The sequence below is a fragment of the Sus scrofa genome, chromosome 7, assembly GCF_054392235.1.
Source record: "Sus scrofa isolate SSC_HxYL_T2T_F1_AM1 chromosome 7, Sscrofa_HxYL_maternal_Yorkshire_Landrace_v2.0, whole genome shotgun sequence".
NCBI classification, from domain to species: domain Eukaryota; kingdom Metazoa; phylum Chordata; class Mammalia; order Artiodactyla; family Suidae; genus Sus; species Sus scrofa.
Window position 1 is genome coordinate 104326406 of NC_139389.1, and position 121537 is coordinate 104447942.

The window sequence follows — 121537 nt, forward strand, 5'->3', positions numbered from 1 at the left end:
AAGAAAGGGCATGGGCATCAAATGATGGGGGCAGCAAGAGTGGCGGTTGGGGGCAAGTTGTGTCCAGAAGGGCCTCAGGCCACCACTGCCACCCATGCCTTCCTCCTTCCCTGCTGGCTGCCTCTCAGAGTCTGCGCCCAGCCCTCAGGCAAAGGTCAGGGAGCAGAAGCAGGAAATCAGGCTGGCTGGCCCCTGTGAAGGCGGGATCTGGGCAGTTTCCATCTGAACTCTCTTGGCTGCCTTGATTTATCTTGAGTGTAAAATGGGGCTGATACTTTTGCCCTGCTTATCTGGTCTGTGTTGGAGATAAAAATGTCATTAGAGACTTGTCAGTGATTCAGAAAAGCAAGAGGGGCTGGGTCACACCCTTACACACCAGCTGACCGGGCAGCATCGGGGGCATGTGGCCTCAGAAGTACACTTGCCAGGGTTGGGCTCAGGGCTGGAGTGGGCAGGATATCATAGTTGCTGCTCTGGGCAGCCCTGCTCTGAGCTCTGCAAAGCTCCTTGAGTTCAGTGGCCAACAGGGACTGGGACGCCACGCCTGCCTCTCGCAGGTTCCTGACACACTTGAGGATGGATGCCATGGTACATACACGGTGCATACTCTGTGCACAGCAGCTCAGGGGCCTCCTTCCCAGGGGTGGGAACCACTCCTCGGTTCTGCGGGCCCAGTCCCGCCTGGCCCACCCTTCTTGGATTCTAATAACTCTCTGTTGTGCCCGTGGCTTGAATACCTCCATCTCCCCTGGGGTCAAGTGGGTTTGCGTGTTTACTTACACAGGGCTTTGACGGCTGCCCAAGGAATCTGGAATCAAAACAAGAAGCCCCATGCTACCTCCCATCTCAGGTTAGGCAAGCCAGAAGTCTGCTCAGAGCCTCAACTTCCTTACAGGTAAAACTGGAGGATGATAATTATGTGTCACTTTATGGGGAGGTCATGCAGAAGATGAGCTGGTGTGCAAGAAAGTGCTTTCAAAAAGAGCAAGAGTATGTAAGGACCATTTGGGTCCTTTTTATTGGGAGCAGAAGCCATATGATTTATTTGAAAAAGTGTGACTTTTGGAACAAACAAGAATGAATTCTGGTTTTGCAACATGCATATGATATTTGATGTAACAAACATTTCTCTGAGACTGCTTCCTTATGTGTAAAATGGGGTTGAAAATATTTAACTCAGGGGTGTTGTCAAAATTAATGGTTACATGGAATTCCTGCTGTGGAACAGTGGGTTAAGAATCCGGTTGCTGTGGAGGCATGGGCATAGGTTCAATTCCTAGCTCAGCACAGTAGTTACAGGATCTGGTGTTGCTGCAGTTGTGGTGTAGGTCACAGCTGTGGCTCAGGTTCAGTCTCTGGCCCAGGAACTTCTATATGCCATGGGCATAGCCATAAAATTAAACATAAACAACTACAACAACAAAATTAGTGGTTACCCATATAAAGTCCCTACCAAGTACCTGGCACCCAGTAGGTGCTCAATAAATATCAGCTATCGTTCCTGCTGTTATATGTAACAACAATGGCAACAGAGATGTCAAGTAGAGTTGACCCTTGAACAACATGGGTTTGAACTGCTTGGGTCCACTTACATGCAGGTATTTTTCACTAAATACTATAGCATCCCCCTTTGATGTGGATTCAACTGTGGACACAGAGGAACCCCATATAAGGTGGGTTGACTATAAGTTATATGTGGATTTCTGACTGCCAAGAGGGTGGGGGTCCCTACCCCCGCCCTGTTCAAGGGTCAGTGGTACTAAGTTTGAACCTCTTCTGACCTTCACTTTCATGGAGCCATGCTCCTCTTTCCTGCCCTCTAAGTGGTAGAGGCACACGCTCCTAGATTCCTGGAAGAAAGAGAAGGAATACCATGCCCTCTGACTCATTCCACGGGGGTGACCAGGTTGTCCTGGTTTGCCCAGGACTGTACTGGTTTTAGCTCTGGAAGCCCAAGGCCTTGGATTTAAAACAAACTGGGCTGACTGATTACTCTACTCGCCATTAGCCTGCATCTAACCACCAAGCCATTTTCCAGAGTATTAAGATTTGTACTAGAAATCTGGAAGGACCCAGAAATATTAGCTTGAAAAGCCACTGTAAGTCCTCTTGATTTAAGGCAGGGGGTTAAATAAGTGAAAATTTAAAAATTAGCTTTAAGGAGTTCTATCTCGGCACAGCAGAAATTAATCCGATTAGGAACCATGGAGTTGCGGGGTCAGTCCCTGGCCTCGCTCAGTGGGTTAAGCATCTGGCGTTGCCGTGAGCTGTAGTGTAGGTTGCAGTCACTGCTTGGATCCTGCCTGTAGGCTGGCAGCTGTAGCTCTGATTCGACCCCTTGCTTGGGAACCTCTATATGCTGCAGGTGCGGCCCTAAAAAGCAAAAAAAAAAAAAAATTAGCTTTAAGATTCATTATGTTGGGGTAAGAAATACACAAAAAATCAATAATGAAGCCCATATATTGTAGGATTCTGTACATGAAATGTCTGGAAAAAGCACATCAATGGAAACTGAATGTAGATTACTGGTTGCCTAGGGCAGGGGGTGGGGTGCAAAGGAAATGGTGAATGATTGTTAATGCGTATAGAGTTTGTTTTTTGGAGACCAAGAAAATGTTCTAAAATTGATTTTGGTAACTGGAGTGTGTGGCGCAGCGGAAATGAATTCGACTAGGAACCATGAGGGTGCAGGTTTGATCCCTGGCCTTGATAAGTGTGTTAAGGATCCGGCGTTGCCGTGAGCTGTGGTGTAGCTTGCAGATTCCGCAGATCTGCCGTTGCTGTGGCTTCGGCATAGGCTGGCGGCTACAGCTCCGATTTGACGCCTAGCCTGGGAATCTCCATATGCCGTGAGTGTGGCCCTAAAAAGACAAAAAGACAAAATAATAATGAAATAAAATAAAATAAAATAGATTGTGGTAATGATTGCACAACTCTGTAAATATACTAAAAAGCTATTGAATTGTATACTTTAAATATACAATTATACATTTAAATTATGAATAATACGGTGTGTGAATTGTATTTCAGTAAAACAGTTGAATTTTCCAAAATACTAAAAAATTTGAAAACAATTTTTTAATTTAAAAAAATCAATGGTTCCTCCCACTTGGGACTCTCCAAATCTAAATTACTCTTCCAGTTCATCTTTGGAATTATCTTTTTACTGGCATGGAAATATTTAACCTCTGCTAGGGAATACCACCCCCCACTTTGATTTTCAGGGGAGATGAGCAAAGCCCACTGGCAAAATGTAACAGGGGCTTCTGCTCAGCTCTATAGAGGAGGCCAGTGGAGCCTGAGGCAGGAAGGAGAGTGGGGGGGCCAGAAGAGGCTGGGAGCCAGTGTTTACAAAGGGAGGAAAGAGACCCTGGCCGTATAAGGCAGATGGAAATAGATGCGAAACTGAGGTTCTTCCAAAACACCACACAAGGGTAGATAGGCAGCTCTGGAAAAGTTGCAAAGGGTTAAGTGGGGAGGGCATCCCAGGCGGAGGAAACAGCCTGGGCCAGGGCTCTGAGATGTGAGGGGAAGTGGCTTGCTAGAGGCGTGCAGGCTGGAGCATGGGATGTGCGGAGGGAGGGAGAGGACCTGGGCCAGGTTGCAGTGCACCCTGGACACAGTCCACGACATGCTCTAAGTTTAATTTTGTTCTGTGGACACTGGGAGGTCCAGGGAGGATTTTTAGATAGTAACAGTTTGCGAAGGGTCTCAAAAGCCATGTTACAATGTGAGAGGTGGAGGGTCTTGCATGAGGTCACCAGTCAGTGGTTATTAGTGGTCAAACTGACTGCAGTGCAAAACTAGGGGCTCCAAGGTCTGGCCCACTCCATCTTCTCTTATGCCAAGCTGCTTGCCAGGACATTCTGCTTGTCCTTTTCTTCTCCCCTCCTCGGTCTTCTCTAATTCCTCCCTACCCCTTCCCTTGCTTCCTCTCCACCTTGCTGCTTTCAGAGGCCTGGGGTCTGCCTGTGGCTGAACTCTGTTGCAGATCCCAGAAGATCTATTATTTGCTTTTAACCTTCTTGGTGATCTGCGTGCTATGGCCCCCGTAGTGGGAGAGATGAGTAGGAAGGGAGCGTGTCCATCTTCTCCAGTGAGTCTGGACCTAGGAAATATTAAAATTTGGCACAACATTGTTAATCAACTATTCTTCAATTTAAAAAAAAAGTAATTAAAAAAAGATGAAAGAAGACCCTCCAAAATTCAACCAAGTAAATCTGAAGATCTAATTGGTTTTATTCAATGATTCAGAAATCAGAGACCTTCTGTCTAGCAACTAGAAGGGCACTCAGAGGGGTTGTACAAAATGGAAGGGTTTTATAGGAAGAATAGGGCAAGGGAGCTATTAGTAAAAGAAAATAAAAATTATTTTTTTATGCCCTAACATCTTTTTTGGAGGGAGAAAACTGGCAAGGGTTTTATCATGCAGATTGCCTCTTCTTCCTCTGGGGAATGGTGAGGGTCCATGTGACAGATTACTATGTGACAGCATCTCATTGGTGCTGGCCAGAGAATTCGAAACTGGTTAAGATTACATTTATGGTGAAGGCTGAAACTGCAATTAGGTTAGGTATTAAATCTAGGTTTGGTATCATGGGCTTTAGCACAAGTGACACCATTTTGGGCCTGTGGGTTTTCTTCTTAACAGAACTCAAGGAGGAAAGGAGGCAGAGCAAGGACAGGCTTATAGAAAAGGAAGCAACAGCCGTAGGTTTGTGGGGCCCAGGTTGGAAGTGTTCTCTGGAGGATGCGTATGTGGGCATGATGGGGTGGGGGCTGCACTCTGCTTGCTTTGTTTTTGCACTTTTTTGAAAATGAGACCTGATCATTCACAGCACTTTTCTAGAGAACCTACTAGAACTAGGCTAGGTGAGAGGCCCAGAGAGGGTGTGTCCTCCTCCAATGGGCATCTGAGACCCAAGCTGCAGCATAGGCTGAAGTCTCTGGTACTGATTCTCAAGTAGGAAAGTTTCCACATTCATTGAGCACCTCCGAGACCAGGCACTGTTCAAGGGCCTGGAGCAAAAAATAAAAAGTCATAACCATTGTCATCAAGGGGTCACAAGTCCTGTAAATACTTCCAGAGGATTTATCTCCTAGGCCCCCAGTGGGATCACCAATAGATGCTGTTTCTATAAAGTACACAACGGTTGGCATAGTATAATGTTGGAAAATTGCCCCAGGAGACAAGGCTCAGAATGGGAAATAAAATTAGGAATGTGGCGGGTTCTAGCTCCAACTCTGCCAGTCTTCACTCTGAACTTCGGTTTTCTGAACCTTGAGATCTGTTGCGTGCTTTTTAGTACGCTGAGGAATCACTTAGGAATGCTTGTTAAAATAAAGATTCCAGAGTCCAATCGTAGTTTTTTGAATCAGAATGGCTGGATGTGGGACCGCGAATCTGCATTTTTACACCCCCAACTTAGGGGCAGTTTGAGGTAGGCAGTTGCACCACAGTTTGAGAAGTACTGCTTAATAGGAAGATAACGACCTGCCCTAGCGACAGGCCTGGAGAGCGATTCAGGAGCTAAGAAGGCAGCATGAATGAAAGCCTTGTCAAAGGGAAAGCAAACCAATTTTTGCAAATAATAGTAATCCAATAATACAAATAATATCCTAAAAATCCAAATAACGATACTACTACTAATTGTAAAAGAGATGGAGAGCGCACCGCAAAGGCACCGCAGTCTGAGTCTGTACCATCAACTGGTCCACAAGAGCGAAGTCGGCGCGACACTGTCCCTTTAAGACGAGCCCGCCCCACTCCCCGTCTCACCCGCCTCGGGGCGTGCGGGCCGGCGGGCGGCGCGTGCGTGCTGGCAGCCATCGACCGGCCGATCCTCCCAGCCGGGCGGTCGCGGCGGCGCGACGCCGGCGCTTGTTGCGTGCGCGCCTGGCCCCGCCCATTGCCCGCCCCTTCCCCTCCCCCTCCACGGGCCTCCCCCGCCCGCGCGGTACAGCTGGGCCAGTGACGCGGAAACTGCTGCCGCCGCCGCCGCTGCCGCCGCCGCGTTCCATTCTCCTAAGCCGGCGACAGCCTGTTTCCCGACTCCCGCTTCCTCGTTTTGCAGCGCCGCCCGGCGCCAGCCAGACCAGGGTACGCGGGGTCTCGCCCAGACCCTAGAGGGCTGCGGGTGCGCGCAGGCAGCGGAGCTGATCCTTGCGCGGTGGAAGGTGCGAGCGCCCCCATCCCGGAGGTCGCCACGCCGTTCCCCGGGTGAGTTGTCACCGCGGCCGAGGGGCGGCGGGGGCCGGCATTGTGTCACTGGACCGCTGGCTGGCTGTCAGGGGCGCAGGGCCAGCGCGCACCGCCCGGGAGGGATGCTGGGGAGCTGGGGCCGGCCACCCAACGTCCGCTGCTCTCCGCACTCCCCGCGCCGGCCTCGCTGTCACCTCGACGCCCGGCGGCGAGCCCTGCCTGTGCCGGCGTGGGCCGGCCTGGCGCGGGACTGAGAGGGCAGCGGGGTGAGCTGTGCCGGGCTTGGAGAAGGACTGGGCGGCCGGTTTGCGGCCGGGAACTTGGTGGCGGGGGTCTCGGCTCCTGGGGTCCTGCTATGGTCGGTAGTTCAGGACGGAGACTACGCTTTGCAGATCGCTGGAGTGTAGATAAATAGGCAGAGGCTGTCTTGCTGTTACTATTAGTGTTACTGTTTTGCACTCAGACCAACTAAAGCTTTGGGTCCTGCTCCGGGTAGGGTCGGCTTAGCGACGGTGGACCGAGGATACCTTGGAGCCCGGGTATGGAAGCCCCGGAGCTTTTTGGAGCCCCTGTGCCTGTTCTGGTCTTTAATCTCAAAAACTTTTCTTATTATCCGGGCTGACAGACACCGAAACCACTTCCTGTTTGTGTATGTAGACTTTCTATTTTACTTCTGGCTTTTAGGGACTCCAAATACTGGTTTAGGTCTGACCTTCCCACGGGGTTGTGACTGTGGGGCTGCAGAATTGGGAACAATTATCTGTAAGGAGATCAGGAAGGGGAAGTGGTTTTGGGGACTCTAAGACCTGGGAGAATAGAGGCATCAGAAACAACTCTTTGGCTGGTTCCAGGGAAGTTCACAGCTTGGCAAAGAGGCCTGATGCTGCTGTTCCCATAGAATGCCCCCTCGGTGGCAGACAGCTTCCTGGGTTCTTTTGCTCCTGCTAACTGTGCTTGTGTGTGCTCTGTAGAGAGGTCCAGTAAAACTACCCAGTTCAATTAAACTGTAGGTCTTCACTGCCTTTCTAGGTCTGCTGAGGTGGTGAGTGTGCCTTTTGTCCCTTTTCATTTCTCTTGTTTTCCTCAAATTTTATTGTAATATAGTTGACTTAAAATTTGTATTAGTTTCAGGTGTACAGCAAAGTGAATCACTTATACATAAATGTGTATCCATTTTTTTTTCCGTATAGGTTATTACAGAATGTTGAGTAGATTTCCCTGCACTATACAGTAGGTCCTTGGTTATCTATTTTATATACAGTAGTGTGTATGTGTTAACCCCATCCTCCTAATTTATCCTCCCCCGCCATGGTTTCCCCTTTGTGACCGTAAGTTTGATTTTGAAATCTGTGAGTTGGAGGGGAGGCTGGTCCTAGCTCATCGGTTCTTTTGAAATCTAAGAGTTGGTTTCTGTTTTATGAATAAGTTCTTTTTTAATTTAAAAAATTTTTTAAATTATAGTTGACTTACAGTGTTGTGCCAGTTTCTGCTTTCCATCCTTTACACTGGTTAATGCACTTCTTGTTCTTTTCATCGCTGTCATTTAAAATATATGTGTAAATGATGTGAATGCATACACCTTTTTTGTTTTGGGAATTCTACACCCAAGTTGTCATATCTAGTGGAGGCTAGTAGAGACATGTGCTTGGCATTGAGTTTTGAGTTTTCTGGGCTGTTCATTTTTAGCCAGATGCATATTCAACCAGAAATGAAAATTTTCACAGAGTTGGAGGGGAGGGTTGTCTGCCTGCTCCTCAGTAAGGAGGTTATTTAACAAGATAAAAATATTAGCAATAACAAGGAAAAGCTCTTGAGGACTTACTGTGAACTGAGCTTTGAGCCAAGAATTTTCTTGATTTTATTTAATAAACAACAAGCTTTTTTGGTAGATTTTGTCTTTATTCCCAAAGCCGAAGCGAATAACTCACCCAAGGTCACAAATGTAGCTCCTGGTAGAGCGCACACTCTCAACTACTAGATTATACTCTTAATTTCTAGTTTGCTTACCATTTGGTCAAATTGAAACTGGAGTCTTTTTTTTTTTTTTTAAATGTCTTTTTGCCATTTCTTGGGCCACTCCCACGGCATATGGAGGTTTACATAGGAGCCTACGCCACAGCCACACCGGATCTGAGCTGCGTCTGCGACCCACACCACAGCTTATGGCAACGCCAGATCCTTAACCCACTAAGCAAAGCCAGGGACCGAACCCGCAACCCCATGGTTCCTAGTTGGATTTGTTAACCACTGAGCCATGTCGGAAACTCTGAAACTGGAGTCTCTAAAGTCTTTCCAAAGCACTACTTCCTCAGGCCATTTCTCGGATCGTGTGTATCCTTATCTCTTTCTCCAAGGTACACATTTATGATATGTTTGCACAATATTCGTATGTTCATTCATTCTTTTATTCAGTATTTATAAGTATATGTGATGCAGAAATTGTGCCAGGCACTGGGCTAGGTATTGGGGTTACTGTGATGAATAAGACAGAACCCAGCCATATCCTCATGGCGTTCACAGTCTTTAAGTCAATTTATTTTGGCTTATGTTGTTAGTTTTCCTTGGTGGCCATTTGCTACTTAAGGACATTCTGCCCAGTGTGTGAAAGAGAGGACAATACTGGTACGAGGCCTGATAAGTAGAACTTCCTGTCTATAGGGAGGCTCCAGGGTGGCTTTTCTGATACCATTGTAGACATGGCATATGAAACAAAACCTCACCTACAGCTAGACAGAGACAGGTCCCTGGGTGCTCAGAGTAGGACCCACCTCCCCTCTGCCTTTCGGTGTTTAAACCCTGAGAGCAAACCCATTGTGAAATTTATTTGCTGAGGCTTGCTTTCTCAAAGCCCAGCATTTGGGTGGATAGAAAGAAGAGGAGGAAAGGTAGAATGAGGTGTTACAGATGCAGGCTGGCAGATGAAGAGACCTCAGCACTTTTTTGTTTCCTGGCAGGGCTCCATCATGTGGTGATTGAACTTGTGCTCTTATGTAATAGTGCAGCTCCTGGCAGGGGATTTCCTCCCTTGCCATTGCCGGGGCAGCAATTCCTAGAGCTCCCCCCACCCCCCCTACACATACACATGTATGCACCCTCCAAAGGGAAAGATTCGCTTGGCTTCTTCAAAGTGAGAACTAATTTCAGGTTTATGGCTACTCATCATGGTTGCACTCCCCCCATGCTTTTCCATCCTCCAGAAAAAAAACTTGCCTTATGTTTTAAATCTTTCTTTGTACTCTTTTTCTATATGCTTAGTTCTTCTAACACCAGGTGACTACTGGCATCCGTCTGTGGGCTCAGAGAATTATAATATCTTTTTGAAACTTAGTGAGTCACATAATCTTCCTCATTTCTGTTCCGAAACAAGTGACCTGGGGAGCATGTCTTTAGTGGGGCTGCTTGCAGGCAAAGGAGGAAGGCCAGATGGCACATGCGTTTGTCTTTCCCTCTGATTCCCTTTTTCTCAAGGGACGATTCACGGAGAAGCAGCAGCAGGGACGTGATGCCTGCTTTTGGGCCTGAAATGCCCACTTGGAGGTCTGATCTGCAGACCCCCTAGGCCCAGTTGTGTAATTGCCATGCACGAAGCATTTTACTGAGCCCCTGCATTGACATGTGATCCCCTAGCGAAAGCTGGCAAGCAGGCTTCATTTTCCCTCTTCTGTCTGCCTGGAGGGGAGGGAAGGTTTGTATAATGGGCTTTCCTTCAAGCAGTAGGAGAGAGGTGAGAAGGAATAAGGAGAGGACGAAGCCCAGTGCTGTTTTTGGTCTTGTCTTTTGTAAACTTTGAAAGCAGATATTGCAGTGGTGCAGACTTGAGGATTGAGGATTAGGGCATTTGGGTGAAGGGCAAGCACGGGGGTAATTTTGTGATAATTGAGACTCTTTCCCCTGCTTTCTCCTCAAGATGGCTTCAGTCTTGGGGCCGCCCACATATCCCACTATGGTAAGATTTCACTTAATGGTAGGTTTTTAAAAAATTAATCCTCTGAAGTTATGTTGCCACAATGCAGGAAACTTGAAAACTAGAGCAGTGAGAAATAATGCCTGTGATGTGGTAGAGCCGTTTCCCTGTGCGTGAGAATGAGGGTGCAGCTTGAGGCTGGGGCCGGGGTGGGGTGGGGGGGATTGGGACGGGTATTTGAAGCGGCTCACAGCTGTGGATCTGAGACCAAAGAAGCAGGTTCAGGATGGCGTGGGGGTGACCGTCCTTGAGCATCAGGATCTGTTCACTCCCACCCTGGCTCGGAGTCAAGGCAGCAGCCATTGTTCCCTTAGATGGCTGAACATTCCAATGTCTCTGTGTAAATCCTTTATCTGAAAAAGTAGAGGTGCTGGGGAACGGGGCACCTTTTACAAGAGTTAGGTTTTAGTGGCAGAGCCTGTCAGGCACCTGTGGGTGTTGCCTTTTGCAGGCGCTCACCTGTGTCTGTGATGGTGGCCTTTTTTCTTTCCCGGTGAGTCCTTTGGCCTGGACACCAGCGGGAGTTCTCTACTTGATCTGTCATCCTCTGGTTCTTACCTGAGTGTGCAAGGCTCCACTCTGTGGGCAGCCCTCACAGTGGTGTGCAGCTGTGTCACTTCAGCTGTGAAAGGCCACCTGTGCTGCGGCCCGGGCTGGGGGACAGCCAGTGTCTGTGAAGGTACCAGTGCAGCAGCAGCAGCAGCAGCAGAGAATGCAGCGCCTCTAGTGAGGACTGAATGGGTCTCACAGACAGGCGGGTGTTGCCTCTGCTGTATTCTCCCTGGCTCCTCAGTCTCAAAAAAGGAAAATAGCCACCCTTGAAGCATCTGAAACTGCAGGCCAAGAATTCGTGCAGCACTCCAGAAACAGGATATTGTTGAAGCATTTTTCTCAAGCAGAAACAGATGCAGTTCTCTGTTACTGTCGACAGTGTTAGCAGATCTTTAAAATTACCTGATAGCATCGGGCCTTTCAGTGGACTCCCTCCTCCCACACACGTATCCAGGTATTATTTATTAATTTTTTCTTTTTTCTTTTTTTTGGCAGAGCCCCATTGCTTGATTTGGGGGAAGTTAGCCTGGGATTCCTGATAATAGCAGTAGGTTCTCAGTGGGTTTGCCGCCGGCAGAGGTGTTGACTGACAATTCTTTATTACTCAGAAGAGGATCTTCTGTGGTGATAAATTAAATGACTCAGGATCCTTTCGTCCAGTAGTTGGAGATTGCATGCAAAAACCTCACCAATAGGGGCTTTTTCTCAGCCTCCCCTTTCTTTCTAAACTTTCGCAAGGAGGGTGAAGGCCTGTCTTTCCAAATCCCACTTCCTGCGGGCAGTGACATGCCTTCACCCACAGAGGTTTGAGGGTGTGAATTGCTCGTGTGTAGACTCCCCTGGCTGAATGTTTGGCTAGACGAGGCTTGGGCTTCTGACAAAGCCGGGAAAATGAAACTGGCTTATGGGAATGGGAGAGGAGGAGTATTTATCCTCTTCTTCCTTCTTTGGGCTGTTCTCAGTTGATCTCAATACAGTAAGTGGACAGAGGTTTAAAAAAGGGAACTTGAAAAAGAGAACAAGGTGGTTTTGCTTATTTTGCATTTTAAGTTGTAGTCCAGGCAAACCGAGAGGGTTGTTTTTTGTTTTTTTGTTTTTTTTTTGGTCAGTGTACTGGGACAAGATTACGGAAAGCTTGGAAAATAGAGGAGGGGAAATTAATATGATTCTACCATCCTAACACAAAAAAGTATTCTACTTTTTCTTTTAGTTGGTAGTCCCTGTACATTCAACTTTGTATTTTTTTTTTTTTTGGATGTAACATTATAGCATAAACATTTTCCTGTGCTGACACATAGTTTTTAGAATTATTTCTGGTGGCTTTATAATATCCCATCAAGTAGGTCAGATGTAATTTAAATACCCTCTCTCATGCATCTAGATGATGATGATGATGATGATGATGATGATGATGATGATTATTTTTTTGCATCTATATTACTTCTAAGTTTGCTCAAGAAGATTTTTTTTTTTTTAGAGGGGTGATTTTATTTTATCATATGACGTTTTTAAAAAACAGCTTTATTGAGACATAATTTATATATCAAAAAGATGATCCATTTAAAGTGTACAATTTGGCATTCCCATGTGGTACAGCAGGTTAAGGATCTGGCATCATTGCTGCAGGGGCTTGGGTTGTTGCAGTGGCAAGGGTTCCATCCCTGGCCTGGGAACTTCCACATGCCTTGGGCATGGCTGGAAGAAAATGTGTACAATTCAATGGATTTTAGTATATTTACAGTGTTGTCCAACCATCACTATGATCTGATCTAATCTAGTTTGGGAACATTATCATGTTCCCTGCCACTAATAGTCACTCCCTATTCCTCTCCAACCCCCCCTAGCCCAGGGGCACTGCTAATCCCCTCTCTCTCTTCTATGGTTTACCTATTTGGAGATTTCCTCTGAATGGAGTCCTACAATATGCTGTCTTCAGTGATTGGCTTCTTTAATTTAGCATAATGTTGTGGAGGTTTATCCATGTTGCAGCGTATATAAGTACTTCATTATTGCTGAATAATCTGTTGTATAGACATACCATATTTTGTTTATCTGTTCATCAACTGATGAACATTTGGGTTGATTCTGGTTTTTGGTTATTATGAATAATGTTGCTACGAACTCATGGGTTTTGTGTAGACATATGTTTTCATTTCCCAGGGAGGTATTTTAAGAACTGCATCCATATTTCTGCGTTGGGATTAACATTTTACTTGGTTATATAGTTTGTTTAGGCAAGAATAGCATAGCAAAATCTCTTGGTTCTAGTGTATTGAAGATATTGCCTTGAATTAAGAAAAAGTGCTACATATATCTGTATCTATATACATATGTACACAGGTACATATATACACACACACACACACACACGTATGTATATATACTGTATACATATATATTTATGAAGTTTGAATTCTCCGGTAGCATTGTTTCCAAAGCTTTGGTGTAGAACTGAACTATTGTGAGAGTTGACAATAGAGCCTAAATTCGGTATGCATGTATCGCTACTTAAGGAAAGGGGGGGGGGAGGTTCAGCAGGAAGCCTCAGTGTCATTGTGTCTTTTGGAAAGGATGTTACCATGAACCCTACAGAGTCTTCCTTATCAGTATAATTTATAATTCTCAGAAATTTTTCCTTTGCTTATGAAAAATTCCCTGCGAGGGTTCTGTGCACCTGCTTGGAGGCTGCTGCTAGGCTGGAGAGTGGAGTGCTTGCTGAATAGAGAGCCAGCCCTTGAGTGGGCAGGGAAAGGGGCTGAGTGTGGTTTAACATGAGTCTGAGGAAGAATGCTCTTTAGAACAGCTCTTACAGGCTCTCACTGGTGGACCTTATTTTAACCCGAGGTTAAAAATATAGATCATGCCAGACACAAAGAGGAACAGATGGTGCTGCTGGGAGTGTCATTTCCTCTACAGGATCTACCCCTTGTGGTTTTACATCATAGCAGCCTTAGCACTGAAATAGTGCACTGCCTCCTTTCGCCCTTGCCCTAATTGCAGCTCCTAGCATTTGTGATCAGTAGCCGGTCTTGCTTTTCCTGCTCCTAGATCCCTCCCAAAAGCTTTTGCAAGTGTGCATGTGCAGGCTGCCTAAGGGCGAGAGGGTCAGGATGGTCCTACCTCAGAAATACGTGGGACACAGGGCACATGCCCCTTGTCCAACAAGCCCGGCAAAAACTAGGAACTTGAATTATCTTCCTTTGTACCTGGTTTAACTTCCCATACCTGGCACTAAGCCCAAGGACTAGTTCTTCCAGAAAGTTCCCTTGTGTGTGTGCGTGCACACATATGTATGTGTGTGTGTATGTGTGTGTGTGTGTGTGTAAATGTGTAGGTGTGCAGCCACAACTTCCCTTGAGTATTGGATACTACACTTGATCTTAGCCAAAAGGCCGAGAAGCGATTCCCTTGAGTATTGGAGACAGGGCCAAGGAAGAAGCCAGGGCTCCAGTTTCCTAGTCTAGTGCTTTTTCCATGCCAGTGTGATCAACTTCTCTTCTCTGGGCCTGTTCCAAGAAAGGGGATTGGAGCCCAGAAGGGTGTGTAGTTCATATCGATAGGAACAAATTCATATCCCTTTTGTGATTGTGGTTTTGAATCTAATAGCGAAATTTCAAAGGGGAATGAGTCTTTAAATTCAGCACTTCTGAAGAAGAACTGTGCTTAAAATGGGAGTTGTGTTTAAGCTGAACCTGCTCAACTCTTTTCATCTCTGTACAGTGCTTCCTTACAATGTAGAACACACCATCCGACTCCAGGCCAGTGGATTTGTTCTCTGAGTCATTTTCCCCTTTGGGTCCCACTTGCTCAGGTGGGACAGGGGCAGGTGCCATGGCATCCTCCATGTAGTAAAACTGCCTGATATTAGGGAACATGCTATCTGGGAGGGCTGATGGCGCTTCCTTCCCACCCCATTACAGACCGAAACCCTTCACAACTGTGGTTCTGATTTCCTCAGGTTCACTTTATGTCAGATCAGCCACTCATCCAAATGCAGTGTGAACATTTCTAACTGTGTCTCTAACAAGCCAGCAAGGAAACAGGCTTCTTGAGTTGAGGTCATGTATGCTAGCTTTCTCCATGCCGCAAAGCCAGGGAGCAGTTTTTTGTGTTCCGTGGGTGCTGCTCTTTTAGTGGGCATGCGCAGGACACTTCTAGAGAATTAACAAATGGTATGTTGGCTAGCCCGCAGCTTTATCAATCCTTGAGGCTCATCTGCCCACAGATAGGAACTCTGCCCTGGGAAGGCCGTCTTCCTCCTTTCCGTCCTGTGGGGATTTTGCTTGTCACACAGCGGGGTGGCGAGAAAAACAGGCTTTGGGTTTCATAAGATTTCGTAGGTCCATCTTATTTTCCCCTTTACATGCACCTTCAAGTCCTCATGATCTGTGAGCTGAAACTCTGGTTGGGCGGTGACGTCAGGCTGCAGGGAGGTGAGTGGAGGGATGCTGCAGAGACCAAGAGGAAGGAAGTAAATCAGTCATTCCTATGGTGGGGATTTGGTGAATGCCAGTGGTTGTTCAGTGCTGGGCAAACAGCCGTGAACAAAGAGCAATATGGACACGGCACTTGTCCTCAGGAAGTTAAAAGTCTGGGGAAACACCCATGGGGTATTTAATTTGATGGAAGGACTGTCGTGTAAAATGGGCTTTCAGCTTGGCTGCTCCGAAGGAGTGGCCCTGGCCTTTTCAGGGACTGTCACCGTGGAAGGGAGGAGGGCTTGAGAAGTATCCTTGGAGAATTCCTGCTAGCCTCCCGAGCAGGAGAGTAAACTGCCTCTCTCTGCGGAGCAGGCTTATTTAGGCTTAGGAGTTTGGTCGGGGGAGGATTCTTGCTTTCCGGCTTTACCTAACCAAGCTTTTTTCATTTTGTTTTTAAATTTTTAAAAAATGATTTTTATTTTTTCCGTCGTAGTTGGTTTACAGTGTTCTGTCCATTTTCTACTGTACTGCAGGGTGACCCAGTCCCACACATACATGTATACATTCTTTTTCTCACATGATCATACTCCATCATAAATGACCAGATACAGTTCCCAGTGCAATCAAGCCTTTTTTTAATGTGGGAATGTTTTCTGACCCTAAAGTATCCTTTTTTGCAGTTAAGAGAGAATAGCTCTTATGGGTTCAACAGTGAGAAATTGGGAGAAGGGAAGTAGGTAGGGCCAGTGTTGTGAATTCCTTACGGAATGTTTTTTCTCCATTTCCTTCCGGCCTCAGTTTTAGATATATTAATTTGTGATGTCTCTCTTTCTGATACATCTGTGGCTTTATAACCTGCTGGGGGCAGTATAGGACCTAGTACCCTACTAGCACAAATGAGGGTCCCCCAAACCGCACATACCTGTATGGTTTACCTCTGGGGATAAGCCATGTCCATGTAGGCTCAGGTTCCAGGCTGAGATTGGACGTTCCCTGAAGTCGGTGACTGTCTTATCCTCTTTGTGAGAGGGTGAGAGAGCAAGGTGACATTGAGACCATGGGCCTTGATGACAAGGAATGAAGGAGTGGTATTAATGATGAAATTCTAAAAAGAGGCATTGGAGGGAGGCCTAGCTTGAGTTGAAAACCAAATATAAACAAAGTGATAAAAAGCTGTTAACAATCACCAAGTTCACGCTGACTGGTGCCAGGAAAAGAAGACAGCTCAGGAACCATGGAGGTGGGAAGGGGGGGGGCGGGAAAGAGAGGGTATTGGCTGTTGTCCAAAATGTTTTAGCAAGGCCAGTCAAAAACAAGTTACAGGACCCCTTAAAATTTTTTATCCAAGACCAGGGAGTCACCCCTTCTAATTTTCAGGTGCAGGTCTTTGTTTCTGAAAAACTCTGTCATTCTTTTCAAAGCCTCAGGAGGCATGAATCATACCCTAAATCCAATTTATACGTGTGATCTGCTGGCTCAGCCTTTTTTGCATGTATATGGCATCCATGGTGAGTTTGGTTGCAGGCAAAGAAGTAGTTAACCAAGATGGCTTATTTCTGTTTGTTCTCCAGAACTGAGCTCTCCTGGGGGCGGTTCTTTTAAGTCTGGAATTATAAAATATAATTGTGGGGTCCTCCTCTGAAGGTCTGTGCACAAGTTTGAAAAATCACATCTTTGAAAGAAGGGCTGCTCTCTGCAACTGTTGACTGCTTTTCTTGGGATGTATGTGAGCAGCAGTGAATGAACAGATTTCAGAGCCTTTGGTGTTGGTAAAACTTTCTGTGGATGGTAACGAGTAGATATTTTTCAACTCACTTGAACTCATTTATTAACTGAACAAGTGTTGAATGCTCTTTGCCATGGAATCATCTTCCCACAGGGATTCTTTGCAACACAGTCCCACAAAGTTTTTGAATTGTTCTCCACTGTTTTGGTTAGTCTTTTCCCCTCATAGACTTCAAACTCCTTGAGGAGGGAAGGGCTGTTTTAAGTTTCCTCTTTGTTTACTTCTGCAGGTTGGGCATTTGTATTAATAGCAGTAAAGCTTTCTTTGTTTTACAAAGTACTTTCACGTAAGACAGCCAGTACTGTGAGGAAGGTTTCAGTTCCATTTTACAGATGGGAAAGCCAAGGCCTTTGGTAACCAGTAGACCATTTAGCATCCACTGTTCTTGTAAATAGGGACCCTGAGTCAGCTGGGGCTCAGGCTGAGTCAGACCTGGGTGTCATGCTGGGCAATAGGAAAACTCTTGGAATTGCAGACTTGATAAATGTTAACTTGCGCGTGAAAGGCAATATAATGACCCCTTTCCTCATCCCCTACCCACCCCCATCAGCGTAGGTAATCTCAAGGTCACTGTGTCCGTGTGCTTTTGGGTACCGATGGGACCAAGATGTGAAAGTGTACATAGTTCAGAAGGACAAGTGTCCTCTCCTTGTGGGGGGAGAGCATTGCTGTATAGTTTGAGAAGCTTTCATTTTTATTTTTGGGGGGAGCAGAGAGGCCATAGGGGCAAGGCCCTTGTCTCTAGAAACCCACGCAGTTTTCGGGTTATTAGAGGGTCCATTTGGGGGTAAGCCTGAGCGGAAACTCCATGTGCCTTGGGTTCTAAGGGCTCAGTGATGGGGATTTTGAGGGCTCTGCAGCCTTCCTCTGTATTGGCATTGTTGCAGTCTTGTCCTGTCTTTCTGCAGGTCTGTTCTGACTCTAGGCATCAGCTGTGGGTGCAGGGCCTGTCTGAGATGCCCACACCCCACTGTTTCCAAAGCGGGGGTGGGGGCTGTCTTTGCCTCAGAACCCCTTGGGCTCCTGAGGAATGTCCATCATTTTTAGCTGACACACTGTAGGCCAGGCTTCCTCTTCCCTGTTGCCCCGCCTGTACTTTCAGAGGAGAAGATGAGCCTGAGTGGGCAGGGAGGAGGTTAGAGGTGAAGGTCCTGCCTCACCCAGGGCAGCTTAGATTTGAAAAACACAGAGCCATGCTCATGTTCCTGGGGCAGGGTGTGCTCGGACAGCCCCGTCTGTTTTTTCCATTTGGTTGGGAAAGTGGAGGAGTAAGACTGGCTGCAGGCCAGGCATAGTTTCCCCCTTTCCTATGGTGAATGAAAATGGACGATTGTTTCGAGAAGTGGGTATGAGTGGGAGGCAGTAGAAGAGCGTGGCCTTGGAATCAGACCTACCCTGCTTTCCCACTCAGCTCAGCCACTCACCAGCTGTGTGGCCTTGAGCAGATTTAACCCTCAGAGGCTCAGTGTTACCACTTGTAGAATGGAGATGATAATGTTACCACTGCCTGTCCCTGGAGGAGGGTCACTACCAGAATATTGATGATTACCTGGGGGTGGGGGATTCTGGGATGATAAAGGGTAAAGGGTAACTTCCTAAACTTTCTTTTTGTTTTATTTGCTTCTCACTATTGGCGTGCATAACTTCATTAAAATTACGTTGAAAAATAACCCCTCATGCCGTTGTTATGAAAATCAAATAAAATGGGGGTATTTAAAACACTAGCGCAGTGTCTAACAACTAAAAGGTACACAAATGGCAGTTTATTTGAGGAAGAAGTGCTTTTAAGTAGTATTTGATCCTTGCTTTTTGTAGTGCTAGATTTTCCGTCTGGCTTGTGTACCTTGGGTAAGTCTCTTTGTTAAGCCCCAGTTCTTCAACTGAAAACGGGAGCTCACATCAGTATCTACTACATATGGGGGTTTGCAGGAGACACATAAAGCGGCTAGCCTGGTACCTGGCGCATAGTAGGTGCTCCGTAAATATTAACCGTGACCAGCTGTTAGCCTCACAGCTGTGCTAGAAGTGAGGTGGGAGTGAGGCCCACTTGAGAGTTACTGAGTGTGAGGCACAGAGTGGTTTGGGACAGGTGTCCTGTCTCACAGCCAAGTGCTGAGTTAGCAGCCGGAGTGGCGATGCTGATGCTCACGTGGCCCATGGCCTGGGTGGCCGCAGGGAGGTCTCCCAGGTGGGCAGACACCGAGCACCGGCTGTGGCTGTGGCTGGGAAACACGCCGCTGGTCTGGAGAGCGGGGTTTTTGGAGGGTCAGTGCGTCAGCGAAGGGGAGAGGCCAGTTTAGAACCACGTCCCTTCTCTGCTTTCCAAGGCAGATGGACGGCATCCAGACGGACAGAGTGAGGCCCTTGTTTCCTCTTGCTTCTCTTTCACATCCTCCTGGCCTGGCAGGTGTTGGACTCCTAACCACCGCCCTTGCTGTGGATACAGTTTTCTCAGCTCCTTCAGTGCTGCCACTGGAGTCCCGCTGACAGCCCCCCCCCCCCGGCCCCATTCAGCCCCCGTCGGCCCCTTGCGCCTCCTCTTTCCGTCCTGGAAGGCTTCAGGAGCACGCTCAGCTTCTCTGGGGCAGGCCGCTCTCTACACCACGCTGTCCCTGCCATGGCTTCCCAGCTGCTCCTCGATCGCGGCCTGTCTGCACAGCTGCACGTGTGAGTTGAAGCCAGACCTGGTGGGAAGTAGCTTTTGTGCTTCACTGTGGGCTCCTGCTCTGTGTATTCTCATTTTGACAGGGAAAAACCCCGAGGGATCTCTGCCCAGGACTGTTCCCAGAGAGTGAGAGCTTCTCCTCCCCGGACGAGGTCACGGGCCAGAGCTGATTGTGCCCAGCTTCTCACTGTGGGTTTGTGCAGTACCCTTCCCACCCTTGCCCTTTCATTGCTCTCTTTATCAGACTTGACCACACTTGCCTTGCTCCCTTCTTCCCAGGGATCACAAAACACCTACCATTTGGTGAAAAATCCAGGCAATGCAGTGTTTAAAGTTTTACCAATCCAGGTTTGCCTCATGGAGTGGGGGAAAGAGTGTGCATATTTGTAGACTCTTGCACTTGATAGTTTTTAATTCTGTTTTCGTGTGTTTCAAATACACCCTTTTCCATTTGCATTGAGTGGTGGCTGGCAAGCCTTGTACTCCATGTTTTTTGGGAGTATATCCTTGCTATAGATCTTGGGTTCAGGTCTTATGATTACTTGCCTGTCACGGCCTGAAAAGTAGGCCTACTTTTGAGGCATCACCAACCAAGTCATTGCACCTTGAGACAAGTCTGCTCTGACTCCTAGGCTGCTTGCCTTTCCTTATTTATGGCGGCCTGGAGACCTCCATCAAGTGCATCCAAGTGCTTCCTGTTGGCTTGGCAAAAGGAAGATACTTGGAGGATCTTAAAGACCTCTCGGAGGGGCCCCTTTTACTCTTAGTTAATTGCAAAATGAGACTCTTTAGTGGAGAAGCCGCTCTCCCACCCACTTTATGAAAGCCCCTCTAGGACACCAGTTGTTCCAGCTGGTTATCAAGCTTCTGTAGTATTTATGTGTTTTTTTGAAGCTCGACTTGCTTCAGTTGAGCAGTTATAAGGGTGATATCTGTAAGTTTTAGAGGAGATACTTAGTAAAGAACCAGACTCTGGGTTTCTTTCAGGCCTAATCATGAACTGGCAGGAGCAGCTTTAGGGCTCCAGGGAGAGAGGAATGGCACGGTGCCTTGGAGCTGTCATCCAGGATGCCACCTTTTGGGAACCAAACTGTAGGCAGTTCCTGGCCTCTGTGAAGTTGTGCCTGGGCCTTATCAGAAATGAACCAGATGGTGTTTCTAGCAAAACTGGCAGATGCTCTTGCTGTCAGAATTAATTTTAAAATTTTACATGTAAATCTGGAATTATGGGAATTTTTCTTTTGGGGTTTCAGTTGCATGTGGAAGCACTACACTTACCTTCCAGAGGCCGTTCTTTATCTCTTGCTTCTGGCCAGAAATGACTCTCAACTCCGTGTCCTCCCAGCCCCTCTGGTTACCCTCCTCACCAGGTGGGTCCCTTGCGGTGGGCAGATATAAAGTGACCGGTCCTCTCTTTAGCGTAATTTGAAGGTTGCTGGTGGGACCCTGAGCCCAGAACGTGCCTAGCGCAGAGATGACATGGGTGACTCAAATGTTCATCATTCGAATCACTCCTTTGGGTTGAGACCTTTGGATGTAGCAGGTATGATACCTAGAAAAAGTGACTGTATCAGAGTCACAAAGCCCAGAAGAGAAAGAAGAGAAATCCTGTGGGGAGTGGGCTCCTTGCAGGAAGTGGGGAGGGGATGCTCTTGGCTGGACACGCGCTGTGCCTGGGTGGGCCTGTCTCCACTGTGCAGATCAGAAAACCAAGCTCTGAAAGGTTGAATACTGTAATTTACTGCGTGGGGCTCGAACCAAGGTTGGAGTGATCCCAAAACCTGTGCTGTTTTCATAGCAGATAAAATATATATGGATTAGGAAGTTGGGATGGAGGATGAGGTGGCTCGGGAGGCAGAAAACAAATGCCTGAGAGAAGAAGCGGGGGGAGGTGAGCTTCAGTGGATGGTCCCGGGTGAAGGATGTGGAAAGGCGGCGTTGATCAGCAACAGTAATCAAGTGGGGAAAAAAGAAGGAAAAAAAGGGTTGTGGTATCACTCGGGGGGCGGTGTGTACCCTCGGAGGATGGCAGCTCTTCCCTGAAGGAAGCTCCGTGGAGTTTATTTGGGGTCTGCTGGTGGGAGTTGGGGCCTGCTGGAAGCCTCGTAATCCCTAGTATTTATAGACTGGCCTGTACTCTACTCGGAAGCAACTCCCATTTCAGTTAGCGAAGGCAGCATTATCTGCCTTTGAAAGACTGCATTTATGGATCCCCATTTGGCCCAGCAGGAGGGGCTGGGTAATGCCCTGTTATATTATCCTGGTTCCCTGCTGCCTCAGAGGTTGTGCAGGGACAGTTCTGCCTTTCTTCTAAGTGACCTCTGGCTGCTCCCTCTCCTGCAGATGCTCCTTCCTCTCGGGGATGAGGCAGGGGTCAGGACTAGGGAAGTCAGCGCTCCTGTCTCTGTGTTCAGGGTAGCCAGGACTTCCCCAGAACCGTGATTCTGATTTGTTTCCCAGCGCCTCGACGTAAGGCTTGGGTTCCTCTGTTCATAGCCTAGTCAGCCCTAACTGTAAACCTTCAGTTCAGCATCGATTTATTGACACCTACTGGCGTGTGTGTGGGGAGTGCTATACAAAGATGACAGGGACAGGTCCCCGACCCAGCCACTGGGACTGATGAGCAGACAGCTCATGAGGAACAGGATGGGTCAGTTCCTTTTCCTTACAGCAGGAAGAGTCAGTAAACTTCCCTGTCTAACTTAAATGGTGACTGTGAGGGCTGATTGTAATAATTATGAATTGAGACTGCTTCAGAAGTGTAAAATGCTAGATTCATGCAAAGCCTTCTTAATATTACGAGATGGAGTCATAATAAAAGATAACCCATATTGAGTGCTTTCCGTGTGCCAGGCAACTGTTCTAAGTGCTTTATATGTATTTATTTAATCTTCACAGCAGCTTCGAAGTAGGTTGTTTATATCCATTTTATAGGTGTGAGAATTGATGCCAAAAGTGGATTAAAACACCCCTACCTTTCTAGGATAGCGCAGGTGGTTAAGTAGCAGCAGACCCAGGCAATCCGAAGTCTCGGCTGCATTGTGCAGCCTCTGTAAAGGAAGCCCTTTACAGAGCCCTGCGGAAGTCAGAGACTAGAAGGAGTCCCACCTTAAGGGGAGGCAGCAACCAAGGGCTTACCCTCGGAGAGACCAGAAAGGAGCCGGGAAAGGTCAGGCTGGTGCCCAAGAAAGCATTAGCATTTCTGCACAACTTAATCACATCACTGAAACCGTTTCCGAACTTGGAGCCATCTTTCTTGGATAGTAATGTAATTGAAATAGATAATTTAAGCCAAAGAGGAAGGACAGAATTGATGAGCTCGCATATGTGGATGGACACTTATTAACTTCTGACTAAAACACAGAGAGGCAGGACCTTAAAGCCAGTGCATCTTTATTCAGTTTACAAATGAGGGCAAAGACCCCGGCACTGCTTGGGACTTTTAAAAAACACACATTTGATGGGACATGACAATGTGAGAAAAAAGAACATATACATGTGTGTGTAACTTGGTCACCTTGCTGCACAGTAGAAAATTGACACAACACTGTAAACCAGCTCTAATGGAAAAAATAAAAATCATTATAAATGAAAAAAAAGTACAGTTGATTTGCCAAAAAACCCTCAAAAACCAAAAAACACATTAAAAAAAAAAATACCTTGGGAGTTCCTGTAAGTGGCTCAGTGGAAACGAATCTGATTAGTATCCATGAGGACATGGGTTCGATCCCTGACCCCACTCAGTGGGTTAAGGATCTGATGTTGCCGTGAGCTGTGGTGTAGGTCGCAGACAGGGCTCGGGTCCCGCATTGCTGTGGCTCTAGCGTAGGCCGGTGGCTACAGCTCCAATTCGACCCCTAGCCTGGGAACCTCCATATGCCACTGGTGCGGCCTTGAAAAGACAAAAAATAAAATAAAGACATCTGTAAAAAAAAAATAAATAAAAAATACTCTTCCCTTCTTAGCCCTTTTGTGTTGAAGTTTCTGTTAAGGATATGGTTATTAATATGCAGTGTATCCATCCTTGGCAGTTAGTTTTCACAGGAATCAAGTTCATTGTAGGGGGTGTGGGGAGGCAACTTCTAGCCAGGTTATTTCAGATTTAGAAGATTGGGGGCAGATTTCTTCCCCAGACGCAGGTCTGTGAGGAGAGCTTTGGGAGTTAAAGTCTCAGAATTCCTTTTTCCGTCCACTCTATTCTGTCAGCAGCTTTCTTAACATGCGGTACCTCTGACTGAAAGTGATTATCTGTCTCATTAGCAGTTCAGGGGAATTAGCCATCAACATCTAATGACCTAGTTCTCAAATCCTGCGGTGGCTTTAGCAGTTTCCTAGAATACCCCAAAGCAGTGTTTCTCAGAGTATGCTCTAGACTCACCTGGTCCACCCTGTGCCTTAGGAAGCCTTCCCTTGTTGATGGGGCCCTAGAATCAGCCTGCGAGTTAAAAGCACTCCCCTCTGCTTAGGATCTGAAGTACAGCCGGGAATTCAAGTCCAGGCCCACTCAAGAGGGTGTGGGGCTACAAGCAGCACTGTGCACAGCCTTCAAAGCTTCCTGTTTTCTTTTTATAGTGAATGGAAATTTTGCCTCTTATTCTATAATACATCCAGGATAATTTTAATACTTAAAATGAATTACATTACCTAACATGGAATTGATTTGAACTTCTACCAAGAGTGTATGCTTCGGGGGTCAGAGTGCTGAGTTTATAATCTTGGTCTCATGAATTGCTGTCTCTGTGACCTTGGGCAAGTTATTTAACCTCTGGGCCTTGTCTAAAAATGGAGATAGTAATAGTACCTACCTTTTAAGGCTGTCATGAGGATTAATTCAGATATTAGATGGGAAATGCTTAGATTCATGTGCAGTGATTAGGCAGTCAAGTTCCAGGTAATAGTAATGGTGCTATTATTTTTATTATCCTGAGGTTTTGTGTTCTTGGGAAGTATGCCTACCCCAGTTACAGAGTAGAGTCCTGCAGGCGAACAAAACATCCTCTCCCATTGACACAGCCAAGGCACCGGCTGATAAAAGACCTTTTGCCGTCCCTAGGAAGCCTACACCGAGCCCTGGGGAAATGCTTTGCAGTAACACACTCTCAGATCACATCCCAGTTTTAGTTCTCTGAGCGCCCGTGTGGTGTGACTGTTCTCAGGCAGTCCAGGTCTGCCGCAGGTGGGAGGGAAGCACTTGTTCAGAAAATGTCAGAGAATCCACCACCAGCCGAAGAATGGCAGCTGTTCTTCCTTCAGTCTGCACTCTTTTTTTGCCCTTGTTTAATGGTTTGGAAAGCGGGCTAAATCGCACTTTTCCTCTGTAAAGGCACCCATGTGAAATGCATTTCCCCCGCCAACTTACTTGTTTTCAAGAAGTTTAAGCACTCAAAAGTTCTGCATGTTTCTTGAAGAAAAGGTAGGAAATTCAAGTTAGACTTGCACTCATGGAGGGAGAAATCACCTGTGATTTCTCTTCCAGTGATCACCCCCGTCCACCTGTCCCTGTGCTCCTTCTGTCCAGGACAGTCGGGGATGGCAGAGTGGCCAGCAAGGTGTCAGAGTTCAGAGGAGGGGCTGCATTTCTGGGAGCCAGGCTGGCCGTCCTGTGGCTCTGAGCCTTACACGGGGCAGCCCTACTTTGGGACAAGCACCTGGCAAGTCCCCAAGTGTCCTGTCCCCTCTGAGCAGTTACTGTGGAAGGCCAGCCGCCTGTTTCCATAGATGCGGCGTCCTCAAGCGTTTCTGGCCTGGTTCCTGTTGGCTCTGCCCTCCTGATTTTGTGCTCATTTTTCACAGTCAGGTGGAATGGGATCTTGAGCCTCTTTTCTCCTCAGGAACTGGTATTGGCTCTCAGGATTGATCCTTCTCTTGCCTCTGCCCTTGCTAAATGTCCCTGGGGAGGCTCTGCCTTGGAGGGAAGCTCCTTGGGTAAAGAGAACACTGCCTCAGGCTTTGTAAATGTTCCCCCCCCCCCCCGCCCCGCTTTTCCCTTCTTCCCAGAATACAAGCTGCCTGTAAAAGTTTAGTGCAGAACTGTTGCGATGTATTTATTACTGTTGTGATGGACAAAGGAATTGTCGCTCCTCATTGATCTCCTTCACCCCCTTGCAAATGGGAATTACAGGAAATCACAACTAGCATAAAAAACTGTGGGCAGATAGGAAGAATGGACTGTGCAACCCTCATTCCCAGAAATGGACAGAATGACGGAGCTGACTGACCTCCGAATTAGGCAGTCAGTGAACCAAAGCATGGCCTGGAGATGTGTCAGCATCTGGGAGTTGAAACCCGAGTCTTCCTGCTCTCTGACTTTGTGTCATCACGACTCCCCTCCTCTGAGCCCCTCCTGGCTAGTCAGTAACCAGTTCCTGCCAGTTTTTCCTTACCTCGAGTGAGACTAGGTAAGAGGATGCAGACCTGTAGGTGGGGAAGGTCACATTTCCATCCCTTCCCAGGTGCTGGTGCTCCTTGAGGGCGAGGACCACAGAGTAGGCTTTTAGTAAATGTTTGTTGCATTGGATTAGGTCATGTTTCCTGCTCAAGAACAGTTGTTAGGGGACCACGTACTGAAACCGGTAATAGCAGTTTGCATGACTTGTCTCACAGCAGGAGGTCCTGACCGGGAGCCTGGTGCTGCTCTGAAGACTAACTGGAGGGTTGGGGAGGGGCCCACAGGAGGGAGGAGACAGCCACCTTCCCGGGATCCTTGGCGCTGGAATCCATCTTGGCTGAGAAGTGTGTGTGCTGCCAAGAAGGACCCTGAGCCAGACCCAGACCAAGTGGGGACCGAGCAGGACGATTGGCCAGAGACCACCCGGAAACGGACCCCATTCCCGTAAAACCTGAGACTGTGAGTCACCCGGCAGAGCAGGTCTCCTGGGTTCCCTCACCCTGCTGTTCCCCCCGCACCGGCACCAGCGCCCCTTCCCAATCAAGTCTTGCTTTGTGTCAGCACGGGTGTCTCCTCGGACATTTCATTTCTGAGTGTTCGCCAAGAGCCCATTCTCAGGCCCTGGAAGACATTCACGGGCTCCCTACTACCCACTGATCCAAGCAAGCTCAGTTTCTCTGCCTGTTTTTCATGGCTCTACATTCTGGCCTTATTGTGAGTGTACATTTGAATACTCAATACTTTGCAGAATAATCAGAGTATGCTGTGTGATGGAAACCACGGAAACCATAAAAATTGTCTCTTGCCCTGAAGGGTCTCAAATTTTCTTTTTCTGCTATTCTTCCCTGATTCTTGGCCTCTCTCTTCTTTCCGTACCTCTACCTTGCCAATTTATCATGCTTACTTAAGCCTTTCAGCCCCAGAAATTCCCTCTTTCTTTCTTCCTACTTATTTGGCACTCGAGTCTTTCAGATCACCTCTCCCCCGACCCCACTTTGTTTTTGGCCTCGCCTGTGGCATATGCAAAATTCCTGGGCCAGGGATTGAATCTGTGCCACAGCACTGATAGTGCCGAGTCCTTAACTGCTATGCCACCAGGGAACTCCTCCCTCCTTTCGCTTTTAAGACCCTCTTTGATTGTCTTGGTTCAGATCCATTGCTGTCTCTTTTTTTCTCATTCTTTTGTCTATAACTCACAAGTAGTTGCTATCTGTTCTTCCTTATTTTCTAAAATTCATACCTCACCATTTAGCACCACATAGGATACTGAAACAGATACGTTTGCCTTATTGTGTGCCTCGAATGTTTGCTGTCTGGGTACATTGTCCCCAGTTCCATTCCTGGTGGATTGGGGCCTGTGCTGCTTTCTCTGTATTTTGCAGCTGTATATAGCAGACTGACAGGAATAATGATTTGTGGGGTAAACAGAGGTGAATGGTGATCCGACAGTGCTCCAGAGTGCTGTTCTAGCAGGATTTTGGATGGCTTGGAGCAGAGCAGAGGTTGGAGCCCAGAAGACCATTATGGAGTTTTAGGAGTCTGGAACCAAGATCCTACAGAAAGTGGGAAGGTCTTGTCCCCTAAGAGTTTGTCCCATTCCGAGATTCTCTTGAAACTCCATCCACATGGAAAACGTGTTCATCCTAGAAGTCAGTTGGCCAGTGTTCTTGGGGAATTGTGGTGGGGCCAGGTGCACATGTGACGAGTGCTCTCAAAAGGAGGGTGTGAAAGATGCCTGGCCATAGGGAAGCGGGGAGCTTAAGGGGACAGTTGGGGCAGTGGGGAGCGGACATGTATTAATGGCACTTGTATTGATTCCTCTGGGAAGTTTGGGGATGTAAATATATTCTGTAAATACAGACTTTTTTTCTTTGCTTTGTTACTGATGGGTTTATGGCTTATGTTACATTTTTTCCTTCTAATAATAGAATCTTGCATGAAATTAAAAGCAAGGTCTTCTTCTGATTTGGCCCCTTTTATTTCTCAGATCCAGCTAGGACTACGAAAACAGGTTAGTAACATCTGTGGCCTGGGACCAGTTTCAGCCAGCTAAGTTCCCTGTAATCCAGTTTAAATCTAAGGGGTACATCTGAACTTACTGGAATTCTAGGTAGGAGGTGTGGTTGCAGAGGCAAAGCCATTTAATTGTAGCTTGTATGAAAATAAAACCAGCTTGAATTTTCTGCTCACAAACTTTGTCTGAAAAGCTTCTTCAGATCTTTTATTTTTGGCAAATGGGTTTTGGGGTGGCAGCCTCATTACGTGTGATGGAGAGGTATAATAAGCCAGTGGGTGATTTCCCAGAATCCTGAGCCTTTGAAAACTGCTGTTCCTTTTGGAAAGTAATAAGCACAGAAGCCGGGCTGCCTGTCTCAGGCTTATTAGGCCCTCTTCCCATTCTGTTCTCAGCTGGTAAATACTCTGGCCTCAGTCTGCCTAAAAACACAGTGGCTTAAGTTTGTTTAAATGTCTGTAGCTGTCGGGTCATGAAGCTCAGTCCTTTAACGATCACATGACGATGACAGCAATGATGATGAAAAATTGACATTCAGGAGCAGGTCCACTGCCCGAGTTGTGAACTAGTTCTTTTAAGGCTCCCAGGAAGAAAATCACTAACTCTCCTATGTCAGAGTCTTAGTGTTGAGTAGAGGAGGCACCAGCCGTGAAGGGTAGAGAAACCATCTGCCCAAAGGTCACCCTTTGGAGAAGTACTTTGAAGGCAGTTGTGTGTTTTCTGTTTGGAATGGGGTGTGTTGCTTCTTTGGAGAAGCCTTTTCACAGTAGTGTAATGGTTCCTCTGGAACTCTTAGCAGGGTTCTTTTTCTGCCCTCTCCTGTATTTACAGCTGCTTTTCCCCTAGGGGAGCATTCATCTGTTTAAAAAAGCAGAGAGAGAAAACAAGTTCTCTCAAACAGTGAGGTTTGGAAATCAGAACTGCATTGGCCTTTCAGGAGGGCAAGTTCTAAAGGGTTGTTGTTTGGATGAAAGAGAAGGAAGTCGAGCTATAATATCTTGATTCCATTCTCCCCACCCCCAAAGCACACCCCCTTCACCCCTCTGCCCAGAGGTTCCTTGTGGCAGATGTGAAGGCGTTTGGGGTACACGGGGCCCATTATGGCCTCTTTGTTGTACTAGGCCAAACATTGCTTTTCAGCCCTGGTGTAAGTCAGCTTTTCTGGCACGCCGCTTTTTGGCCCTGAATATCTATGTCTAGGATCCTGGGCTGGTGTTGGCCCTGAAGGCCAGGTTCAGCTTGTGATGATTGCACTTGAGTGTGGGGTTGGAGGCAGCATCTGAGGGCATTTAGATTTTTGATCATTAGGATGCTTTAATTCACTGATGCTTCAAGGCCTTGGAGCTGGGGTTTGCCAGGTGTCTAGATGAGGTTAGTAAATGGACTTAACCCTAGTGCCCCTTAGCCTCTTTCAGCACAATTTTAACCAGCTAGCTGGTTGTAGACATGCATCTTTGTTTGGTTATGGGAAGAAGAGGAACTCTGCCTTGCAGTTGAGTAACTGTGCTTTTTATTTGGTTCTGTAGAGGGTTACACTTGAAATGCTAATGAGAGCGTTCTTCTGGTCTGCACACTCACTGATCCAGAGTGGGCTGCCGGCTGGAGGCTGGGGAACCTTTATGGAGCAAGTGCTATTGAAGGTGGATATGGAGGTGACAGTTAAGGGCAGCAGGTGCCCTGACGCTCCAGGCCTGGTCCCTGGCTGATGGCCCATCCCCCAAGGCTAGGTCAACAGAGAGGTCTTCAGCTTCCCTGAAATGACTGCTTCTCACAGCTAAGTTAGTGTGACCAACCAGAGGAGAGGGTGGGCTTCCTGGGGAAGAGTCTTAATTAAGCCTGTCTGGTTTGGCAGTAACTCAGACTTGTCTCCGTTTCTGTGTTGGCTGATAATTTCCTTCAGCTCTCAGAAGAACCCTTCTTCGTTCATGCACGCGTGCGCCCGCACACGCAAACACACACACACCCACCCACCCACACCCTCCAAAGCTACAGCCTACCTTGAGTGTTGCCGTGTGTGCTTTCTGACTCCTTTCTGGAAGAGGCAGGTTAGCAGCTCTTGTTTGTGCACGAGCTGCGTAGGAGTTCCTGGAGACTGTGTTGCCGGACTTCCTAATCTGGCAGGGGCCTGGACGTGAGCCATTCCCGGGGGCTCCGAATGGACAGAGCACAGGGCAGAATAGTGCTGGGACTGGCACTCTGTCTGAGGTTAGCTTACGATTGGGAGATCTTCAGGGAACCTTGCTTAGTCAAGAGTTGGAAGAACCAAGGTTTAGTTCAGCTACTGACAAGCCCTGTGTCCCCAGGCAAGTCCTGGTCCCTGTCTAGGCCTCAGTTTCTCCCTCCTAACACGGATAGATTGGACTTTAGGCTCTACTGTGTTAAGGTCCCAAAACAGACCCATGCCGTTGCCACCTGCCCCCAGGGTGCTCTTTCAAGGTGCTGCTTCCACCAGGGTTGAGCCTGGACTTTGCACCACTCCTCCGGCTCTTTGTCAGCCCTGGGGCGGGTCGGGCAGGCACGTGCAGATGGCCTCTCTGCCAGCTGCCTGGCTGGGCCATCTGCTGCTTCTGCCAGCGGGTGGGGTGAGGGGTGAGCAGCGGCCTAATCTCCTTCAGGGCACTGAGTGCTCAGCTGAGCCCAGCCCCCTCCCTCCCCTCCTTCTGTCCTCTCTTCCAGCGCTCTCCCTGTGACCCTTCATCAGGGTCTTGTTTTGTTCCAGCTGCCCCCACCCCCGGGAGAAGCCTTGCTGTGTTTTTGTTTACTGTGTGTGTGTGTGTGTGTGTGTGTGTGTGTGAGCGCTTTGCCCTTTAGCCTGTGCCCCAAGAATCTTCCTGTAATGTAAGACAGCAGCAGCAAAAAACAAAAACCAAAAAACTTTAGAAATGAAACTTCGGACCCCTGTTGGTCTCTGTTCAGATGCAGATGATGAGTCTCTTCCCATCAGAGTTTGTACCTTTGGGTTCATCACCCCCTTTTCCATCCCTCTCCTGGGGCGTCTTTGAGCAGCAGGAGTGGGCTGAATCACTGGGAAAAACTGCTTCGGCCTGTGCTTGACGCCTTGCTTCTTCCTGGCTTTGTATGGATGTGAGAAAGAGACAGGGAGAAAGGAACCTGTCCCCATGACTCTGGGTAACTCTGGGTTTGGAGGTCTACACTGGTGTGTGTGTGTACATGTGCACCAACTGAGCAAGGAGGTGCAATGAGGGCAGAAGGGGATCAGAATCTTGAAAGCCATCCTTATAAGTGAGGAGATGACAAAGCAGGTACTAGAAGGGCAGCATGTCCTAAACCAGGACGTCTCGAACTTTAACTAGCTTAGGAGTCACCTGGGGAATCATATTAAAATGCAGATTCTCAGTCAGTAGATCTAGGATGAAGGCTGGGATTCAGTGTTTCTAATAAGCTCGCAGGTCATGCCAGGGCTGCTGTTCAGTGGCCCATACTTTGAATAGCAAGGGCCTAGCCTCCCCCTCCTCCTTTTAACACTGATGGAAAAGCCTGAAACCAGAAAGGCAGGAGGGAAGCTGTTAAGGACTTTCCTATTTTACACCCAAGGGCCTGGCCTTTCCTGGGCCCCTGTACCTGAGCTCCTGGCTTCTCTGGAGCTCCCCTTGGCCAAGTTTGGGCTCCACGGTAGAAGAGCTGGATCTGCACACTTACCGCTAAGCTGGATCCTTCTCCTTTCTCTTTGGCTCACAATAAGGCCAAAGCTAGCGTTTCAAATAGAATTTTTAGAGCTGAAAGAACTGTTCAATCATCTTTTCCAACCCTTCTAGTTTACAGAGGAGGAAATGGGCCCAGAAGAGTTTTGTGGCAAATGCAGTGTGGCTAGTGGCAGAGCTGGACAGAAAACCCAGGTGTCTGAACTCTTAAGCTTCTCTCTCTGAGGGACCATAAACCTGAGTTAGGGACAACAGGAGGATCCAGATGTTCAGGGACAGGTGGTAGGACAAGAGGCCTTCCAGTGGTATGAGGGAATTTGTGAGATGCGCACACATCTGTTGGCATCTGCTGCAGCTCAGCTCTGGTCCCCTAAGGCCAGGGTTCTCAGCTGCAGCACTGTTGACATTTGGGGCCAAATAATTTTGTTCTAGGGGGGCTGTCCTGTAGGATGTTTAGTGGCATCCCTGAGCCCTACCCTCTAGATGCCAGTAGCACTCCCCCCAAGTTATGACCATCAAAAATGCCTCCCGATGTTGTCAGATACTCTGGGTCGGGGGTGGGGTGTAAAAGAGCCCCGAGCTGAAAACCACTAGTTCGGGCAGCAAGTATTTTGTGAAGGAGGGTCCCTCCGTCTTAGGCACTTATGCAGTGGTATTTTGAAAACGGGGTTGTCTCAGAGTTACAAAGAAAGCATAAAAAACAGATGGGGCCCCGGTTTTCCTGGGACCTTGTAGTTAGTTTATAATTTAGTGGGGAGACCAGACCAGCCAGTGCCTGGGACAGATAAATGCCCTTTACCCCTGGAGGGTAGAGCCCCAGCCTGGACTCGGAAGAGTGAGGTGCCACCCAGGGTGCTTAATGAGGAGGAGGTTGTGCTACCCTGGGCTGGATCGCATAGCTAAAAATGGAATACCACCCAGCCACCTCTGAGTTATTCTTACCTACTTCTCAAGGAGCGTGCTCTCATTTTCCAAAAAAAAAAAAAAAAAAAATTTCATCTGAATCTGTAAAGGCCAGTCAGCCATATTAATCAATAGCTGTGTCGTTGAAGGGAGAGAGGCCCCCTCCCTCTGGTGGGGCTAACTCAATCCTTAATGAGATTTACGATTTATTTCCTACTTGGTTTTCTTCTGCTATGCGATGAATCCTCTGATAGACCTTTCTTGTCTATTTGCCAGTGTGTTGTGTTGTCTACATCAGAGCTGTAATCTCTCATGTTCTGAGTACATAGTTATAAAACATGGGTAAATGCCCCTTTGTATGAGCCTGAGATGGTCTTTAACCCCTTTTTATTCTTCATAGGATACTGTACTTGCAAATGATTCTAAGACCACTGAGCTTCCATCCTGTGCTCACTGCAGGCCTCCCTGAAAAATCTTACTGCGGAGCACAAAAAATGATGGGAACTTAACTGGTGTCAGACTGGTCCTTAACTGGTCCTTAACTGGTGTCAGATTGATTTTTTTCTCCCAATACTTTAAACATGATGCTCCATTGCCTCGTGGGCTGCATTGTTTATAACAGTAGACTTGCTAGAATTCTTTGTTCCTCTCCTACTCTCTCATGGCTGCTCTTAATATTTTCTCTCTAATGCTAATTTTCATCATTTTGACTGTGATGTGCCTTGTATTTTCTTTTTGCGCTTCTTCTTCTTGGAGTTTGATGAGCTTCTTGAATCTATGAGTTTATAGTTTTCATCAGATTTGGAAAATTTTCAGTCATTATTTTTTAAAAAATTGTGCCTACCCATGCACCCTCCTCATGCTCCAGTTACACACCTGTTAGGCTGCTCGATATTGTCACCCTGATGACTGATGTTTCTGTGTGTATCACTTTGGGTAATTTCTGTTGTTAGGTTTTCAAGTTCACTAATTTTTTTTTTTTCCTTTTGCAGGGTCTAATCTGTTAACCCCATCCTGTATATTTTTCATTTCAGATATTTGTATTTACCCCTCTACAAATTCAATTTGTCTTCTTTATGCCTTGCATAGCTCTCCTCATCATGCTCACGCCTTCCTCTTTTCTCTTGAACGCGTAGAGTTTATTTGTCATAGAGATAAGAACATCCCTGTCCACTAATTCTGTCATCTGTGTCATTTCTAAGTCTGTTTCTGTTGTTTGATTGTTCTCATCATGTGACCATATGTCATGGTCATATTTTTCTGACTCTTTGCAGGCCTGTTAATTTTTTTTTTCTTTTTTGGTCACACCCACGGCATATGGAAGTTCTTGGGCCAGGGTTCAAATCCGAGCCACAGCTGCAGCCTACGCCACAGCTGCTGCAACACCAGATCCTTAACCCACTGTGCTGGGCTGGGAATCGAATCCACGCCACCACAGAGACAATGTCAGGTATTTAACCTGCTGCACCACAGCGGAAACTCCTCTTTGCATGCTTGTTAATTTTTGAGTTGAAGCCATAGTCGCACATTGTTGGGTGCTGGAACTTTTGTATTCCTTTAAATACTTTTTGGCTTTGTTCTCAGGAGCAATTCAGTTAATAATTAGAATTGGTTTGATGCTTTCAGGCCTTGCTTCTCAGCTTTGTAGAGTGGGTCCAAGCCAGCTTTTAGTCTAGGGCTAGGATAGCCCCACTTCTGAGGCCAAACCCTTCTGAAGATTCCTTCCAGTGCCTCGTGATTAGATTTTTCCACTTTGGCCAGTGGGAACCTGTAAATTTCTGGCTCTCTGAGCTCTGGGAGAAAAGCTGCCTCCTTCCCTGTGGTTCTTCCCTCAGCCTTGCTAGTTTCTGCAAACATATGATGGATCAGGACTCAACCTCTGCAAGTCTCTGGAGTTTTTTCTCTCTATAGCTCCCTCCTTTTGGTTACTTTGCCCTACATGTTCCAGGCATCTTGGCATCCCCAAATTCCCAACTCTGTCTCTTCAGCCCAGTGGAATTGTTGAATGCTTTCAGCTTTGCTATCCCTACTCTGTGGCCCGAAGATGCCTTAGGGAGTTAGATGGGGCACTAGTAGGGCTCACTCTATTTCTTTCTCTTTTCTCAAGGATCACTGCCCTTTGCTGCTGTTGTTGAATATCTGAAAAACATTATTTCATGCATCATATCTTTTTTAGTTGTTAAGAAAGGTGAGTAAATCTAGACCCTGTTATTCCATTAGACTTCTCAGACCAATTTTTAACCTTGAATGTCTTTGTCTGCCTATGTTTACTTGCTGAATGGATCCATTGAGACAAATTTTATTGGGAATTCAAGCAGGTTCATGTCAGTTTGTCATTTATTGAATACCTACATTGTCCAAAAGAAAAGCATGGTGTAGTGTCACGCTGTACATGGTATAATCTGTAACTGTACCTGTGATCTAATGCTATGCTTTCTAGCAGAACCCTGGGTGTGTGCTTCCAGGAGTTATCCTGGCATGAACGTACACATATACGTACTCTTGGAGCTCTTTCCTGTACCTCCAGACCATCATCCCATTGTACCTGGGTAACTAATTGAATAGGCACAATTCGATGAGCAAATAGCAGGTGCTCAGCTGCCTGCCCATTTAAGGCCCTGACAGTCCTGTGGGGGGAGAGGAGGAATGCTGAATTTCTATGTGCAGTGGCCCTTCCATCTTAACCTGGTTTCACTCCGTGCCAAATACTATATTAAACTCTTTAAAAATGTGTGAATCACGAACTCTTCACAATTCTATGAAATAGGTATGTCTACCCTAATTTTATATACGACAAAGCAGAGGCTCGCTGCAGGTCAAGCAGAACACCCCGCACCCCTCAGAAGCAAGAGGCAGAATTAGGATTTGAATTACCTTTTGTATGACTCTAAAAGCCACATGGTAATTGATTCTGTAAATAGCTTTTATTTCCCTCTTCTGGCTGCCATTTACATTCCTGTTTTGTCTTTGACACTTTGGCTGTGTGTTCCCATGTGTTTTTACTTTCCGCCTCATTGTAGTTATTTGTGTTACCTGTCTGCTGGGGAGCCCAGTAGATTGTAAACTCTTTAAAGTTGTGACCTCCCCCCCCATCTTTGTACCATACATGGAATCTAGCATGAGTAGATGTCCATTATATGTGTTGAATGAAGTCTGTAAGTTCCTTAGGAAAGGTTTGTGTTGGGAATTAGTCCAGATACCTTGTCTGGAGGGAGATATCAGATTCCCTCATTAATTTATGATGTTTCTTTCTCTCTCTCTTTTTTTTAGGGCCGCAACGGTGGCTTATGGAAGTTCCCAGGCTAGGGGTTGAATCGGAGCTGCAGCTGCCCGTTTACGGCACAGCCACAGCAACACCAGATCCGAGCCACATCTGTGACCTACACCACAGCTCACAGCAACACCAGATCCTTAACCCACTGACTGGGGCCAGGGATCGAACCATGTCCTCATGGATACTGGTTTGTTACCGCTGAGCCACAATGGGAACTGCTGATGTTCCTTTCTCATCTGCCATGTTTATCACAATCCCTCTTAACATCTTCTAGAATAATCCCTGGATTTTATGAAGTTCTTCATTTGCTACCTCTGCCTGAACTTTGACTAATTTGATTATTTTTGAGCCTGTGTTTGGAGATCTAAGGGAATATTCCTTCTTGTGGATTAATCGGATTTCTTTCTTCCCCAGGCCTGATGGAGAGAGCTGGAGGTGTGGCTGGAGCTAGAACTAGAGGGACGCTATACCTAGAGGGGGTCATGTAAGGGCAGAGGTGGGGCTGGGGCGTGGGACTAATCATGGGGGAAGGAACAGTAGTAGGCAGGCTCCCGCGTTTCATTTTTGCTTGAAGCCTCATAGTCCAGCCTTGACAGCTGACAGGAAGTTTGGGCAAGTTGTGAGGAGGAGAACAGGAAGAGTCATGGTTTGGTTGTAAATTAGGAGGCATCTCAGAACTTACACAAGGTGGAGAGCATGTGGAGCCAGAAGACAGTGTCTTGTTTGCTCTGAATGTTCAGGGGACTCTCCATGGGGTTGGGGGTGTCTCTGAGCTCTCTGGGAAGTTCTCTGGGACTGTTAAGCTTCAGCAGATGGAGGTGAAGAACATGCTCCTAGGATCCTGAACCTGACCCAGAAGCTCCAGGGAAAATACTCAGGTGACATTGGAGTGGAAAGGAGGGAAATAGCAGAAACTGAGACCATATTTATGGAGAATTTTCAGGCCTGAGAGACACTGGGAAAGGCCATTTCTCTGGCCCTGCCACTAGGTTGACCACTTGTCCTGAATCCTACAGAAGAAGTAGGCGTTTTGGAAGAGGGGTGATGGCATGGAGAGCCTTTTGCTTTTGTTGGAGATTAAGGAAGCAGGCAGGTCTTAAATATTCATCTCCAGCGTCTCCTTAGCATTGGCCAAATCATAGTATGTAGGAGTGTCAGCTCAGGGGACACTCCATGGGGTTGGGGGTGTCTCTGAGCTGTCTGGGAAGTTCCAGAAGCTTTAACTCAAATCCTTGGGTTAACCGAGAAGGTACAACTTATACACATTCCTCCTAGCCATCATCTAGTCTGTCTTCTCCCTTCTTTTCCAGTTCCTTCCTTCCCCCCTGCCAAAGTTTTGCCCTTATTGTGTCTGCTTTCTCACTTTGAATTCATGTTAAATTCAGCCTGATCTGGCCTCACCAGTATAGTCAAATTGTTCTTGCTGAGATCACTAGTGATAGCCCAGTGGCGTTATTTTAGTCTTCATTTACTGGACCTTTGCTGCATCTGCCATTCCTCCTCACATCCTCCTTGCATCCCTCCCTTGACAGCTGTGATGCACAGGCTCCTGCTCTCCTTGTGCTTTTTAGGGTGCCTTCCCTGGTCTCCCCTTCCTCGATGTGCCTGTTTGGAAAGTTACGTGTTCTCCCGAGGATTCTGTCTTGAGTCTCTTCTCACTCAACTCTCTCACCCGGGTGAGGTCATCTATTTCACATGATTTGAACCCTCATGTACAGGCTGATAACTCCAGGGCTGTATCCCAAGCTTGGAGCACTTTGCAGAGCTTCATCCTCATTTCTGATTTACCTGCTCGATCTTTCTACTTGGATATCCTTTAAGCACCTGTAATTCAGCCCGTCTGAGAATAACCTGAGTTACATTCATCACATTCTTCACCAAGGCCTGCCGTCCATCTTGTTCTTTTCCTCCTCCGGTACCTTCAGCCTTTCACCCAGTCACAGGCCAAAAACCTAGGCATTACCTTTTATTGCTCTCACTCATCTCAAGCCGGTTCATTTTTGGCGCTTCTACAACCTTTGGCACATTGTGGATGCTGAGTGAATAAGAGAAAACGTTTTTTAAATTTCATCTGATTTTAGTTACAGTTTAGCACTTTGGCCTTGATAAAGCCAAACACCTCTGATTTCACTCTAATTTGGGGACAAGGACATTTGATTTTTGACCACATTCAAATGATATTAAGGAAAAGGCACTTTTTTTGGGTTCAAAACAGGAATACTTTGCGGGGGGATTAGTCATTATTAGAAGTGGGTGGATTGGCCACCTGCTCTCTTGTAGGGCTCTCCAAGGAGCTGCTCCTAGTTAAAGATGAAGTGGGTGAAATTGGATTGTGCTGGTGCAGGAGGGCGTTTGTCCTTCATGCACAGGGCAATAGAGGCAGTGTGTTCGGGGTGAACTTGCTGTGTGCTGTGGCTTCATTGCAAGTAATAGGTAAGACTTCTCCCCTGGGGAGAGTGACCTGCCCCCTTTAGCTCATTGATGGGTTTCCTTAGTTGTATTTTCTAACATAAACATTGAGGATGCGTTTGTAACTGTCATGCTTCCCCAAGTTGACCTCCCTTTCTTTCTATCTAATGCCCTTAAAAAAAAAGGAAAGAAAAGAGAGAAGGAAGAAAAGGAGACGATGACTTGAAGAGTTACAGGATTTTGGAGCCAGAGATGCTCTTTAAGCAGTGGTCATCTAGCTCAACCCTTATATTTTCAGATGATGGTGACGGTAATGATGGCTGGAAATAACTATAACACTTAGCATTTTTGGTGACTTACTATGCTAAGTGCTTTACATGTATTTCCCGTATGATACTTGTGGTAGCCTTGGGAGGTAGCTACTATTAGTGCTATTTTTATAGATAAGGAAACTGAGGTCCAGAAAGATTGGATAACTATATTCGGGTTAAGAGGATGCTGAGCAGCTATTTGTGCAAAGAGATGAAGCGTCTTGCTTAGTCAAGGTCAAGTTTTCTGGTTAGAGGCAGAACATGAGCAGACTCCAAGTCTCCTGACCTTGAGCTCAGGGAGCCTGTATTTTTGTTTTCACCTGGAAATTTATTCTCGCTGGTCATTTTTGTCTCATTTCTCGTTCAGCCCCTTTTAATTTCAGTGAAACCGAATGAAGCAGAGGAAAGAGTGGTTTAGAGTTGGGGTTTTGGGTGAGTTTTTACAGTTTATTTTTAAATAGGCAGCCTTCCCAGACCGACTGGGAATGTAGCAGAAGGCCTGAGAACCAGGAAGTGACACAGACCTGTTTATACCATCCCACTTGTGGGCCTTTGGAAAGCAGTCCACAGAGATGGTAAAAAGTAAACATAACTGCTTTAGCCAGTTCTCTTGGGTTTGCTATTTTTGACCTGGAGGAGGTGTTTCCTGCACAGCTATGAGTGAGTACATATTTGAAAACCTAAATCTAGCACCTAAACATCCCCATGAATGAAGGTAGATAGATATTTATTTCTTGCTGCCGACAGCAGCATTCAGAGGGTCTTGACAGACAAAATTATCGCTATTTATTTCTCCTCTCTCCCTCTGCCATCCTCTTGGTGAATTGTTCTTCCTCTTCTTTTTCTTCCTTTGTAATTAGCACTATTCATGCAACGCTGTCCAGAGAGCTCACCAAATCTGTGTACAGTCTTCAAGGTCCAGCTCAAAGCTTTCTCTTTGACTGCCCCCCCACCTCCCAACCAGAAGCCTTCATTCTTAATTTCCTCTGTGTTCTCACGCCACTTTTTAAAATTAAAAACAAAACCTAGTAACAGTTTCACAGCGTTGTATAGATAAACATGCAGTTCCTCTCACTAGATTGTGAATTCCTTGAGAGTAGGAGCTGTGTCCCACTTCATCTCTCTGTTCACCCAAGCCTTGCACTGAAGACAGCCAGTAAATATTTGCTGAATTGCAGTATAGTCACTGCAAACACAGAGCCCTAAGAAATCAGATTTAGCAAATCAGCTTCCCAGAGTGTATTTGCCAAGTGGGCATTGAAGCCTGCTCCACTCGGCTCTGATGGGAACCAAGCAGAGGGGTGTGATGACACATAGATGTATCTCTGGGCTCCAGGAACCAATTTCAGTCACTTCTGCCAAGCATCTGTTTTGCTACCTGGCAAAACTTTAGGACTTATGTACCCATTTCCCCTCATGTTTTATATCTGCTGCTACTGTGCCATCTTGTATTTCCTACAGGAGTTATATATACCTTTGGGTTTATCTTTTTTTCTCTTTCAGTGAACAAGTAAATGTTGAGCACTTTGGGGCATAGACAGAGGCAGAGTTGGTTGTCTCTGTAGGCATTTACTACCTGCAGTAAATGCAGCATTCAGCAGTTAAGTCACTGTGAGCAGGCCTTGGGGAAGGATACGATGGGTTCTCCCAGTCTTCCAGGCAGTGATACTCTGGGTTCAGAAGAGCCTGTCATACTTGTGGGCTCAACTGATGAGTCTTCCCAGAGGAGATGCAAATAAGCTTGACCTTGTATTTGGAAAAAAGAGCAGGGAGCCCTTTGCAGTAGGAAAGCAGGAGGAGGGAAGACTTCGAGGTCCCTTCAGTTCCATGTATCTGTAAAGTGAGGGTAGTGGCACCTATATAATGAGGTAGTGAGTGTGTGTATGTGCATGTGTGTATGTGTCTCAGACATGTAAGCTCTGTGTCCTTATCCTTTGCTACAATATATTCGGGCTAGAAAACCTAGGTTCCCTGAGACACAAATAACATTTCAGTATATTTACATACAAGATTATTAACATTGAGGGGAGGGAATGTTAAGTTCCTTAAAAGAAATATTTTTAGCACTTTATGGGCGAGACTTTTGGAGGTTCGCTTGAACTCACTGGCTCTTCTTTTATCTAAACTAACTTTGTGTTTTGAGCCTATTCTCAGGGCATACATTTCCAGCCCAGCTGAAGTGGTGACCTTTGGCAGTCTGGTGGGGGCTCAGTCACAGGCTGTTAGAGCAGGAAGGGGCCTTCGCCAGCACTAATTTGTGGGCCCAGTATTCCACACACTGGAGTTCCCGTTGTGGCTCAGGGGCTAATGAACCCGACTAGTATCCATGAGGATGTGGGTTCAATCCCTGGCCTCACTCAGTGGGTTAAGGATCTGGCATTGCTATGAGCTGTGGTGTAGATCGCAGACGTGCTCTTGGACCTGGTGCTGCTGTGGCTGTGATGTAGGCCCGAAGCTACAGCTCTAATTTGACCCCTAGCCTGGGAACTTCCATATACCGCATGTGTGGCCCTAAAAAGACAAAAAGACCAAAAAAAAAAAAAAAAAATCCACACACTGTCCTGAGCCTTTAGATTCATCTTTATTTCTACCTCATGACAACCCAGTGAGGTGGCTGTTACTTAACCTAGTTTATAGATGGGAACTGAAACTAACTTACCCTGGACCACCCAACTGAGACCATCCAAGCAGACCAGAGATGCTGGCCCAGGTCGCCAGGATCTTTCCATAGATCCAGCCTTCCTGAGAGAGATGCATTTGAATTGTTTCGTTTTACTGATGAGGAAAGAGAGGCTCAGAGAGGCGAAGTGATTTGTCCTAGTTCAGCCCGTCTGTCTAAAGAAGTAGTTTCCTGCCTTCGGAGCCAGAAATTTATGGCCTGAGCCAAGTTCCTGCTCACAGGCACTCCGCCTTCTCTCTCCTTTTTTCTGTCCTGTCTTGAGACTGTCTTGTTTTCTTCTCTTCTGTCCTTCTCTTCTGCCTTTTCTCTTTCGACTCCTATTGCCTTGTGTGTGTGTGTGTGTGTGTGTGCACACGCGTGTGCAGAAGCTTTTGTTGTTGTTGTTAGATGTTTGTTATTTTTGGAAAGCACTTTAGGAACACTATGTACAGATGGCCTATACAAATGTGCTGATGGATTGATTAAGCTCTAAATGGGAAAGTGGAGTCTCCTGAGTTTGCTGCAGTGCAGAGGGAGGTGGATGCTGGGATAGGTTGGGGGAGCTGCAGGGGGAGAGGACCGCTCACGAGGAATAGAGGATGGATTTAACATTTCTTCCTTCTAGTGGGACCTTTTGTTGACATATGTTTTCAAAGGAAATACTTCTGGGCTCCTCCTCTTCCCTAGAAGACATTCCAGATTCCTTAGAGCTGAAGGGACAATTGGGGATCATCCAGACCCGTCCCCTGAGGACCAGGAGGCGTGATAGACTTGCCTGAGGCCAACCCACCATTGAGGGGTGGAGCCGGGACTCAGGGCTGTCTCCTGCATTCAGGTCCATGCTACAGTCATCCTGCTGCTAGGTTCTAGGAAAGAGATGTTGGAGACTGTAGAAGGTTTAGGGTGTCTGCTGGTATTCTTGCTGTCTGCAGCGTGAGGAGCAGGGCAGGGGAAGGTGTGAGACCGAGAAGAGGCAGTGAGCATTTCCAGACAGACAAGACACCTCCCCTACCCTGGCTTAGGTGGCTTCTGAGAAAAGCTGAGGGTTAGCTTTGTGGTTTGTAGCAGGTCAGTTTGAAGACAGATTTGATATTTGGGTCCTTTGGGCTTTGGAGAGGGAGATGAAAAGGAAATGGATAAAGTAACATTATGGCTGTCAAGGATCTCCAAAGTCCAGCAGACAACCTTGTGCCTGTAGAAGCTGTCAGAAGTTAGTGGCACAAGAGAAGGGGGCGATACAGAGGTTGTTAGCAGGATTGGAAGGAGCTGTTTATCTCCAGGGAGGAAAAGAGTAAACTGAAGGCACCTAGAAGTCATGTCATTTGGTCGTTTGGAGGCGGGGGAGTGGGAGGCATTAAGATCTGATAAACATTTTTGTATGTTTTGCAGCTGTGGCTCAGCCAGTTTAGGGTGAGTGGGAGAGAAGAAGAGGGGGGACCTCGCAGGGGGAGGTAAGGGAGGGCACCCCTTCTCTTGCTAAACCCTCTGGGGAGCTTTGGACCTCACAGTTAGCGCTTCTTATCTTCACAGGCTAGGACGTCATGGTTGACTTCTGTTCCGACTTCATGAACTGTTCCTTTGTCTCCCCCTGGTCACCTGGCGGTATCGGGCTTGGTGACGATGGCTAATCAAAGGAACTAATGCTTATTCTAGAGTTTCCAGACTAGTCTGAGGCAAGGAAAGGATTTATGTTGGCTTTACCTGTCCAGGTCCCTCTCATGACTCATGGAGAGATGGCTGTGGTTTAGGGAATAATCTGTCCTGAATATTCTGTGTGAACCGAGGCTGAGCTCATGGAGCTGTAGAGAAACCCACCTCACCCCTGGGAGCCAAGCTTGGCCCGGGCAGGACCCTCTGCCTCCACAGAGGAGAGCTCCGAAGAGTGTGACACGACCGTGACACGACTGTGACGTTCCCCATCGCAGGGATAGGCCCCAGGGCGACCAGGCCTGTGGGTTGTGGAGATCCGGCTCTGGCGCTGTCTAGGGGACCGGGGGCCCTGGCTGCTTCACGCCTGGCCCTGCCAGTGCTGCTGCCTCCCTAGGCTGGGAGTCATTTTTCAAGGTGACTCTAAGGATATCGTTAATCTGAGCAGGCTCTTTGGTTAATCTGGAAGCATCTATGGCAACAGCAAGCAAGCAAACTATGTGAACTTTGAGCTTGAGTTACAGGTTGTTTTCAGCACCAGAAGCCTGCCATGCCTGTCATCGTTTTTACGAGCAGCTTCTCAGGTCGCCCTCTGCCGTCTCGGCTTGTCGGCTCAGACTGGAAATAGAAGGACCTGAGCCTTATGGGTTTCCAGAGCAGTCCCTTACATTTTGTCCCCCTGGAGCCTCACAGGAGCTGGTGAGAGAATTCAAAGGAAGCAGCAGCTCCATTTTGCAGATGCTGAACCAGAGGCAGAGACGAGGGAAGTTCCTGCCCAAGTTCAGAGTCTTCCTCTTGGAGGCCCGTTCTGGACAGGAGACGAGTGTTCCTAACGTCACCCTCAGCAGAGCACAGTCACTCAGCTTTTGATGTTTTGGATTCACAGAGCGGGGAGAGGCCAGATTCTCACCCTAAGGGGCTGACAGTAGCTCACGGGGGTCTCCTTTTACCACAGGCTGTCAGCGTGGCAGCCTCAGTCCCAGGAAGGAAGATGAGAAGGGAGAAGGCAGATCTTCCATGACTCCCCCTCACCTGGTGTTTTGGAAGGGAAAGCTGGCTGCTGGGGGAGGAGACGGTTATGCAAAGAGAAGCACGTGGCTAAGAGAGAGACCCCAGAGCCCGTCTGTGAAAATGGGAGCCAGAGAACCTTCAGGACCAGCTGGTGGTTGGTGGCAGCTGGTAACGCCAGGCCGTCTCCTGTCTCCTCAGCTCTGGTTTAGATGCTGTACGCCTTGCGAGGATGGCTGGGCACAGGCTGGGAAAGTGAGGCGTGTTACTTCCAGCTTCCCCTTTAATCATAATTTTTCCCTGGTTTTGTTTGCTTGTTTGTTTGTTTTTTAATTGTGGCAAAATACACATAAAACAAAATCCACCATCTTAACCATTTTTAAGAGTAGTATTAAGTACATTCATAATGTTAAGCCGCCATCACCACCATCCGTCTCCGTAACCCTTCATCTGGCAGAACTGAAACTCTATACCCATTAAACAGCAGTTCCCCATTCCTCCCTCCCGCCAGCCCCTGACAGCCACTGCTCTACCTTCTGTCTCTAAATCGTACGTTTTTGGTTTTTTTTAAATCAGGGGAAGTGGTCACCAGCATACCAAAGGAATACTGAAGTGAAATTTTTTTTCTTTTTTTTTTTAGTCTTTTGCTTGTGTTTCTCTAGGGATAATGAATACCAAGTCGTAGTTTGTTCTAAGTGTTTTTCTTTTTACTTGATCTAAATCCACAATTCAAGGACTGATGTTATTTTTTTTTTTTAATTCAGTTTTCAAAGCCGATCCTTTCTTTGAATGATTAGATATAGTGAGACCCTTTCTCCACGGGAGCTGGGTTTTCCCACTTTGGGCGATAACCCTGGGGTGGTGGGGATTCACTTTTCCCTGTACTGTTTCCGAAGCACTAGCCCTTGGCTCAGCCATGTGTGTGAGCTTTCCATGACTACCCTCTGTTCATCTTTTCTCCGCAGAGCCCGCATTCCCGCCACTCAATCTTTGTTCTGCACTTGGTCAGGTCTTAGGCTTCATGATGGAGTTGGTCCCTTGGCCCAGGTAGCTGCTTTAAGTGGTAAGGTGGGAACCAGCTGTTTCCTTCTCATAAGTGTGCGTCTCTCCCTGGTTCCATACTGGCTCCTCCCATGAGTATTCACGAGCTTGGCAGACATTTGCTGCCTGCCTGTCAGGTGCCAGGCCCTGTGCCGACTCTTGAAGGTTCCAAGTTGAGTAATTCACCGGTACCTGCCTTCAAGGAACTTGGAACCTAATAGGGTGAGACAGATAAACAGATGAAATAACCTGCTAGGGTGCGATCAGAGCAGGGTGCTCAGGGCACTTGAGAGTAAGAAAGGGGTCAGTTCTGCTGGCGATGGGCGTGGTGTGACGTGTCAAAAAAGAATTCCTCCAGGACGTGACCCTTGAGCTGAGCCTTGAAGCTGACTGTGTTCCTGCAGAGGGAGCAGTCAGGTTTATTGGAGTGTCGATCAGTCTGTTGAGGGAGGACATAGGTTGCCAGCAGGAAGGCCTTGCTGTGTTACTTTTATTCTGTGTTTTATCCATTGGTGTGAATAGGCAAGGCAGACACAAGGTACAGCACTCAAGGACGCTGAAGGGAGTACACACACTGAAAGGTGAGTTTTCTTCCCTGTTAATACCAGTCCTCCCTCCCTGATGGTACTTGGTAGCTACCAGTTTCTTGTGCATCAATTCCAGAGAGAGATTTTCAGTGTGTACAGGGGTGTGAGTGTGTTTAAAAACACATGCATACACACAAACGGTTTTCCTCACATAGGAACTTTGGAAGCCATTCCATAGTAGTACAGACTGAGCCCCCAGTTCTTTTTAAACCACTGCATGTTATTCTGTTATATGGGTGTGTGGTCAGTTATTTCACTCAGTCCCCTTTCAGTATGTTTCCAGTATAAATAATGCACTGAATATCCTGCGTGTGTATCATTGAATACATGTGATTCCTCAAGACAGATTATAGCAACAGAATCGATGGGTCAGAGAATATGAGCATTTGGGGGACAGATATTGTCACATTGTCCTCTAGAGAGCTCTATATACCGTATTATAAAATACTAAATGTAAGGGTCTTTACCGCATGGTAACCACCCCCGCCCCATGCCAGTCCTCCAAAATCCTTGCCAGAGTGATCTTCCTAAATGAATTTGGTGTTATAACTTTCCTATTTATAATCCTTGTAAGCGCTGCATGGTTTTCTGGATAGAGTTTTAACTTAGTCTAGCCCCTGCCTCTAACATCTACCAGGAGTGCTCTGTCCCCACTGCTCCGATCCACTTGAACTTGGCGTCTCCAGTTCCTTTTCCACTAGGCACATCCTTGAGCAGTCTGTTTGGCATCACCTCTTCTGCGTGATCTTTCCTGATCCCCTCCACTTGTCCGCCAAACACTGAACGCCACCCTCACCTGGCCTTGTGCGTTCATTGCAGAGGTATTTGTTGTGCACGTGCTGTGACGTGGCACCAGCAGGTGTCATCCTCAATAAGCCACTGGTTTTTGCCTCGAGGGGATGATGACTGCCTGGTCGGGTTACCTGCTGTGGCTGCATGTACACCATTGCTGCCTGGCTGGTGGCCCTGGGCACATCCTTTAACACTTTGGACCTTAGTTTTGGCATCCGTCAAAAGAGGAGGTGAAGCCTGGTGACCTCCAAGATCCCTGGTGCTCAGATCTTCTTAATAATCAGGACGGCAATAGCAGCTGGTGTTTTCTGAGGTCTTGCAAAGTACCAGGCACTGTGTCAGGCACTTTGTGATCCTAATCCTTACATCAACACTATGAAGATGGTGTAGTGCATTCCTATTGCTGTTTGCAGTAACTCTCTTCAGAAGGGTTGCATAGCCCTGTCTCCATTTTACAGATGAGAAGACTGAGGCCAAGAGAGTAATTTGGCTACAAGGTCATAAAAGAGGAAACAGATTTGAATTCTGGCATTCTGACCCTATCATTCTTAGCGACATAAATGTTGACACATTCCACACATTTACACACCCATGGTTTTGGGTACTGTTTTGGGTCACTCACAGACTCCCCCACCAGACCTCTCCATGAACCATGCCTGTTCTCTAGCTGTAAAGGCTCAAGGTGGAGTCTGGGTAAAAGCTGGGGACGGAAGACTGCTAGTCATAACTATTTGGTGGTAGTGGAAAAGGACCTAGTGGCTAGCTCTGCTCTCAACCCCCTGGCTCATATTCATTGAAGACCCTCATAGATGGTTTTACTTTGGACTGAGATCATTCCTATTGCTGTTTGCAGTAACTCTCTTCAGAAGGGTTGCATAGCCCTGCGTCCAGCCTTCATACATGGGTTAAAATCAGGTCTGGGTGACATCCCCGGCCAAGTCTCAGGGACCTCCTTTATTAGGGTTGCAGATGGCAGGCTCCCGTACCCGTTTCCATAAAGCCTTAGTGGAGAAGGAGGTGTGTATGGAATTTAAAACGAAAGTGTAACCTTATTAATTGGAATACCTGTTATAAACTAGAATAAGTGAAATCAAATGCGTTAACTAAAATACAGTAGGCCTATATCATGATATATTGTCATTCCTTCTACTTCTCTGAAGACAAGTAGAAAAAAATCCTTAAAAGTCTTGATCCCTAGTTTTTGTTTTGTTTTGTTTTGTTTTGTTTTGTTTTGTTTTAAGATATTGATTCCTATTTTTCTGAAGTCTTTGTCTGAGCTAGAGTGGGTGGTGGGGCTGATGAACAGTTATAACCCGTTCTCCCCTCAGTCACTGTCAAGTACAGCCAACACATGTGGCCTCTGGGGTCGCAGGTGTGCTGGGTGAGCCTTGATTAATTAGTCCATTTTTGAAATTCGTGGCTGTCGAGTCAGAGCAGATCCTCAGGGCTCATCCAGCCTCTGGTGATTGAGCAGGCCAAGCCAGGGGCCCTTGGCTCCCGCTGCTGCATTCCTTCTCTAGGCGGTGCATCTCTCCCTTTAAGACACGTGTCCTCTATTTTTTTTTTTTTTACTATTTGGTTAGTTGAACTTGCTCTGAGTCCAGTGGCAAAGGCAAAGCCAGACTCTGGTGTAGCAGCTCTCTGTCAGCAGCTGTCTCTCTCATCCTCTTTGCTGGAGCCTCCAAGGCAGGCAGCAGGGCAGAGCTGTAGCAGTTTCTGAAAGCTCTGCTCAGCCTGGCCTTCTCCATCTCTGTGTCCTGCTGCAAGGATCTGGCTCCTGGATGCTGACGCTGGTGGCAGCTTGCTGTAGGCCCTGGCATTTCCCCAGGGAGGAGTTGAAAAGCCACTTGTGTGCTTGTCTCTTCTCCGGGCAGCAAAAATTCAGTTGCTAGAATTCTTTCAACTTGGCGTGTCATATGGCTTCCTTACCTTATGTCCTTGTTTTTTATTTTTTTGTAGGTGAATCTACCCTGGGCTGACTTCAGAGTTCTTACTTCTGGCTTTTAATTTTTTTTTTTTAAATAACTTGCACGGATAAAAGATGTGCCATGGCAGGATAGCACCAAAGAGCACCTCAGCGTTTGCCTCGGCCTCTGTAGGACATGGAGTCTTCCTTCGGCTGGTGATTCTCAGCACCCTCCTTGGAGACGGACTTGCCTCAGGTGAGTCCCAGCCAGCCTTCTGTGGTGGGGGGGACCGGCGGGCAGGCGGTGGGGGGCAGCCTCAACACCATCCTTTCTCCCGAAGGCTGGCAGAGGGGATTCCGTGTCTGTGCTGGAGCAGTTGCCAAGGGAGCGGAGGGTGGGGGCTTCTGTGCTGTGATAGAGCAGGGAGCCAGCCAGAGGGCTTTGTGCAGGAACCTGCTGGGGATGACATTGTCACCTCCTCCCCCAGCGGTCATCATGGGCAGGACGGAGGTGTAGAAGTCAGAGTGTGATGTGCAGGTAAGGGTGCGGGCCTTGGGCTCAAACAGCCGTGTTCAGAGCCCTGACCTTCTGCTTGCCGGCTCTGTGACCTGGAGCGAGTCTCTATCACTGTAAGCCTCAGTTCCCTCACCTGTGCTGTGATGGCAAAGTTGAGTAATTGTGACACAGACCGTGTGCCCCCCCCACCCGAGCCCCAGATATTTAGACTTTAAAATATTTGGCCCTTTATAGAAGAGGTTTGCCACCTTACCCTCAGCCCAGAATGAACGGTGCTCAATACGAGTGCACATGAGTGGAGTGGCTGTCGGAATGGGAAAGAAGGACTGGGCAGGGCTAGGACGGACTTCAGAGGCTGTGCACCTGCCCAGGGTCTCAGGGCCAGCTCGTGGCAGGGCAGGACCAGAACCTCGCCTAGTGCCTGGTGCGCTACTACCACCACCGTCCTTTTCCGGGGCTCTGCTGGGGCAGCGTCTTGGCGTGTTACTTGGCAGTGTTCGGGCAGAGCGTCTGTCTTCATGTCTGAAGGCCTTGGCCTCTTGAGCTTCATTAAACCATCCCCCCGTTCCTCCACTCTCTTTTATGGGCTTCCTCCTTCCCTCTTCCCATCCCCCACCCCATTTTCCATCTACCCACACCTTCCCAACTTTCCGTCCAGGGTCTGAAATCAATTATCAGGGACTGATGGTTCCAGACTGGCTGGATAAAGGGATTATTATTCTCCAGTATGGAAAAATATATGGCTCTAGTGTGGGCTCAGACCAGGATGGGAAAGTTGGCTGTGTCGTTTTTTATTTCCTCCCCATCTACAAAGAATCCTTCCTCCCCTGCCACCCCCACCCCCCACCCCTGCCCAGTCTTTTACTCCCCATAAAACACATGTACTGGCACAGAGCAGGGTGCAGGCAGGGGAAGGGGGTTCACCATTACTTAGATTCAGGGCACCACGTTGTGATGTTTTTCCCTCTCTCCGGAATGGCTTCTTGGGGGAGGCGCCCACACCTTGGCCTGAAACCCAGAGCACACCTGTATGGCCGTGCCTGCCATGAGCAGCTTGCCAAGCAAGCTTGCCAAGAAACCAAGACTCTCAGTCGAGGAGAGGCACTTCAGGTCAGGAAAGGTCTCCTGTTCCTCTCTCTGCATTTCTTACCTGCTCCTGTGGTTGCCCCTGAAGACTCCTTCCAGAGGTGTTTTTCAGTGGGGTGCCTGTTACGCAGTGAGCTCTTGTAGACCTTGCATATGCTCGTGTGTCCTCGCACATTCCTAACTGTGAGAATCCCACTGGGTACGGGTCAGCGAACATCCTCCGGGTGGGAGGTGGGGGGCATTTGCACAGTTTCTGGGCGTAAATACTGCCCCTAGTCTTGGTCATAATTGCTCAGGTTTAGAAGAAAAGAATCATGTGTGAAGAGGCACTTGAGAGTTCTGGGATGAAGTTCTAGGTAAAGTTACCTATGTCCTGTTCAGGGATCAATTTTCCATCCTGGTTCCTCTTATCTGCAGCTCAGGATTTGTGTTTATGACAGAGAAGGGGTTACAGAAAGCATTCAGTTCAGCTTCTCCCTTGGTCATACCTTGAGCAGAGATGTAGAGAATTATTGAAAGTTCCCTTTGTAAGAGTGGCAAAAGGGCAGTTCCCACTGTGGCTCAGCAGAAATATCCATGAGGATGCAGGTCAATCCCTGGCCTCACTCAGTGGGTTAAGGATCCAGTGTTGCAGCAAGCAGCGGTTTAGATTGCAGACGTGGCTCAGATCCAGTGTTGCTGTGGCTGGGGCTCCCATTCGAGCCCTAGGACCTGCAGTCCTAAAAAAAAAGAGTGGCCAAAGGAAGCCTATCTTATTCTTCACACTTGGTCGCCTGCAGGGGAAGACCAGATTTAAAAACAAGATCTGTGTTCATACCACGCAACTTGCCTTTCTTGGACTGGGGAAGAATTAGGATCCCAAACCGTCTTGCAGCCTCTCCCAGGTCTCTCTACCTGATCTTAAGAAACTTGCTCTGTGTATGACTTTAGGTAAATCATTTGACCTCTTTGTGTCTCCTGTAAAACAGAAGTAAGATACTTAAGGGTGTTAGGTCAGTGTTACATAGACTAATAAAAATGATGGGGAGGCACTCGTCATATAACATGTGCAGTGTAATTCCTAAGTAATAATAACAAGGATGGTATGTGACCTACTGTTGAGTCATGCTGGGCAGGGGACTTCATGCAGGTGACATCTCTGCTGTCTTTGAAAAACAAAACTGGAGGAGTTCCCAGTGTGGCTTAGTGGTTAACGAACCTGACTAGCATCCATGAGGACGAGGTTCGATCCCTGGCCTCGCTCAATGGGTTAAGGATCCGGCGTTGCCGTGAGCTGTGGTGTAGGTCGAGGTGCAGATCTGGCATTGCTGTGGCTGTGGCGTAGGCTGGCAGCTGTATCTCCGATTAGAACCCTAGCCTGGGAACCTCCACATGCCTTGGGTGTGGCCCTAAAAAACAAAAAAACAAAAAAACAAACAAACAAAAAAAAACTGGAGAGGAGTTCCCATGTGGCTCAGCTGGTTAAGGATCTGGTGTTGTCACAGCAGTGGCTCGGGTTGTTGCTGTGGCATGGGTTCGATCCTTGGCCCAGGAACTTCCACATGCTGCAGGCACAGCTAAAAGAAAAAAACCCACAAAAAAACATACCCAAACTCTGGAGTCATTTATTGGGTTCGGGATGAGAGATTAGGAGGAAATGTCAAACTTGAAGAGTTGAGGAAGGATCCCCCTTTTGCCTCCCATCATCTGCTTAGTTGGGTGATCTTAACCCAGCTACCTTGCTGACTCATGTAAAAAGCTTTTAATTTTCGCTCGCTCCCTATTCTGAGCATATTTATTGAAAAAACTCGGTATCTTACTTGTTTCTGATGTTTTCCCCTTTAAGATATTGCCATGACACTCAGGGGGCCACAAGCACCTAAAGCAGGGCAGGCAGCCACTTGAGTTTCGGTGTGGCTGAGTGAGAAAGCCAGGCGGCTAGTGTTTACTGAAGACAGAAAACGTTGAGAACGAGCCTCTCAGGGGAATGGTGTGTCTTTGGCCTTTAACAGGGCTGTGGCAAAGAGCTATTGGCAGGTGGCCCTGGCTCACCTCACCATCTCTGAAAGGACCTGGAGTCAGAGATAACACACAACACACGCTGAGCTGGGAAGAGAGGACAGGTAAGGAAACAATGTGTATGGAGCATCATGTATGTGTCAGACTCAGTGGTATCACATTTTAAAGCTCTCAGAATGCCTTTGAACTGGATGGTCATGTAACTGCTTCACAAATGAGAAACTGAGGCAGAGGGAAGCTAGGTAACCTGCTCAGAGACCAACAGTTGGTAGGTGGTGAAGCTGTCGGGGTTTGTGCTCAGCCTGTCTGACCCTGTTGCCATGCTCTGCCGAGACCCATACCACGTGTGCTGCGTGGCAGGCTTCTCTGAGACCTGTTTCTTGTGGGTGCTCTATTGGGGCATTCAGATCAACCTTCAGAGGATTATTTTGACAGAGGAAGAAAGACACCGTCTGTCTTCTTCCCCGGATAAAGGGTACAGGAGTCATCCCTGGGTTGCCCTGTTTCCCTTTGTGGTTGTTTCTGTTCTCATCTACAGTGGCGCTTGGTTGTTTGGGTCCTGGTTTAGGCACACGGTTTACCAAGGCAGGTCTATTCTTGGAAGGGAACAATAGGGACCACAGCAAATTGTTTGCTAAATGAGGCTGTAGTTCCCAAAACATCCGCAGAGCATCTTCCTGTCAGCTGCAAACCCTGCTGACGACGTGATGTAATCTCTCCAGGGTGCAATTACCTGTGACTATAAAAACACTTGGGGGTTGTGGGAGGAGGCTGGGTGGGTCATTATCGAGCTTGCTGAACCCTGGCGTCATGAAAAGACGTTGAGAAATTACCCTCTGCAGGCTGATTGTTGTGCCATGTTTAGAACATTACCAGTGCGTGGCACGAACTTTGCCCCGTAACTTTCCAACAAAAGAAACCAGGAGTCTACCAAACTGAACACCTGAGTGGCTCTCTTCTGGGTTAAAGCCCTCATTAAACACAGATTACACCTACCAAACAAAAGTGCCCCATTCCCCTAGCCTTAATTGCAAGTTTAGAGGTTGTCCTTCCCTGCCTAACTTTTTCTGCAAAAGGGGGTCACACAAACAAGCTAGGATTAGCATTCAGAGTCTTTAATTATTCTCGGTAGGTTTGCGGATGAATTCTTTCACCAGCTCTTACCCCCCACTGGGAGATTCTTTCCTCGGTGTCACCCTAGCAATGGGAGCCTGCAGAGGGTGTGAGCAGCCCTCCCATCCGGGTGGCTGGTGCTGGAGTAGCTGGCTGGCTGGACTGTGGCCAGATCAGGAGTGACCTTGGCCTGCCTTGTGTTTGGTTTTGGGGCCCGGAGGGACAGCGGTGTTTATTTTTTATTTTTTGTCATTTTAGGGCCGCACCCACGGCATATGGAGGTTCCCAGGCTAGGGGTCCAGTGGGAGCTACAGCTGCTGGCCTGCACCACAGCCACAGCCACGATCCAAGCTGCATCTGTTACCTACACCACAGCTCACGGCAACACCAGATCCTTAACCCACTGAGCGAGGCCAGGGATTGAGCCTGAAACCTCATGGTTCCTAGTTGGATTCGTTAACCACTGAGCCACGATGGGAACTCCAAGGACAGTGGTGTTTAGAGACAACTTTTCCATGGTGCGGTGTGAACGGGAGGGGTGCAGGCTGCTGGTTTCCTCCGGCCCCGTTCACCTGCCTCACCTTTGGCCAACCTAAAGCCTGAGCTCTGAAGTCACTGGAAGATGAGAATGAATACTGCCTCCACTCCTCCCTACCCATATGAACCGTAAATAATCTGCCTGCCTTCGCTGTCTCTGTTTCCTTAGAAAAGGGAAGACAGTGGGTGATCCTGCTTCATAAGATTGTTGTGAGGATTAAATAAGAGAGACTGTGTGATGCACTTAGAGGATTGCCTGGCATACAGAGAAGTAATTCCCAGGCTCGAAGACCAGATTTGAGCACCACTGATGCCGGCCTACACTTCTGACAGCACGGCTGACTAGCTCAGTTTGGAAGGTGCTCCTTATTTCTTCCATGTGTCTTGGATTTTGTCGGGTTCAGTTCAGTTCATACTGAGCTAAATACGTACTGCATGAGTTCCTTGTAGTCCACAAGTCCCTACTTCTCGAATGCCACATGTTGGCATCCCACATGTGAAGACAGGTAGAAAAGAGCAGCAGTGCCCCTTTGTGATGTTGGTGCCCAGAAACCAGCGGGGTGGCCTCACAGTAAGCCCTTTCCTTCAGCGAGGCTCAGAGCTGGGGTTCCTCATGGCTGCTTTGTGTTCGGAACTTGCAGAGTTATGTTTGAAACCTTATAAAACTGAGAAGGCCAAGGGTCTGTTCTTTTAAAGACATATTTCATGTCCTTAGCACAGTGATGTGATTAAAGGATTACATTTTATTTTTATTTTTTTGTGTTGTTCGTCTTCTGGGGGCTGCACCCATGGCATTTGGAGGTTCCCAGGCTAGAGGTCGAATTGGGGCTGTAGTTGCCGGCCTACACCACAGCCATAGCAACGTGGGATCTGAGCCATGTCTGCTACCTGCACCACAGCTCAGGGCAACGCGCTGGACCCTTAACCCGCTGAATGAGGCCAGGGATCGAACCTATGTCCTCATGGATGCTTGTCAGATTCGTTTCCACTGAGCCATGATGGGAACTCCTGAAGGATTACATTTTTTAAAGGATTCCTGAACAACTCAGGGAGAATACGACATTAGACTTAAAAAAAAGAATTCTCTTCTTATCTCTCTATTCAGTAGGCCTTTTGCCTCCTCCTCCTTTCTTAGCTCTTTTTTTTTTTTTTTTTTTTTTTTTTTTTTTGGTCTTTTTGTCTTTGTTGCTATTTCTTGGGCCACTCCCTCGGCATATGGAGGTTCCCAGGCTAGGGGTCAAATCGGAGCTGTAGCCACCGGCCTACGCCAGAGCCACAGCAATGCTGGATCCGAGCCGCGTCTGCAGTCTACACCACAGCTCACGGCAACGCCGGATCGTTAACCCACTGAGCAAGGCCGGGGACCGAACCCGCAACCTCATGGTTCCTAGTCGGATTCGTTAACCACTGCACCACGACGGGAACTCCTCTTAGCTCTTATTTGACAGCCTTTCCTCTCATAAGAGCCTTTTCCTACCTGGATTCACTTGCTTCCCCAGGGACGAGGTTTTCCCCTTATTTGACTTCTTGGTTTTGCCAGTAGCCAGATCTTTTAAAAGTACACCTGTTTAATCATTCGAAATTCTGGGAAGTATTGCGGGAAAGATCAACAGATGATTCTCTTCAAGGTTTCTTCTCTGCACAGCTTTTTTTTCTTTTCAGATTCACAAAAGTATTTTTGGTGTGTTAGTCAAGGAAGGGAAATGTGTTTCAGGAAGCATGGCCAAGTACACGCAGGGTGATAAAATAATTCTGCTCTGGCCTTTGTTATTCTGAGGAACAGGCGACACTTTATGAAATACAGAGGGCGTGACGGTCCGCTCTTCATGTGTAGTGGACACGTGTCTCCCCGGGAGAGGGCGGGACCTGTGTGTCTACTGTCGCTGGCTTGAGTTCTGACAGTTTGGCCTTATTGACTCTGGCAGTGGTGGGAGGCACAAGAGAATGTCGTTGGGATTGTCACCACCAGACGGGGACTGAGTGGGCGTGGGGAGCTCCCTGTCAGTATTCGAGAGCACTGGTCTTGGCACAGCAAAGTGTGGGGGCCAACGTGAGTGGAGCCGCGGGTGTTTCTGCTTCGCAGTTGACCTCATTACGCCGGAGGCCAGATTGCAAAGGACCCGGTGGTGTCTTGAGCCAGTGCAGCTCCGCTCAGGCTCCTGATAACCATGTGTGGTGGCTCAGCATTGCTAATTAATGGCCCAGGAAGCTCGCCGGTGACGTCAGTAGGCTGTGTGGCTCTCGGCTTTATGCCCTTCACACAATAGCCCCCTTCAGTCTCTGATTTTTGAGGTCTTCCACTTGATCTTAGTTCATGTTCTTTGTTCTTGGTTTTGTAAGTGTTTGCACACAAGCCTCTTGAAAACAAAGTCCTTTGTACTTCGTTATAACCAGGCCAGTGATTGTGCTGGGGTGGGAGGAGGGGCTTTGCTTCCAGTAGGATTGTGCAGAATGACGGCCCGACCTGTATGTGAGGACAAGCAGGACTAGTGCACAGCCCTGTGCGCAGCAGCCACCTCATCTACTTCCATAGAAGGTTCTGTCCCCTCGGTTCTTGGGAGTGGAGAAGGGTGTGATCGGGTCTTCATGCCCCAGGATGCAGGCGGCGGGGCTGCTCTGAGGAGGGGGGAGCGGGACTGCAGGCTGCCCAGAGAGTTCATCCAGAGCGTGCTAACCTTCAGCCTGAGTGAGGCTCTTTGAACCCAGCGTGGGCCCCCTTAGGTGATGAGGGGGGAAAGGTAGGCTTTCAGTGCCCATGGGAGTGAAGGTCATGTGGAAGAATGCAGGTGACGACCATGCTGGCTCAGAAAATATCCTGACATTGGAGAGGCTCAGGCAAGGAGCTTGTGTGGGTTTGGCTTCCTTCCTCACCCACAGCTTCCTCTGCTTCTGTCCCTAAAGTCAAGGCTAAGAGGACTCCTACTCTGATTTCCCTGAGCAGTAGCACTTCAGACCTAGCCCCATTGTCGTTTCAGTGGTGAGATTCCTGTGGCTGGAATCCCGCCACCTCCCTTTCCTCCCATCCGTCCTTCACGTCATCCTTTGAGATCCATTTCAAAGTCACCTCTGAGACACTACCCACCCCCTTACCACTAGAATTAATGGGGGCTGAAGGAAGGAGAGTAGGCTTTGTGTGTGTTTGTTGATTGGAATTAGCAGGAGCTCCTGGTCTCAGTCCTTTCTCTTGAGACAATGTCAGGAAGTTTTTCCTATGGACAGGATTCCAATTCCCAGAATCTTGACTGTCTTTGACTATTTGAAGGCATAGGACAGCTCAGTAACAAGACTTCTGAGAACTGCAGTTTGGGGAACCTGAATCCTTTGTTCTGCAGATCATGATGCACAAACCCTAATGACCCTGGGTTGCCAGGGTTACTGTGGGACAGATTGGGCTTGGTATTTTCATAAGTGGCATCAACTCATTTAGCAACGGTGTGTTGCTCTAAGGCAAGCAGGGACTACAGCAAGAGATGGGTAAGGCCAGGGAGCACTTTCCGGGGCCAAGTTCTAGACCAGCTCTTGCTGGAAGTTATCCCATGTAGTTTGGTCCTCACAGTAGCCTGTGCAAGGAGAGCAGCCGCAGGCAGGAGACAGTACTCTCGACAAGGAGGAGTGCAGAGGTGATGGCTTAGCCTTCTGACTTATCCGCAGTTACCTGCTGAGCTCCTGCTGACTGCCGTGACCGTGCCAGCGCCAATTCTGTACCACACTTGCTGTGAGCACGGAAGTCGGCGCACCCTGCACTGGAGGTCGCATGCGGGAGGGGACTCCCGACTCAGGTGGGGAAGGCAAGTAGGGGAGTCAGATGGTGTTGTAAGGTTAACAGGCTCTTGGGCCAGGGTGGTCTGAAGCCTCGTTCTGCCACTAACATGTTGTATAATTTCAAGCAAGTTTCTCAGTGTCCCTCAGTTTTCCTCTGTGTGAGCTTAGGATAACACACCCACCGGATGGGGTGTGGTGTTCCTGTCCCCGTCGTTTATTGTGTGGCACCTCGGCCAGCGTCTTGGGGGCGGTCTTGAGGGAGGAGGGGGTGAGAGTTAGTTTTGTGTCTGCTGTGCTCACCTTGGCCCTTCCTTTGGAACTGGCCATGTCACTTCTGTTGAAACTTGGGAAGTCCAGTGCCTTCTGTCCTCTAAACTGATGGGTGTCCTACCCTGCTGGGTGAATTGAGTGCACGCCTCTGCTTTGGTGGCGTATGTTTTGAAGCTGGGGTTTCAAAAAAGAAAAATAAAGTCTAGCCTTAGCCTGAGAGTTCACAGATTGGGCTGAGCCTCTTCCAAAGCACAGTTTGCAGGGAGCACCCAGAGGGAGAAGCTGCTGCTGGTGGAGGCAGGTAGGTGCCGTTCCTGGCTGAGCTGTCAGAACGGTGGAGGAGGGTGGAGGAGGAGGAGGAGGCAGAAGCTTGGTGGTAAGAATCAAAGGGCTGAAGAAAAAACAAACACCAGTTCATGGATTAAGGGTTGAAGGAGTCTAAACAGGGACGTAAGGAGGGCTGGAGGAGGCTGTTGATTTGGGTACCAGCTGTGGAGAAGATGAGGATGAGAAGAATGGGCTCCTGTTTGCCGTGGGAACAGGAAGTGACGGGCTGAGTAAGGCTGCCCTTCCAGGGGTCACTCGGGACAGGCCCCCCATCCTTGGCCTCAGCCCAGCCAGCCTTGGGAGGCGTGTCTGACAGGATGACTTATTTCAGCCTGTCTGATTGCACCACACAGGTCCCATGTGGGTCTCTGCATCAGGAATTCCACGGCGAGGCCAGAGGGTGTGGGGAGGGAGAAGAGGGCAGAGCAGCTGGCACCTGGGTGGGCGCGTGGATTCCAGGACGTGTCATCTGGGATGCGGCCCTGAGGGCTGTCCGTGATTTGATGTGTTCGAGGTGCAGAGAAGCATTGTGACTTCCAGCGGGGTTGTGTGTTGCGTTTCGCGAGAGAGGCTTTCAGCAAAGGAACCCGTCCTCCACATCAGGCACTTGAGAAGCTTGGCATCCCTCTCCCTGGCATTCAGACATTCCGTTACCAGTAGTGGCAGACCCTGGCCCTGCAGGAATGATTAAGATTGTGAATAATGGAATTAGTGAGGTAATACATGTGAAAGTTCTGGGTAGACCATAAAAGTCTATTATAACGGAGAGGATTATTATACTGCTCTTTTTTTTCTTCCTTTTTATAGCCGCACACACCCCTGGCATATGGGAGTTCCCAGGAGAGGGGTCAAATCATAGCTGCAGCTGGGACCTACGCCACAGCCATGGCAATGCCAGATCCGAGCTGCGTCTGTGACCTATGCTGCATTTTGCAACGACGCTGGATCCTTAACCCAATGAGCAAGGCCAGGGATTGAACCTGCATCCTCATGGATACTAGTCAGGTTTGTTACCGCTGAGCCACAATGGGAACTCCTCTTTTTTTTTTTTTTTTTTTTTTTTTTTTTAAGAGAGCATCTTTCTGCTGAATTGCTCAAAGCACTTGGTTTGCATTAACTGGTTAATCCTTCATCCCTCGCTGGGCAGGAGGCCGACATTTAATTAATAGCCTCGTTTGTATAGGAGATCAAACCAAAGTTTCCAACAGAGCCCCAAATCTTGAGTTTGAGGCCCAAATCTTTGGTATCTAAAGCTTGGACCTCCAAATGTGTGACTGCCTCACCCCTGGGAATAAAGGAGGTGAGAGGAGAAATTTAGGGATCACTAAAAAAAGGTTTTTTCCACAGCCACAGTCATGTCAGACAAGGTTGTTATAGTCAGGATTTTGAGAGGCCTGGAAATCTGACAACTGTTTTCCTCCGGGAAGCCCCAGAGTCCCTGTTGGGAATGAGGGCCAGGTGTAAGCTAGAGAAGTAGAAGGTTAATCGTGGTAGGTTTGGCAGGGAAGCAGAAAGGGAGCTGGCCAGGTTCTTTGTTCTGTTTAGGCTGTGGCTGGTGGCACCAGGGTGCCAGCTTCCTGGCACACACCAGTGCAAACCTAGTCGCCACCAGTGCAAATCCAGTTGCCAACCCAGTGTGGCCCAGGCTGTGTCAGGGCACTCACAGCAGGTGCATGTTGGATTCTGTGGGTCCCATGGTAAAGCCCGGTGGAGGTGGAGTCAGGAACCACCCCGAATGTCTGGCTCAGGCCAGTTTTCCTGTAGAACAAGTTCTGCAGCCTCCATCAGGTGGGACAGCATCTGGGCAGATCAGTGTCATACTAACTCTCCAGTCAGGAAGTGGCCTGAGCCCCTGGCTCATCATGGTCTCTTCTGAAGTCTAGTCTCAGCAGTTCACAGCTGGCAAAGGGAGGTTCCATTATTATTTCTAGGTAAGGCCCTTCAGGGCCGTTAAGATCTTTCTCTCCAAGCCTGTGCTTTCCTGCCTCTGGTCACAGCCTCAAGGACAGTCTGTGTACTTTTTTTTTTTCGGCTGCAGCGTGCATCGTCTTGATGTCAGATCTCAGTTCCCAGACCAGGGAGTGAACCAGGCCACAAAGGTGCAAGCACTAAATCCTAACCTTAGACCACCAGGGAACTCCCCTGTGGTCTTGTACAAGGTCTTAACCCTGGAAGCAGGGGAAGAATATGCTGGGTTGGAAAGCTCTTCCTCCAGTGGAAGCTCCTAGGCTTGAAATTCAGCTCATTCAGCTGTGCCGGTTAAGTGTCACCTACTTGCAAGAGAAGCAACAGGCTGAAGCTTGTAAAATATATGCACCGTTGGGTCTTAAATTTGAATGTGCATTAGAATCCCCTGGAGAGCCCAGATTGCTGGGCCCTGACTCCAGAGCTTCTCATTCATCAGAACTGGGATGAGGTCTGAGAATTTGTATTTCTTCTTTTTCTTTTTTTTGTTTGCTTTTTAGGGCCATACCCACAGCATATGGAAGTTCCAGCTAGGGGTCGAATCAGAGCTGTAGCTGCCAGCCTGCACTACAGCCACGGCAATGTCTGATCTTCGCTGCATCTGCAACCTACACCACAGCTCACAGAAAGGCCGGATCCTTCACCCACTGAGCGAGGCCGGGGATCGAACCCACATCCTCATGGATAACTAGTTGGATTCATTACCACTAAGCCATAACAGAAACTCCAGAATTTGTATTTCTACTAAGTTCTTACAGGCTACTGCTAGTGATCTGAGGACTGCGCTTTAAGACCCACCAGTTTACACTTGGGGTGAGCAAGCCCACCTGACCTTTTAAGAGCTAATTTGGTAGTGTAGGGGCAGAGGGATGGAGAGATCGTGAACCTGCTGGGAGAGAGAAGTTCAGAAATAGGATACTGCAGGTGGACCAGCCTAACCTGAAAACTGGGCAGAGGCTGAATGGTTAAGGAAGGTACCATCCTGTCTCTTAGCTTCACCAGTCTGGCTCTGGTCCTCGCCAGCTATCTGGAGCCAGACCTGCTGAACCCCTGGTGGCAGCACCTCCAGCATCTTCTCCCTCCACTTCTTATTCTCCCCTCTTAGGCAGCAGTGGGCTCTGAAAGTCTGTCCCCAGCCTGGTCTGTGGTATGAAGAGCAGAGCCCTGAGCTGGAGTCCTGGCATCAGTCCCAGTACCACCTCGAATGAACAGTGAACTTTGCTTGGGGCTGAGGTAAGGGTTAGACTAGCTCTCCAGGGCTCATTGAGCTCAGATACCTGAGATTCTTTAATGCCGCCTCTGACAGCTTCCTCTGCGGGGTGGGGTACTTCTGCTTTCTTGTTAGTTGTTTTTTTATTTTCAGTGCGCGAGAGAACTTCTGTTGGTATACGGTACTGAAGCAGAACCCCATCCAGCTTGCTAAAACTGAAACCAGAGGCATTTAGAAATCGGAGTAACTCTTCTTTTGAAAGAGTCTTTGCAGCCTCTGCAGTTGTGCTGCTGTCCAGAGAGGAGTGACATGGCATCCCTGTCGGGTGCTGATCCCTTTACTGCAGATCATCACACTCGTCAGCGGCAGTGCTTCCCAGGCCATCTGATCCGTGCTCATTTCCAGGTGTTCAGAGTTGTCATCCGTCATTCCGCACAGGCTGGCAGTGCGCTCACGGGAGGCCTGTGGGAATACTTGCTGGTGGATGGAGTAGAGGGGTGTATCCGCGTGCCTCTCTCACTTCTGTCCATTTCTCCCTTCACCTGGTGTGGGTGTCCTCCTTTGCCCTCCTCTCTGTCCTTCCTCGGTGCTCACTCTACCCACTCTGCGCTCCGGCAGAGCTAGCCGCCACTTGCACGGCGTGTGTGTCGGCGGCTGAGCTGTGCCTGCGGAGATCACAGGCCCCTGTGTCGGCCGTCTCTGTGAGGGACACCGCCGCAGCTCCCCAGCCTTCCTCCTCTTCCCCTCTCTCCTTTGCCCACCTTGTCAGGGGCAGCTGTGAGTTACCGTGCCGCTCTTCAGGTTGAATTCGACCCCGTTCGCAGCCTTTGTTTCCTGTTGTTTGTGTTGGCAGGCCAAAGGACGCGTGGGCTGGGGAAAATGAGCACGTCCTGCCTCAGAGCCATTGTCTGGCCCCCTGTCTCCAGCCTCTGTCCAGAAGGGCAAATGAAAGATTTCCCAGCCTCAGCTAATTGTCACTTGGCCCCTCTCTGATCCGGCCCGGGTGGCTTTCAGGCAGCTCAGGCACTGATAAGCTGGAGGTCTGCCTTGAAACAGGGGAAGATTGAGGTTGATTAAATTCATTTTAAGTGAAATCACCGGCCTTTTGATGATTCCATTAATTTTCTCCCTTCTGAACACCTTCATGTTAGCAGTAATTGGAAATCCTGACTCTGTTTCTCATTTCCCCCACCACGCTGCTTTCATCTGCGGCAGCTGGATACTGCACTCTGCTTTTTCATCTCCTGCAAGGGCGGTTTGAGGAGGACCTGAAGGACTGGCTTTGGCGGTACTTCCAGAAGCTGAGGCTGTTGCTGTTCTTAAGTTCTCACCCACGTGGAAGCCACTGTCTCACTCACTTTGCTCCTCTAAAACCCCAGTTAGTTCTTGGTGTGCAGGTGGGAGGGGTCCCTGTGAGAATGCCCTCTTGTTCCAGGTGGTATATGCAAACTTTTCATCACTCAGCACTTACAGGCCTCCAGGGTGTGCCAGGCACAGTCTAGTTACTGAGCCGCCCCCTGCCACCTCCTCCCTGCCCCGGTGGAAGCACAGAGGCCTGAGTGGGTGAGGTTCCAGCAGGGCAGGGACTAACCACAGACCTTGGGACTTGAAGTTTCTGAGACTTTCTCTCTGTGTTTTTACGGTTGCAATGCCTATTCCAGCATATTTCCTTTCTTGGCTCTAAAGAGGAGTAAATGATTTGAACCACCTCCTGCGATCAGAGGAATAATGGGTAGTAATAGCTGTTAACAGCTTACTACTGTTGACGGTTGGCAGGATATAAAGCACTTTCTTATATATCATGTCGTATTGGTGTTCTCACAAAAACTTACCATGGCCAGTAAAGGATAAAGCTGGATTTGAACCCAGGTCCTCCTAGTGCAGATCAAATACTTTTTGTACTACATTGTGTGTGTGTGTGTGTGTGTGTGTGTGTGTGTGTGTGTGTGTGTTTAACACTGACTTTCTCACACAGTTGTCTTTAGCATTATTTCAACTACTTTAGTGTTAGGAAGCTATGCCTTGGGCCCTTTGCCAGAAACTGAAACCCTCTCAGTCTAACTGGTGGGAAAGATAAGACAGAATACGTCTTCGTTTCCCTTGAGTGGTTCAGGTGCTGAGTGCTGCTAACCCTGACATCGTCCGGGAAGGCTTCCAGAGAGCTGAGACTCCACCAGGCCTGGTGGGCAGGCGGGATCCAAACCAAGGGAGAGCTGAAAGGGGGAACTTGGTATTTGGCCACCTAAGACTCTGGGATGCAGAAAAGGTGGTGAGGTTTGATTCCTTCATCACACTTAGAAAACTGACATCCTCTGAGGTGATGCTTTTCCAACTTCACTGTTGTTTGCTTTTAAAATCAGATTTGCACACATCCCACCCACAAAGAACCATTCAGTCGGTCTGGAGTGCAGCAGTCTGCATGCCACAGCCGCAGCAACGCCAGATCTGAGCCACATCTGTGACCTACACCACAGTTCACGGCAATGCCAGATCCTTCACCCACTGTGCGAGGCCATGGATCGAACCTGCATCCTCACAGATGCTAGTTGGATTCATTTCTGCTGCACCATGACAGGAACTCTGCAGTCTGCATTCTTTAAGAGTTTTTAATAATATCTGGCAGTCTCCTAGCCCTTCGGTTCTTCTCTTTCCTGCAGGGAAGAAACCAAGTGTGCAGGTTTCATCTGTTCCTTTCCAGAGGCAGAAGCGATTTAACTCACAGGTTGCAGATGGTGAGGGTGGCCTGTTGTTGAGAAACACTGTACCCTGAGGGAATGCCTCCACGGCAGGAAGCATTAGGGGTTGGGAACTGGGTTTTAACACCATAGAGGCACCACTCCTGAGCACTGAGTATTTAAGATAAACTAAGGAGGAATGGGGCGGGGGCAGTAGTGTTAAATGATGCACGTTGACTCTGACAGCACCTGGGTCACTCTGGCTGCTCTCTTGAATTGAAGGTGGGGAGAGGCATTGAGGCTGAGTACCTTTGAAACAAAGTCCAAGCTAAGAGCTACTGCATGTTTCTCTGACTCCTAAGAAAAGCATTTTCACAGGTGCTGTTTGGTAGCTTAGCTTTCAGATGAGTATTGGGGGTGGGAGCAGTCAGGGGTCAGTGGGGAAACTGGTCTGGGATTCAGGGTCCTATATACATTGAGAGCCCTGGCAGAGGTAATCTTTCGTCTTCCGTAGGATTTGGCAGTTTGGGTAAATCTTAAGATGTCTGTCTGTATTTTAGGACCAAATGGGACCTGAGGTGGTTGTAAAGATTAGAAAAGTTACCAAGTTAGGGGGTTAGTGTTGTGACTTGGTGGTAACAAACCCAACTAGTATCCATGAAGACACAGGTTCGCTCCTTGGCCCCACTCAGTGGGTTAAAGATCCAGCGTGTTGCCGTGAGCTGCGGTATAGGTCACAGATGCGGTTTGGATCCTACGATGCTGTGGCTGTGATGTAGGATTGACCCCTAGCCTGGAAATCTTCATATGCTACAGGCAAAGCCCTAAAAATACAAAAAAAAAAAAAAAAAAAAAAAAAAGAAGAAGAAGAAGAAAAGTTACCAAGTTACTAAATACCCTGTTAAGAAATGACATGCCTTAGTTTGGGGGGTGTTATAAATTACCTACAGTAAATGTGCAATCTGTTCCTTCGTTTGGGGGTATTATGAATTACCAGTAGTAAATGGCAATAGGTAATAGCCATTTTAAATCAATTATTTTATTCTCAGTTTTTCAATGAAAAATTTCAAGCATTAAAAATACAGAGGCTAATATTCCTGAGCACTTGGCTGCCCAGATTTAATATTTTGCCATGTTTTTCTTCATGTCTTTTTCTCCAGAGATATAGCCAGTATCCTAAATCGATGTGTATCCTTCCAGTCATGCCTCTGTGTTTTTATATACTTACACATGTATTTACATGTATTTTTTTAAGGGCCCTCAGTCTGTAGAGGTGAGATTTTATTGTTGGTTTGTTGGGGTTTTTTTGTATTTTGTATATTACATGTGCAAGGTTTACATACTTCTACATGCATTCCTAGGCAATACATACTATTGTTTCAGGTTTTTAAATGTATGTAATCTATAGCCTCCTTTTTTCACTCAACATTGTTTTTGAGATTTAGCCATGTTATTATTATCTTTGTTTTACCTACAATAGACTATTCCATTGTGTTAATAGACCAGAATATTTGTAACCATTCTCTCATTGATGGACATGTAGGCGACTTCAGTTTTTCACTCTTAGGAACAGTACTACCAGGAACATCCTTGTACATGAGTCCAAAATAAGTATACAAGATTTCTCTGATGTATACACCTAACAGTGGAGTTGCTGGGTTATTAGAATGTATAGCTTTAACTTCCTGTGTATTGCCAAGTAACTCTCCAAAGTAGTTGTTCATGAGTTCAAACCACTAGTGATGCCTAAGAAACCTCTTAGTTCTCCACATGCTTTGCAACAGCTCGTATTGTTAGATATTGATTTGTGTCCGTCTGACAGACATAAAATGGAATCCCCCATGTGGCTGAATTTTGTATTTCCTTGACTGTCTTCTCCCAGTTTGTAGATTATTTTAACTTTCTACGGCAGTCGATCTCAAGAGTCCTTGGGGTCTTTTCAGGAGGTTGACAGGGTTGAAATAATTTTTATATTAATACTAAGATGCTATTTACCTTTTTGCACTCAGTTTTTTCACAGGTGTCTAGTGGAGTTTCTAGAGGTGACATGACATCTGTAGAAACAATCACTCTGATGTTAATTGTTATTATTTTAAATAAATTTATAAGCTAATAATTAGTTTTATTTTCAGCTATGGTATATAGTGCTATAGCAACAGACCACTCCTGGGGGTTGCTCAGTAATTTCTAAGAGTGTTAAGGGGGATTTGTAAACAAAGAGTTTGAGAATCACAGCTATATTATTCATATTTTTTCCTTTCTAAAGTGTGTTTTCTTTGACTTGTTTAAGATTCTCTCCAAATTTCTCGAAGATGGGCTTTTATTTTCTTCTGGAAGCTTAGAAGCTTCATAGAACCTACTTTTGTGGGTGCCATCCTAGGCCCTTCAGCCACTGGAATAGTTTTTAAAGTTTACATCTTCTCAAAACATTTGTGTAGTCTGAATAGAAGATTTTACACACCTATCTTTTTTTTTTTTTTTTTTTGTCTCTTTGTCCTTTTAGGGCTGCACCTGTGGCATATGGAGGTTTCGAGGCTAGAGGTCTAATTGGAGCTGTAGCTGCCGGCCTACGCCAGAGCCACAGCAATGCCAGATCCAAGCTGTGTCTGCAACTTACACCACAGCTCACGGCAATGCCGGATCCTTAACCCACTGAGCAAGGGCAGGGATCGAACCCACAACCTAATGGTTCCTAGTCGGATTCGTTAACCACTGAGCCATGACGGGAACTCCTCCTTTTCGGCTTTTTTAGGGGACAGTTGCTCCATCTCCATCCCTTGCCTACACGTTCCTGCCCCATAAATTCTGTTTCCCAGATTGACTCCTGTCCTTTTGCCTCCTAGTTCTTTAGTAACTGCAAGAGAAAGAGATTTCTTTTTTGTGGTTAAGGAGCTGATGTAGGCATCCTAATAAATTGTCTGCCAGCATAACTTGCCTGCAGGGAGGGAATGCACTGCGCAAATGAATGAAAGCACCTGGGCCCTCACTTTCCTGCCCTCAATTTAGTTATTGCTTTTTTGGAAAAATAATAAATTTGCATTTATTTATTTTTTAATAAATTGACATTTATTTTAAATTGACCGGCATATTTTAAAAGTGGTGCTTGAGTTGCCAGCAGAAAGGCCCTGCTCAGAAGAATTCTGGATGGTGCTGTTTTTCCTATTTAGCCATACCCAGCCTCCTGCCTCCCCACTTCAGCAGCTTGAAGAATAAGATTTCACAAATCCTAGAAATCTGTTGGAGATGCACATTAGGTAGATTAACTTTTATTTTCTGAAAGAGCTTTGTAGCAGGAATCCACATGGGTACGGAGGAGGGGGCTCCTGCTTGAAAGACGGTGGGCCTGCGTGGGCTGCCATAAGAGGCTGGAGTGGGTACCAGAGAAGCAGATTCAAGGCAAAGACAGGAGCCTTCTTCATATCATTATTGTGTCTGCCTTTCTCTGGTAGCTTGTTTTATGGCCCTTTCGTTGGTTCTTGATGGGGTCAAGTAAGAGAGCAGAAGGGGAAGAGTTGGTCCTTGGCTCATGTTGCCGATGAGGGCACCCTTCCTTCTGGTCCATGCAAACAGGCTGAGGTGGGCATGAATTCTCAAGTTCAGGGAGAAGGGATTTATGCCAAAGAAGTGAGGTCTGAACACTCAAAAGCTGGTTACTAGCTGTGGAAACACCAGGTCTTTATACAGACACGTGAGACTGAGAGCTTTCCTTTGCGGTGATGCCTTTTCTTTCTTATTGGAAGAATACTGCTAATGTTGCTGAACTGTTTGATTAGTAGTAGTTTTAAGGGCAAAATATGAGGAGTAGTTACATAAGCCTTGCAGAGCACAAAAACTGATACAGCTTTTCTCCTTCTACCCCAGTTTGCTCATGTCCCCTCCTCCTCTGAAAGGCAGGTACTCTGGAATATATGAGGAAACAGTTCTTATAATCAGACCTAATATATGAAATGCAAAATCACCACACACACACAACCCAGTTATAAAAAAAAAAGTATAGTTATTGCAGAAGGATTTTATCATCCCCTGAAGGAGTCACTGTGCAGTTGTTTTTCAGAAACAAGTATTCCTGGTGTGCGTGAGGCATTAGCACCCAACTTTATAGGGTCATATCTGTTGTTTAAGGCCTGTAAGAGGAAGAGAAGATGGGGGAGCCTTCAGCGGCATCTCGGGCAGTGTCAAATAAGGCATTCGTTTGTACCCCCAACTCTGAAAACTCTGCCGTGGTCTATATCTGGCCATAAAGAAAGATATGCCTCCTTTCCCCCCTGCAGCTCTTGCCTCCCCTGTTCTGCAAAACAGGCTTCTTTGCCAAGGATGAAGAGCCTAGATGTCAAATCCTCTCTCTCTGCCCTGGCAGGGAAGCTGTTCTATTTGTTTTCCAAGAAGCCTTTTTGCACTTGGGGAATTTTTTCTTTTCTCTTATGGGAAGTTGCTTCATCATTTCCCAAAAGTATACCGCACCTCTTGTTTAAACAGGGTGCCCTTGAAGAGCATTGGAGCCTGAACCGGGCTGCGGGTGTTGTGAAATCCTTTGTTTGACGCTTTGATGCACGCTGGAATGCTGGCTGTCTGCAGGCAGAAGTCTCAGAGTTTGCCGGGATTGGGTCTTGGAGTAGGGTGGGGAGAGGGGAGACTCTCTGAGAAGCAAGAGCTAGGATCTTTAAAGCGCATTCAACTAGTCCATGTTGTAAGAGGTCTCAGCCTCTTTTGGACACGGGTTCCATCAGGTATTTGTCTAGTGCCTTCCGTGTTCTAAGGCCCATGAAGGTGGTTTCTCTGTTCTTTTGAAATAACTCAGGACACCCTGAAGAAGCAAGACCAACTCACCGGTAGCATCGGCAAACCAGATGGTGTGTGGTTGTGTGCTAGGTTGTGTAGCCATGGGCACTTTAGTTCAGAGGAAGGAAATTCCTGTAGAAAAAAGCCCTAAGATCAGGCCTTGCACCCTGGGGCAGATTTGAGTTGGGAGGGAAAATGAGGATATTGAGAGGGGAGAAGGAGCTGAGACGAGCCAGAAGGCTGATCTGAGGCCAGGAGCGTGGGGGAACAGAAGCCAGTGGGGGTATCCTGGTGGGACTTGCCTTTGGGGAAACAGGACAAATCAAATTGTGGAGCATTCCAGAGAAACATTTAGACTTGTGGAAAGAAATCCGCAGCCTTTCAAAGATTCTGAGGAAACATTTGGTTTGGGGGAAGAGTAGCTGACCAGGGTAGGTTAGAGTATGCCTCCAGGCGAGCAGTAGGAGAAGCCCCAGCTCCATCGACAGTTCTGGAAGAAGTCATACTGTTGGTTCCCGGGACCCAGACGTCCAGGGAGGAATGGCCTGGTGGAAGGCTTCTTCTGTCTTGCATGAGCACGGTCCCACAGTGCTTGTGGCCTCTGACCCCCTGCTGCTCCCCCTGGCAGCGCACAGCAACTTGGGCCATCACGTTGGTGCTGGCTGAGTAGACCAGCTGTTGGGTGCCAGCCCAGGTTAAGCTTTGGCCAGGCCCAGTATGGAGGTGATGTGCTCCAGCGGGCCCAGTGGAGCCAGGTATAAGGTACAGCAGGGTCTCCACCTCCAGCTGGTCATTTTAGGCTATAATGGGCTAAGGATTATTGTTCAGGTCAGGAGCACGAGTCACCTCATGCCTAATCAGGAATAGCAGAGTGCTGTTTCCAGAATCCTTGCCAATGCTGAGTACTGTTACCTTCCCCTGCGCCCTGCACTCCCTTAACCATCTTAAATAAGGACCTTGGGTCACTTTGAATGACAAGTAAAGTCAGAGAGGATCAGTCAGCAAGTGCTCTTCTTAGTAAACTATCTGGTAGCTGCTCTTCCTGAAAAATGGAAATTGCGAAAATAAATTTCTTTTGAGAGAGATTGTATCAGTGGGGACAAACAAGCATAAACATGTTATGCTTATTGCAAGATCTATTAATTTCCAGTAGAAAGAGGGCAAAGTAAATGACTGCCAAGGGAGGTACTGCCCAGTGTGCCTAAGTCAGAAAAGGAATGATAGTTTCAATATTGGCAGCTGGGCCTGGGCCGGGCCTGCCACTCCCAGCTGACCCATCCATCCCCAGCTCCCTGGCACAGACCCCCAGCATGGCCAGGGCAGACGACACGCTTGCAGCCCTGGGAAGGGAACAGTTCCTCTTTGTGAGTCATCCCAGCCTGTTGCTAGGCCAGGGTGTAGACCAGGCAGAGGGTTTGGGGGTCCTTGTGCAGGAGAGGCTCTGGAGCAACACTTAGCCTGGAGCCTCGAGTCTTCAGCTTTTATTTCGTGTTACTGCCTTTAAAGATCAGTGCTTTCAATGAAATCCTACTGTATTGCACAGGGAACTGTATCTAGTCTCTTGGGATAGACCATGATGGAAGATCATATAAGAAAGAGTGAGTGTGTATATGTTTGTGTGCGCATGTGCACCATTTTGGTGTACAGCAAAATTTGGCACAATGTTGTAAATCAACTATAAGTTTTTTAAGAAGACAATCATCAATGGATCCAGTTAAAAAAAAAAAAAGACCAGTGCTTTCTAGGAGATAAACTGCTAAAACCATTCTGAGCAATCACTTTGTTACAGTTGTGTAACAGGATGGTCCCTAAAACAAGGTTTGACTTTCCGTGGCCCTGCCCACATTTGCAGAAGACCCAGCTGTCTGCATTGTTTTTCTCTGTCCCTCTGAGAGGCAAGGCTAGCTGGGAAAATCGAGGGGGCGGGGTGGGGGAGAAAGCAGCAGGCCCAGAGTTCAGCATCAGTTGCTCTCCAGCTTCAATGCTGGATTGAGGAGTACGGTTTCATTTGGTTGTGCACAAGGGCTGCAAGTACAAATGGACCTGCCCCAGAGCATCACCCACCCACTTGTGTGGACTCTCTGAGGCACGTGGATTCTGTTCCCCACAGGCCAGGTTGCTCTCAGTGGCAAGAGAAGGCATTATTGTTCTTCTAAAATTATTCCGCTGCAAGATCTGGCTGGGGGCATCTGCAAAGACTCAGGATCCCTGAGTGCACGCGTGATACGCCTTTTCCATCAACAAGGCGGAGAGGCCAGGGAAGCCCAGGATGAGCTGTCATCCTGTAATAGGCCTGTGGCAGGTGCTGACTAGCTTGACTTCCCGTTGGTGCCATGCAGACGTCTGGGGGCTGGCTTCTTTGTGAGATGTAGGTGTGCGTGTGTTGCTGAGTGCCAGTGATCCTGGACACACTCCTCATTCGTATCTGGGCTTTCCTGAGAGTGTATTTTCTCTGGGTTCACCAAAATGATTCTGGGCCTTTGGGGCTGAGGGAGTGAGGGACCAGGGATCCAGATCTGCAGTGGTTCTAAAACACTGCTGGGCAGTCATCCACTTTTAAACATTTGTCTTTGGAACACCCTGTACTCTGGTACGTTGTAAATTGACGCCCTGGTGGCGATCGCCTTTGGGTGATGAATTTGGACTTTCGCGCAGCAGCTGAAAAAGAACCGGTGGGTCAGAGGCGTGGCTCCCTGCCAGCCTGCAGCGCACTCTGAGCAGCCGCACCGGCTCTGTCTGTGCAGCCAGTATGCTGCAGCAGTAACTTGAATTTTTGGACGTTTATTCTCTGCGGATGCGTTGAAAATGGGAAAAGGACATTGCTGGTGGTCGTTAGAAGAAGGGTAGTTCTTCTAGGTGGATTTAATTGAGGAAACGATTTGGAAACTCAGTGTTCATGCCAGCAGTGGGGAGTCGTGAGTGTCAGCTGAACGCTGCTCTCAGACTCTTTAAGTCAGCAGCCTGCTCAGTTATGAAGAGGAAATAACACAGTTAAAGAACAGTGTGAGAAAATGCCCAAACTGTGTTGTCCGAGAGTGTGTAAGATAGAGTATAATTAGGTATTTTAGAATCTTGCTTGGCTTTTGGAGACTAGACTTCCTTATAATATGTAAACCTATTATTTGACTTTGGCGGGGGTCTTTCAGGGAGATGGGGGGGGTGGACTGTCTATAACCAGGTTCTGCTGTGACTAAGGACTGTGCAAAAACAAAACCCTCTTTGTAAGTGTGCAAGGCCCTTCCGGACTGTGAGCCTATCCTTGGGAACACAGTCTCCATTGACCTGCTCTGTTGATGTATCAAGACCTTTCCCCCTGAATTGTACTCACTTATATGCTAATTTCTGTCATCTTTTTTCCATTTAGATACTTTTAACGTATGGTTTTTTAAAGCTGTCAGCTGGGTTTTATTTCACATATTGCTAGCCTTCTCTAACTTGGAAAGTCCCAGGTTTGGGGAGGTAAGAGAAAAACCAACCACCAAAGAATAAACCAGCTCCTAGACTATAAACTTTTTAATATACTCCAGTCTCAGTCCCCAATTTTGTGGGTGTGCAGTTTTATTGTGTGTGTGCTTCAAGCAAATAAGTTTTTAAGGAAAAAAAAAAACAACAAAAAACAAAACTGACATCCCACACCAGGGTACCATTATAATGGAAAGAGAAAAATCTCTTTAATTATAGCAGTGTTGTGGGCTTCTCCCATGGCTGGCCGGCCACGGCATGGAGTTGATAAGCATACAGTGTCTTTCATTCTTGCCATTACAACATGTTAATTAAGAGAATTCAGCTGTGGCACCAGCTGGGGATGTCTGGCTTTGTGGAAGATTGCAATTAGATGCTTTATTTTCTATTTTCTTTTTCCCCTTTCAACTTTGGTGGAATGCCTTTGAGTAGGGGCTTTTAGTCTCCAAGTATAAATACTTTAATGTGCCTAATTATGTAATCATACACTCACACTCCTCTGTGTACACACACACCGTTGTATGGATTTTGGTCCCCCTTTCCAGTCCATGAAACATCTAGCCCGCTTTGGGGTTGGTACAGTGGAGCCAGACTTCTCCGTGCACTGGGCGGAAAGAAGAGGACCAGAGAATCATTTTCCTCTGATGATGGTCTGCCCCACTGCCCCTTCCCCCCTTTGACCCCCTTATGGATGAATCCTTTGGCTTTCGAATAATTAGCATCCCAATAGTTTCCTAGCAAAATCAAGCTGATTTAAATGAAATCGGACTTTATAATACCGTTTCTTTCCATTAATTTGCTAGTGCAGTCTTTCAAAGTGTGTAGTGTTATTTTACCCATTCCTCTGTTCCAGGCAGGCATAGGCCATGAGCCTGGACATGAGAGCTCATGCGTGCGGGCACAATGGAACCCATTGATTTCTGGCATTCAGCTTCTGCAGAGAGGTCCTGTGACCCCAGCTGTTAGACCAGGACCTGGGAGCAGCTGCTTTCTGAGATCCAGTTCTCCAGGGATAGGCCATCTGCTGCCATGTGCGAAAACCCTGGGAAAGAAATGACCGCAAGATAACTTTGTCCTCCTTTTCTCTGCCCTGGTCCCTCTAGTTTTTTCCTAACCTCCATCACCTGGACAAACTGAAGAAGCATGATGCATCGACACTGGAAAACTCACATGCTTCCTTCCCCTGTCCCCACCCCACCACCCCAGCACACTGAGCTCCGCTGGAAAATAGCTGTCAGAGGAGGCAGGGAGGTGTTTCAGTGGGATTATTACTATAGCGCAGACTTTCCTTTTCTTAGTAGTAGCATGGCTTTGCATTTTAGGATGGGACAGGTCCTTAAAACCTTGTTTTATGGAAGAGGAAACCAAGATTTTTCATTCCTTAGCCTTATAATCAGGGCCTCCCTGTTCTGGTGCCAGACTACCTGTTCGAATTTTCCACCTGTCTCCTGCTAAACCTTGCTGCTTTCCACACACATACCACCTCGTCTCGCTTCTCTGCCTTTGCTCGTGCCCTTACCCCCCACCCCCTGTATGTTCCCATTCTTCTTTATCCCAAGCCGCAATGCCGTAGTCACAGTCTTTTATCTCGTGGTCATGGTCCTGTCTCCCCCTAGAGCTAGACTTCCAAGACCATTTCTTTCTTCCTTTCTGATCTCTTTCTCAATGGCTTAACCCTTCTTCAGAACCTCCTGTTGTAGCCCATATTGATTTCTAACATGTGTCTATTGTGGTTACTTATTAGACAGTAAACTCCCAGAGAGTAGGGCTTATATCTTCATCTTCTTTTTCGTCTTCCCACCCTCCTTCCCCCTGCTGGCTGCCACAGTGCTTTGGTGCTTGGTAAAAACTTGTTGAAAAAAATGAATGGGTAAATGTAATCCTTACGTGAACTCTGGGAGATAAACAATAGATATTGCTGTTATTATAACCTAGCTGAGGCTTCTTATCCATATCCCCAGAGTCTGAAGTCTCCTCAGGGATAGAACTGTGTATTATTTGCTCTTGAATTTCTAGCACCAACCTGGCACATTGGGAGATACTTGTAGTTTTTTTTGTTACGTTGAAGAAGGCATTCCTATTAGGAAAGTGAAATCCAGAGAGGAGAAGGATTAGCACTTGCAGATGTTTTTTTAACTCTCTTCTGGGTAAAAGTCATTAAACACATTCTTTGGAAGACAAAAGATTAAAGGGTATTTTCTGTGCACTTGTGTGACATTTGAACACAGTTACCTGCAGACACACAGAGTGGGTGAGGCTGCAACAGGTCAGTCAAAAGTGGCTTGCCAGGATCCGGGGTCTAAAGACCAGGAGAGGCCAAGGGAAGCAGCAGGAGCATGGGCCTCAGCGGGACAGATAAAAGCCCTTGAGACTCTACCCCTGAAGCTTCTCTAGTCTGTTTTGAAGTCTCTCTGTTCTATGATCAAGGAGTCTCGACAGTATCTCAGAGCCAAGCTAATAAACACTGAGGCTAAAATCAAAGGGGAGGCAAGACCCAGACACGTGAGGAAGCACCTCGAGGGCCAGGGGCTCTGCTTTGGACCTCACAGCCGTTTGAGTGGTGCACCAGTGGGAGGCTCTGCTGTCTTCCCTGCTCCCCCAGTGGACAGAAGGGATCTGCTGAATGTACCCCTGCTCTGTCTGGGCCAGGACTTCAGAAAGACCCACAGGTTGAAAGTAGAGATGGACAAAAAGACCTCTGGGTGGATTTGACTCCTCACTGACCTTGAGCAGCTGATGATAGCACAAGGTGATAAGGGCCCCTTCTAGGAGATGCAGAGGAAGTCAAGAAGGCCTGACAAGCTACTTTTCCTGTTGTGACCTGTGAGACAGGGCGGTTTAAACAGATGAAGTATTTAAAGGAGAGAATCCCATCCCCCACAAGCGGAGGAAGACTATCCAGATGAGTGGACTTTGTAACTTTTGACTCCACCTGCCCATGGTTCATTTGTCACTGTGTTCCTTGTCCTTGCTGGTGCAGAGGATAAAGGCAAGACCCTTAGCCCTAGCTGCTCATTCCCTGTGCCTCCCTCTCCCCCTCCAAACAAACGAAACCCCACCTTTTCTTTTTCCTTTTTTTTTTTTTTTTTGCTTTTTTGCTTTTTAGGGCTGCACCCACGGCATATGGAGGTTCCCAGGCTAGGGATCTAATCGGACCTGTAGCCGCCGGCCTGTGCCACAGCCACAGCCATGCCAGATCCAAGCCATGTCTGCAACCTACACCACAGTTCATGGCAACGCCGGATCCCTAATCCACTGAGCGGGGAGGCCAGGGATCGAACCTGCAACCTCATGGTTCCTAGTTGGATTCCTTTCTGCTGCGCCACAATGGGAACTCCAAAACCCCACCTTTTCTTTTCCCTTTTGTATTTCCTAGTCCTGTGGTAGGGTCAGGCCTGACACAACCCTCCTGCAGGTGTACAGCACTTAATTCATGGCCTGCCTTGCTCTGTTATTTGCACCTTGTCTGTCACAGGGAGACCGGTCACATCCCTTTCTTCAGCAAAGGCCATTCAGGGAGTGTTTTTTCAAAGAACTGTGGTGTTGGCTGGTTTTAGGTGGTAATTTCTGCCCTCAGTTGATTTCTGCACTGGGTGTGGCTAGATTATTTCCCTTCATTCTTTGCAGTCGTAGGGGCCTCCGTGAGTAGCTGTGGCTTGTTGAATACCTGGCATTAGTGGGGTGCTACTGGACTCACTTTTTGGTGGTCCATGGCAGAGGCTGTTCATCTGGGGCCTTGGCAGTGATATCTGCCTCCCCCCCCAGTGATCCTGTGTATTCTGTGTGGCCAGCCCTCCATCTAATTCTAGCTCGCCTCCCCATTCTGCATTTAGCGGCAGCCCTTCTTTCGCATATCCCTCCTGGAAGCTTGTGTTCCCAGCGAAAATGCCCCCCATACCCTCTCCCACTTACAGCTTTGGGATCTGTGTGCCTTAAATAGCTCCATTGTTTGTAGGGCTCAGAGATTAGTGAAGAAAACTGTCTTGCCTTTTTCCCCCACTTCTCTGGAAAAAATGTGGCCCCATTTGAGATATGAGCTGAGTCCTCTGGGCACAAGTAAACTCACCAGTCCACATTCTTCTCCAAACAGGAATTACTGCAGCTTTTGTCAGATGGGCTCCACCCCCATGCTATGTACGTTTTTCTAATGGCATCTGGAGTCAAGGAACTTTGCTATGACAGGAAGAAAAGCAAGCCAGTTCGAATCCAGACTCTTAAACTAGATAGCTGTGTAACCCCAGGCCATTACTAAATTGTTCAAAGCCTCGCTCTGTCATCTGAACAAATTGAATATTATGCCACCTTCTTCACAGGGCGGGAGAATTAAATAGCATGGGAACTGTGTAGTGCCTGCTGGTAAATGTTAATTCTCTTCGTCATGTCTACCCTGTTGAACAAGAGAGAGATCTCAGCTTCTACCCTGTTGGACAAGAGAGATCTCAGTTTGTTTTAATTTTAAATTTGTGTTTCTTGAAGGCCCACCTTGTGTTCCTGGCACCAGACTTGGCATAAGGTGTTCCCATGAGATGGTAGAATTGGAAATGAAACCACAGCTCTGAGCTTTGTACCTAAGAGTCCAACCCTGTTTTAAACTCCAAGCCAGGCTCCTAAGTTAATGATCACTCACTCATCAGTTACCCTTCTGAGGCTGGTGAGTGCCTTAAAGCAGCTGCTTAGGGCCCTTCTTCCAGAGTACCAACCTGCATCCTCCTTGAGGTGGGGAGTTCTGAGGGCGAGAGCAGACACACGTGCAACTTCAGAGCAGACGCATGTGCAACTTCCTTAGATGATAGGATGAAGGAGATGAGACCAGGAAGTAGCAATTGCTGGTGAAGAAAAAAAATAAATATATGCCTTCCCTTTAACCCTTAAACTACCACTTTCAAGGGAACATTTATTAATGCACCTGGAATGGCCTGCTCTCTAGCTCTGCTGGTGTCCCACTGTCCTGGGGTGGCTGATGGTTGTGGGCAGTGCTCTGTAGGTCACTGTGTTGGGTGGAGAGCTTTAGATAGTGTGTGGCCCAGGCCTGGAGCAGCAGGAGAAGGAGGGTGGTCCTCCTGCCTGCCCTTCCTCTAGCTGTCATACATTGTCAAGGTGGGGTAGGGGTGTAGTACCATGTGGCAGCATGTCCCCCCAAGTCCCTGAGCTTCAAGAACAAGGGGCCTGAAGGGGTAACAGGCCATATGGAGGCCACTTGTCAGCCAAGAGCAGCCCAGGCTCTGCTGAGAAGAGAGATGGAGAAAGGAGAAGGCAAATTACTAAGCTGGATCAGGGGGAGCAAAGCACACCCCCCCGCCCCCACTGAAGTGCTCATCCTGCTTTGCTCTCTGCCTGCTCCCTCTCCAGATATCCAGAAAATCTAAAGCAGTCCTTTGTCTTTTCTTTGCCAGAGTCTTTGCCCTACCCCATTCCAAAAGCCAGAGGTAAGAATTCAGTTTACAATGTGAAAATAAAGCTTAAAAATTTATCAGTGCCTGGTATGTGCCAGGCATGCTGTAAGGACACTTTCAGGTACAAGGTTTTATCTGTCCTCTCAAACACTTCTTAGAGCTGAGTGTTGGCTGTTGAGGAAGAAGGCTCAGGAGGGTTCAGACAGTTGACAAAGTTGCAGAGCTGGAGTTCCCATCATGGCTCAGTGGAAACAAATTTGACTAGCAACCATGAGGACGCAGGTTCAAACCCTGGCTTCGCTCAGTGGGTTAAGGGTCTGGTATTTCCGTGAGCTGTGGCGTAGGTTGCAGACTCGGCTCAGATCTCACGTTGCTGTGGCTGTGGCATAGGCTGGTGGCTACAGCTCTGATTGGACACCTGTCCCGGGAACCTCAAGTTGCAGAGCAGATCCCTCGGTCAAACCCAGATTCATTCATATGACACCCGGGACCACGCTTTGGCCCCTTGAGGCCCTGATCCTGGTTGGCTGAGAGTATATTTTGACAAGTAGGTACCAGTGTCAAGAGCATGAGCTGTACGGTGCAGAGGGAGGCTCTGTGCTCTTTTCTGCCTCTGACTCATCTCAAATCAGAAACCGGCTGACCCTTTGCATTTGAAAATAAGACATTGGCTTGAAATGCAAGCAAAGTTTTGCAAGTCAAGTTAATTTTCTAAGTGTCTACTCTGCCAGACTATGCCACGATCTGGGGATGCAAGAATGAGCACAGCAAACGCTTGCCGTATTGCGTGGGTGGGTGGATGGGTTAGTGGAGAGGTGGCAGAAGGACTGACCTGTGAGAAAATAATTGCAGAGGTAACAAATACGGTGATGATTTATAGAGAGGCAGGAGGATGTGAAGGGAACAGGGAGGAGGGGTGGTCAAGCTGCTCTTTATCGAACACTTCATGTGTGACAGTTACCTGCAGGGCTGTGATGCGTCTGCACAGCACCCTTACGAGGTAGATACCTTCAGTGTCCCTGTTTTACAGAGGAGGGAACGGAGGACTAGGAGGCCTGCCCCAGCCCATGTGTGACAGTTACCTGCAGGGCTGTGATGCGTCTGCACAGCACCCTTACGAGGTAGATACCTTCAGTGTCCCTGTTTTACAGAGGAGGGAACGGAGGACTAGGAGGCCTGCCCCAGCCCACACGGTGGGTAACAGGGCAGTGCACAGCCCCCATGCTCCCATCGTAGGCCTGGCCTGTAAGTTCTGCCCCGGGCTGCTTGGTTCTCTTTGGGACCCTTTCCTCGAGCAGGCGACCTTGAAACTGAATCTTGAAAGATGGGTGGGGTTCCAGCCGACCCCATGTGCTTTCTGGTCAGGGGTTCCAGGCGGAAGAAAATGGCACTTCTTCTTTTGGGATGACTCAGAACGTTGATGGCTGCTTCCAGATGACAAGAGTTTTTATATTTGGGGCAGGGTTCAATGACGAAAGTGTTCTTCCTTCTTGTTGGCTCTGAAGCAGCTGGCTGGCCTGCCCCTCTCCTGTCAGATGCGGGCACTCAGGGACGCAGGCCTGACACAGGATGGACAGGCTCCGAGGCCTGCCCACATGTGAGCAGCCAGTTTTCCCGAGCGGGACTTGGGCTGGGCCTCTCTTTGGAAGGTGGTGCTGAGGGCCTGAGCGGAGGTGCGGGTACAGGGCAGCCAAGCCTCGGGGGGCCCTCCACCACCGTCCTCACAGCCGGCTGGGGCCCCGCCCTGGGAAAGGCTAGCGCTCTGCAGCTGGCCCTCCCTCAGCGCGGGTGGGAAGTTCTCATGAGAAAAGGGATCCTGGCCGGACAATGGGCTTCCTGTCTGACTGCCGGGAAGGTTGGTCTCAGAGAAGAGGAAAGTTGCAAGTGGCATGAGAAATTGTCTCTTCCCTCCCGCCGCAGCCTGTTTTAGACTTTTGCCCATTCGAGTGGGGGTCAGGAAGGCAGAAAGTCAGGGAAGGCCATAGACAAAAGCAGCCCTAGGTTATCTCTGGAGCATCAGAATTCCTGCTGCCTGGTTCTCTGCTCCCAGATTCTCCTGCTCAGGTAGGAATCGGCCCTGATGATGGACGCAGGAGCTTCTGTGCAGATAGCATGCTTCTCCTCGAGCCTCTCCCACTCTGTGCTCAGTTCAAAATCACAGCGGCTGTGGGACTTAAGAAGGAACCTCGAGAGGTGATGCGGCCAGCCATCACCCAGCTTGACACAAATGTGCAGATGTCAGAAGAGACCTCAGAGGCCATCTAGGTCAGTATTGAAACTGAGGCCCAGAGAGAGAGCAGTGCACAGGCAGTACCCAGTGTCCTTGTCACTGGGCTCCCCTCTCCAGGATGTGCGGATGGGAGAAGCCAGGCTCAGAACCCTTGTTTCTGCCCAGTGCCGTAAGTGGGAAGCCAGTCTTCCTAGGGGCGGGTCCTGATTCTGCCTCTTACTTGCTGAGTGACCTCGAGCAAGTTTCTTAACCTCTCTCACTCAGTTTGCCTGTCTTTGCTCATAAGGTTATAATAATGTGTTTCCTACAGAGTTTTTGTGAAGTTTAAATGTGTTAAACTCATAAAGAGCTTCGACCAGTAGAGTAGATGGTCAGTAAATAGGGGCTGTTATTATTGAGATTCCTAAAGGAAGCCTCAGAAGAAGCCTTTGGACTGTGGTCAGATGTGACACCCCACCCCCGGATTTGCCTGGAGTGTTCCATCCGGCTGTCCTGGGGAGAATCGCCTCCCCTTTGAGCTGGCGTGCTCACCCCTTTGACATACGGAGTAGCTAGATGGTCCCAAAGCCCCGGGCTTAGGCTGTTAAGGGATGAGCCTTAGAACAACGGAGCCTGGTGTCCTGCCTCCTCAGCAGAGCCACGTTGGCTTTGCAGTCAAGCCTGCAGCTCAGGAGCCAGAGCACCTGCTAAGTTGTTTACGGGTGTTTGATTTGGGGCAAATTACTCATTTCAGCGAAGCCTCATTGTTCTTAGCTATAAAATGAAGAAAACATAGTACCTGCTTCATGTGAAGAGAGAGCTCAGAGCGTGTGTGGCACAGTAATAACGCTGTTTGCAGTGATTATTATTTTCCTTGTCTCATGTCCAAAAAGAAATGTGCACATTTGAATGCTCTTTTTCTGTTTCCACCTGACTTTTTCTCTGGCTCTCTTTCTCCTCCTAACAAACTGCTGAGGGCTGGAAGTAGAAATTGGACCTTTATATACTAAGAAAGGGTTTTGAGAGCAAGCACACAAACAGTGCTTGAGAAAACACCGTGAAGGACCCTCAGTGCTGCATCATGTCTTCTCTCCGCGTCTGCTGTTTAGCGTCCTGCCTCACACCCAGGCCCTTCCCACTGTTGTCGGATCCCCGCATTTGTGCTGCTCAGTACAGCGGTTGCTAGGCCTGCGTGGCTGTCGAGAGCTTGAAATGTGGTTAGTCTGACTTGAGTTGACCTGTACGTATAGACTTACTGTGGAGAAAAGAATGGAGAATATCTCATGGATAAAATTTTATATTGATTATGTGTTGAGCTATCAAAATGTACTTTGCATATGTTGGTTAGATAAAATATTAAAGTTATTTTCACAGTTTTTCTTCTTTGATGTGACCACTAAGAAAATTGAAAATCACCTCTGTGGCCGCATTGTATTTCTGTCGGGCAGGATTGTGCTGGATTGTTGCTTCCCATCCATCCTTCCTCCCTGTTGTGTTTTTCGCTCCCATTTCTCTTTGCCTGGGCTCTTACCTTCCTCTGGTTGCCAGCAGTTCTCAGGTGGACAGGAAAGATGTCCTTGCCCAGAGGGACACTCCAGGCTAATAGAAAAACTCACCTTGGAACACTTCCTTCTTTTGTTTGCGTTAGAAGTGGCTGTGTGGGTGTCTGTGTCCTCTAGACTGTGAGCTGTGTGAAGGCGTGGTCCTGTTACGTTTCTTTTATGGTCCCAGAGCATCTTATGAGAGGAGGCACGCTCTGTTTGATGGCATTACGACCACATAGGCGTGCGTGTGATACAACCTCAACTTGTGTCTGACGATTATGCCATCCATGTTGGTGCGCTGGTTTGGGAGAACCTCTTGCTCTTCCCCTGAATTCCCAGGAAAGCTTTTCTCTGGCCATCCTCGCTTTCAACACCTTCATCAAGCATCTCTTTCTTTGTGCCCAGTTGTGTTCTAAATGCTGCTGCGCTGGTTTTAGTTTAAAAGGATGTGATTTCAAACCTGGGTGAACACCGACATGGTTTCTTAAGCCCTTAGTAACTGTGTTCGCGGGAGTCTAGTGTTTTCTTGATAACTGACATCAGATGGAAACCTCTTCTCTTGAGTCTTTTTAATGGCACCAGGTATTTTACAGGTCTGCTTCCCCTCTTCAGCTGATCTGCGCATTCCCTGCTCCCCACACCTTGTTTTGAAGGGGCTCAGGTATTGTAGTTTGTTGAACTGAATACTTTGACCCCAGGGTCTTTCCTGGAGCTTGTTTTTCATTTTTTGGATTCTGGTTTTTTTTTTGCTTTTTAGGGCCGCACCTGTGGCATATGGACATTCCCAGGCTAGGGATTCAATCCAAGCTGCAGCTGCTGGCCTACACCACAGCCATAGCACTGAGGGATCTGAACTGCATCTCGGACCTACACCACAATCTCCTGGCAGTGCCACATCCTTAACCCACTGAGCCAGGCCAGGGATTGAGCCCGCATCCTCTTGGATACTAGTCGGGTTCATTAACCACTGAGCCACAAGGGGAACTCCCTCGTGGAGCTTGTTTTGCTTTGCTTGTTATGGTACTTATAAAAGTTTGTTTTGCCTTTAATGAGCCTCTTTCTCCTGAAAGTATGGTCTCCAAAATGACAAAAGCAGAAGATGTTTAGAAGGGGGTTCTCGTTGGTTTCTGCTCAAGGTTTTAGGCTGTGGGGACCCGAGGTAGAAATCAGCTGGATCACTTAGTTTCTGCTCCGCCCGCACCCTCACCAGCTGGTCGAATGGTCTCTCACTCGATGACTTGTGTGCGCCAGGCGCTCTTCCGGGCCCCCTGCAGAATTACCTCACTGCTTCCTGTGCTTACTGGGGGCCTAAGTGGCTGCAAAAGATAATAGAAAGCAGTGAAGGAAGCTAAGGAGAGTTAATTGATTTTTTCCTGTAAAATTTCCATCTTCTGGCCTTCTCCCTCTCTTTTTGAAATTGTGCAGCTTTGCCAAATCAGATGAGTTCATTGTCTTTTCAGGGCTAAGAACAGAGCTTGAAACTCCCACTGCGGCCCCTGGAGTTGTCAGAGCACGAGCCTGACGCACGGATTAAGTCAGCCTCTTGCCCAGAACAGTGGCTTCCGGAAGCCACTGCTGATTTATTTGCTCTTCCTGATGTTCTTCCTGTTCCTGTTAACCCAGGCGCCCCCGAGAGGATGCGCTCGGACACCTGCCCTTCGCCACGGCTCTCTCGCTCTGCACTTTGATTGGGCAAGAGGGCCGTGTTTTTCCTTATATTCTTGGCCTCTGAAAATGATCTTTTGTTTTTTTAATTTTCCTTCTAAGGCCTCCTTATTTCTTCCTTGGATCTGAGGCCGTCCCTTTATGATGCTAAACCTGCTGTACTTGATTTCCTTTGTATTGATCTTCACAGACGAACAGAAAAGGACTTCTGTCCAGTTTATTTCACCACATTAGGGTTGCTCTGCTGTTGACCTGCCCTAAAGGCTCTCTCCACCTTATATCAAATTCAGCTCCTCTCGTAATTCTGCCCTTTGAATACAGTATCAACACCTCCTGTTGCAGCCAAGGCCCCTATGTGAGATGGTTTCATCACATTATCATAATTATTTACTAATTTTGGGCGAATTTTCTTTTGCTACCAAGCTAACCTGGACTACTTCATAGATTCTCTGGGCTTAACCTATACTTTCCTACTTTGGTGCCTTAGCTTCAAACCACCACCTCCTTTCCTGCTGAAGTCAAGCCCCACCGGCAATGCCGCTTCCTCCATGAGCCTTTTCTAGCCACTTCCACATAAGGCTGATCTCTGCTGCTCTGGGCTCCCTCTCTTGTGGCGCTAATCCCATCCCTTGATGTGTGTTGGAGTTAAGTCTGTGCGGAGTATCTCTGGAAAGAGGCACTGAGTGACTAGGGAAGAAGTGCTTACTTTTCATGTTCAACCTCTTACTTACTGGATTTTGTACCAAGTATATATTTTCTGTAATTTTTTTTTTCCTGTGAAGGTATTATTTATATAACAAAGACCCATTCTATAAGGCATTAGAAGAAAATATTGGAGAATATGTTTACGAAAGTGTCCTTATACAAGATGTAAAACCCAGAAACCATGACGAAAACAACTTTTAAAATGTATGTGTGGACTTGTTTGTCATATCCCTATTTGGCCACAAATACCGGAGATGCTTATCTTTTTATTCTTTCTCAGAGCATTCACAGTGATGCTCACACAGTCATCAGTGAATGTTAGTTGACTTGAAAGGAAATCAAGTTGCAAGTTGCTCCTTTGTCGACCTTGCTGTTCTTCCCTTCTAAGAGGGGTGCTTTGTGAGGTCCCGCTCAAAGATTCTGTGGAGACGTGGGCTTCAAGGGCGGGAGTACCCAGCAGAGCAGGCATGGCTCTAGGATCAGCGGACCTCCCCCTGGGTCCGTCGTTCCCAGCACCCTGGGCTGAGTGGGTCCTGGCTGCTTTCAGGAGCTGCTCAGCATTAATTATGCCGAGGCAGTGCACCAGTTAGACACCGTCCAAGGAGAGCCGGGGGCATCTGTGACAGGCTTGTTGCCCTGAACAGAAGCGGGAGAGTGTAAAGAGTAAAGCAGTTTGCTGAGGTTCCTTTGGAAATCCAGCCGGTTAGCTCTTTGAACTACTTGGCCAGAGTTTGGAGAGGCTTCAGGAGGGCTGTGATGCCTGGGTCTCCTCCCTCCAGGGCAAGGCTTTGGGTGAGACGGATGGCGTGGGAAGTGTCTGGAGAAGGTGTGTCCTCAGAGGGAACGTCTAAGGCTTCTTTGGGCTCCATCTGCTCGTTTCAGGGAGGCTGCCTGGACGTCTCTGGTCCCTGTGGACCCCCCCACACTGCCCCGCCTTCTAAAAGCTCTTTAAAAGTGGAGTCTCTTCTCAGTGATAAGCAGCCTGAAGGCAGGGACCATCATCTCTTTTTCGACTTGGTGTCTCCCTCCAGCCTGGCTGGCAGGCAGTCTGCTTAATAGTAGTTTGTAGGTTGAAGGGAAGTGGTATTTGGTGAGAGAGGGGTGGGCGGTCCTGAGAAGGGAGAGCCCCTTATCGCAGAGAGTCAGAGACTCAGGTCTGTTAGAGGAAGTGGAAAAAAGCCCAGCAGGTCTTATTGCATACTGATGTCCTTGTGGTAATGGGGGCTGGCGGGGGACAGGGTGTTTTTGTGCAAAGTCAAATCTCCTTTGGAAACTCTCATCTTTCTTGCACTGGTACGGCTTTTGGTAAGTTGAAGTCTGTGGGTGCCTGGCCACCTGCCAGCATGTCTTGCCCCGAGCCCAGCCTTCCAAACAGTGATCCTTAGTGCCTCTCCTGTCCCTTCCTGTTTTCGCTCGAGATTCACTGCCTGGGGACTTCGGTTCTACAGTGTCTGTCCAGGCTCAGAAGGAGAGGCCTTGGAATCAGGCCGCCTTTCTCCCTGGGCTGCTCGGACCTTCCAGCTCCTCCGATTTATCACCACAATGTGTCTACACCAGGGTTCCCACCACTCTTAGGACCGGCTTGCTGTCTCCCTAACTGACCTGTGTGAAGGGGAGGTAACCTTGATACGCATTCCCTGAGGGCCCACTCACCCCTGGGGGGAAGCAGTGGCTGCTGGTGGCAAGGTTACAGGTTTTAGAATCCGACCTGGCTCTGTTCCCAGGCCTGCCTTTGACTCTGCCTCACGCTTGGCTAAAAGTCATTTAACTTGCGTGGAGCAACGTCGTCATTCTCAAAGGGGAGCAGAGGTAACTACCTCAGAGTTGTCAGAAGAAGTAAGTAAGAGAGCAGCTGAATGAAGGTGCTTCTATAACTGAACAGTCCCACCTGAGTGAAGAATGTGGGATTTACTGTGGGATAGAGGCAGGTGATGCCAGGGATTGGTCTAGTCAGGGAATGGGTGGTGCACGGAGCTGGGGAAGCCTCCCAGGAAATGCATCAGAAATTCCCTCTGATGCCAAGAAGGCACATTTTTATTATACGAGGAAGTCCTTTCTGGTATCGATGTTGGTAATAAGGCTAACATTTCCCCCGTGCAGGTTATCAGTATTTTACCACCTGTCACCCTGATCTGTTGTGTATTTCACTAGGTTTTATTGAAACCATATCACGCACTAGGTCTCTGTAAGTTGGGCTTTGCCCGAGTCCACCGTTCAGGAATGGATACGGTTCTCTGAGGGCACAGCGGGAGGAGAAGGGAAGTGGTGCAGGCGGCCAAGCTTCCTCTGCGGCCAGGGCGCCTGCCTCTATCACGGACGACCTGAATGCCCAGAGTTTGGCCAGCAGCCTTTCCAAGGGCCTGGCCCTTTTTGCTCCAGGGGTGTTTCCTGCTGAAGCTTCAGAACTGCCCCTCTCTGTGTCCCTGACGGGGCTCCTGGAAAACGTCACCACCGTATCATCCCTCTCTGTCTTCACAGTGTGTTCCCTGCCCCCGGAGCCAGAGAATGGTGGCTACGTCTGTCACCCCCGTCCCTGCAGAGACCCCTTGAACGCGGGCAGCGTCATCGAGTACCTGTGTGCCGAAGGCTACATGTTGAAGGGCGATTACAAATACCTGACGTGTAAGAATGGCGAGTGGAAACCAGCCATGGAGATCAGCTGCCGGCTCAACGAGGGTCAGTTTGGCAGATGGGAGAGGGGTGCTGCTGGGGTTCTGCTTGCTTTTAACTCCGGGGACGTGGCGCCCGTCCCCTCCGGAGCACCCCATGCTCTGGGACAGCGCGGCCCCGCCGATGCCCTGCAGCCTGCCTTCCTTTGGATTTCACGTCTCTGTGAAAGACATTGGGGTTGCTGGTGCGTGTCCCCTGCGTTTCAGCCGAGCCACTGAAGCATCTGCTGTGCTATGTCAGGTCCCTTTGACGCTCCGGATCTCCTGTTTGTCTAGCCAAGCGCTGGTGACCTTTGACCGTGTTCTGTGAACACATGCGCACAATGCAAGCACCTTCTGTGCTGTCTCTTTTCTGTTGTTTGTCCTTGGATGGAAACAAACTGTTTTGTTCCGGAGCTGCAGTCCCACTGGACAGAAGACCTGCCCCTCTACCTCCTCCTGTCACGCATGACGGGAAATCCAGCCACCCGTGGGAACGTGTGTCAGGCAGCCACCTTTGTGCTTTTCACTCACGCTTCAAGACTGTGACACCCCAGAGAAGGGTGGGGATGGGCCTGATATTTACAACTAAAGCTGCAGGATCTGGGTTATGACAGCCTAGTTCTTACGAATTTTCCTACCACATGGGGAAAGATGTGGGCGGAACTTTAGGTGGTGAAATGATGTGTGCATTTCAGTGGGTGATGTCTTCACCCTGCTGTTGAGGATGGGGTCAGAAGTAAAGGTCTGTAAAGGTGAGCTCTCTAAGGGGAGAGTCGGTTTAGGTGTTAGATGGTCCCCAAAGGTCCAAAGTGAAGAGAATTCTAAGTTCAGGAACAGGAGTTCCTGTCGTGGCTCAGCGGGAAATGAATCTGACTTGTATCCATGAGGACACCGGTTCGATCCCTGGGCTTGCTCAGTAGGTTAAGGATCCGGTGTTGCCATGAGCTGTGGTATAGGTTGCAGACGTGGCTCAGATCTGGCAATTGCTGTGGCTGTGGCGTAGGCCAGCAGCTATAGCTCCGATTCGACCCCTATCCTGGGAACCTCCATATGCTGCAGGTGTGGCCCAAAAGAAAAAAAACAAAACAAAACAAAAAAAAAAAAAGAGAAAGAAAAGAAAACTAAATTCAGAAACGGAATAGGGAAATAGCCCCCCTTCCTTGATGTAGAAGCCACTGTACTGTAACTCCAAAGATGGCCCTGGCCATACATAGCCTGTCTCAGTGTGACATCATGCTGGGGGACTTGGTGGGTACAAAACACTTCTGATGATGGCTTGCTTCTATAGACAAAGATGCCCATACGTCACTCGGGGTCCCCACGCTGTCCATCGTGGCTTCCACTGCCAGCTCTGTGGCACTCATCCTCCTCCTCGTGGTGCTGTTCGTGCTGCTGCAGCCGAAGCTGAAGTCTTTCCATCACAGCAGGTGAGTCCAGTGGCAGTGGGGGGCTGGCCTTTGACAGGCAGAGCGGTGCTGGTGGGCCTGCCGGCTGCAGCTGGTCTGTGTGTACCCCGGGAAAGGGGAGGGCCCCCGCCAAGTGTTGAACTTCCAGGTGTGCCAGGCACTCTGCTTTTGCTTTGCGTCATTATCTTCATCCTCACAGGATCACTGCAGAGAAGGAGAAGGAGGCTCAGTGAGAGGTGCAGTCACTCACTCCCGGTCATCCCTCTACATGAAGACAGAGCTGAGATTTAAATCCCAGACTGTCCAACTCCAAAGCCATGTCATTTCCCCTACATCAGGGGTTCTCAAAGTGTGGTCCCAGTGGTATCAGCATCACCTGAGAACTTGTAAGGAATGCAGAGTTTCAGGCCCCACCCCAGACCCAGAATGAGAAACTCTGGGCCGAAGCCCAGCACCATGGTTCCCCAGGCCTTCCAGATTATTCTAGTGCAGGCTCATGTTTGTGAGCCACTGCCTTGTCTCCCTAGTGGTTTTTCTTTCTTCTTTTTATTTATTTATTTTTTGTTTCGGAGTCAGGATAGCAACTACTTTTAAAAGGTCATTAAACAATTAGTACAATAAAGAGGATTCAGAGGGGACTGTTTATTTGCAAGAATTGGCTTTTTCCACATAAAGTCAAGCTAATCTATCTGTCATTTCATCCAAATTAGGACATATTTTCCCCTTTAACTAGTCAGTGTGTTAAAAATAACTGATTTTGCCTGATTCGAACGGAAGGGAGATTTGGTTTTCATTATAGACCCTGTTTAAATGTTATACATGTATTACTTTTTAAACAAGAAAATTAATTTGAATAACAAAAGTTAGGCAGTGCCAGCATGCACCCTGCTTCCGCTGCATCAGAGTCTCCCTTCCTTCCAAAAACCTCTGAGCACTTGTATGAGTGCCACCTCTGTCACCTTCACTGTGTACATGCCACTTGAACTGGGTAGCACAGATTTTGGTCTGCAAATGCAGGTGAAGAAATTGAGAATGAATAAAACAGTCCAGCAATAATATGGTCTAGCTCATAGACCTTGTGTGTTGCTGGCACAGCACAGAGAGAACGTGATGTTACAATCAGTGCTGTGGTATGTAGTGTTCTGGGCAGAGGTTGGCCTGACTCTAATCCCAGGGGTGGCATTAGACAGGTCCAGATGGTGGGACATTCCAGGAGACAGCTGGCCTGGACTTTGTGAAGACTGTCAATGTTGTGAAGGAAAATGATAGTGGAATGTTCTAGATTAAAAGAGATGTGAGAGACAGGACAGCTAAATGCAATGCATGGTCCATAGATCCTGGGCGAAAACAAGCAAGACAGCAGCTGAGACAGATACATTTGGAGGAGGTTGGGAAAGTTTGTGTTATAGTATTTATTATACCAGCATTATTTCCAGGATGTAATACTGTTGTAGTTATATAGAAAAGGAGGTTCTTGGGAGGTGTGTGCCAACTACTTACTGCCTTATTTAGCAGGAAATAACTTACTTTCAAAGTGGTTCGGGAGAAAAAGTATGTCATGAATAAATCTCACCAACATAATGCTGAGTAAAATATGAAGCGCGCACACACACACACACACACACGACAATATCCCATTCATATAAAGATCAAAAATATGCAAAACTAAACTGGTGTTGAAGGGTTCATGTTTAGACTGTAAAATTATTAAAATAAAAGTCAAAAGAGGAGTTCCCGTTGTAGCTCAGTGAAAACGAATCCAACTAGTATCCATGAGGATGCGGGTTCAGTCCCTGGCCACGTTCAGTGGGTCAAGGATCTGGTGTTGCTGTGAGCTGTGGTGCAGGTTGCAGCCGTGGCTCGGATCCTGTATTGCTGTGGCTGTGGCCTAGGCCGGCAGCTGCTACTCTGACGATTTGACCCCTAGCTTGGGAACTTCCATACACCGCAGGTGCAGCCCTAAAAAGCAAAAAAAAAAAAAGGTCAAAGGAATGATTTTCATACAAGTTAGGACAGTGGTTACTTTGGGTGGTGAGGGGTCAGGAGGTGGTGGGGGTGCTGACAGTGCTCTGCTTCCTGACCTAGGTAGGGGTCATACACCAGTGTTACCTTTGGGATAAATCAGTTGTTCATCTTTCTATGGTGTTTGTCTGATATTTATGTCATAATTGATGTATTTTTGGTTTGTTTACAAAGTATTAAAAAAAAGGCGAGCAAAGTCAAAACAACAGAATTCTTCAGTTTTCAAGTCCAGGGTCCCATTTCAAGACCACAGTGCTGCTTTTTCTTCTCCTTTAAAAACAAACAAAAAACCAGCTTCGCGGAGATTTAATATACACAGCATACAGTGTACCCTCTCTCACGGAGCATGGGCAGGGGTGCGCATTCACGGGATTATGTGCAGCCGGCATTCTGTCTCTTTCCTCTTAGCTGTGCTGGGTGAATGGCATTGTTTCCAGGTCTCTAGGTTCCTAGTTTCTGCCCAGGACCAGAGGTTAAGGACACAGTTTCTGGAAGCAAGTGGAATGGACTTACACCCTGTCTTCCTCCCTTACCAGCTGTGTGATTGGGCAGGTTGCTTAGCCACTTCTCTGAGCCTCACCTGCTTCCTTGGTGACTCTCCACCTGAGGGGGCTCAGGCGAGGATCCTGTGGGATAAAGTGTGTAAAGCACTTAGCGCGGCGCCGGCTCCATGGCACGTGCTCAGAAGCGGTTGGTGGTGTCGGTGCTGTGATCTTTGCTGTGGGTGTATTCTCATTCTCTCCTTGTCTTCTCCTCCCCCGGATGCAGGCGTGACCAGGGGGTATCTGGGGACCAGGTGTCCATCATGGTGGACGGAGTCCAGGTCGCGCTGCCATCGTACGAGGAGGCTGTGTACGGCAGTTCCGGTCACTCTGTGCCGCCCGCCGACCCCAGAGTGCAGATTGTGCTGTCCGAAGGGTCTGGGCCCGGCGGGAGGAGCGGGCCACGGGAGCAGCAGCTGCAGGACCAGGGGGCCTGCTCCTCTGCAGGTGGAGAGGAGGAGGCCCCGGGCCAGTCTGGACTCTGTGAAGCCTGGGGCTCCCGGGGCTCGGAGACTGTGATGGTGCACCAGGCCACCACCTCTTCCTGGGTGGCCGGCTCAGGGAACAGCCGAGTGGCACACAAAGAAGCCCCGGATTCAGAGAACAGTGACATGCAAAGCCTTTTATCTCTCACATCGGAGGACTACACAGACGGTAGGTGGTCTGTGCTGATCAGAAGTGATTGTCTGCTCAGGGTCTTTGCTGGGAGGGAGCAAGGGCTGTGAGCCAATCTAATAATTGGTGTATTCGGGAGCATAGATAGATAATACCTGGGGGATTAGCCTCCAAAAACAGGATTTTACTCTCAGAGCTCCAGGTAGGGCTTTGGCTCTGCATAGGAAGACTTTTTACTGTTGTCTGTGAATTTTGATAGGTTCAGAGTCTCCCAAAGTATTCATGGCCTCAGGGCTGTGCTAAATCAAAGGGTAGAGGTGGGGCCTGTCTTCTTGTTGTAATTTTTATGTTCCTGAAAGGACAGGAATGACAGAGGTGTGGGGTCATATTACAGAGAAAGCTGGGGCCTGTCTCTCTTCCAGAGCATTCAGCTGCTTCATTTCAAATAGGAGTATACCAGCTCCTGTGCAGGCTGGTTTTCTTGCACTGGTTCCGTCAAACCTTACAGTGATCCTGAGAAGTAGGTATTATTACCAGCCCCATTTTACAGATGAGAAAACTGAGGCTCAAAAAGGGTAAGTCACTTGCCCATTGGTAAGTGGCTGAGCTGGGCGTTGAAGGCAGGTGGGTCTGCTCCCGAGCCTGCATTGTAGCCCCGTGGCGCCGTGCTCCACCCCACCCAGATGACTCCAGGTCCTTTGTGGAATGAAATTGCTGCCCCCTGACACTTTACTGGAGCCTAGAGAGTTGAACATTGGGATTGACTCTGTCCCTTCAAAAAGTGTCTTTAAATAAAATCCCAGTGTGGTACAGGATGCAGAGTAAACCTAGATGTTTTCCTTCAGAAAGTGAGGACTTCTGTACTTACCCGGCGCCCCTAAAAGGGTCTTAGAGAAGACTTTGTGCTTCCTGGGAGTCATGTCACAGCTTTAGAATATCCGAAAGCAGAGAAGTGGGAAATTCTTAGACGTACATCAGGTTTAAGGTTTCCTGATCATCGACAGCATGCCTCCTTTTTTCTTAGTGGGATAGAGAGCTTGGAAGGGGCCGCTGAACAGTTGATGTGGGGTTAAAGGTGGAAGCTGGTGACCCCTTGGGCAGCCAGATACACATATTGTGTGTCTGCACATATTGGCACAAACCTCAGCCCTTGTCCTTCCTAAGGAGCCAAGGTGGTGCCAGCTCTTTTCCTCCTCCACGCTACCTTGTTACCTGGCTTTGTTCTGTGATTAAACAAGCATTTTTCAGAGCCCATCTTCTGCCTGGTGCTGGATTAGGTTTTGGGGGTGATGGCAAGAACTATGAAACACAAACACACTCTACCCGCACAGATTGTCAGCCAGTTGGGAAGGTGGGGCCTATACTCGAGAAACAATAGAGCCAAGAAAGGCAGGGGTGGTGTCAGAATGAGGGGCACAAAAAACAAGACACATAGGTTATCGAGTTGGTTGCAGGCCAAGCTGGCAGTACCATAGGGAAGTCAGGACCCCAAGGTGTCAGTCTGATCCACTTGGCATGTGAGGACCCAGAGAGGGGAATTGATTTACTCAGAGTCACATAGCTGGAGGATGACTTTAAGGAGGAGGTGAGACTTACCAGGGTTCAGAAGCCTCATAGGGTGAGAATAAGGACAGAAGGAGAAGCAGCTAAACTCGCAGAGTTAAAGCAGAGAGGAGGGCTGAAGGTAGTAGGACCAGAAGAGGTTTCAGTACCAGACTGAATGTTCAGATTTTGCCACACAGGCAGAGGGCCGGCATGGAGAGGGGCGAGGGATTTGGACTGCTCACAAGTGTGTGAGTAGGGCATTTCATTTCTTTCCACATGGGACCCTGCCATGGGGCCAGGTGTGCTGCAGAGAGACCGCGGGGTAACCGCTGTGCTTGCCTTCCCTCTCTGCCTGCAGATATCCCACTGTTGAAAGAAGCATGAGGGCTGCCACTGGCTTCTCTCCTCTCTGCCCTTCCTCCCTCTCCCTGTGGGTTTGAGCACCGTGTACTCCAGCCACCCTGCCCGGATACCTGAGCTGCCACCTGTGTATCTGTATTTCTGAGGGCCTCTGGGCCCACCTTGCTGGAAACTCAAGGAAGAGTCTCGCCATCTGCCCACTGGACAGCTGGAGGAGCTGGTTTTTGCCTGGCCCGGCCTTCCCATCTGCGTCGGGGACATATTTGAATGTGTTGACTGAACCCTTCCTTCCCTCGAGCCCTCTGGGTCCCCTCCAGCCAGCTCTTCGGTGGCAGCCCCACCAGCCCACGTGGGCCTCGGAGCTGCTGTGTTTACTTGTGCCTTCCTCCCTCCCCATCCAGTTTCCCTGTCTCGCAGGCTTGTTGACGTTCTGCAAGCCTTCAGGGCCGCACTGCTGCCCCTGCCTCACGGGATCGGGCCTGGGTCTGGCTGTTTCCTTTGAGGGCTGGCACCGCTGCCCTCCGCAGGAGCAGATCCAAGAGGGGCTCGAATTGGGGCAAGAGTGTGGGGCCCGGGCCTGCCCTTGGTTGACACCAGTGACGCATTGCCTTGGCTGAGGATGGAGGCTGTGGAAAATCACGCCACAGCCATCCCAGCGCCCAGCTGTCTAGCTCAGAGGGGGCGGCTCTGGCCCTGTTGAGTCAAGTTGCCAAGAAGCATCCAGAAGATCCCAAGGGAGGAAAGGAAGGTGGCTGATAATGATTGTCTTCCTAATATGCAAGTTCTCACTTCCTACTTCCAGCATCCGGCCTTCCTGACCTTGCTTTTTTTCTCTTTCCCTGGGGCAAAAGGGGAAGTTGCCTGCTGCCTCCCGGGTTCGATCCTGGCAGCTCCAGCTTCCTTGCTGGCCAGAGGCCTGAGGCGAATCATCCATGGGACGGGAAAGTTGCTGAGATGCCATGGAATGCCCTTCTCGTCACTGGCCATTGGGGCCAGTTGCCCGGTTCTGGGTTCGTGGTGATGGCATGGAGCCTGAAGGGCACCGGCCGAGTCTCCAGGCAGCTGCAGGCAGCTCCAGCCCTGGTCCTGAGGGTCCCCCTCACCACAGTCACGTGCCTTAGTAACCGTGCCCAGGAAGCATCCTGCTGCTTGCTGCGCTGCTGCTTTTCCTACTTCCACCCTCCCCTGTCCCCCTCCACCCATCACGGCTGATGGACCACTCCCTGACCTTCCTGGCACCCAGCAGAAGGCCTGAGAGACAGTCAGCACACATACACCCCAGCTTGCTGCTGGGGGTAGTTTGGGAGCATCCTGGCTCCGGGGCCCTGGTGACCTCGGGGGAGTGGGCCCGGCAGGCCAGATGCTTCTTTCTGCTGGGGCGGCAGAGCTCAGCCGGGCGGCTGCCTCTTCAGACGGTGCGGCATTAAGGAGCGCTTGTCTCTGTTTTTGAAGCACTGCATCTCTGCTCCTCCCCTGAGCCTCTCTGTTTGGGGGTGAAAATAAGAAAGAGCCCAGTTTTTTCAGTTCCTGACCTAACAGGGTAGTTCCAGGCATGGGTGGCCTCAAAGAAGAGGGGGATGAACGGCCTCCTCTGAGCCTCCTGCCTCCGCTCCACACACTCACGCACTTTACTCCCCGCTTTTCCCGGGCCTCTCGCCGCCTCTGTCGTCTTCCTTCCTCTCAGGTAAGGGCAGTGCCTGCTATGCCCACAGCCCTGGCCCACGTGCTTGGATACGGAGCAGGTGGGCGACGGTGCCAGAAAGAGAGCGCAGGAGCCTGAGGGAGGCAGAGGAGTGGGGGGCCGGCCAGGGTCCGCCATCCGGAGGGGGCCCCCCCTGCCCTGGCCACTTCACCCGCAGAGGCTCTGCTCCAGCACAGGGTGCCCTGTCTTCCTCCTAAAGAGAGTGGGGGAGGGGGGCATCCAGAGCATCACAGAGCCTGCAGCTTTCATTTCCCAAGCTTCTGACACCTGAATTCCAGTCTGGAATATTTTTTTAAATGGAAGATCTTACCCTTTTAAATATAATTACTCTGGGCTTTTCCCTCTGTAAGAGATTGCACTTTTTGTTTGCAGTTTATTCAGCCACAGAGGTGACCAGCTTGGCCCTTGAAAAAATGAAAAGCCTGCTTCTGAAGCTTCTTCCACCGCGCCCACCCCCCGGGGATCACAAGTCCAGACTTGCCTGTCTGGTAGGAAAGAGGGATAAGGCAGGAGCCCCCACATCACTGGCTCTGATGAGGCAGCCTCCCCAAGGCCCCTGGCCTGTGGGTGCAGAGCGAGGCTTTGTGTTGCTGCTGGCACCCGTAGGGGTGCTCCCGCAGTTCTCTTCTCCCCAAGCAGTTTCTCAGCCATCAGCCTTGTGCTGCTGTCTCTAGAGCTTCTGACTTTGTCCCTTGCAAAGGATTAGGCCCTCCCCAGCTGCCTTGGAGAGACAAGGTGGTGTTGGGGACAGCCAGAGGTGCCTGGAGCTGGTGGAAAGAGCCTCCCCAACCTGGCTTCCCAGCTCACCTAGAGGGCAGTCCCCAGAAGGCTTGTCCAGGAGAATGGTCAGCACCAAAGGATTTTTAACAAGGATTTTTTTTTTTTTTTTTTTTTTTTTTTTTTTGCGCACATGAGCTGACTCACTGCAGATTTTATATCCTGGCAACTTGCAGTCACATTCCAGTGACACCCAGGGGCCAGTATATGGTGAAAATCACTTAGTGTCTCCACCCCTTTCAATGCCTTAGTGGAGCAGGTAGGCTCTATCTGTTGCCATTTCGCAGTTTTGTGTGCTGTGTTCCCATTTCACTGGGTGTGAAGCATGAAATGGGACGAGTCCTGGCCGCTTTGACGACTTGCGGTTTTATAAGGCATTTTTCAGTGTACATCCTGCTAACACTCCATTTGCAAACAGAGCTAAAGCGGTCACCCCCATTCACCCTGCCCTCCCCCTCCCCCAGCTTTAAAGCTCTGTGGTGAAGCTGAATGACAAGACAGACAAAGGTATATTTTTCCTGCTAAGTCAGTGGTGGCACAGGAATCTTAGCACGGGGCCTGGCCCCTCCCCGCCCCAGTGGAGCTCAAACCACTTGCTTCCCACATAACAATGTCACTTCCATTCCCAGGGAATATCCTTACATAGAGAATGGAATATGCTGCAAACATTTCTAGATCCCTCCCTGTTTTTTGTTTGTTTGTGTGTTTGTTTTTTCCCCCTCTTGAGCATGAAGGGACCCAGGCTTGACAGCTTAATTCCAGATGTGCTTGCTGAGGACAGAGCCTGGGAGCGTCTTGTGGAGCCTGCTAGGGCCCTGGCTCTCAGCACAGGGCGTGTTAGTCATTGGTGTCCAGTGAGGGCTCGGAGAGGATTTGGTTGGGCAGATGTGTGGACTGAGCAGCTCCCTGGAGAGGGGAGGGCAGGCTCAGCTTTCCCGGGAAGCAGCTCCTGTTGATGTCCAGTGGAAACCTAGTGGGATTTTGAACGGGAACCCCAAGGTTGAGCCCCCTGCTAGGCAGCTGACGGGGATGCGGGGGCCAAGCACTCGGATTGCCAAGCCAGGAGGAGAGAGGGGCGAGGGTTGTCACAGCCCACCACGCCCTGCCCGGGTTTCTCATTCGCACCACTATCGAGTCCTTTGCAGTGGTTTCACATGACACATGCATCATTGACTGTGCAGGATGTCACTTAAATCAGTTTGGGTTTGCTTTATTTTATTTTACATATATATTTTTTTGGTATCCTGTACATTGCAGTGGGTGTGAAGATAGTATTTTAATATTTGTACAAAGTTTAATTTAATTTTAATTGTTCTATGTATATAACTGCATTTCTAAATAATAATAATAATAATAAAAAAAAAGTTCTTACAAAGACAGTTGTGAGAGATGTGATCCTTCCAGAAAGTTTTTGCAGAAACCCTACATCAAAAAGAGTATATGTGGGAGTTGCCGTTGTGGCTCAGCTATGTAACAAACCAGACTAGTATCCATGAGGTTGTGGATTCAATGCCTGGCCCCGCTCAGTGGGTTAAGGATCCGGCGTTGTCGTGAGCTGTGGTGTAGGTTGCAGACGCAGCTTGGATCTGGCATTGCTGTGGCTCTGGCATAGGCCGGCAGCTGCAACTCCAATTTGACTCCTAGCCTGGGAACTTCCATATGCCACTGGTGTGGCCCTAAAAAGCAAAAAACAAAAACAAAAAAAAACACCCCATAATAAAGCTCACAAGTTCACAAAGCCATTGGAGATATCCCTCCACAGGGAAAAACAGAAAGGAAGGACTGCTTGTTTCAGTGAGAGGCAAGCCATCTCTCTTGCTGGAAAATAGGGGCAGAAACATGTCCCATCAGGTAAGGAATGCTGGGGAAGGGAGATGTCAATACGGGATCAACCGCGGGCTTGCCTTTCTCCTGATGACAGATGAGGGGGACAAAGGTAACAGCCCACAAAACTTGCCGAGCTGTTGGGGGAAGGGCCGTCTTTGAAGCGGTTGCCTCAGGTTGGGAGGTGGATGGGAGGAGAGAAAAGGAATTTCCTGCCCTGATGCTGGACCCCTGCCTCCCAGGTCCGAGAGGTGAGACCCTCTAGGCAACAGCAAAAATAGTAACAATCTCCAGGATGGGTCTTTTTCAGACTACTTTAAAATCCCTTTAAATACTCCAAAGTAATACATACTCACTTCCAAAATTTTAGAAGTAGATTTAAAATCACCCATAGTATCAGTCCCTATCTATCAAATAAAATTTCATTTACATCATTTTTAATGGCTGCATAGTTTTCTAACATATTGTTAATTGGACTTTAAGGTTGCTAAAATTTTTAAAATTCTTATAGCCAATGGTTTGATAGTATTTTAAATCATTTCTTTGGTTTAAACTACTGGAAGTGGAATTGGTATATCAGAAGAAACATATTTTAGAGGGTTTTGATGTATCTTGAATTGCCCACCAAGAAAATTGTTCCAAATTATACTCTCATTGGCAGTGTTCACTTTCCCATGACCTTACTGACATGGGGAGTTATCATTTAAAAATATGTCAGCTGAAAGAAAATGGTATTTAGATTAAACATCTACCTGAAATTAATGACAGGGAGTTCCCGTCTCGGCTCTGCGGAAACGAATCTCTCTAGCATCCACAAGGATGTAGGTTTGATTCTTGGCCTTGCTCAGTGCGTTAAGGATCTGGCATTGCCATGAGCTGTGGTGTAGGTGGCAGACTTGGCTGGGATCTGGCGTTGCTGTGGCTGTGGCGTAGGCCACCAGCTGCAGCTCCAGTTCGACCCCTAGCCTGGGAATCTCCATATGCCTCGGGAGCGGCCCAAGAAATGGCAAAAAGACAAAAAAAAAAAAAAAAAAAAAAAAAAAAAAAAAAAAAAAAAAAACTTAAAGGAATCTATTGGTGCACCAGCAAAGTGCCTGGAGGGTGAAGAGGGAAAAGTTCATGTCTCTGGGGCATGAGCAAAGGTTTAGCAGGGAAGGTGCCATTTGCTTTGCGTCATGAAGGATGAATTGTGGTTTAATACTACAGGTAAGGGGGTAAGTCAGCAAGGAGATGTGGGGTAGAAGTGTGAGGAAGAGGACTCTCCAGGCTATAAGATCTACAGGAGCAAAAGCACTAGCATCTAAAACGATGAATCATCTGAAATTGCCATTTTTGCAGGTTAATAAGAAAAGATCAGATATGGGCAATTTCAACCTAATAATTAAGATCTGCCAAAATTAGGAATGTTTTTCTTCTCTGGGTTGATTGAATATATATATATATATTTTTTTTTTTTTTCTTTTTTTCTTTTTAAGGCCGCACTTGTGGCACATGGAAGTTCCCAGGCTAGGGGTCAAATTGGAGCTGCAGCTGCCAGCCTACACCACAGCCACAGCAACGCCAGATCTGAGCCATGTCTGTGACCTACACTGTAGCTTGGGGCAACGCCAGATGCTTAACCCACTGAGCTTAACCCCCAGGAATCAGACTCTCATCCTCAGGGGTATTAGTTGGGTTCGTTTCTGCTGAGCCACAATGGGAACGCCTGAACTTTATATATTTTAATCACAAGAAATAAAATTCAGGACACCCATAGACAAGTGTCTGGGTCTTCCTGTCCCATGCTCTGTTCTCTACAAAAACAGCACTTGGGCATAGCTGATTTCTGGTCCCAACCTGCCAGCTCCTGCTTCTGCCTGCAGGGGGAGTCTTCAGGAATCACGTGACCTGTTCAAGTCTCCAGTACAGGGTCAATTCACTTGCTCTTTGGGATGGACAATGGACAGAACAACTGCTGCTTGCAACCAAGTTTCTGCCAGCGGCAGCCAGGCAGCCATCCCAATGTTAAGAGGTGTATTTGTCCTTTTTATTTCCCTCAGACAGAAATTAAGGGGCAGTGGTTATATTCAACTACCATACTCTTGTCAAGTTTCTCTGATTTTCATTAGAACATTCAAAAATAAGCTATCTTGTGAGTAATACATGTGAAAACATCAGGAATAATATTCTTTTTCACCTATCGGATTGGCAAAAGAAAAAGCTTTAAAATACCCAGTGGAAGTGGAAATTGGTACATTCTCTGTGGAGGGCAACCATCGGATTACAATGCAGTTCCTCTTCCCTTTTCTTACTGAACAGTTCAATTCTAATGCCATTAAGTGGGGGCAGAATTACACAAGCAGAAAGGGAAACAGAACAAGCAGAACGAAGCCTTCAGTGTCCGATTAGAATTGTAGGTTTTCATAAAAAGATATACATATACAGATGTAATGCACAGATAGAATGCATGTATGCTTGTGTACACACACACATTCCCTACCTCTTTCCAGAGGGTTTGGGAGCAGTGACACTTCAACAGCACTGAGCACACCTAGAGTTTGGATCTTAGCTTTTATTTAGTTAGTTTTTATTTTTATTTTTTCTATTATAGTTGATTTACATTGTTCTGTCAATTTCTGGATCTTGGCTTTTAAATAGTGTTTTCCACTAAAAGGAACCAGGGCTTCTTGGAGAAATGGCTGAATTCCAGAGCCCAGGCAGGAAGATTACTAGGTGAGCTTGAGACATTTTATTACATCAGAAAGCAAAAAAAAAATATGCTCAAAAAATGATGGGTACCTGCCCAAAGGACTCCCATTTGAAGGGGCTTCTACTGCCCAAGTTGGGAATAACATGAGCATCAAAATAAAATAGTGATGATAATGGATTATAATCCACTGAATAAAATAGGAGACCACAAGTACATAGAGGTAAATAGGAGCCTGGTAGGCATTACTTTCATCAAGTTGGACAAATCAAAATCATGCACCACCTGATAGAATGCAGTGAGAGAACCCAGCCTCACCTCCATAACAAGCCTGCCAAAATACAACCTAACTCTGACAAGAGAAAAAATGAGACAAACCCAAATGGCGTGATATTTTACAAAATAACTGGCCTGCGGTCCTCAAAATACCAAGGTCATATGAGTCAAGGAAACACTGAGGAATGAAGGCGAGATTCTGAATTGGATCCCTTTGCCATAAAAGACGTTATTGGGACAAATGGCGAACTTGAATGGAGTGTGAGGGTTGGATGGTAGTATAGTGTGTCCGTGTTGACTTGTTTTATTCGTTATATTCAGGTTATGCAGCTGAATGTCTTTGATTATAGGAAATAACATGTTAAAGTTTTGGAGGGGATCGGGCAACATATTCCCAAAAGTTCAGGAAACTCTAAGTTTGTGACTGTTCCTAAATAAAATTATTTATTTAAATTAAAAAATAGGAGTTCTCATTGTGACTCAGCAGTAATGATCCCAACTAGTATCCATGAGGACACAGGTTCGATCCCTGGTCTCGCTGAGTGGGTTAAGGATCCAATGTTGCTGTGAGTTATGGTATTTGTCATGGATGCAGCTTGGATCTGGCATTGCTTTAGCTGTGGTGTAGGCTGGCAGCTGCAGCTCCAATTTGACCCCTAGCCTGGCAACCTCCATATGCTGTAGGTGTGGCTCTAAAAAGCAAAAATAAAAATAAAATTAAAAAAATAGGCGTTCCCATTGTGACTCAGCGGAAACAAATCAGCCTAGTATCCATGAGGATGCAGGTTTGATCCCTGGCCCCGCTCAGTGGGTTATGAATCCACCATTGCCGTGAGCTGGGATACCGCCTTGCTGTGGCTGTGGCATAGACTGGCAGCTGTAGCTCCAATTCAGCCCCTAGCCTGGGAACTTCCATATGTCGTGGGTGTGGCCCTAAAAAGCAAAATAAAAATAAAAAAATATTACAACGCACTCCTTGACCTAGAAATTCTATTTGCAAGAATATTTCTGAAAGCTATCCTTGCATAATACATGAAATATCAAATGTGTACAAGCTATTCATTGCGGTTGTCTAATAGAGCCAAAAATTTGAAAATAACCTAAGTAATCATCAACATGCACTGGTTAAACACATACGATACATAAAATGAGTACAGAAAAAAAAAAAAAAAAGAGGACAAAGTAGCTCTGCTCTGGACTAATCTGCAGAATACATTGTTGTACAAAAAGGCCAGGTGCAGAACAGGATGCTGTAAGGCCATCATCTGTGCACAAAAAAAAAAGATTTTAAAATGTGGCAACGCTCATCCTTTTCCATGCACAGAGGACCACTCCAATGTGGGCAGCACTGGGTGCCTCTGGGGAGGGAAAGTGACACCAGGTGGGGGGGTGGCGGGAGGGTCATTTTCTACACCTTTTGTATTTTTGAGTTTTGCAGCAGTTGACTATATTACATGTTCAACAAAATTCTTTCTTAAACCAAAGTGCATGCTACCTAGGCACAGAGAAGGTATATGCACCCAGAATTTTTGCAAATGTATCTATTTTCTCTTGTTACAAATCCGTTATGCGCCTTCTGGGAAGGGACACACAGCGCTGGAAGAGCTTTGCTCCAGAAAATACAGCGTTCATTGCCTGTTGTTTCCATCTGCCTTCCTGGAGAAACTAAAAATTACTTCTTGGAATCTCTGGGGTTATGGACTGGTTGGTGTCTGCGCCCCTACCCCCCATGCCTATGTTGAAGCCCTAACTCCCAGTACCTTAGAATGGGGCCATATTTGAAGAGAACATATTTAAAGAGGTCACTGAGTTAAAATGAAGTCATTGGGTCCTCATCCAGGAGGACTGGTGTCCTCATAAGAAGAGGGAATTTGGACACAAACACACACAGAAGGAAGAAGATGTGGAGACGGGGGGGGGGGGGGAAGGGGGGGAAGTGGGGGGGGGGGAAAGGGGGGGAAGTGGGGGGAGGAAGGCGGCCACCCACAGAGCCGTCCCTCTGTGCCCTCTGAGGAAAGAACTCTGCCGCCGACACCTGACACCTTGATCTCGAACTTCCAGCCTCCAGAACGGAGACAATACATTTCTATTGTTTAAGCCACCCGGTCTGGGGTATTTTGTTACAGCAGCCCTGGAAAACTAGTACATCAGATTTCCCAAGGGGGCTCTGACCAAGGCTCTCTCCATCTTCCCACAATGACGTATCCAGAGGCTGATCAGGAGTCCAGCCTGGGGGCAGCTAGTGAGGGAATAGCTAGGGACGTATGACGGCAGCAGCTGGAGCAGGACTGTGACAGCCGCCTTAAGAATCTGGATGTGATTCCACAGGCAAGTGGGAGCCTCTGAAGGATTTTGAAGAGCAGAAGGACAGGCTCTGAGTCTATTTGAAAAGGAACTTGGTGGACAATGGATTAGAGTGGAAACCCAAGCAGGAGACCACAGCAGGCATCCTGGTGAGAGGAGGAAGAGCAGCCCCCAGATGGTTAGAGCAGAAGTTGGGCTTGAGTGACTGTGCAAGAAATGAGATCTTTGCTCACGTGTTTGGGAAGATGGTTCGGGTTAAGAGTTCTGAGGTCTGTATGGCTGACTCTACGGAGAATAAGAAACAGAAGGGACCCTTGAATAACACAGATTAGAACTGTGCAGACTCACACATATGTAGGTTTTTTTCAATAGTGAATGAGCTGAGGTTGGTTGAATCTGCAGATGCAGAACCAGGGATTTAGAGAGGGGACTGTATAATTCTACTCACATCTTCCACTGCAGGGCTGGGCACCCCTGACTCCATGTGTTCAAGAGTCCACTGTACTTCCCTGCGACTAGAAGGAGAAGAAAAGTAAACAGGGAAATGCACAGAGGGCTTTGGTTGGAGAGAGAGCGTGTGTGCAGGAGTGTGGGGCTGAGGGACCACACCACAGGGAAGGATCCATGGCACTTGCTCAGGGGGCCAGGGAAACCAAAGCCTGTTGTAGGGACTTGCTCCTGGGGTGAAAAGAGAAGTGGTTGGCCTCCCACAGGAAGATGTCAAGGACCAGAGCACAGCCCACCTGGGAGGGCGGAACCCCGGGAACAGTTTTTCTGCTCCTCTGATCTCTCCCAGCAGTAACTCAAACTCTGAGGTTGGGAAGGATGGTTTAGGTGAAAGGACCCGATTTCCTTTCTCTGATAGAACAAAAGTCAATTTTCTCGGAAGAATTTATGGAAGTCAATGTCTGTTCCTCGTCTCAGCCTTGGGAGTCGGCCCGGGGGTGGCTCCTTGTAGGTGGTCCCCTTAACCGCCCCTGGAGCCGGGATGCTCAGCCTGCTGGCGCCATCTAGTGTCAGGCAAGGAGAGAGGTCCTCTGCCGGTCAGAGAGCGTGGGCGAAGGTCAGAGCCATGGGATAAACTGGAAAGTTGAGATCACTCTGCAGCAGTTTTGGGCAGCAGCGACCTCCTGGAGTGATGGAGAGAGAATGTGAACAGGGGTTCATGGACAGTGAGTCTCAGACTCTATATTAAAGCAACAGCAAAGCTCCCACAGCTCTGGGGGCTGGAAGTGCAAAATCAAGGTGTCGGCAGGGCCCTTCTCCCTCTGAAATCTCTGGAGGGAGCCTCTTCCAGCTCCTGGGGGCCACCAGCCCATGTCACCTATCAGTTTATAGATGCATCCTCCCAGTCTCTGCTTCCATCTTCCCTTTGTGTTTGTGTCCAACCTTCCCTCTACCTCTGAGGACACCAGTCATGGGGTTAAGATCTACCCAGTCCGGTATGACCTCATCTTAACTTGATTAGATCGGCAAAGATCCTATTTTCCAATAGGGTTATGTTCAAGGTACTGGGGGTTAGGAGCTGAATGCATCATTTTAGGAAACACAATTCAATCCACGACAGATTCCTCTCATCCGACAGATTTTCCCATTTTCCCTGAATGTCTGCAAACTGCCAGGCCTGTGCCGGGGGCTGGGCTTGCGGAGCTGAAGGCATGGACGGGCCTATCTCCTGAAGTTTTCACATGTGCCCCTTTCATAGTCTTGTCACTGATCTGTCGCTTCTTGCTTCACCCTTGACTCCCCTGCACCCAGCAGGGCAGGTCCAGAGACTCAGCCTTTCACTGAAGTAGGAAAAGAGGATGGACGAAGGGCAGGGGAGACAGAAGGTCTGCAGGAATGACGAGAAGGGAGATGACGACACGGGGGGAAAAGAGGTGCAGGACAGTTGGCTAGAGCTTTGCAGAGTAGGTGACATTTGAGCTGGGTTCTTGAAGCAACGTGTGTTTACCAGACAGAGAGGAGATGAGCAGGGGAGGGCCTTCTAGGTAGAGCTAAAGCTGTGAGCTGTGCCCTGGAAGCATGAAGAGACTGTGATGCTGGGAAGCAGGGGGGTGTTTGGTGCGGCTGGAAGGGAGGGTGTGCCGCCAGTGGCGTGGGCCTGGAGACTGTGGCTCTATGCTGAGGGTTTGGAGGGCCGTTCTCATGGCTTTAAATAATGCCTTATAGGTGGAAGGGCACCCTAGGAGACATGAAAGCATGCTCCAGGCGTCATAATTGCCATGGGCAGAGACTGCAGCAGTCATGAAAAAGGGGTCCAGAGAGCCTCCTAGATAAAAATCAAAATATCCAATCACAGAATTGCCCTTTCTTTCTTTTCCTTTTTTTGCTTTTTGGGACCGCATGCATGTTGCCACAGCAACGTGGGATCTGAGTCTCATCTTCGACCTACACCACAGCTCACTGCACCGTCGGATCCATAACCCATGGAGCAAGGCCAGGGATTGAACCCTAGAACTCATGGATACTAGTCGGGTTTGTTACCACTGAGCCATGATGGGAACTTCTTCCCCCCATTTTCTAATAGCACCTAGTGCAGACCAAAACCATATTGCCTTGAAGCTTACCCAACATACTTAACACAAGCTTCTAAAGTAAGCCCCAGTTAGCATCTTCTTACTGTGGATTGCAAGCCCCTTCTGGCAGCAAATAAAAATACAGTTAAGTGCCTTTTAATCCCTAGTTTGCTGAGGGTGTTAATAATGAATGAGTTTAACTTTATCAAATGCTTTTTCTGCTAGAAAAGATGATAACATGTTTTTCTATCATCTGTTAATGTAATGCATTGCATTGAATAGTGATAGAATTGATTGCTATGAAACCATCCTTATAGCCTTGCCAAACCGGACTTGGCTATGATAAGAGCATGTAGCCGGGTGTGCATGTGTGTTTTAAAATACACTGCTGTTAGGGGTTCCCATCGTGGCTCAGCGGTAAGGAATCTGACTTGTATCCCTGAGGATGCTGGTTCGATCCCTGGCCTTGCTCAGTGGGGTTAAGGATCTGGCATTGCTGTGAGCTATGGTGTAGGTCACAGATGAAGATCAGATCTGGTGTTGCTGTGGCTGTGGTGTAGGCCAGCAGCTACAGCTCCGATTTGACCCCTAGCCTGGGAGCCTCCATATGCCGTGGATGCAGCCCTAAAAAAAATAATATAAAAATAAAATAAAATAAAATACACTGTTTGTTGTTGTTGTTGTTAATGCATTTACTGCCAACTAAAAACTGTCACTTGCCACCTGGTTCCACAAGAATAAATTTATTAGCCACTGCAGTCACTGACCTTTGCCCCCACCCCCCACCCCCCCAAAGGCACTCATGGTGGAGATGAGAGATGAGGCACTCTGTACTCTGGGAAAACTGGCAGAGCAGGGCTTTAGATAGTTAGATATTTTCAAAAGATTTTACCAGCCTAATTTCTTACATCTTATCATATTTAGAAAAGCACAAAAATTATTTGCAGAGACATCACCTTGTGACTAGCAGCAACCTTCTGCCAAAGTGTGTGTTTGATTGTATGTACCGCTCCTGCACTTAAATCATATACATCCCCCCTCGCTCTGCAATCTCTTTGGAGCAGTTCCTCTGAGATGAGAGACTGTCTCCCCAGCTGCTGAGGTCTTCAATCTGCCCCAAGCAGAATTTAACTCACAACTCCCATGTTGTGCTTTTTTTTTTTTTTTTGCTTCCAGTCAATATATACTCATTAGTGAAAATAGTCTGAAATTTTCTTTCTCTTTCTTTCTTTCTTTCTTTCTTTCTTTCTTTCTTTCTTTCTTTCTTTCTTTCTTTCTTTCTTTCTTTCTTTCTTTCTTTCTTTCTTTCTTTCTCCTTCCTTCCTTCCTTTCTTTTGTCTTTTGTCTTTTTAGGCCTGCACATGCAGCATATGGAGGTTCCCAGGCTAGGGGTCCAATCAGAGCTGTAGCCGCTGGCCTGCACCAGAGCCACAGCCACACCAGATCTGAGCCTCATCTGTGACCTACACCACAGCCCACAGCAGCTCCAGATCCTTAACCCACTGAGCAAGGCCAGGGATCAAACCTGTATCCTCAAGGATACTAGTTGGGTTCGTTTCTACTGAACCACAATAGGAACTCACTGAAAATTTCTTTTCTTGTCCTTGTTTGCTTACCAGAGCTATACTGACTCCATAAAACAAAATAAGCGGCTTTTCTCTTTTTAATTTTCTGAAATTGAAGGATATTGAGTTTATTGGTTTCTCTTTTTTTATTTTTTAAATTTTACGGCTGCCTGATGGGAGGGGGAGGGAGTGGGAGGGATCGGGAGCTTGGGCTTATCAGACACAACTTAGAATAGATTTACAAGGAGATCCTGCTGAATAGCATTGAGAACTTTGTCTAGATACTCATGTTGCAACAGAAGAAAGGGTGGGGGAAAAAATGTAATTGTAATGTATACATGTGAGGATAACCTGACCCCCTTGCTGTACAGTGGGAAAATAAAAAAATTAAAAAAAAATTAAAAAATAAATAAATAAAAAAATAAATTTTACGGCCACATCCATGGCATATGGAAGTTCCTGGGGCAGGGACTGAATCTCAGACACAGCTGCAACCTACACCGCAGCTGTGGCAAACACCGGCTCTTTAACTCACGTACCAGCTGGGGATTGAATGTGAGTCCTGCCTGGCACCGCAAAGATGAGATCCTGTTGTGCCACAGTGGGAATTCCAATACACAGTGTTTTGATTTTTAAAATTTTACTATGTGTAATCATGTTCTTTTTGATATTTCTCAGTTCCTAAAATTGTTTACTTATGTGACTCACTTTTTCTTGAGCAATCTCATCAGAGGCTTGTCAATAGTTTTATTTTAGTAAAATTTCTTAACATATACTTTTTTTTTTCTAATTTATCTTTCTGTTTTTTTTTTTTTTCAATCTTTTTAGGGCAGCACCCATGGCATATGGGGGTGCCCAGGCTAGGGGTCGAATCAGAGCTACAGCTGCCGGCCTACACCACAGCCACAGCAACGCCAGATCCGAGCTTCGTCTGTGACCTACACCACAGCTCACAAGACAAGGCCGGATCCTTAACCCACTGAGCGAGGCCAGAGATCAAACCCTCAGCCTCATGGTTCCCAGTCAGATTTCTTTCCACTGCGCCACAACAGGAACTCCCTACCCTTTTTCATTTTTAGTTCTGATGCTCATACGGTCCTATAGTCACCACCACAATCAAGACAGTTGCATCACTTCCCAAAATTCCTTTGTAATCCTTGTAACAACCACTCCCCAACTCTAGCCCCTGGCAGCTACTAATCTGTTTTCTATCTTTTAAAAGTTTTGCTTTTATAGAATGTCATATAAACAGAATCATACATTACGTAGCTTTTTTTCGGCCACACCCATGGCTCATGGAAGTTCCCAGGCCAGGGATCCTGCCACAGCAGTAACGAGAGCCACCTCAGTGACAGTGCCAGATCCTTAACCCACAGAGTGACCAGGGAGCTCCCAGAATCATACATTATGTAGCTTTGTAGCTTTTTGAGTCTTTTTTTTTTTTTTTCCTCTGCATCCATAGCATATGGAAGTTCCCAGGCCAGGGATGGAGGTACACCTAGAACCCACACTATAGCTGCGGCAACATGGGATCCTCAACCCACCGAGCCACAAAAGGAACTCCAAGTCTGGCTTCTTTTATGCAGCATAATGCCATTGATTTTCATCCGTGTTGTCACATGTATCAGTAAGTCGTTCCTTCTTACTGTCAAATAGCATCCCATCATTTGGAAGTACCAGTTAGTTTACTCATTCCCAGTTGAAGGGCATTTGAGTTGTCTGTGTTTTTCACCAAAGATGTTGGGCATTTTTCCTGTGCTTATTTGTTATTCATTTGTCTTCTCTGGTAAAGTATAAGTTCAAATCCTTTTGCTCATTTAAAAAACTGAATTGCTTATTTTCTTATTAAGTTTTGAGACTTACTTTCTATTCTGAATATAAGTTTTGTCAGGTATGTATTTGTAATATTTGCTACCTCTTTTTTGCTGTTGTGTGTTTTTTGTTTTCTTTTCACTTTGTTAGCAGTATCTTTCAAAGAGCAGAAGCTTCCAATTTAAACAAAGTTCATAAGTTAAAAACCAACAGCTTGAGGTTCTGCATTCAAGCATAATCGATTTTTTTTTCTTTTGGTCTTCTTAGGACTGCACCCATGGCATGTGGAAGTTCCCAGGCTAGGGGTCCAATTGGTGCTGCACCTACATCACAGCCATAGCAGTGTCAAATCCAAGCCTTGTCTGCAACCGACACCGCAGCTCCCTGCAGTGCCAGATCCTTAACCCACTGGGCAAGGCCAGGGATTGAACCTTTGTCCTCATGGATGCTAGTCAGGTTCATTACCGCTGAGCCACAGTGGGAACTCCTGATCTATCTATTAATGATAGGGACTGATAGAATCTCCTACTGGTTCTTGGGATTTGTCAATTTCTTCTTATAATTATTTCAGTTTCTGCTTTCCATAACTTAAGGCCATCTTATTAATAATTCTCTATTACTGTATAACAAAGTACCCCCCCCAACTTAATGGCTTAAAACAACATGCACATTTACAACATTACATATTTATAGCCACATGGTTTTTGAGTCTGGGAGTCAGAAATGGCTTAGCTCAGTGGTTCTGGTTTAAGATCTTTCATGAGTTTGCAGTTGTCAGCTGGCGCCACTGTCCTCTGGAGGCGAGGCCAGGGCTGCTGGACTGCTTCCAAGCTCATTCCCATGGTTGGCAGGTTAGTGTATCAGGTTCCCAGCAACGTGGACTTCCCTTGGGCTGCTTGAGGGTCCACGGGACATGACAACTGGCTTTCCTTAGAGCAAGTGATTCAAGAATGTGCAACATAGAAGGTGTGACGTCTTTTATGATGTGGTTTTGGGAACCAAATAATTCACCCTATGGGCTAAGCTCAGCCCATATTCAAGACAGGGGTTAGGCTCTACCTTTTGTCTTTTTGCATTTCTTGGGCTGCTCCCATGGCATATGGATGTTCCCAGGCTAGGGGTCCAAGCAGAGCTGTAGCCACCAACCTACATCAGAGCCATAGCAATGCAGGATCCCAGCCAAACCTGCAACCTACACCACAGCTCATGGCAGCGCTGGATCCTTAACCCACTGAGCAAAGCCAGGGATGGAACCCGCAACCTCATGGTTCCTAGTCGGATTCATTAACCACTGAGGCTCTACCTTTTGAAGGGAAGAGGGTTAAAGAATTTGTGTGCATATTTTAAAATGATTCAGCTGTTAGTCAATCTACCCAGGTTCATAATGACTACCTTTCTTTTCTTTTCTCTTTTTTTTCTTTTTTTTTTTATTTGCTTTTTAGGGCCATACCCATGGCATATGGAAGATCCCAGGCTAGGGGTCGAATTGGAGCTACAGCTGCCAGCTTACGACACAGTCACAACAAAGCAGGATCCAAGCCATGTCTGCAGCTTACACCACAGCTCACAGCAATGCTGGATCCTTAGCCCTCTGAGCAAGGCCAGGGATCAAACCCTCATTCTCATGGATCCTAGTCAAATTTGTTTCTGCTGTGCCACAACAGGAACTCCAGTAACTTCTTTTCTTAACGGGGTGTTCCTTTATTATGTACCTTTCCTCTTCATCCCCTATTAATTTTTTTAACAACTTACAGTTTGCCTGTATTAGGTTGTTAAGCTGGCTTTTCATCCCTTTATTTTCAAATTTTCTTTCCAGTTTTGTTGTAGGTCTCTCTCATGAGTAGCATTTTATTGGATTTGTAGGACTTTGATCTAAGAAGCGCTTTTATTTTATTTATTTATTTTTGGCCTCTGTGTGCAATGGCTTGATGTGGGATCTCAGTTCCCAAACCAGGGATTGAACCCAGGCCATAGCGGCAAAAGCACCGGGTCCTAACCCCTAGAACACCAGGGAACTCCAGATAAGTTCTCTTAATATCTAAATATGTTATGTTTATCTTCCTTATAATTATTAATACATTTGGACTTATGTCTACTATCTTATTTTGTAGTACTCTTTTATTTTTCTTCACTTTTACTTTTCCTACCTTTTTTTGGATTGAAAAAGTTATTAATTTCCTATAATCTTTATTTTTCCCTTGTCTAATTGGGAAACCATAGATTTATTTCCTTTCTTTAGAGGTCAAAGAAAACCTTTTCTAAAAAAATAAAGGTATATATGTCCATCCACCAAATATTTTGCAGGTCTTTGCCTGCCTTAATATTTTAAAAGACTCTACTATTATTAGAGTTCCCGTCGTGGCTCAGCAGTTAATGAACCCGACTAGCATCCATGAGGACGTGGGCTTGATCCCTGGCCTCGCTCGGTGGGTTAAGGATCTGGTGTTGCCACGAGCTGTGCTGTAGGTCACAGGCACAGCTCAGATCCCTTATTGCTATGACTCTGGCGTAGGCTGGGGGTGACAGCTCCAACTGGACCCCTAGCCTGAGAATGTCCATATGCCAAGGATGCAGCCCTAAAAAGACAAAAAATAAAATAAAAAATAAATAAAAACTCTACTATTGTTATACATTTCTAATTGTATTGCTTTGTCATCAAAGAATACAGTCTGAATGGTTAAGGATCCTTTGGAATTTGTAGAGGCTTCCTTTACAGCTTGACAGGTTGCTTTAAAGTTTGCAGGCAGAGTGCTATACATAGCTAATAATTCAGTCTTATTAATTATATCGCTTGACCATAGAGGAGTATAGTAATATTTCAAACTTCAATTGTTGACTTACCTGTTTCTCCCGATGTTTCGTCGGTTGTTGCTTGTCCTATGCCAAGAGGCTCTCCTGCACCACCACAGACACAGCCGCATGGGTTTTTCAGTGTTTACTTAAGTTTAATGCCAAGCTCTCTCCTTACTTGCAACATTTGGTTGCTCAGGCACACGGTTCTCCTTCAAATTAAAATTAAAATCCTGATGAAGGTTTAAAAAGGTTTAATTTCATAAAATGGTGATAAGACACCGAAAATTGATTTGGTAATGAGGGATAAACCTGTTTCAAAACATTCATCGAGCTTTCTGACATCTGCGACTTCACGTCGGCTCCAGCGAGACAGAGTGCAACGCAAATCGTCCACCAGATGGCGCTCGAAGCACATAGTTTTGAGCTCATTTCTAACGGTCCAACGCCGGCAAGGGCCCAGTTAAGACGTATAAGGAATGGGAGATTTCCAGGGAAAGATCAGGAAACCTGTGTCTGTGTGTGTGTGTCTGTGTGTCCGTGTGTGTACCAGACCAGGTACTTAACAAGAATAGAATGTAAGATCTGCACTGGATCTTCTGCACCCCCCCACAACTCCACTCCTGGATTATCCAAAGGATGAAACAAACAAGAGGTTTCCTTATTCATTCATTCATTTGGAAATATTGCTTCATGTGTTTTTCCCCTTTTGTAATAAAAATACAAACCACAAAACACCACCCTAACATAAATGTAATCAAGTGATCCATTGCTTCTTTTTGTAAAACAATTATTTATGTTTTATTTTAAATTGAACAGGGATGACTTTATATTCCTGCTGCTGAGAAATGTGTTGGGTTGCTTTAGTTGTTGAAACAAACAAAAAAATCACTGAGTTGTTAAATTTACATTATTGCTCGCTCCCACTGTTATTCACTTCGGAAACTTCTAATTCGTTTCATGCAGACACTTTGAACCATAATGATAAAGGTTATGTTGCTGTGTTGAAAATACATAAAATATGGAAGGCAACAAAGAGAAGGCATAATATAGAATACTCGCTGTCCTTATAACCACGTAAAGACATGCTCCTGTGGACGTAGGTTGAAAGTGGGCCATGGAGGAAGATCCCTGGTGACAACAAGTTAAGGATGTAGCCTGATCACTGCTGAGGCTAAGGTGTGATCCCTGGCCTGGGAACTTGTGCAGGTGGTGAGTGCAGCCGAAAAACAAAAACAAAAACAAAACAAGAAAAAAAAAGTGGACCATGGAGGAATAAGCACGTGGTTCTCTTAGTTAGGGGAGTGGAATTGTGTGTGGTTTTCCTCTGCTACAAATCACACATCATCACTGTAATAATTTGATAAGGAAGCCAAAAGTCTATATACTTTGATGTACAAAGCTTAATACAAGAGAAAATTGTCTGTGCTTCTTTTCTGGCCATTCTTATGATTTGTTTCTTTCCATGGTTTTCGATGAAAATAATTTTGTAGAGTAGAAGAGGATGGTGTTTAAAAGTGATCTGTTCCAGTGGTGCCATGTACCTGCTCTGCCACTGTTGGACGCCTGGGTTCCCTCTGCTGCCCGAGAGTGAGAACAGGACTGTGTGAGGATTACGTGATCTTCATCAGTTATGTGAAATAATCACCCTATTTCAAATGCAAATGCACAAAGTTAAGAAAGCCCTGTCAGGAGTTCCCATAGTGGCTCAGTGGTAACGAACCTGACTAGGATACGTGAGGACACGGGTTTGATCCCTAGCCTTGCTCAGCGGGTTAAGGATCCGGGTGTTGCCTGTGGTGTAGGTTGCCGATGTGGATCGGATCTGGCATTGCTGTGGCTGTGGTGGAGGCTGGCAACTGCAACTCCAATTTGACCCCCAGCCTGGGAGCATGGGAACTTCCATATACCTCAGGTGTGGCCCTAAAGAGCAAACAAAGCGAGCAAGCAAGCTCTGTCAAAGGTGAGATGCGTGTCCAATCCAGACACTTTTTTCTGGATGCCACTCCATCGTTGAAGCCACCTGCCAGACTGCAACAGGGGCGGTTTTGCCGCTGCTATGAGGTGGGTGGTGGGGGAGGCACCTCCTGGCCTCCCTCTGTTGCCCTCCCTGCAGCTGTCACAACAAAGATGCTGGTATTCTGCCAGCTGGGGCCTGGAATCAACAGTGTCTATTTGGCTTGGGAGTCGAGGTAGGAAAGAAAGGAGGAAGAAGAAGGCTTCAGAGAAACGTCTCAGGTTGGCCTCTCCCTTCTGGACAGAGATGGGTGAGGTGGGCGGGGCTCTTTGGGCTGTGGCAGGGTGGGCGGGGCCAGGCCTGGGGCGGGGGGAGGGGGGGTCCCATCTGGTTGGTTCCATTGGCGCCACACCCTCTCCTTAGGTCCGAGGCTTTCCCCCGGGGGACCAGCACTGGGTCCTGACACCGCGCAGCCTGTCCCAGCCAGTCTCACATTCTCGATCTCTCTCGAGGCCTCTCTACTCCGTCCAAAGATCTGCCCTCTGTCCTCCCGACTCTGAGGATGGAGAAAGCCCATTTTACAGATACGGGAGTTTATAACCTTTGAGATGCGAGGATGTCCTCAACCAGCCAGAGGCTCCGTTCTTCAGTGCAGGTAGCTTCTTGTTCTGGGGAAGGATTCAAACAGCAAGGCGGCAATGGATCCTTAGAGCTGGAGTCCGCTCTGAAGAGGGAGGACTCTGCGTGAGCAGTGGTTAGACTGTGAGCTCCCTAAGGAGGGGGACTGGCTGGGTCATCTCTGTCCCCCAGGGTCCAGCGCCATGGCTGGCTCCCTGCTGGAAATGTATAGGGGGTGGCAACCACCCATTATGTCAGAAATCGTCTAGGAGCCCGTTCAGGCCTTCCTGTGAGACTGCTGCTCTCATTCACCCCATCTTGCAGCTGGGACTTGTTTCGGAGGGGTTAGATAACCTGTGTAGGGTGGGTAAGTGGCTGAGGCTGGGATCTGCATCTTTTGCCAGCATCCAGGGTGATTCTGGTACAGGTGGTCCCTTACCTTGGAGAAACATTGTCCTGAGGGACCTGGGCCTTTCCTTTCTTTTCTTTTTTCTTTTTTTTTGTCTTTTTGCCTTTCCTAGGGCCACTCCTGTGGCATACAGAGGTTCCCAGGAGAGGGGTCTAATTGGAGCTGTAGCCACTGGTCTATGCCAGAGCCGTAGCAATGCCAGATCCCAGCCGCATCTGCGACCTACACTACAGCTTGCGGCAACGCCAGCTCCTTAACCCACTGAGCGAGGCCAGGGATCGAACCCACAACCTCATGGTTCCCAGTCGGATTCATTAACCACCGAGCCACAACGGGAGTTCCAAGACCTTTCCTTTCTAATAGGAGTATGGGTTTCAGCTTGATTTGACCACAGTTGAGTTCAGTGGTCCCAGCCTGTGACAAGGTGGGTGGCCTGGGCTCAGGGACCCCCACATCCTCCTCCTAGTTCCCTCACTAGCTGTGTGATTTGGGGTCAGTTGTTCGCCTTCTCTGGTCCTTAATTTCTTTATCTGTAAAATGAGAGGATTAGACTAGTTGAATCATTGTCAGACCTTTTCTTTTTTGGACGGCGCATCCCTGTAGGAAACACATCTTATATAGCGCTTTCGCTGTTGCTGAGAGCCTAGATTCTCCCCTCTTCTCCTCTAGTTCACTAAAATTCAAGTGATTTCAAGAGCCACTAACAAAGGGAGACCCTCAGTCTGGAAACCTCTGGACTAAATTATCTCCTGACATTCTGTGGGTCCATAACCAAGGGCCGTGTACTCAAATGCCCCTGGAGCCAGGCTGGTGGGGGGTGGGGTGGAGGAGAGGGGTGACCTGCCAGCACCCACAGCCAAGGAGTCTGCAGGCACTTCTCCAGATGCTCTTAAACAAACCTGAAAGTACAAAATTTCAGGTGCAATCTCCCAATTTTTAATAGTTAACAGTAACAGAGAGTTCCCGTCGTGGTGCAGCAGAAACGAATCCAACTAGGAACCATGAGGTTGCAGGTTCGATCCCTGGCCTCGCTCAGTGGGTTAAAGATCTGACATTGCCATGAGCTGTGGTGTAGGTCCCAGATACAGCTCGGATCTGGTGTTGCTGTGGCTGTGGTGTAGGCTGACAGCAGCAGCTCCGATTAGACCCCTAGCCTGGGAACCTCCATATGCTGCAGGTGTGGCCCTAAAAACACCAAAAAAAAAAAAAATTGTTAACAGTAATAATTTTGATTTTAGACAAACTATTAGAAGTTTATTTTTTGTTTTTAATACTGTGAAAGAAAGAAAGAAAGAAAGAAAGAAAGAAAGAAAGAAAGAAAGAAAAGAAAGAAAGAAAGAAAGAAAAGAAAAACAAAAAGCCTATAGCCAGGGTGCTACAACAGGTTGCATGTTTGCCTAATTCACTGCCAGGCCCTTCTTCAGCCTCCAGTCTCCTTGGCAAGCTCCTCTCACTAGAATCCTTGGGTTACTCGGCAACCACACACAGTGTGGGGCAGGGGCAATGCGGGTGTTGGGGCAGAAGAGTGCCTTAGGCAGGAGCAAGTGGGAAATGCTCCCTGGGGAAAAATTCCCCAGCCATCCCCTTCCTGAGCATCCTTGAGCACCCACGGTCTGCCTCTAGTAGGTGCAAAGGGAACTCCTCCCACAGCCCCAGGTACTAATGACAGGCCAAGGCATTCAAGCCTAAGCAAGAGGCAGGAGGAAGCCAGCCTCCATGCCTCCTGCCTGAGGGGGCCCTGTGCCTGCGCAGAACAGCCACTCTCCTCAGCCACCCCCCATTCCCCCCATTCCCCTCTGCTTCCCCCTGCAGCGTGAAGAAGTTCCCAGGGCCAGGGATCGAGCCCGCACATAGCAGCAACCCAGGCCACAGCAGTGACCATTTCAGATCCTTAACCGATAGGCCACCAGGGAACTCCACACAGTAGCTTTTCTAGAGTGAGGTCCACCCGTGGTAAATCTCCCAAGTGGTCTGCTACTCCAAGCTGGCCACTCACCCCAGTCTCCCCAAACCTGAGGTCTGGTCTTGGAAAACTAAAGATGGAATGTTAGAGCACACTATTGCCTATGTTTAAAAATTAGTATGGGAGGAGTTCCCATTGGGGCTCAGTGCTAATAAACCTGACTAGTACCCATGAGAATGGGAGTTCGATCCCTGGCCTCGCTCAGTGGGTTGGGGAATCCGGCTTTACTGTGAGCAGCAGCGTAGATTGCGGCTCAGATCTGGCATGGCTGTGGCTGCGGTGTAGGCTGGCACCTGAAGCTCTGATTCAGCCCCTAGCCTGGGAACTTCCATTTGCCGAGTGTGTGGCCCTAAAAAGCCACAAAAAAAAAATTATTATGGGAAATTTCAAACAGGCATACGATTAGAGAGTAGCTCAACACACCACCATACTGTTCCTGTACTATAACAGCTATCAATATTCTATCAATTCCATATACTTTTAAAAATGAGTGGTTGCAAATATACTTACTGACAGGAAAACGTGTTTCTGGTTTATGGAAAAAAACAGTTGAAAAAGAATTCATAGCCAAGTACAGCATGATTCGCAAGGTGTGAAAATGCATCTTCTGACATTTGGAACTGCGGACTAACTGTGGGATGTATTTGTTCAGCTGACCGATGTCGAGCCCTTAGTGACTGTGCCCTGTCCTGACGGCTTCTTCCAAGAAGAGCTCGTCCTACTTAGGGGGACAACCTCCTGTCCCGGCCAGATAGAGGAGCACAGCTGTCTGTCACACTTTCGCACCCCACTTCCCACTAGTCACCCACTCAGTGTTGGGTTTCCAGTGTTGAAAAAACATCACAAAGAGAAAAAGCCACCAGGCCTTCACAACACTGCATATGGAATTCTTAAGGGACAAGCAGTCATTTAAAGTTGTGGTGTCAGGAGTTCCCATTGTGGCTCAGTAGTAACAAACCCAACTAGTACCCATGAGGAAGCGGGTTCGATCCCTGGCCTCGATCAGTGGGTTAAGGATCCGGCGTTGCCATGAGCTGTGGTGTGGGTCGCAGACTTGGCTCGGATCTGGTGTTGCTATGGCTGCGGTGTAGGCTGGCACCTGCAGCTCTGATTCAGCCCCTAGGCTGGAAGCTTCCATATGCTGAGGGTGTGGCCCTAAAAAGCCAAAAAAAAAAAAAAAGTAAAATTATTACGGGAAATTTCAAACAGGCATACGATTAGAGAGTAGTTAGTAGTAGTAGTTAGTAATTAGTAGTAGTAGTTAGTAGTTAGCAGTAGTAGGCCTGCAGCTTCAGCTCTGATTCGACCCCTAGCCTGGGAACCCTCTATATGCCATGGGTGTGGCCCTAAAAAGACCAAAAAACTAACTAATTAAATAAATAAAGTTGTGGTGTTAGAATCAACTTGAGTAAGATGTTTGTGGTATATTCTTGCTAAGTGCAAAAAAAAAGTTATAATGCTGCCGACAATGTGGTCCTCGTTTTTACTTGATGAAAGGACAGACGCCTAAAACAAAACAACGCAAATGCTTAGGAAGAAGGCCCAGAATGCTCCTTCCTGCCAGTGATGTGTTGGGGAGGGGGGCATTTATGGGGATGTTTTGGATTTTTCTTGCTTATCTGTACAGTCCACTTTTTTTTCCCTATGAGATGCATATAGAAAAATAAGCAATTTATTTAAAAGCAATTAAGCCACTCAAAATAAATGATTTTAAATTTTTTTTCATTTTTTTATTACTCAAATGAATTTATCACATCTGTAGTTGTATAATGATCATAACAATCTGATTTCACAGGATTTCCATCCCACGCCCAAGCACATCCCCCCACCCCCCAAACTATCTCCTCCAGAGACCATAAGTTTTTGAATGTCTGTGAGACAGCATCTGTTCTGCAAAGAAGTTCCATCTGTCCTTTTTTCAGATTCCACATGTCAGTGAAAGCATTTGATGTTGGTGTCTCATTGTATGACTGACTTCACTTAGCATGATCGTTTCTAGGTCCATCCATGTTGCTAAAAATGCTGGTATTTCGTTCCTTTTAATGGCTGAGTAATATTCCATTGTGTATATGTACCACATCTTCTGGATCCACTCCTCTGTCATTGGACATTTAGGTTGTTTCCATGTCTTGGCTATTGTAAATAGTGCTGCAATTAACATTGGAGTACATGTGTCTTTGCGAGTCGTGGTTTTCTCTGGGTAGATGCCCAGGAGTGGGGTTGCTGGATCAAATGGGAGTTCTATGTTTAGTTTTCTGAGGAATCTCCATACTGCTTTCCACAGTGGTTGCACCAATTTACAATCCCACCAACAGTGTACTAGGGTTCCTTTTTCTCCACCCCCTCTCCAGCAGTTATTGTCTGTAGACTTTTGGATGATGGCCATTCTGGCTGGTGTAAGGTGGTACCTCATTGTGGTTTTGATTTGCATTTCTCTAATAATGAGTGATGCTGAACATCTTTTCATGTGTTTCTCGGCCATCTGTATGTCTTCTTTGGAGAATTGTCTGTTTAGATCTTCTGCCCATTTTCGGATGAGGTTGTTTGTTTTTTTTGTATGGAGCTTCAGAAGTTGTTTATAAATTTTGGAGATTAATCCCTTGTCAGTCGATTCATTTGCAAAGATTTTCTCCCATTCTGTGGGTTGTCTTTTTGTGTTGTTTAGGGTTTTCTTTGCTGTGCAAAAACTTTGAAGTTTGATTAGGTCCCATTTGTTTATTTTTCTTTTTATTGTCAATACTCTGATAGGAGGATCTGAGAAGATGTTGCTGACATTTATGTAAGAGAGTGTTTGGCCTATATTTTCCTCTAGGAGTTTGATAGTGTCTGGTCTTATATCTAGGTCTTTAATCCATTTGGAGTTTATTTTTGTGTATGGTGTTAGGGAGTGTTGTATTTTCATTCTTTTCCATGTGGTTGTCCAGTTTTCCCAGCACCACTTATTGAACAAGCTGTCCTTTCTCCATTGTATAGTCTTGCTTCCTTTGTCATAGATTAGTTGGCTGTAAGTGCATGGGTTTAATTCTGGGCTTTCTATCGTGTTCCACTGATCTATATGTCTGTCTTTGTGCCAGTACCATGCAGTTTTGACCACTGTTGCTTTGTAGTATAGTCTGAAGTCCGGGAGCCTGATTCCTCCAGCTCCATTTTTCTTTCTCAGGATGTCTTTGGCTATTCTGGGTCTTTGTACTTCCAAACAAACTTTAAAATATTTTGTTCAAGTTCTGTGAAAAATGTCCTTGGTAATTTGATAGGGATTGCATTGACTCTGTAGATCACCTTGGGTAGTATAGTCATTTTGATAATATTAACTCTTCCAATCTATGAGCATGGTATATCGTTCCATCTATTTGTGTCATCTTTGATTTCTTTCATCAGTGGCTTGTAGTTTTCAGAGTACAGGTCTTTTGTTTCTTTAGGTAGGTTTACTCCTAGGTATTTTATTCTTTTGGATGTGATGGTAAATGGGATTGCTTCCCTAATTTCCTTTTCTGCTTTTTCATTGTTAGTATATAGAAATGCTATCAATGTCTGTGTATTGATTTTGTATCCTGCAACTTTGCCAAATTCGTGGATAAGCTCTAACAGTTTTCTGGTAGAGTCTTTAGGATTCTCTAGGTATAGTATCGTGTCATCTGCAAATAGCGATAGTTTTACTTCTTCCTTTCCAATTTGGATTCCTTTTATTTCTTTTACTTCTCTGATTGCTGTGGCTAGGACTTCCAGAACTATGTTGAAGAGTAATGGTGAGAGCGGACATCCTTGTCTTGTTCCTGATCTCAGCGGGAATTCTTTCAGCTTTTCACCATTGAGAATGATGTTCGCTGTGGGTTTGTTGTATATGGCCTTTATCATGTTGAGGTAGGTTCCCGTTATGCCCACTTTCTGAAGGGTTTTTATCAGAAATGGGTGTTGGATTTTTGTCAAAGGCTTTTTCCGCGTCTATTGAGAGGATCATATGGTTTTTATTCTTCAGTTTGTTAATGTGGTTTATCACACTGATGGATTTGCGGATATTGAAGAACCCTTGCATCCATGGGATAAATCCCACTTGATCATGATGTACAATCCTTTTAATGTATTGTTGGATGCGGTTTGCTAGTATTTTGTTGAGGATTTTTGCATCGATGTTCATCAGTGATATTGGCCTGTAGTTTTCTTTTTTTGTGGAGTCCTTGTCTGGTTTTGGTACCAGGGTGACGGTGGCCTCATAGACTGAGTTTGGGAGTATCCCTTCTTCTGCAATTTTTTGAAAAAGTTTCAGAAGGAGAGGTGTTAGCTCTTCTCTAAATGTTTGATAGAATTCGCCTGTGAAGCCATCTGGTCCTGGACTTTTGTTTGTTGGAAGTTTTTTAATCACAGTTTCAATTTCAGTTCTTGTGATTGGTCCATTCATCTTTTCTATTTCATCTTGGTTTAGTCTTGGAAGATTGTACTTTTCTAAGAAGTTGTCCATTTCTTCTAGGTTTTCCATTTGATTGGCATATAGTTGCATATAGTAGTCTCTTATGATCCTTTGTATTTCTGTGGTGTCCGTTGTTACTTCTTTTTCATTTCTAATTTTATTGATTTGAGTCCTCTCTCTTTTTTGCTTGATAAGTCTGGCTAGGGGTTTATCAATTTTGTTGATCTTTTCAAAGAACCAGCTTTTCGTTTCATTGATCTTTTCTATGGTTTTCATTGTTTCTATTTCATTGATTTCTGCTCTGATCTTTATGATTTCTTTCCTTCTACTAACTTTAGGTCTTGTCTGTTCTTCTCTCTCAAGCTGCTTTAGATGTAATGTTAGCTTGTTTATTTGGGCTTTTTCTTGTTTCCTGAGGTGGGCTTGTATTGCTATAAACTTTCCTCTTAGAACGGCTTTTGCTGCATCCCATAGGTTTCGGAGTGTTGTATCTTCATTGTCATTTGCGGCTAGGTATTTTTTAATTTCCTCTTTGATTTCTTCAGTGATCCATTGATTGTTTAGTAGCATGTTGTTGAGTCTCCACGTGTTTGTGTTTTTTGCAGTTTTTTTCTTGTTGTTGATTTCCAGTTGTGTAGCATTGTGGTTGGAAAAAAGGCTTGATATGGTTTCAATTTTCTTAAAGTTACTGTGGTTGGATTTGTAGCCCAGGATATGGTCAATCTTAGAGAATGTTCCATGTGCACTTGAGAAGAATGTGTATTCTGTTGCTTTTGGATGGAATGCCCTATAAATATCTATTAAGTCCATCTGGTTTAATGCTTCATTCAGGGCCTGTGTTTCCTTATTGATTTTCTGTCTGGTTGATCTGTCCATTGCTGTAAGTGGGGTGTTAAAGTCCCCCACTATGATTGTGTTATTGTCAATTTCCCCTTTTAAGGTTGTTAGAAGTTGCCTTATATATTGTGGTGAACCTGTGTTGGGTGCGTAGATATTTAAAATTGTTATAACATCTTCTTGGATTGATCCTTTGATCATTATGTAATGTCCTTCTTTGTCCCTGAAAATATTCTTCATTTTAAAATCTATTTTGTCTGATATGAGTATTGCTACTCCAGCTTTCTTTTGATCCCTGTTTGCATGAAATATTTTCTTCCATCCTCTCACTTTCAATTTGTATGTGTCCCTAGAAGTGAAGTGGGTCTCTTGAAGACAGCATATACATGGGTCTTGTTTTTGTATCCATTCAGCCAGTCTATGTCTTTTGGTTGGGGTGTTTAGTCCATTCACATTTAAGGTAATTATTGATATGTATGTTCTTATTGCCATTTTATTAATTACTTTGGATTTGTTTTTGCTGCTCTTTTTCCTTTCCTTCTTC

At 47.4% G+C, this 121537-nt stretch overlaps 1 protein-coding gene and 1 pseudogene across 9 annotated transcripts; one reads left to right on the plus strand and one right to left on the minus strand.

The window, feature by feature from the left end:
* The first annotated feature begins 5931 nt into the window (after positions 1-5931).
* SUSD6 (sushi domain containing 6) lies at positions 5932-96403 on the plus strand. Of its 9 annotated transcripts, none has more exons than XM_084969580.1 (7): positions 5932-6220; positions 48245-48447; positions 51786-51896; positions 85887-86084; positions 87348-87486; positions 90256-90683; positions 92548-96403. In XM_084969580.1, the coding sequence occupies exons 2-7, from the start codon at positions 48327-48329 to the stop codon at positions 92571-92573; spliced, it is 1023 nt and encodes a 340-aa protein (XP_084825706.1). In that variant the 5' UTR covers positions 5932-6220; positions 48245-48326; the 3' UTR covers positions 92574-96403. The 9 variants fall into 9 exon arrangements, with proteins under 9 accessions (XP_084825706.1, XP_084825707.1, XP_001926982.1 ...); XM_084969581.1 differs by having other exon boundaries at positions 5932-6100; XM_084969582.1 differs by lacking the exon at positions 5932-6220 and adding an exon at positions 42255-42278.
* LOC146401825 (U2 spliceosomal RNA) lies at positions 14050-14122 on the minus strand (annotated as a pseudogene).
* Positions 96404-121537: the final 25134 nt, after the last annotated feature.

Excerpts from the sequence above, each read along its gene's own strand:
- SUSD6 (XM_084969580.1), top strand. The coding sequence starts at position 48,327 with ATGTGCCATGGCAGGATAGCACCAAAGAGCACCTCAGCGTTTGCCTCG. Across the intron at positions 51,897-85,886 it reads GAGCTGGGAAGAGAGGACAG|TGTGTTCCCTGCCCCCGGAG; the intron begins GTAAGGAAACAA and ends CTGTCTTCACAG. Across the intron at positions 87,487-90,255 it reads AAGTCTTTCCATCACAGCAG|GCGTGACCAGGGGGTATCTG; the intron begins GTGAGTCCAGTG and ends CCCCGGATGCAG.